This window comes from Capra hircus, chromosome 5 (genome assembly GCF_001704415.2).
Source record: "Capra hircus breed San Clemente chromosome 5, ASM170441v1, whole genome shotgun sequence".
Lineage (NCBI taxonomy): Eukaryota > Metazoa > Chordata > Mammalia > Artiodactyla > Bovidae > Capra > Capra hircus.
Genome location: NC_030812.1, coordinates 102,727,204 through 102,833,888, shown reverse-complemented (window position 1 = coordinate 102,833,888; position 106,685 = coordinate 102,727,204). Strand labels below are relative to the sequence as shown.

General features: G+C 51.1%; 6 protein-coding genes and 1 long non-coding RNA gene across 23 annotated transcripts; 3 read left to right on the top strand and 4 right to left on the bottom strand.

Moving 5' to 3' along the window:
• On the bottom strand, positions 10,428–11,763 carry MRPL51 (mitochondrial ribosomal protein L51). The gene is made up of 3 exons (XM_005680970.3): positions 11,532–11,763; positions 11,341–11,451; positions 10,428–10,922 (listed from the first exon to the last, which is right to left on the bottom strand). Exons 1-3 carry the CDS (start codon positions 11,608–11,610, stop codon positions 10,726–10,728), a joined length of 387 nt encoding a protein of 128 aa, XP_005681027.1. The 5' UTR covers positions 11,611–11,763; the 3' UTR covers positions 10,428–10,725.
• On the top strand, positions 11,837–36,902 carry NCAPD2 (non-SMC condensin I complex subunit D2). Of its 2 annotated transcripts, XM_018048592.1 has the most exons (32): positions 11,837–12,618; positions 13,347–13,496; positions 20,095–20,170; positions 20,435–20,493; positions 20,963–21,144; positions 21,458–21,600; positions 23,286–23,413; positions 23,486–23,609; positions 24,620–24,767; positions 25,731–25,928; positions 26,249–26,383; positions 26,478–26,565; positions 26,662–26,842; positions 27,308–27,432; positions 27,933–28,166; positions 28,453–28,627; positions 29,161–29,245; positions 30,797–30,930; positions 31,253–31,385; positions 31,473–31,557; positions 31,633–31,797; positions 32,400–32,569; positions 33,289–33,400; positions 33,474–33,597; positions 33,681–33,836; positions 34,161–34,338; positions 34,425–34,519; positions 35,005–35,085; positions 35,177–35,360; positions 35,965–36,091; positions 36,188–36,340; positions 36,562–36,902. In XM_018048592.1, exons 2-32 carry the CDS (start codon positions 13,370–13,372, stop codon positions 36,645–36,647), a joined length of 4,191 nt encoding a protein of 1,396 aa, XP_017904081.1. In that variant the 5' UTR covers positions 11,837–12,618; positions 13,347–13,369; the 3' UTR covers positions 36,648–36,902. The 2 variants fall into 2 exon arrangements, with proteins under 2 accessions (XP_017904081.1, XP_017904082.1); XM_018048593.1 differs by having other exon boundaries at positions 11,837–13,496.
• GAPDH (glyceraldehyde-3-phosphate dehydrogenase) lies at positions 39,424–44,161 on the top strand. Its single transcript, XM_005680968.3, has 12 exons — positions 39,424–39,510; positions 39,799–39,839; positions 42,027–42,126; positions 42,212–42,318; positions 42,434–42,524; positions 42,636–42,751; positions 42,845–42,926; positions 43,109–43,260; positions 43,347–43,425; positions 43,523–43,606; positions 43,694–43,791; positions 43,893–44,161. The coding sequence occupies exons 2-12, from the start codon at positions 39,817–39,819 to the stop codon at positions 43,960–43,962; spliced, it is 1,002 nt and encodes a 333-aa protein (XP_005681025.1). The 5' UTR covers positions 39,424–39,510; positions 39,799–39,816; the 3' UTR covers positions 43,963–44,161.
• IFFO1 (intermediate filament family orphan 1) lies at positions 45,103–57,975 on the bottom strand. Of its 8 annotated transcripts, none has more exons than XM_018048591.1 (10): positions 57,082–57,975; positions 53,365–53,425; positions 53,176–53,271; positions 52,168–52,308; positions 51,938–51,946; positions 50,333–50,487; positions 49,978–50,098; positions 49,599–49,694; positions 46,600–46,730; positions 45,103–46,176 (listed from the first exon to the last, which is right to left on the bottom strand). In XM_018048591.1, exons 1-10 carry the CDS (start codon positions 57,852–57,854, stop codon positions 46,068–46,070), a joined length of 1,692 nt encoding a protein of 563 aa, XP_017904080.1. In that variant the 5' UTR covers positions 57,855–57,975; the 3' UTR covers positions 45,103–46,067. The 8 variants fall into 8 exon arrangements, with proteins under 8 accessions (XP_017904080.1, XP_017904076.1, XP_017904074.1 ...); XM_018048587.1 differs by having other exon boundaries at positions 45,103–46,172; positions 57,082–57,971; XM_018048585.1 differs by having other exon boundaries at positions 49,599–49,691; positions 51,938–51,943; positions 57,082–57,970.
• On the bottom strand, positions 58,387–67,721 carry NOP2 (NOP2 nucleolar protein). Of its 3 annotated transcripts, none has more exons than XM_005680960.3 (16): positions 67,058–67,721; positions 66,688–66,794; positions 65,235–65,280; positions 64,969–65,057; positions 64,555–64,820; positions 63,576–63,631; positions 63,295–63,452; positions 62,981–63,180; positions 62,745–62,834; positions 61,893–61,980; positions 61,676–61,816; positions 61,042–61,181; positions 60,825–60,914; positions 60,586–60,708; positions 60,253–60,481; positions 58,387–59,152 (listed from the first exon to the last, which is right to left on the bottom strand). In XM_005680960.3, exons 1-16 carry the CDS (start codon positions 67,549–67,551, stop codon positions 58,482–58,484), a joined length of 2,988 nt encoding a protein of 995 aa, XP_005681017.3. In that variant the 5' UTR covers positions 67,552–67,721; the 3' UTR covers positions 58,387–58,481. The 3 variants fall into 3 exon arrangements, with proteins under 3 accessions (XP_005681017.3, XP_017904071.1, XP_005681018.3); XM_018048582.1 differs by lacking the exon at positions 67,058–67,721 and adding an exon at positions 67,021–67,041; XM_005680961.3 differs by having other exon boundaries at positions 58,391–59,152; positions 64,555–64,790.
• Positions 67,388–67,992, top strand: LOC106502143. Its single transcript, XR_001295740.2, has 2 exons — positions 67,388–67,499; positions 67,718–67,992. It is a non-coding gene; the product is annotated as an uncharacterized LOC106502143 (long non-coding RNA).
• CHD4 (chromodomain helicase DNA binding protein 4) lies at positions 68,030–97,560 on the bottom strand. 7 transcript variants are annotated; one of them, XM_018048576.1, is made up of 40 exons: positions 97,406–97,560; positions 96,407–96,584; positions 92,863–92,984; positions 92,451–92,666; positions 92,144–92,262; positions 91,785–92,026; positions 90,467–90,594; positions 90,052–90,187; positions 89,729–89,907; positions 89,332–89,571; positions 87,051–87,254; positions 86,744–86,949; positions 86,271–86,402; positions 86,095–86,191; positions 85,279–85,470; positions 84,597–84,797; positions 84,293–84,430; positions 83,736–83,857; positions 83,433–83,606; positions 82,962–83,103; positions 82,739–82,870; positions 82,535–82,652; positions 81,096–81,220; positions 80,520–80,757; positions 80,181–80,356; positions 76,836–77,016; positions 76,665–76,751; positions 76,486–76,574; positions 76,251–76,384; positions 75,770–75,914; positions 75,492–75,657; positions 75,139–75,236; positions 74,902–75,031; positions 74,576–74,647; positions 73,967–74,104; positions 73,619–73,727; positions 73,372–73,504; positions 69,615–69,813; positions 68,758–68,921; positions 68,030–68,574 (listed from the first exon to the last, which is right to left on the bottom strand). In XM_018048576.1, exons 2-40 carry the CDS (start codon positions 96,504–96,506, stop codon positions 68,557–68,559), a joined length of 5,742 nt encoding a protein of 1,913 aa, XP_017904065.1. In that variant the 5' UTR covers positions 96,507–96,584; positions 97,406–97,560; the 3' UTR covers positions 68,030–68,556. The 7 variants fall into 7 exon arrangements, with proteins under 7 accessions (XP_017904065.1, XP_017904067.1, XP_017904070.1 ...); XM_018048578.1 differs by having other exon boundaries at positions 76,836–77,013; XM_018048581.1 differs by having other exon boundaries at positions 89,729–89,868.

Below are 106,685 nucleotides of genomic sequence, written 5' to 3'. Positions count from 1 at the left end.
ACACGGTAACAGTGTTCCTGAAATCTCACAGACAGCAAATTTTATGATTCATTTTTTTGACTCAGATGTGCATGGTTTCCATACAATGTAGTCCTCTATGCATGCCATCAAGGGCTTTGGTGATGCAGCATTTCTTAAAGGAATGTTCCTTTTCTGTCTCTAGAATTTTCTTCCAAGCCTCAGACACCTAATTTGGCAAATTTTGATTCTTATGAGCCAGTATGACAAATACAGTATGACTGTTCTGGCTAATAGTTATAGTCAAACATCCCAATTTATATGTTCAAATTAAAAAAAAAAAAGAAAAAGTGCCAAATGGCCTCTAAAAAATTAATGAAATATAATATCTTCCTGTTTCATCTTGCCCCTCAGTTATAACTATCCTCTAAGAAACCACCAGGGTGATCTATCCAAATGTCACAACCCTACTTGAAAACTTTAAACAATTAGAAACATAATGCGTTGATCATATGTGTTTATCCCATCCCCCTTCTGAAACTATGTCAAAATGAGAATTTGTAAATATTGAAAACAAATTATAAACCCTTAAAGACAAATAGAATGGAAGGAATTGGTCCTGACAGCATGAATGGCTAAATATGCCCACCAGATTCATATGAGTTTGCAAAAAAAAAAAACAGAGAGGTTCCAGTTTAGGCTTATTACAGATAAAGCTGCCATGAACATTCATGTGCAGATTTGTGCCATGCATCATACCAAGTCACGTCAGTTGTATCCAACTCTGTGACCGTATGGGCTGTAGCCCGACAGGCTCCTCTGTCCATGGGATTCTCCAAGCAAGAATACTGGAGTGGGTTGCCATGCCCTCCTCCAGGAGATCTTCCCAACCCAGGGATCAACCCGAGTTTTGAATGTCTCCTGCATTGGTAGGCAGGTTCTTTACCACTAGTGCTGCCAGGGAAGCCCATGTGCAGGTGTGCATGAACATAAATTTTCATTGCTCTGAGATAAATGCCCAAGAGTGCAATTGCTGGGAGGTAAAGTAAATACATGTTTAGTTTTGTAAGAAACTGCCAAACTGTTTTTCAGAATGACTGTACCATTTTAGAATCCCACCAGCAACATATGAAGAATCCAGTTTTTCCACATCCTCATCAGCATTTCAGGGAAGTATTGGAGAAGGCACCCCACTCCAGTACTCTTGCTTGGAAAATCCCATGGACGGAGGAGCCTGGTAGGCTACAGTCCATGGGGTCACGAAGAGTCGGACACAACTGAGCAACTTCACTTTCACTTCTCACTTTCATGCTTTGGAGAAGGAAATGGCAACCCACTCCAGTGTTCTTGCCTGGAGAATCTCAGGGATGGGCAAGCCTTGTGGGCTGCCGTCTACGGGTCACACAGAGTTGGACACGACTGAAGCGACTTAGCAGCAGCAGCTGTAGCAGCAGCAGCATTTGGTGTTGTCACTTTAAAAAATTAGCCATTCTAATAGGTATATAGTGATATATTGTTGTGGGTTTTCGGTTTCCCTAAAGGCTAATGATGTTGAATATATTTTAATGTGTTCATTTGCCATATATATATCCTCTTTGTTGAAAGATCTATTCATGTCTTTTGCCCATTTTTTAATTGGGTTGTTTTTGCCTTTAAGAATTATTTAAATATTGCAGATAAAGTACTTTGTCAGCTAAATAGTTTCTCCCAGTCTCTCTTTTGTCTTATCATCCCCTTAACTGGAACTTTCTTAGAGTAAACATTTTCAATTTTGTTAAGATCCAATTTATGAACTTGTCCTTTAATGCATCACTTTCTGTGTCACACTTTGCCTAGCTCTAGAGTCTCATACTTTTCTCCTATTTTATTTTCCAAGAGTTAGATAATTTTGTTTCATAATCCATTTCGAGTTAATTGCTGTATGAGGTGTGACATTTAGGTTGGGGTTCCTTTTTTTTTTCAATGGATGTCCAATTGCTCCAGGACTGTTTGTTGAAAAAGAAACCCTTCCTCCATTAAACTGCTTTTGCATCTTTGTCAAAATCAGTTGGGCTGGGAATTCCCTGGCTGTCCTGTGGTTAGGATTCAGCACTTTCACTGCTGCAAGCTCAGACTCAATCCCTGGCTGGGGAAGAGCCCACAAGCCATGCAGAGCCACCAAAGAAAAACAAACAAAAAAAAAAGACAAGGGAAAACCAGCTGGGCGTATTTGTGCAGGTCTGTTTCTGGATTTTCTATCCGGTTCCATTGATCTATGTGTGTGTCCTTCTGCCAATGACACACTGTCTTAATTATTGTAGCAACAGTAAGCCTTAACATCAAGTAGAATTATTTCTCCCATTTTATTGTGCTTCTCCAAAGTTGGTTTAGCTATTCTAGATCCTTTGCCTAAAAGATCATTTTTAAAAGGCATTTATGTAAACTGGCAAGAAAGTAGATTATTTAAGGACCAAAAGACTAAGTGAACACTGGTGCCTGGAGAGATAACTGGGCACTGAAGCCTGTTTTGCCTTGAGGGCATTTGCTTAAACGTTTAATTTAGGCATGGTGGCCTCACAGAGTGCCATTGTGGCATAGGAGACAGAACCCAGGGCCTCCGTAGAGTTGGAGATCTAATAGAAGGCCCTACCATAAAGTCAGAACCCCAAAGGACTATATCCTCACCTAAGAGTGAATTTAAAATATGCTAATATCTGAACTGCCCCTATGGGACTACACAGAAAATCTGCTCATCTGAAACCTAGGTAGCTACTAGAGAACTATTCTTTTTTCTTTTAAATATATGCAGACAGGGCTTCCCCGGTGGCTCACCAGTAAAGAATATATCTGCCAATGCAGGAGACATGGGTTCCATCCCTAATCTGGGAAGATCCCATACGCTACAGAGCAACTAAGCTTGTGTGCCACAACTACTGAGCCTGTGCTGTAGAGCCTGGGAGCCGCAACTACTGAGGCCACATGCCGCAGCTGCTAAAGCCCGTGCACCCTAGAGCCCATGCTCTGCAACAAGAGAAGCCAGCGCAATGAGAAGCCAAGACACCGCAACTAGAGAGTAGCCCCCGCTTCCCATAACCAGAGAAAAAGCCAGTGCAGCAACAAAGACCCAGCACAGCCCAAAATAAATACATGATACATAAAATTATAAAAAAATATTGTTATAAATATATGCAGACACTTTGTAATCAATGCTGTGGGTTTTCTGTCTGAATTCATTATTGGTCCTAAAAACAAAATAGCAAGAACTTAAAATATTTCCAGGTTGACAGTGCCACCAAGCACCGGCTGTAGCAATGCAAGTCCTCTCTCTGGATGAGCTTATTTTCGATCTAGGCCTTGGGGAATTTCCACAGATACAGTTCCAAGAAAAATAAATCGTGGTCAAAAATTGGAAACAAATAAGGAACAAAGAACCAGGAGCAAGAGCCAACAAAGATGGAGATAGGAAGTAAGAAAAGTAGATAATCAAGCCAAATAGTTCAACATCTGATTAATAGGCCTTCTGCAAAAAAGGAAACAGGATATGAGGGAGAAATATTACAAAAGAAATACAAGGGAAAAAATCTGAATTGAACAAGTCTTTCTGGATTAAATAGTACACCATGTGCCTAGCATAGTGAAAGGAGAAGAAATCAGGTCAAGACACATCTTTGTGAAATTTCAGAATATTAGGGGAAAAGAGAAGATCCTAAAAGATTTCAAGAAGACAGAGAGAGGCAGAGGGACTTCCCTGGTGGTCCAGTGCATAAGAATCCACCTGCCAATGCAGGAGATTCAAGTTTGATTCCTCATCCCTCAGAGCAGCTAAGCTGGTGTGTTACCACTACTGAGCCTGAGCTCTGGAGCCTGTGCTCTGGAACAAGAGATGCCACTGCAGTGAGAAGCTGGAGCACCGACACTAGAGAGAAGCCTGCCCAGCAACAGAGACCCAGCACAGCCAAAAATACGCAAATAATAAAAATTATTTGTAAAAGAAAAGCATAAGAATGCCTTGGGGAGACTCAAGGCTAGAGTTGTGTGTTGAATTGCATCCTCCCCAAAATTTTTATGTAGAATTCCTAACACTCAGATCTTAGAATATGCCCAGGTTGTTGCAGAGATAATTAACTGAGATGAGGTCATATTGGTGTAAAATGGGCCCCTACTCCACTATGACTGCTGTCATAGAGTGGGGAAGCTTGGAGAGACATGCATGGGGAGAATGCCTTGTTCACATTCAGGTAGATATCTGCCTGATACGTCTGTAAGCCAAGGAACACCAGATACAGCCAACAAACCACTAGAGGCCAGGAGAGAGGCAGGGAATAGATAAACCCACACAACCCTGGTGATGCCTAGTCTCAAGACTTCTAGCCTTAGGAACTGCAACTGGATACATTTCTGTTGTTTAAGCACCCAACTCATGGTACTTTGCATACAGCAATCCCAGAACACTCATACACCTGTCTTGAACTAGTACATGTGTTGGATTCCCAAAACAATCAACACATTTTGTACTATATCACATACATGTGATAAAAATACCAGAAGGAACTGATTTGTTATGAATACTGATAAGTTTAGGAAACCAACAGGAGTAAACAAATCCAAAGTGTTTCTTAGACCATGAATCACCCTGAAGACAAAAACAGAACATTGTTTTTTCTGGGGGACCTTTAGGTACAGAAGGCAGAGTTAATCCTACTCTTCAGTTCATGACACACGATCTCTACGTATGCATAGAGATTTTGTTTCACTTTTTGTTCTCTTTTTCCTTATTCCCCTTCCCAGCCATAGAAAGCATTATAAATTGTCTGATATTTATAATTTTGTGTTTTTGCAAAATGGGTACTGTCTTCCATGTGTGTATTTTTAATCTACATAAATGATATCATGTTTTAAATCTCATTGTGTTTTTCCACTCAGCTGGAAGTTTTAAAGAGGAAAATTGTACAATTTGTAAATGAGCAGTTTGCTCTTTCGTTCCAATTCTCACATCCATTTAATTCCTTCCCTCCTCTGTTCTTTCCTCCCTCCTCTGTTCTTTCCTCCCTTCCTTTTTTTTTTTTTGTATAACACTAACTAGGACCTTCAGTACTAAGTTAAAATACAGCAGCAATAGAGGGCATTCTAGTCTTGTTGCTGATCATAAGGGAATTGTTTAGTCACTAAGTCATGTGCAACTCCATTGACTGTAGCCTGCCAGGCTCCTCTGTCCATGGGATTCTCCAGGCAAGAACACTGGAGTGGATTGCCATTTCCTTCTCCAGGGGGTCTTCTCAATCCAGGGAGGGAACCCTTGTCTCCTGCATTGCAGATGGGTTCTTTACCACTGAGCTACCTGGGAAGCCCACTCTTGAGGGAATATATATCCACTCAATATCTGGCATGGATCTCCAGGATGTCACCTTTACCAAATTAAGGAAATGTCCATCCTTCTGTTCTTAGGGTTTTTAAAATTATAAATAGGAGCTGAATTACTTAACTTCCCTTTTCTATATTGACTAAGATCACAGAGAACTATACCTTCATCTTTCAAAACAGGAAGCTAATAGATGTCTAAAGCTGCTAAATCATGAACAGCAGGAGGGCATTTTATTTCAAACTATGATGACAAATACCAGAAAAGTTCAAAAAAGTAAAAGCCTTTCATTCTGGGAAGCTAGTTTGGAAGATGGGTAAGGCAGGAGATTGCTGTTATTGTCATATAACTTTCCTTTTTCTTTTATGAACTATGCATGCATGTATTACTCTGATTTTTTTTTAAAGAAAGCTTAATTTAGCCATAAAGTGAGATACGATTCATGTACCATATGAACCTATACAGTATACAATCACACTATTTTTAGTATATTCATAAAGTCGTGCAGTTATCACTACTAGTTCCAGAACACTTACATCAAACCAAAAAGAACCCGTGTACCTGTTGGTAGTCATCTCCCATCCCTCACTCCTTACCTCATCCCCTGGCAACAACTCATCTACCCTTTCTCTCTTGTGATCTGCCTATTCTGAACACTTCATATAAATGGAACCATATAATATGTAGCCTTTATGACTGGCATCTTTCATCTTTCAAGGTTCCTCCATGTTACAGCAGTACCTCATTTTTTTTTTTTTAATAATTGTATTTATTTTCAGCTGCGCTGGGCCTTCACCGCTGCTTAGGCTTTTCTCTAGTTGCAGTGATCAGGGGCTGCGCTCTAGTTGCCGTACACAGGCTTCTCATTGCAGAGCACGAGTTCCAGGGCGTGCAAGAGCACGGGCACAAGAGCTGTGGTACCCAGGCTTAGTTGCTCTGCACCAAGTGGGATCTTCTTAGCCCAGGAATCAAACCCATGTCCCCTGCATTGGCAGGTGGATTCTTTACTAGTGAGGGAAGCCCCCTCATTCATTTTTATAGCTGAGTAATATTTCATTGTATACATAGACCACAGTTTATCCATTCGTCAGTTGATGGAGATTTGGGCTGTCTCCTTTCCGGCTATTCTAAATAATGCTGCTATGAACATTTGTCAAGTTTTTGTGTGACTATGTTATCAGTTCTCTTGGGCGTATACCTAGGGGAGGAATTGCTGTGTCATATGGTAACTCTCTATATACCTTTTTGTGGAAGTGCCAGTTTTCCTAAATGGCTGCACCATTTTACTAAAGGTTAAGTCTTAATGGTTCTTTATTTTAAAAAAGTATTCTTGCTCATTTGTCTGTGCCAGGTCTTAGTTGAAGCACATGGGATCTAGTTTCCTGACCAGGGATTGAACCCCAGACCCCTGCATTGGGACCGTGGAGTCTTAGCCAGTGGATCACCAGGGAAGTCCCCTTATTAGTTCTTATAGTCTTCATCATAATCTGACTCTGGCCTCCATCTCCTGCCCGATTTCTCATTAGCTCTGCCAACAAATGCCGTTCATAGCTTTCCCGTATGTGCCAGGCTGTTTCTCACCTCTGACCTTTGTTTCAGTTTCATCTGCCTGGAAAGCAGGCTAACCTCCATACCGTATCTGTTAACTGCCTCCTCCAGAAAGTGTTCCCTGCCTTCATTCCTGCTGCCCTAGGATGAGGTAAGGGGCCCTCTTCTCTGTACCTATACAGTTGGTAATTAACATGCTTTAAATGCCGTAACAGATTTTACAATTATGCTTTTCCGCCCTGTTTTATTGAAGTCTATAGTTGCTGTACATCAAAGTGATTCAGTTATACACATTCTTTTATCTATTCTTTTTCATTATGATTTATCCCAGGTTAGACATAGTTCCGTGTGCTATACAGTAGGACCTTGTTGTTTATCCATCCTAAATGTGCTGAAGTGTAATAGTTTGCATCCACCATCCCCAAACTTCCAGTCATCCCTTTCCCTCCCCGTCTCCCCCTGTAACTATGCTTGTCTACCTTCTGCACTAGGAGGAATTCTTTAAATGCAGTTGTTTTTTTTTCCCTTTGTATCCCTCGAACCTACTGGTAGCCTTCAATAAATGGCTGTTGAATGTGTGACTTCTAGACATTTACCAAGGGTCTACTAAGAGCCAGTATACAGAGAGACCAGGTATGAGGCTAGTACAGTGAGCAAATGTGTGCAAGACAGTCCCTGCCCTGAATGGGCATGCGCCCTAGTCAATGGGAAAGATGGACACAGAGACATAAAACCAAGCAAGATCAAAAAGCAAACACATGAGTTCAGGGGCTCGGACAACTCAAAGTAAAAGGGACCTTAAAAAGTCTTCCTTTGTCTTCTTCCATTTTTCCAAAGCCCTACACACACTCCAGAGGACTGTCATACCATTTACACTTGCCAAATTGTGTTAAATATTTTATGTGCATAATTTAATTTATTCCTCACACAACCCTACAAGAAAAGTATTGCACTGCTCCTAATGGACAGACTAAAAAAAACTAAGTCTCATAGAAGTTAATTCCTTTGCCTAGGGCCACAGAGTGTTATAGCTTAAGCCCAGATCTGTCCAACCCCAAAGGCCATGTTCTTAATCAATATATGCCCCTCCCCAAACTATACTATACTACTCATATCAACCTAAAACATCCTTCCAAGAAACACAAATAGCACTTATAACACATAAAATATTTCTTTAAAAACAATACACCAAATACTTTTCTTATTTCATTTTGCAAATATTTACTGAGAGCCTCACACACTGGGCTTCCCTGGTGGCTCAGACAGTAAAGAATCTGCCTCCACTACAGGAGACCCAGGTTTGATCCCTGGGAGGGGAAGATTCCCCTGGAGAAGGTAATGGTTACCCACTCCAGTTTTCTTGCCTGGAGAATCCCATGGACAGAAGAACCTGGTGGGCTATGGTCCATGTGGTCAGAAAGAGTTGAACACGACTGAGTGACTTAACACTTTCACAATTTCTTTCACTTCACATACACTAGGCACAGATGACACTCAATTTAACCCTAATCAATACACAATTCTAGAAACTGTAGCATATTTTTCTCCTCTCAATTGAGTAATGTCAAACATTTAAGTTGATTTATAGCCGAGCAAGTTATCTAAAAGCAAGCCTTGGTAGCGTAGCAGTTAGGCAGGCAGGCTAGGGTCTGTAGGTCAGGAGTTCGAATCCCAGGCCAGGCAGGTAGGTTAGGTAGGGCCCTAGAGTGCAAGGGACTGACCCCCTTGGTGTTGGAGAAGACTCGAGAGTCCCTTGGACTGCAAAGAGATCCAACCAGTCCATTCTGAAGGAGATCAACCCTGGGATTTTTTTGGAAGGAATGATGCTAAAGCTGAAACTCCAGTACTTTGGCCACCTCATGCGAAGAGTTGACTCACTGGAAAAGACTGATACTGGGAGGGATTGGGGGCAGGAGAAGGGGACGACAGAGGATGAGATGGCTGGATGGCATCATTGACTCGATGGCCGTGAATCTGAGTGAACTCTGGGAGTTGGTGATGGACACGGAGGCCTGGCATGCTGTGATTTATGGGGTTGCAAAGAGTAGGACATGACTGAGGGACTGAACTGAACACAAAAAGCAGCTAGTGTCATACTAAGGTTCATTATAGCTAGACCTACCCAGCCATCTCCCAATAAATTGTGTTCCCTCACCATGTACCACCGACCACTCTTCTCTTCCTCACTGGCAATGTTCTACTTTTTTCTCTGCTTACTAAAATCCACCCTCTTATATGGGGCTTCCCTGGTGGCTCAGAGGTTAAAGCGTCTGACTCCAATGCAGGAGACCTGGGTTCGATCCCTGGGTCGGGAAGATCCCCTGGAGAAGGAAATGGCAACCCACTCCAGTATTCTTGCCTGGAGAATCTCATGGACAGAGGAGCCTGGTAGGCTACAGTCTACGGGGTCGCAGAGTCGGACACAACTGAGCGACTTCACTTTCACTTTCTGTATGGGGCCACTCCTGATTAGGCCAAAAGCATTCTCTTATCTAGATTATTTATCACCCACATCAGTGGTTTCCAAACACAGCTCATTAAAATAAACTGGCTGTTAAAATGAGAATGCCCTAAAATCAGCGGAGACATACTTTGACAAAGCAAACGCCTAGAAACTATTGTGCATACACGCTCAGTCACATCCAACTCTTTGAGACCCCGTGGACTATAGCCTGCCGGGCTCCTTTATCTGTGGGATTTTTTAGGCAAGAATGCTGGAGTGGGTTGCCATTTCCTATTCCAGGGATCTTCCCAACCCAGGGACTAAACTCCCATCTTTTGCGTCTCCTGCATTGGCAGGCAGATTCTTTATCACTGCACCACCTAAGAAACAATCTAAACGTCTATTTAAAATGGATTTGGTTAAATCGTTATGGCATATAATGTGAGGACAAAAAACTAAGTTACACTAAGTGAAAATGTAACTTAATGTGCATGGAATCCAGTTTTTCAGAAAGAAGATAGGTAGGTAGATAGATAAAACAATCTTGTACATGCACAGTATATAGTAATATCCAGAAGGACTAAAAAGAATGTCACGCATGATTGCCTTGAAATGGAGCACACAAAAAAAACCCAGCTGTGAGAAAACTCATCTTACTCTTCTATAATTTTACAATTTTGAACTATCTGCCTGTATAGATGGATACATTTTAATTATTTAAAAACCCCCACAAAACCCCAAAAGACTCTTAAGACTCAGCTCAGTTCTACAGATCACAATCTTTGGGGGCAGGGACGACTTTTTAAACTGTTAAACTATGTAGAAATTCTGATGATCAATAAGGCTTAGGAACCACTCATATGGTACTTAAGGCCTCATATATTAAAGTGTACATATGAGACTATAACTTAATACCCATAACTAGAAAAGCATGGAGGGAGAATATTTTATACTGTTTTTCCTATAGTTCTCATCTCAGAAGAGGTACTCGATAAATATTTTTTGACAAGGATGGTATAAAAGTATAACTATTTTTCTATGAAATTTCATTCCAGTGCAGAAAGGTTTTTAAAAATACATTTAACATGACATTATGGGACAATTTAAAATGACCACTTTCAATATATGAAGGGCCAAATATCAAAAGTGCCAACAATGATTTTTTTATTTTTTTGAACACCACAGGTATGGCTAGATTGCAAGGGCAAGTGGTGAAGTCCAAAGGTAAAACTGTAAGACTTAGGTATGAATTCCACTTCCTCCTTGCATAAATGAGTAAAACTAGCATCTAGAGAAAACTAAAGTTGTGGATAATGGATTACAAATGAGTCCTGCATTATCACTGAGAGCATTCAAATCCCCTTCCTCATAAGGCAAAGTACTTTTCCCTTCTCTCTGGTGATAGACATGCCTCTTCCATAGTTCCCAGCTTTTTCTTCTACCGGTGCTTCCCATGTCGATTAAAGCGTTTGTAGAGAAAGCTGATGCGTTTGTTCAGGTTGTGCAGGTCATCAACGAACATCCGATTTCCTACCATTCTCTTCTTTCGAATACAACGCTGCAGTTCATTCCCCTTCCAGCCTCGAAGCCACACGGGGCCCTTGATCAGTTCTTTGGGGTGCTTTTCAAAATTTCCTGTGTAATGTGACAGAAGGCATTAGTTCCAATCTGAGAGAACACAACCTCCACCAGCTAAGCCCTCACCAACAGCTGCATTACCCTCAGCAGCACCTACAGACACGACAGTCAGGCTACAGAATAAAGAGCAGATTCTGGAGCAAGACTGCTTGGGGTACAAATTCTGGCACTGCCACGTATTAGCTTTGTAAAAACTACCTAACCTCCCTGTGCCTGAAGTTCCTCACCTGCAAAGGAGAAAGGTTATGAGGATTAAATGTGTTAAATGCATGCAGGGGACACAGAAGAGTGCCAGGTAAACTGCCAGATAAGTGTTCTTACTATTCAACAAGGTACCATTTTCACACAGGTGAAAAAACAGTGGTTACGGCATAACTGCCATTCTGAAATTCTGCACCATGGAGTCAAGTCTTACCCAGGATCCCGATATTGTCATATACCCCGAACATCGCCCTCTTCTCGTTCCAACGATCAATCACTTTAGGGGGCGGGAGGGTGACCCTTACATGGAACAATCTGGGAACACCTATGGATGGGAAAGAAAGAGAATGAATCTGAGCCGCTTACGAGAAGCAGCTCTCAGGGTGTCCTGCATCAGCCACTTACCCAGAAAGAAACTTCTGCAGGCCAGCGGCACCAGGCCCCATAAGCCTCTGCCTGCCACCCAAGAGAGGCTCCCTGCCATTGCTCTCGTCTCTCCCCTGCAATACTGCACGAGCACTATAGGGAGGGCTAGACGTGGCCTTCCAGGAGATACACAACCTTCTCCGCTGGGGTCACACGAGTACTAACTGCATGCAGCCATCTTGGATTTTACCCAGGTAGCTCTGGGCTCAAGGCCCGTCCCAGCCCCGCCTTTCCCAGCCACAAGCCCCGCCCTGCCGCTTCCGTTCTGCCCGCCGGAAGTTTTTAATGCGCTAGAAGAGCGGAGGGTGCCGTCTACTTGTTAAGGGAGTCCCCAAAATGAACTTCAAGCAAGAAAATTCACCCATTCTTATTTTCTTGGGCTTCCCTCAACTGAGGGAGATGAAGGTCCAGAACCAGGAGCCCAGAGCTTCCTTTCTCCGTGCCCCACAGCAGTTTTGCGCTATAGCTGTTTTTATTCCCCCGATTCGACCGGGGAGGAAATCTGAGGCTGAGGGAGTGAAGTGAACTGCTGGACGTCACAAAGCAGACGAGATGGCGGAAGATGGACTAGAGCCTAAGCCTTCTAACTGTCGGCTCCTGTCTTGGGGGTGACTGAATGGGTCACTGTCCCAGGGGCACGGCCACTGCTCAGTTAGGAACTCGACTCCTCCAGCAGGCACCGCGGAAAAAAGGACTTTGTAGGGAAGAAGGCGGCCGCGAGTGCGGCGGGGGTGGGGGAGGGAGCTGGAATCTAAGTCCCGCCCTCCTCGGGCAGTCCGGCTCCTGCGCTCTGATTGGCCGGTCTCTGCAGCGAGCGTCGCGATTGGGTCCCTTGCGACCGTTGAGATTTGAACTCCACTTTTGTGGCTTTGCCCGCGCCGCGCGGGGCTCGGTGGCGGGTGTTTTCCTCTGCCTGGCGTGTATTGGCCGGTTTCTCTCACCGCGGGGGTGCTGCCTCGCAGATTGGTGCATATTGTGCCCTCCGTGGAGTTTTTTTGGTTTTTGTTTTTTAATTCCAGCCCCACGACGCGAGTTGGAGGAACGGCGGGTGAAGCTCTCTTGTAAGGTGTGGTGTTCTGGGGAGCGGGGAAGAGAGGCCGGGAAAATCTGGCATCCGGCAGTGAGATGCGGTATTAGACTGTAGGGTTAGTAGATGTGTCCTTGTGGTACAAAGTGGTGCAAACAGCCATAGATCCTCAGTGGAATTTGGGCAAATCGCTTAACGTTCCTTAGTTTCAGTTTCCTCATCTGTAAATGGGACCAAATTACTATGGACTCCATGAAATGGGCATTTTGGAGACTTAGACCAGGTATGACGTTCGAGTAGCCTAATAGAACCTGGCGTAGAGTAAACAAATAGTAAATATTAATGTTCTGTCATTCTGGAGACAGGAAACCCATCAGCTCATACTGGTCTTAGATGAGACCTCTCTATATACTTAAGTTTTCTCATAAAAACAGAAATAACAGTGCTAACTTAACGCATTGATATGCCACTTTACAGTTATTTAAATATTTTAATATCCCTTGATTCCTTTAATCCTGAGAGCAACTTTGTAGTCAGATATCAGTAATCCTGTTTCACAGATGAGGCCCAGGGGGTTAAGTAACCAAGTGTCAGAGTCACAATTAGAGTTCAGTTCTAGTCCAGGGTTAATCACATCCTTTAAAATAATGTTATTAGCTTGATGCAAAACTAAAAAGCATGTATATTCGAGGAGGAGAGTAAAAGAAGCAGATTAAAAAGATAGCCTTTAGATGTAGACCCTGACTTATTTGCTGTTTGGCCTCCAGCCCTGTGAGCCATTGGGAGAAAGATGTCTCCCCAAGTATGGGAATTCCATCTGCCCTTATCCCCAGAGGAGTTGTTGAAAAGTGGAGGGGTGAATCAGTATGTCGTGCAAGAGGTACTGTCCATCAGACATCTTCCATCGCACCTTAAAGGTAAGACTCCATAGCTGCCACTGTGACTAGCACTTCAGAACAATCACCGGCATCTGATTCTATTGTCTGTTCCACTACATCACTAAGCTCCATGGGGGTGAGAGACATGTCTTTTCTGTTACTTTCTGTTTTCTGTGTAGTGTTGTGTTACATGAAGGATATATTCATTAACCACTTTCTCTAAGGTACACAATAAACAGTTCTGGTGTATATGATTAGCCTTTGGGGTGAATTTAATTTTTGATGTTTACCTCTTACCATATGCCAGAATAGAGTTGTGGTGGTTTTAAGAATTATACAAGAAGATGTCTCCTAGAATGTCTGAGACTTGACCTGACCTGTTTCAGGTAATAGTTTTTTAGAGTAGATCACATTTCCAGGAATGTGCAGTGATGGAAAAAAGCATATGTGCGCAGTAGCAATACTGTACAATATATGTATAGTTCAGTTACACACTGAAACCTATAGATGACCGCAGACAATTCCTGCAATTATCAACAAGACCCCATGCATAATGTCACTGTACTGCTTGGAAGTGTCTTGTATCAGTTAGATTGCTTTGGAGAGTTACAGAGAGTAGAGATTAAGTCTGTTATTGCCTACAGCAAGTAGGGTTCATTCATTATCAAGCAGCTCGATGATAAAACTGCAGCTTGTCTCTTCTTGGCCTTTCCATTAGTGTTACCAGATGACAGCTCCTTGCTCTGATGAGCAGAGGTAGAGAAAGGGATTTTTCTATCTTTTATAACAATTGCATTGCTTTTGGCATTTAGAACCCTAAATATAAGTTCTGTAAATAACTCATGATCAGATCATTAATTTATTCAAGTATTTACTGGTGATAATGCTGTTTGCCAGGAAGTGTTCTCTTCAACTGGGGATACAGTAGTAAATAGACAAGATGTCAAAATTGTTTCTCTCACGGCTTTCAACAAGTAATAAATAAATTGTAAATACCAAGGAGAAAAATTTTTAAAGATAGAAAAAGAATACAGTGTGCATTATAGATTGGCATTTTATGTTGGATGATCAGAAAAGACTTGCTGATAGGTGACATTTAAGCAGAGACCTTACAAGTGAGGACATTAACTATGCAGATTCCAAAGGAAGGGCAGTCAGGAAAAGCCAGTCCGAGCCCCTGAGGTGGGAAAATGACAGTGTGGTTGGAGGGGAGTATGCTAGGAAAAAAGAGATCAGGTGGGAAGTAATACAGATTATTCTAGAGTCTTGAACTTCAAAATGTGGTCTTCAGGAGCTTTAGTATTAGTTAGGAGCTTATCATGATTTATGAGCTTATTAGAAATGCAAGATAAAAACCCATCCCCAAACTGCTGAATCAGAAAATCCATTTCTTAAGATCCTCAGATGGACATTTGGTGGCTCAGACATAAAGAATCTGCCTGCAATGCAGGAGACCCAAGTTCGATCCCTGGGTCAAGAAGATTGCCCTGGAGAAAAGAATGGCTACCCATGCCAATATTCTTGCCTGGAGAATTCCATGGACAGAGGACCGTGGTGGACTGCAGTCCATAGCATCACAAAGAGTGTCTATTGTGTTGAGCAGAGACTGTAAGGGGCAAGGGAAGAAGCGGGGGCTAATTCAGAGGCTAATGAAATAATACCAGGGAGCTTGCTTGAGGTGATAGCACAGAGGTTATCATAAAAGGTTAGATTCTGAGTAAATTTTGAAAGTAGAGTCAACAGGATTGTTGATGGAGTGGATTAGATTTACAGGGTTAGAAAAAGCAGAATCGAGGATGATTATAAGGCTGTTTGACTTGAGCACCTAGAAGAATGGAGTTGTCATCTACTGAGATGGGGCAGTGTAGGAAAGGAAAAGGTTTAGACTGTTGGTTATATTCTTATGGAGTTCAGGGGAGAGGTGCCAACTATTGATACATATTTGGGATTTAATATTCAACATATAGAGGGTGTTTAAAGCCATGAGATTGAGTTGAAGAAGAAAAGCAGTTTCAGACATAAGACCTAAGACAGTCCAACATTTGAAGGCTGGAAAGATAAGAAAGTACCAATAAAAGAAATTAAGGGCCAGTCACTGAGGCAGAAAGTGAGCAAAGATGCTGAGTGGAAGCTAAATTAAGAGACGTTTGAAAAGGGAAAGGAGAGATCAGCTGCACATTTAATCCTGGACTTAGCAACGTGGCACTTGCTGGTAACCTTGATGAACACTATTTCAGAATGGTAGGGTCAAAAGCCTGATTGGAATACATTTGTGAGAAAGCGGGATGAGAGAGGTAATTAGAGATGGTAGGTTTAGATAAGCCTTTCTGTTTGTTTGTGGGGTTTTTTTTTGTTTTTTGTTTTTTTTTTGCTTTAAGGAGTAGCAGAGAAATAGTGTGTAGCTAGAGGGGCGAACAGGGTCAAGGGAGGATTTAGTTTTGTTTTTTTTTCTCAAGATGAGCAGTGTTACATGTGTTTATGCTGAATGTGGGGCTTCCTAGGTGGTCCTAGTGGTAAAGAACCCACCTGCCTACACAGGAGGTATAAGAGACTTGGCTTCCATCCCTGGGCCAAGGAAGATCCCCTGGAGGAGGAAATGACAACCCACTCCAATATTCTTGCCTGGGAAATCACATGGACAGAGGAGCCCAGCAGGGTATAGTTCATGGGGTTGCAGAAAGTCGAACATGGCTAAAGTGACTGGGCACGTGTGCGTGCCTGCCTGCCGAATGGGAATAATCTGGGAGGGGAAAGTTGATGATGCAGGAGGGAAAGGGAGGAAGGATTGTTGGAGAAGTATCCTTTAGGGGGTCAGAGAGTCTGTGATGGGGGTAGGGGGAGGAGATGGTTTTATTAGAGCAAGGACGGTTTATCCATGGCAGTGTAGCAGAAAGTAGAGCATATGGACCCAGATGCGGATAGTGCCTGCCGGTAAAGACAGAGTGTGGCGCAGCTGGAGGTTCTCTTCTATCTGATTCTGTTCTGTTGTGGGTGGAGAAAAGGTGCGAAATAATGCCTAGAAGAAAGCAGATAGGCCTGGGAACTTGCAAAAGGCTTACTAAGGGCCTACTTGAAGTCCTGAGATGAGAATAGTTGGCATGGTTGTATGTTTTTTCAAGCCACGTTTATAAGTTTTCAAAAGCAGAACAGAAATGAATATGTGATATGACCTCGACAGTCAAAATAGTATGCATAGAAGATAAACTGAAAAATGAGCCAGATGTTAACAGTGTTTGTTTCTTTCTCATTTTCACTTTACTGTATTTTCTAGATTACAGAAGGAGGTTTGTAAGAATGGGAGATGGCTTACAAGTACTGAGTTACATTGTGTGCCAAATATTATCCTGACTGCTTCACGTGGATCATCTTGCTTAATGTTTACCAAAAAATTCTGAAAAGCCCTATGAGATATGATCTGTTATTATTCCCAATTTACAAAAGAACAAACTGAGACTTGGTAAGCTAAGTAACTTAGTCTAGTAAATGTTCAAGCCGAGTATAAATGTAAGCAGTGTAACTAGACTACATCAGTGGGTGATGCTTCGGAGAAGAAAAGGGGGGTGTGAATGGAGAGAATCATTGAATGTACTAAAAAGTAGGTAACAGGTAATCTTCGAAAGAATAGCTGTTAGATTCATCAATCTCAGAAACTAGGTTTCAGGGAATTGAGAAAGATTATATAGATTTTAATGGGACATGAGAGCAAACTCAAAGGCATTGATTGTTTTTGTATTGTTTGTTTTAAAGAAGTGGGGGCCTGAGCATGTTGTCAGAAAGAGAGTGTTCCCTGGAAAGGATGAAGTCAGAGGTGAGAGAAAGGAGATAAGACTTTGGCAAGGCAGTGAGAATAGCTTAGCGTTGGAACAAAATCTTTCCACTGGAGACTGAAGCAAAGTGGGAAGGTGTTGGCGGAATGATTTGTTGACTGAGAGGCAGGATTACTTCGGGTCTCATTCTTTTGGGTAAAGTAGAAAACAGTCATCTACTAAAGGAAGAGAGGCAAAGGGTCAGAAAACATATAAAGGGAAGGATATGCTGTGAGTATAGTGTAAGGAGTCAGTAGGAGTTGGGGAAATAAAATAGTTTGTTAAACATTGCAAAGTTCCAGGTCATAGTTGGACGACATAACACTAATGTGATGAATCAGGTCAGCGAGCCAGCAGTGATAATGGAGTACAGGTTCAAGCTTTACTTTCCAGGCAAACCAACTTGGTGCCGCAGAAAAGATTTTGACAGAATTGTTTCCCTCCCCAGCCACAGAAAGAGCTAGATCTACAACTTGTTTCAAAAATTAACTCCATACAGGGCTCCATACAAGGCTACCAGGTTTCCCCAGTGGCTCAGCAGTGAAGAATCCTTCTGCTAGTGCAGGAGACTCTGGTTTGATCCCTGGGTGGAGAAGATCCCCTGGAGAAGGAAATGACAACCCATTCCAGTTTTCTTGCCTGGGAAATCCCATGAACAGGAACTGTGTGTGCTACAGTCCATGGGGTTGCAAAAGAGTCAGGCACGATTGAGTGACTAAACAGCAACAACAGCACTCTCATCACACTGGACAGCAGCAGCAGCAGTTGCAGCTCCCGGACCACCACATAATCACCAGGGTAGACAGCCTGTACTCTTTAAGCCATCCTCTACCCAGACAGCCATTCTGCCTTTCACTTTGAGGAAGTATAGCATTCAGTAAATTACAAGAAATATTCACGACTTTATTATAAAACAGGCTTTGTACTATGTGGTTTTTGCCCCCAACTGTAGGCTGTTGTAAGTGTTCTGAGCATGTTTAAGGTAGACTAGGCTAAGCTGTGGTATTCAGTAGGTTAGGTACTATTAGATTTTTAATTTAACAATGTTTTCAATTTATAGCAGATTTTCCAAATGTAGCCCCATGGTAAATCAAAGCAGGTCTATGGTAGCAAATGAACCTAAGTGTATTGCAAATGTTTGACATAACACACTAAAGGACTAGAGAACTAAGTAACTAGGAAAGCCAGCATTTTGACTGTGAGCTATATACAAAAGCTTTACACAGTTAGCGTCAGGTAGTTAGTAAATTTATTTTTTAAAGGGGTGTGGGTTAGCAGTTCTGAAACTGTTCCATATGTATACTAGGATTAAGCAAATACATAAATGAACTTATGTTTTTAATATACAGTAGAGTACTCTTGCCTGGAAAATCCCATGGGTGGAGGAGCCTGGTAGGCTGCAGTCCATGGGGTCGTGAAGAGTCGGACACGACTGAGCGACTTCCCTTTCACTTTTCACTTTCATGCATTGGAGAAGGAAATGGCAGCCCACTCCAGTGTTCTTGCCTGGAGAATCCCAGGGACGGGGGAGCCTGGTGGGCTGCCATCTGTGGGGTCAGAGTCGGACACGACTGAAGCGACTTAGCAGTAGCAGAAGTGAAAATAGATACAGAGGTATGTCCATTTATACCTACACACATGTATGTCCTGCATTTCGCAGTCTGGGTGGAAGGAGTTCCTAGTGGTCAAGTACGGGACAGTCTGAACAACAAAAGAAAAGTAATAGGAATGGATTAAAACACAGAATAAACAAAACATTCAAGAGCCCATTCTCACATAAATAGTTGAATACCTAAATTATGTATTGAAGGGAAAGAAAAGCTCATACTTACAGTGGCATTCCCATTAGTAAATATAAAAGGAATGATAGAAATAGACAAATCACCACTTAATAAAAGTAATCTTTGTGGCAGGTAAGAGTCATCCATTGTTGCTCAAATTAGGGGGCAGAATGTAGTGAGAAACAGAATGTTTGCATAGTTGCAAAGTATCTCCCTACACAAGATACTTACTAGTTGCAAAAGGGAAAACAGTAACTGCAGTGGAGACACCTGGTGAACCCTACCGACTGATCAGTTAACATTGCCAGTAATAAGGCATCATGTCCTTCTGGGTATAATGGTTGAAGGACACAACCTCCCTTTCTCAGTGATCTAGCCAAAAGCACATGACCTCAACCTAATCATGACGAACTAGCAGACCAACCCAGAGTGAGGAACATTCTGTAGAATAACTGGCAAACAACACTTCAAGCGTCAAAGACAAAGATCGGGAAAGTAAGGAGGTATGATGGCTAAATGCACTGTGGTGTTCTAGGTTGACTCCTGGCCTGGGAAAAGGATAGAATCAGAACAGCTGGCAAACTCAAGCTCTGTAGGTTAGTCATTAGCGTTTAGTTAATGTTCATTTTTTGGTTTAGAATAGTTCCTTATAGTAAAACAAGATGTTACCATTGTCTGGGTGAAGAATACAGGAACTCTACTATTTTTTCTACTTTTTTTATTTCAGAATCTAAAAAGATTCTGAGTTTGTATTCATTAGTAAATTGGACAAGTCACAAAACTACTCTGACATTTCATTTCTTCTGCCACAAAATAGACACAGTACTATTTGCTTCATCTCGCTCAGAGATGGAATAATAAAACTCAGTTGTTTTGATAAAACAGGACAAAATGTCAGGTGTTATTATAATAGGTTACATTGAAATGAACTGTGTCCTTTAGTGATTCTACCAAGAAAATCAGTTAACTCCATTTTTTCTTCTGTCTTGAACAGAATTAACCAGAAATGCCTCTCCCCTCTGTACTGATAAGTTTCTTTCACCTTTACAGCTTTTCAGACTGCCTTTCGAGTTCAGGGGCCCCTGGCTGTGCTAGAGCACTTTGATACCATCTACAGCATTCTGCAGTAAGTAAAGTAGTGCCTCTGGTACTTTAAAAAGAACTGGTGGCTATTTGCCCTAACTTTGCATGTTAGTCCAGAAATTCAATATTATAGTTCACTGATACTTGGTTCTGGGTGCTGATATTTCTGCTCATGAGCATTTACCCCAGCTCGCCACTGTGATTTCACATGTTTTTATAAGCATTAGGCTCCTCAGGTTTGATCTGAACTGTTAGAATGGGCTCTGCAGGTTCCTGGCTCACCCCCGGCACTTTCTTTCCCTCATAGTCACTTTCGAAGTATAGACCCTGGCCTCAAGGAAGACACACTGGAATTCCTCATAAAAGGTGTTTATGGGAAGGGGGTAGGGGATGGAAGGTGTATGTTGCTGTTTATTTGCTGTTTCTTGCGTTTTATCAGCCATGTGATGATATCAAGGCTGTGGTGAATCAGTTGGTTTGGCTAAGCCCGGGACCCCTGACCTACTAGGTCTGTAATCTTGGTGGGCGATACAGAGCAATGTGTGTTCACTGTAAGGGCAGACCGACAACATTCTTCCTACTTGCGGGCTGCCTCTCGTCAATGGAGGCTGTTCTTCCCGTTGCCAGAGAGAACGTGGGGTAACGAGTGAGAGAGTAGGGATAGGGCATGCTTGGGACATCAGGGGCAGGGGTCCAGAGGACTTGGCCTGTGCTGTGGCCACTGAGAGATGAGACACAGATCTTTGGTAATCTGATGGCTGCAAGGGCTGGGGCTTTGAAGTTGGGTGGTGTGAGGAGAGCGAGTGGAACTGACCCCAGATCCTGCCCTTTGCAGTGGTGTCCCGCCACTCCCAGGAGCTCCCTGCCGTCTTGGACGATGCAGCTCTGAGTGTGTCAGACAGAAGTGCCCACCTGAACGCCCTCAAGATGAACTGCTATGCTCTGATACGCCTCTTGGAGTCCTTTGAGACCATGAGCAGCCAGACGGGTCTCATGAACCTGGAGCTAGGCGGGAAGGTAATTTGGTGTTCCTGGCTCACTTAATAAGGGGTCTGGGGAGATGGAGGAGTTGGTGGGAAAGATGGAAGTCAGTGATTCTGAGAATCCTTTCCCTTTCTGCCCTTGGTCCTTGTTTAAAGTTTATTAGAAGGTACTCAGAAGTATCACAGTGTATCTTTTGCTGAGAAGCAGCTCTTTTATATTTTGAAACTTATAATCCTTCTGTCTTACCTTCTACCTTGTCTTGATACTGGATAGCTTGGGCACTCAGACTAACAGATTGTGATCCTCTTTTCTCCCTCTTTTTTTCCCCAAATACATCCTCTTTTAGGGTAGGAAATCCCGGGCCAAGGCAACTCATGGCTTTGACTGGGAGGAAGAGAGGCAACCGATTCTTCAGCTTTTAACACAGCTGCTCCAGTTGGACATCCGTCACTTGTGGAACCACTCAATAATCGAAGAGGAGTTTGTCAGGTGGGTGGTGATTGCGCCAGGGGATGCTGGCCGTGAGGAATGAGGGCTCTGGTGTTAGAGATGCTTTTGAAATGCTTCATTTCATGCTGCAGTTCTGTCTGTAATACATAGACATGTGCCAGTTATGTTGAATTGTTCAGAAGTAGACAACAAAGGTTAGAAATAGCTTTATTCAGTCACGTAGTGGTATTTACAGAGAATCTCCTCGGTAATTGGCTGGTATCATTAAATGTATTGAAAACCAGCATTTCTGCTCTCTTAAGAGTTTGTATTTTAGAGCAGAAGACAATTTTTTAAATAAGCAAAATATATAGTATGCTTTCAGGTTTATTACTGTGGAGAGAAACAGAAGGGGTGGGAAGTGTAATGGGAAATGGCTGTAATTTGTATCAGTGGCTCTAGCAAGACTTTTTGAGGTGGTGACATTTGAGCAAAGCCTTCAAGGAGGTAATGAGAGCCACGAGGAGAACTGGAGGCAGAGCAAGGGCGGGAAATAGGTACCAAGGAGGGAATGTGCTGAGCAGGTCCAGATAACAGTGCTGGGGCCAGAGCGACAGCTGAGACAAGGTGAGGGTTGAGCTGAGGTCGGAGCAGGGGAGCCAACTGCAGGTCCCCGTAGGCCATCACGGTGACTTCGCCATCAGCATGAGGTGGGGCCCCTCGGGGTTCCGAGCAGGGCAGTGAGGTGGTCTGGCTGCCCTATCGAGGTCACTCTGGCTGTTGTGTCAAAACAGACTGACAGGAAAGGAGGAAAACGGGAGAGCAGCTAGGAGGCTGTGGCAGTGACTTGGGCAGGAGATGGCCGTAGCTTAGACCTAGGAGGGAGTGGAGATGGGGAGCCATGGGTGCAGTCTGTATTTGTTCCTTAAGGAGAGTCTATAGGATGAGCTGGCAGATTAGAGGTTGGAGGGAGGGTGTGGTTGAGGGTGACTCACCTGGGGTTCTGGGTTGAGCATTTGAAAAAATGGAGCTGCGGGTAACTGAGATAACAAAGCCTGTGGGAGTGTGTTTGGGGGGGAAGTAGCAAGTTCTGCTTTGGGTGTAGAAAGTTGGAGGTGCCTGTTAAGATATCCGAGTAATGTCACTTTCGGGTGTGAAATGTACAAAGTGAAGTAGTGAGGGAGAGAGAGCTGAGCTCGAGCGCACATTTGGGAATGTAGTGTGTTTATATAAATGGTGTTTGTAGCCATGAGACTGAATGAGATCAGTAAATCAGTAAGCAAAGCTAGAAGAGAGCAGAAATCTGAGGACTACCTCGGGGTACTCCAGCATCAGGAGAGTGATTTGAGGAGGAACCAGCTAAGAAACAGAGAGGAGCCGGGCTCCTGCTGCCAGATGAGGCATGTTTCAAGGGAAAGGGAGTGACCAGCTATGTCAGATGCAGCCGAAAGTTCAGCCAAGATGAGGACTGAGTTGGCCATTCAACATTGAGAAGTCATCAGTGATTTTGTCTGACTTTATCATATATTCAGCTTCTATGCAGACATCATCATAACTGTTGACCTACATGTACTTATATGTATGAGTACCTACATGGCAGTCGGCAAAGCAACTAGATGCAGAAGGCGATAGAGTATAGGGAACTAGAAGACCCTGACTGCAGCAGCAGAGATAGAATGAATGAGCAAGGGCAGTATAATTGAGTCCAGACCACTGATGTCATCATCTCAATCTTCTTTTCTCAGCTTGGTTACTGGCTGCTGCTACCGCCTCCTGGAGAACCCCACCATTAGTCACCAGAAGAACCGCCCTACCCGAGAAGCCGTAACGCACCTGCTGGGTGTAGCTTTGACGCGTTACAACCACATGCTGAGTGAGTCGGCCTTTCCTTTTCCCCACCCCTTCCCGAGGCCCAGGGTCATGGCTCATGTGCAGGACTCCACAGGTGCCACTGTGAAGATTATACAGATGCTACAGCACTTTGAGCACCTGGCATCCATCCTGGTGGCGGCTGTGAGTCTTTGGGCAACTGATTACGGAATGAAGAGCATTGTAGGAGAGATCGTAAGGTGACCCTGCCTTCTCTACGTTTCTAATTCTCATTTTCCTCAGGGAGAAGAGGAATATTGGAGATAAATTCTCTGTGTAACACTGCATTCCTTCAGATGTTGTTGTTTAGTTGTTAAGTCATGTCAAGCTCCTTGCGACCCTATGGATTGTAGCCAGCCAGGCTCATCTGTCCATAGGATTTCCCTGGCAAGAATACTGGAGTGGGTTGCCATTTCCCCCCTAGGGGTTCTTCCCAGCCCAGGAATTGAAATTCTGCATTGGCAGGCAGATTCTGAAAGGTTGCTGCTGCAAGCTGTATATTAGACCAGAATTCGTGACCTCTGGAGGCTTGACTACTTGGAGCTTTTTGTGTAGCAAAGTTTTATTAAAGTATAATAGAGAAAGAGAAAACTTCTGACGTAGACATCAAAAGAGGACAGAAATAGTGCCCTGTTGCTGGTTTTTAGCAAGGCATTTTGTGTCTGTTAACAAGCTGCTGATCAGATGAGAGAGACTCCTCAAGGCTGAGGTAGTTTCACCAGGCCCCTCTCCCACAATATGCATTTTTGAGATAGGGCAGCACAAAGTGTGTCATCCCCAGCCATAAAACAATTGACATGAGTACTGGTTTATTGAGCCATTATCAGCCCAAGGTTTGAGAAGAGAAAAAAAAGGTTAGTCTTAGGCGGAACTATTTTGAAGAAAGGCAGATTCCAAAGCAGATACATCATTTCATTAACATGGCTTAAGAAAAATATTTCCATAAGAAAAATTGGTTAGCTCAAGGCAGAACCAGGTGGTGTTAGAAGCCTCTTTTAATTTTGTTGTAGAGAAGGGAAAAAATGTCTGCCGCTGGCAGTTTATTTCCTCCTGCCGCTTGGGGACTTCTGGCCTTCCTCTGTTACCCTCTCAATTCTTTACATCTGACCCACCAGGGAAGCCCCTTCAGATGTTAGATGCCAGCTTAATTCTTGCCAGGGCCTAAGTGATTAGGTTACGCTGCTCTGGCTGTGTTTATTCCCCTGTGTAGAGAGATTGGACAGAAGTGTCCCCAGGAGCTGAGTCGGGACCCTACCGGGGCAAAGGGTTTTGCGGCCTTCCTGACAGAACTAGCAGAGCGCATCCCAGCCATCCTGATGTCCAGCATGTGCATTCTGCTAGACCATTTGGATGGAGAGGTAGGTGGTCCCTTGGTCAGTGTGGGTTGTGAGTCCATTGTTGAAAGGCTCTTTCTTAACATGAAGGTAGTAACTTTCGCATGAAGTCAAATTGTCTCGGCTTGTCACTGTGGCAGTTCCTTCCTGTAGAGAAGCAGATGAAGTTTATTGAATTAAAGGGCCATGTCAGTATCATACTGGTTTCATCCCAAACTGGTAGAGAGATGACAGTTCCATAGCTTAAGTCAGTGAGAGACTCAGCTGTGGTTCTGGGTCCACCCATTCTGCAGGATGAAGCCCCTGGCTCTCAGATGCTCCCATATCACCTCTCTCAGTTCTCTTATCCTCAGTGTTAACCTGGCTCCTTCCCAAACCTGGTATTAGCTCTCCTCAGTGAATGTTAAGAACCACGATAATCTGCTCATTTACCTAATGTATTGATACCATGACTTTAGATTGCAAGATCCCATTCTCTGGCTCTTGGCGTTGCAAAAACCCTAAACTGTTCTCCCATCAGATTCTGCAGTGCACATGGTCAGGCCTAGGGCTGATTGCTGTTTCTCTGTCAGTGAATTGTGGGAAGGGGATTGTGAGGGAAGACAGTGTTATTAGTAAGGATCAAAGGCTTTGAGGCCTCAGAAGCAAGGTGGTAATTAATGCTTCTGAAACATGTATTGGTGGGTGGATGTGATTTCACATTCAGCTGCCACCATGGCTATCTCCTTGCATGGAGGGGATAGGGAGGGGTACTGCTCTGGGCTCTTATTTGTTTCGTCCCTAAATTCTCTTCTGAGCAGTCAAGGCCCTTTTGGCATTCAGCTTTTTCCAGTGACCTCAGGATGAATGCCGAGCTTCCAATGCAGGGGGGTGCGGGTTCTATCCCTGGTCAGGGAACTGAGGTCCCGATGCTGAGCAGCATAGGAGTTTAGGGCAAGGACAGTCGGTGTGGGGTGCAGAGCCGCCACCAGCCTCACTCTCCCTCAGAATTACGTGATGCGCAATGCTGTGCTGGCGGCCATGGCGGAGATGGTGCTGCAGGTCCTGAGTGGGGATCAGCTGGAGGTGGCGTCCCGGGACACCCGGGACCAGTTCCTGGACACCTTGCAGGCCCATTGCTACGACGTCAACTCCTTTGTGCGCAGCCGCGTTTTGCAGCTCTTCACCCGAATTGTCCAGCAGAAGGTGAGTGGCCATTGACGTGATAGAGATCCACAGAACCCCTCTATGCAGGCCGAAGCAAAAAGGAAAGTAGCTGTGTCAAAGAAGAGTCTAGAATTCAGGATTTCACTGCCAGTAGTAAAGGTCCTCCTCTGTCAGGAACAAGGATTCTGGCTCCATTCAAAGAACTACACTGTCTTAATACAGTATTCCCGAACTGTTCACATCCCGTAGAAAAGTTTCCTCAGATGAATGGCTCGCACATCTAGAGTGCACTTCACCATCATCTTGACATTATGGCCAGTGTGGGCTGGGATCTGATCCTCTCCTCCTGCTCCTGACAGGCTCTGCCCCTGACGCGTTTCCAGGCAGTGGTGGCCTTAGCTGTGGGGCGTCTGGCAGACAAGTCGGTGCTGGTCTGTAAAAGCGCCATCCAACTGCTTGCCAGCTTTCTTGCCAATAATCCCTTTTCCTGCAAGGTACGTATCCCTTGGTCCACCCAGAAGAGGGATTAAATGGAAACAGGTGAAATTCCATGAGTCAATGGCCCTGATATTCATTATTTCTTGGTAGCTTAGTGACACTGACCTTGCTGGACCACTGCAGAAGGAGACCCAGAAATTACAAGAGATGAGAGCCCAGAGGCGAGCCACAGCGCCTTGTGAGTAGGGTCTGTGGGGGAGCTTTCAACCTTGACACCCTTCTCCCCGCAGCGGGGAGCTCAAGGCAAGAGTCTAAGTGAAACCTTCTCGTTCAGCCGCAGAGCTAGACCCCACTGAGGAGTGGGAGGCCATGCTGCCAGAGTTGAAAGCTACCCTGCAGCAGCTGCTGACGCTTCCCCAGGAAGGAGAGGGGATGTCTGAGGGCGTTGCTGAGACAGAGACCCCCGAGGAGGTGGAAGGACGCATCCGTCAGTTGCTAGCCAAAGCTAGTTACAAGTATGGGAAAGAATGCAGTATTCTCTCGTGACCCATTAGGTTTAGAGTTCACCTTTGGGAAACTATATACATGTTTTTAATTGAAATATAGTTGATTGGCAATGTTGCACTAATTTCTGCTGTACAGCAGAGGAACACATGTATACATTCTTTAATGATACATTTTTTTTTAATGAAAAATCTCTTCCGAGCCTGCTCTCTAGCCACGTAGTTCCTTTCCCATGGGAGCAGCAACAGTAGTGGTTAAGCGCCTCCTTCTAGAGATAATATTTAGTCACACAGTCAAACTTACCTTCATCACCACCGCCTCCCCCCCCCCCCCCGCCCCGACCCCTTTTTACGTAAGTGGCAGAGTTCTCCACTGGAAGGTCTGGGTTCTCGGTGCATTCATGAGCTAGGCCTCTGACACAGGCCACGGTGCCACTCTCAAGGGGGCAGGATGGGTGATAGGCCGTGTTCTGTCAGGCAGGCCATCATCCTCACTCAAGAAGCCATAGGCCACTTTCGGGAGTCTGAACCCTTCTGTCATGTGGACCCGGAAGACTCAGAGGAGACCAGGTTCCTCAGCCTCTTAGGAGCCATCTTCAAAGGTAAATTCCTTTTCCTTCTTCAGTCAGCAAACAAGACACTTCAGCTAGTATTCATGGCCCATTGACTTTATGTCAGACACGGACGTGACTCACAGCCTGGCACTGAAAGAGGCCAGAGGGGGGTCTGCAGTGTGCCTGCTTGGGAATGGAAGCAACCCCCAGGCCTGAGATCCATAGTAACAGGGAGTGGAAGGGTATTTCAAGCCATAGACGACTCAAGAAATCTTTTCTGGGAAATGAACCAAGATATTTTAGACTGAATTCTAAATTTATACTTTCCTATTGGGAGTTCCCTGGCAATTGAGTGGTCAGGACTCCACATTTCCATTGCAGGGGGCATGGGTTTGATCCGTGGTTAGGGAACTAAGATCCTGCAAGCCACATAGCATAACAAAACAAAACTTTCCTATGGTAGAAACACATACTCGTGGATGTTTAAAACTGTTGGGTTTCCCCATATACCCTTGAACAAAAACTATCCTGTAATTCCCTAACTCTAGGCCCAGCAGCTCCCACCCAGGAGGAGAATCCCCAGGCGGCTGCAGGGAACTTGGGCCCAGGAGAGACTGGCTGTAAGGACAAGCCCAGTGGGTCAGAGCCTGAGGAACGCAGCGATGAGCTGGTGAAGCAGGAGTTGCTGGTGCAGTACCTGCAGGATGCCCACAGCTTCTCCCTGCAGATCACCAAGGCCATCGGCATCATCAGCAAGATGATGTACGAACACACAACTACAGGTGTGCCAGCATCCCCGCCACAGAGGCCAGGGCGAGGACCCGTCTCGTCCGTATTTGATTGATGTCCGTCTGCTCTTTTGAAGGGCCCAGATTCTCTACTTCCATTTGCCTGCTGTAGCCCTGTGGAGTGTGCATATAGCATTTGACAGGGCACTGGAGGGAGGTGGGGTCCTCAGGAGAAATGGGGAGGGTGTCCCCTCATGTTGCTACATTAAGAGAGGTTCTGTTTTTAAGTGTTGGGGCGTTTCGCCGCGCTGATAGGTGACATTTGTGTCTGTCCTCTCAGTGGTGCAGGAGGTGATTGAATTCTTTGTGATGGTGTTCCAATTTGGGGTACCCCAGGCCCTGTTTGGGGTGCGCCGCATGCTGCCTCTCATCTGGTCGAAGGAGCCTGGCGTCCGGGATGCTGTGCTTAATGCCTACCGCCAACTTTATCTCAAACCCAAGGGGGACTCTGCCAGGTACACGGGCTGCATTGGCCTTTGCGAACTACCCTGAAGTCAGCCTCTCCCAGGAGGTGTCTAGTCTCCTGAGGGGAGGCCAGGGAGTGGGCTCCTCCTAGGGGACTTCTAGACCCAGAGGCAGTAGGTCTGTGATGGACTGGGGGAGTGAGACCCAACCTAAGCAGTTATTTGGTTTATTTTTGTTTCTTTTTATTGAAATATAATACAACATTATATATATAAGTTACAAGTGTACATTGTAGTGATTCACAGTCCTTAAAGGTTATATTGTTTTAGTTATAAACTATTCCCCATGTTGCACAGTGCATCCTTGTAGCTTATTTTATCCAGGATAGTTTGTCCTCTTAGTCCCCTACCCCATATATTGCCACTCCCCCACCCCTCTCCCTACTGGTGACTACTAGTTTGTTCTCTTTGTGTATCTGAAACAGTTGTTTATTGTTTGACGCTGGCGGGATTGCCTAATAACCTATTTGCCAGGTTCAGCTTCTCCGTCTTTTAATGACCCCTGATCTCTGCTGTTCCCACAGAGCCAAGGCCCAGACTTTGATTCACAATCTCTCTCTGCTGCTAGTGGACGCCTCAGTTGGAACCATTCAGTGTCTTGAGGAAATCGTAAATATGCTCACTTCCACTTATTCATTCGGCAAATATTAGTGAGATTATGGTGTACTCAGCCCCTGAAATATAGGATTACTTGCTTTCAACTCTAGTTGGGAGCCAAGAAAACATAAAACATTTTAGAGCAATGCAGCAGATAGTTAAGTGGTATAGATAACAGTTATTGTAGCAACAGTAATATAACACATTATGCCAGGCACTAATTTAATCACTCTGCTCATATTAACATGTTTCATCCTCACAATTGCTCTAGGAGGCAGTATTATTATCTACATTTCCCAATAAGAAACTTGAGGTAGAGAGAGCTTGAAGAACTGGGCTAACTTCAGCCAGTTAGTGACAAAGTTTAAGATTCAATCTCAGGCGTCAGAGTTCCAGAAAACATACTCCTGCCTGGTACGTTATGTTGACGAGTAGAGAAGAGAGCAGTGTCAGGTCGAAGAGTCGAGGGCAGAGCTTCCGAGTCGAGGGCAGAGCTTCCTGAAGGTGGCAGGACTTGATTTGGATCTTGATGCGTCAGATTTAGAGAATTCGAGAAAGGAGGGGAAACATTTCAGACAGAGCCGAGCAAGAGCACTGCCTGTGTTGTAGAAGGAAGACCATTGCGTTCTGGCTCAAGATTGTTACCTGGAAAAGATAGTGAAGCTGGAAACGGGTTGGAGCTGAACTGGGAAGATCTGTGGGACCTAGGACTTGAACCTTATTGGCCAGGGGCCCCAGCATCTCTGTGCCACAGAGCTACTTTGAAGGGTTTGGGTGGTGGGGCTCAAGGCAGAGATGGTGCTGACCACGAGCCTCCACTGGGAGGAGCAGCACCACCAGCCACATTTTCTCCTCACTGCGGAAAAGAAAAGCCTGCTGGAGGCGCCTGGCCTGAGATCGCGCAGGGCAGCAACTGGCCAGGAGCCCATACCGCAGGCCGCAGAGAGCTGTTTCTATCAGTACTTGGTGAGCAATGCTGTGGCCTGATGAAGCAGACGTCTGGGAGAGCACAGCACACAGGCTGATGGGAGCCGAAGCCGGGAATGTTCCTGGAGGCTGATGCGGGTGTGCAGTGACAGGGATCTGGACTTTGGGGGTGAGAGGAACATCTATAGGGTGGCATTTCATGGAAGACAAATTTTAAAGGGGAGAAAAGGTGGAATGAGTGACCGACACATTAAAAATTAGGTGACAGAGGTTTGAAGACTGTTGGTGGTGGTGTCACTGGCAAAATGAAAAGGCAAAGATGATGGCATCCATTTGGGACACATTGAGTTGACAGTAGCAGTGAGAAAACCTACTAGAAATCTCCACAGTGTTGTCCAGGCTATAGATGTGCACAAACTCAGCAAGGTCAGTTTCAGCACGTCATCTAAAGAAACATTGGCAGGCAGGAGAATAGAAAGTAGCAGAGGTGGGGGTATCTCCCAGACCCCAGCTTTACATCTTCAGCTGCCTCCTTCCTCTCCACTTCGGGTTCTCAGTGTTCTCTTCAGAGGAGGTAGACCAGGTGTCAGGGGAATTGTTACTTTGGGGCCTGAGCCCTTTTTCTTTTCTCTCCAGATCTGTGAGTTTGTGCAGAAGGATGAATTGAGCCCAGCAGTGACCCAGGTGCTGTGGGAGCAGGCAACGGAGAAGGTGCCCTGCTCCCCTCTGGAGCGCTGCTCCTCCGTCATGCTGCTTGGGATGATGGCACGGTGAGGCTCACATCAGACAGGCCAAGGGGTGAGCGAGAAGAGAAAGGTTCCCTGAGGACCGTTATTACTGCTCCAGTGAGAGCGCTCGGGCCTGGCTGAGCTCTGCATGTGCGTCGCCGCCTAAAGAGAACAAGTGACGGTGCGGTTCCAACCCGCCCAGCAGAGGGGTCAGCCGCACGTGAGGGATGCTGAGGGCCGGCCCCACACGCAGCGCTCCAGGGCTCGCGAAGCCCTGAGTAGGGAGCTGGCTCCTATGCTCCTTGGTGGTGGTCCCCACACACACGGGTCTGAGTGGCTTTAACTCTACGGCTTCTTTTCCTAGAGGAAAGCCAGAGATCGTGGGAAGCAACTTGGACACCCTGGTGAATATAGGTCTGGACGAGAAGCTCCCACCGGACTACAGGTTGGCCCAGCAAGTATGCCACGCCATCGCCAACATCTCAGACAGGAGGAAGGCACGTGGGGTGGTAACGTCCAAACTAGGGAGAGTGGGTGTCCCCTTGTCCACCCTCGACACTCACCCGCGTCGTTGCCCTCAGCAGCCTTCTGTGGGCGAACGTCACCCTCCCTTCCGGCTGCCCCAGGAGCACCGCCTGTTTGAGCGACTGCGAGAGATGGTCACGAAAGGTGAGCTGCTGTGCAGAGCCTGGGGCAGAAGGGCCTCTCTGTCTGTGGTGGCAGCTTCCCCCTCTTCCTGCGCAGGCAGCGTCCACCCAGACCCGCTCTGGGTCCCATTCAAGGAGGCAGCCGTGGGCCTCATCTACCAGCTGGCTGAGGGCCCCGAGGTGATCTGCGCCCGGATACTGCAGGACTGTGCGAAGCAGGCCCTAGAGAAGTTGGAGAAGAGTGACCACCAGGAGGCCCCGCGTAAGTGGGCAAGAGGGGTGGTGGGCCCATGGCAGCAGCCCCTGACACCACCACCTCCTGCAGCCACGCTGACCCCCTCAGCCCTCCCTGTCCCTTTCTGTCACTCAGGCTGCACAGTCACTGCTACCATGCCCTCCACCCTCATGTCTTGCTTCTTTTTTTCTTTTTTAAAATAATTTTATTTCTTTTTGGCTGTGCCCAGTCTTAACTGCGCGGGCTTTTCTCTAGTTGCAGTGAGTGAGGATGACTCTAGTTGTGGCGCATGTGCTTCTCCTGGTAGTGGCGTCTCTTAGTGTGGAATGTGGGCTCTAGGGCACAAGGCCTTCAGTGGCTGTGGCTGCCAGGCTCTAGAGCACAGGCTCAGTAGCTGTGGGACCTGGGCCCAGTGGTTTCAAGGCATGTGGGATCTTCCTGGACCAGGGATGGAAACCCGTGTCTGCTGCATTGGCAGGTGGATTGTTTACCGTTCTCCACCAGGGAAGCCCTCCTGCTCCTTGCCTGGGTATAGAGCATGTGAGCCAGGGGACCATCAGTGAAAACAGTGCGGGGCCTATGAGACTTGATGGCCTTTCTCTCCCTGCTTTCCTGCCCCTGTCCTGCAGAGGAGACGCCCGTGCTCCCCACCTTCCTGTTGATGAACCTGCTGTCCCTGGCCGGGGACGTGGCTCTGCAGCAGCTGGTGCACCTGGAGCAGGCCGTGAGCGGAGAGCTCTGTCGGCGCCGGGTCCTGCGGGAGGAGCAGGAGCACAAGCGGAAGGAGCCCAAGGAGAAGGTGAGTGGCGCGCCTGCGCTTTGGGGTTCCTGCCCCAAGTGCCGCCCAGACTTGCTTCTGGCCCTTGGTCCTTTATGTTTTCTTCTGGGGAGCTCTGCTTCTCTCCTGTTCATTGAGCTCATGGAGGCTCTGCCTCCTTGCTCCTGATACCCTGGAAACGATTAGTGAGACCATAAATGGATCACCCAGGAAGTGTTTTAGGTAAATCCAGAGCATCGAGGTAGGGGCCTCAGCATAAAATCCAGGCTGTGCCCGAGGCAGTGTTTGCTAGAACCTGCACACTCCCACCGCCTTGCTGGCAGCCTGGGAGACTGGGCCTGGCCCCTGATGGGACTTTGTGTTCTCTCCACTAGAGGCAGTAATGTCTGGCAGACAAATGAGATACAGCTCTGCAGCAGTGGGGTAAAGTCTGACCTTCTCTGTGACCTTGAGCCGTTGTCTGGCAGGTTCCATCAGTTTATTTTGTCCAGGAAGTTATATGCTGCTGTGAGAATGAATCGGAAGAGATGTGGGATGCTCTGGCCACTTTAGACACGAATGGAGGGGATCTAGTACTTTTCCTATTTAATTCACGAGTCCTTCCTCTTCAGATACATGTGACAAGCCTGTGAACAGCTTTGCAGAATTTGCCCTTCCCCAGATCCATTCATGCGAAATGAAGGGTAGGCTGAAATCAAAACTGTCTGCTCACCCGTGATCCCTGGCTGCTTTCCCATCAGAATTCAAAGTCTGAGTCCACCTTGGAGGAGGAGATGGGGCTGGGCGGGGCCACAGCTGATGACACCGAGGCAGAACTCATCCGCGGCATCTGTGAGCTGGAGCTGCTGGAAGGTGAGAAGGGCTGCTGGGTGAGCCTTCCCCAGCTGGGTAGCCCGTCCCACACCTTGACTTGTTCCTTCACCAGGCAAACAGACACTGGCTGCCTTTGTTCCACTTCTGCTTAAAGTCTGCAACAACCCTGGTCTCTATAGCAACCCAGAGCTCTCCACAGCTGCTTCACTCGCCCTGGGCAAGTTCTGCATGATCAGGTGGGCCCCAGGGTGGAGAACTGCCTTCCCGAGGAGGGTCGGGGCTGGTGCGGTTTCCCTGACGATCCTCTCTTTGCCTCTAGTGCCACTTTCTGTGACTCCCAGCTCCGTCTTCTGTTCACCATGTTAGAAAAGTCCTCGCTCCCCATCGTTCGCTCTAACCTCATGATTGCTACTGGGGATCTGGCCATCCGTTTCCCCAACCTGGTGGACCCCTGGACACCCCATCTGTATGCTCGGTGAGACCCCTCCCAGCGCTGTCTCGGTCCCCACCAGCCCTGGAGGCCGTGGGGAAGTCAGTGTGGGAATCCCCAGAACTGTGTCCCCTCAGTCTTTAGGGCTCTCTCCCACATCTGGGCATGCCCTGGCTGGGTGTGACCCAAAGGGATTGATGCCTCTCGTCTAAAGCCTTGGCACCAGGCTTGGCCTCTTTCTCCAAACTCGGCTCTAGACAGCCTCTACCGGTACAGTCAGAAGAGGCCGTGGCTCCCTACTGAGGGCCCCCTGCCACCATCAGGTGCGCCCACAGTCCCGGTCCTAATGCCGTGAGATTTCATCCCTAGCCTCCGGGACCCCTCTCAGCACGTGCGGAAAACAGCCGCGCTGGTGATGACCCACCTGATCCTGAAGGACATGGTGAAGGTGAAGGGGCAGGTGAGCGAGATGGCTGTGCTGCTCATTGACCCTGCCCCTCAGATCGCTGCTCTGGCCAAGAACTTCTTCAACGAGCTCTCCAACAAGGTGAGAAGTAGGGTGGCTTAGGACTTGCTGCCGAGGGACGGGGCAGTCGTGTGCTGGTCTCTGTGACCTGACTCTCTCTCTTACAGGTGAATGCCATCTATAACCTCCTTCCAGATATCATCAGCCGCCTGTCAGCCCCCGAGGGAGGCGTGGAGGAAGAGCCTTTCCACACCATCATGAAGTAGAGTCCCTGGGCCTTGGGGCATTTGTTCTGTCGTAGAGCAGGCTCAGGAATCACACAGACCTGTTTGTGATATCCAGTCTGGTGCTCTGAGCCGTGTGGACTTCAGCACCAACCCGCCTCTGTAGTATTCCTCCTGTGTAAAATGAGGCCCCCAAATACTTGTTCCTCAGTTCTTGAGAAGATTTAGTAAAATAAAAGTCCTAACACATGTTTACATGCTAAGCATGTAAATAGGACTCTTTGGATGGCAGCTGCTTTTGTTCTAAGTTTCCAGTCACACTGTAAATTCCTCAGGAGGGTGGGGTGGACCCTTCCCTGAGGTGAGGGAGCGGGCAGGAGGGACAGGCCAGGGCAGAGGAGAGTCTGCCCCTGAGGCAGGAGGGCGACAGAAGGCAGGTGCCGGGGAGGGCCTGGGCGGGTGTCAGTGGTGGGCTCGGGCCTGCCCCCAAGGTGGTCCATCCGTATCCTGTCTCTATCTGCAGGCAATTGCTCTCCTACATCACGAAGGACAAGCAGACTGAGAGCCTGGTGGAGAAGCTATGTCAGCGATTCCGCACGGCCCAGTATGCTGCCTTCCTGGAGGGTTCGTGGGGCTGGAGGAGACCCTTCCCTTGGGGGTCCCGCTGAGCCTCACCACACCTTCCCTGCCCGCAGGACTGAGCGGCAGTACCGGGACCTGGCCTACTGCGTGTCTCAGCTGCCCCTCACAGAGCGGGGTCTCCGAAAGATGCTCGACAATTTCGACTGCTTTGGCGACAAGCTTTCTGACGAGTCCATCTTCAGCGCCTTTTTGTCCATCGTGGGCAAGTTGCGGCGTGGGGCCAAGCCTGAGGGCAAGGTGCGCAGGGCCTGCAGCTTTCAGGCCGCAGCTCCCACGGGTGTTCTGAGGCTCCAGGTTTCTGACTTAGTCCCCAGCTGACTGCAGCCAAGTAACCGGGTGACCTGAGACCAGGTCTTTCTGTCTCCAATTGTTTCTTTTTCTCTTTGCTTCAGGAGACTTTCTTAAGGGCCATTTCAGGTTCAAAGCAAAATTATAGTATTCCTCGCACCCCCAGTTAACCACGTCCCCTGCCACAGGCGCGCAGGGCATCTGTGAACCTGCCTTGACACATCCCCGTTGCCCAGAGAGCGTGATTTCCAGGAGGGTTCACTCCTGGTGATGTGTGTGCTTCACAGCCGACGCCCCGCCCTGAGCGTCCTCTGCGCCCTGCTCACCCCGCCCCGCCAGCCCTGCCACCACTGACCCTTTTACTGTCACAGCAGCCTCGCCTTGCACAGGATGTCATGTTGTTGGAACCACAGAGCGTGTGCTCTTCTCATTTGGGTTCTTCGCTTTAGTGATCCACATTTAAAATCCCTCCATCTCTATTCATGGACTTGTTTCTTTTTAGTCACAGAAATAACAAATTCCAGGCCTGTTTCTAATCTGTTCTTCCCTCCAGGCTGTAATAGATGAATTTGAGCAGAAGCTTCGGGCCTGTCACACCAGAGGTTTGGATGCAGTAGAGGAACTTGAGGTTGGCCAAGGCAGTAGCCAAAGAGCCCTGTCAGCCAGAAAACAGCCAGCTGGTATGTGGGGCCGCCCTTTGGGAGAGTCTGGGCAGGGCCCTCCTCTCAGATAGAGGTTCCTTTTTTCTTCTGGACTCACACCTCTGCCTCTGGTAGCCACTCGGCACCGGCCTGTGGCTTCTACAGCCTCAGACAACTTTGTCACGCCGAAGCCCCGCCGTACCACCTACCAGCATCCAAACACCCAGCAGCGAGCTTCAAGAAAGAAACTCAGGATTGTCTTCTCAAGTGATGAATCCAGCGACGAAGGTGCGGTGCTCCCTTCCAGACCCAGGCCAGCAGGAGTGGGGTGGGGGCCAGTGGGGGTGCCAGGGGTGGGGGGCTTTTGACGAGGTCCTGCTGTGTGGGCCCCACCCCCAGGTCATCTTCCTGTGCAGTGTGGTCTAGGACTGTCCCATTTGTTCTCTGAGACCTATTGCGCACCATCTTTGTGACTCAGCTTTTTCTTATTCCTCCAATTCTTTGTACAGAACTGTCAGCAGAGATGACAGAAGATGAGACACCCAAGAAAACCACCCCCATCCGCCGGGCATCTGCTCACAGGCACAGGTCCTAGGGGCAGCCTTGCCTATCCCAACCCTGCTGTGCAAATGTCTTATAAAGAATGACCCTGAATCCATTCCCTTTGTAAAATACTTGTTTGCCTGTCTCCTTGGTTTTTTAATGCATAAGTGGTCATTATAACGTAAGGCTTTGCTCTTAAACTAGGCCAACTGAACTGAGTTGAGCTGCTTTCCTTGGAATGTATATATATATATGTGTTTGTCAGTTTTCTTGTTTTCTAATGAATAAATATTTTTATATAGTTTTAGAGGTTTTTCCTAAGCTTGTCTTTGTCTCATCTTTCTCGCTAGCCCGGAGGCAGGCAGCAGCAGAGGGTTGCTGGTCCGGAGGGAGGCGCTGAGCCCAGGGGTCTGATGTGTGTCCAGCCCCTCAGTGCCTCATCTCTCCCCAGCCTCCCCCCTGCACGTGGCAGGACGCTCTGCTGTGTAGAATTAGGCAGCGCCTAGACTCCAGAGCCACACTTCTCAATCTGGGGGCCATTTTACCCTCTGGGAGACATTTGGCAACCTCTAGAGACTATTTCTTCGTCACAACCTAGCAGAGAGGGGTGCTACCAGCAGCCAGTGGGTAGAGAGAGGCCAGGGATGTTGCTAAATATCTGACAATGCACAGGACAGTTCCCACCACAAAAAAAGGATGCATCAGCCAGTGAGGGCTGGGGTTGGGAAACCCTCTGACCAAGAGCTCGCTTTGTCCTGCCCCCAACCCCACTCGTGCCCCTCTAAAGACAGGTGACTGAGCTGGCCGGTCTGATGGAAGACCAGGTCATGAGTCCCCTCCAGCTCTAGACAGTGTCTCTGGAGACGGTCCCCCAGGGTTTCCTCGCAATGTTATAGGGTCTGCAGGAAGTCAGCCCCTAGATGCAGGCCCTGTCCACCCCCTTCTACTCCCCAGGTCCTCTCTGCTGAGTCACCTGAACTGCAGGCAGTGTGGCTGCTGCCATGACTACACTGGTCTCTGCTGTCATGACAACAGCAGACTGCGTCAGTCCATGGTCCCTGGGCACTGAACTCCCTCCTTTCAGCAAAGGGCAGTAATGAGAAATGACAGGCGTGTGGCAAAGGGCATGCTATGGGCAGTGTGGGAGGGCGGGGGTGGGAGGTCCTGCTAAGGCCCTCTTCAGGCAAAGTACTGTGTCCTTGGCGCTGGAGAGGAAGCCCCATCCACTTCCCAGCAGGCTCCTCAGTGTGGCGCCACCCCTCGCCATTAGGTGCCCACTGGCCCTGCTCTTGCAAAGCCTGGGGCGTGGACCATGCAGATGGCTACCCGCCACAGCAAACATTGGAGGAAGACAGTCCCAGAAAGGGAAGGAACCGCTGGAGTCGGGGTGCAGGACCACGTGCTCTCTGCCTTTTAAGCAAAGGTTATCACCAGCTGGGCTAAACTTAGCCACAGGCTTTTCAGCTGGAGAAGGGGGCTGGTCTCATGTTACGCTGGGCCAGCAAAGAGGCCCCAATTCTGTCCCCCAGCACCTGCTGATGGGCAATGTCTATTCTACCCCACCCCACCCCCCTCGCCTACAAACCCTCAACCCTTGAGTCCTCAGATCCAGCCCTTCCAAAATCCTCAGTTCACAGCCCCGGCACAGTCCCTGGCTTCTTACTGACTGGGCTTGAAGAGGAATGGATTCCTTCCTCCACATCACCTGTGGAGAGGAGCCGGGGGCCTGGTCCCACCAAGTGCCCAAGACTCCTGGTTTTTTTTCCCCTATTCTGGACTCCTCACGCAGCCCCCAACATCTCCTGGACGCAGCCACGGGAAGGGGAGGCCCTGACTCCAGGGCTGGCCTGCACGTCCCAGGATGGGGAGGGACTTCCGCCCTCACGTCCAGCTCTCAGCCCCCGGGGGTGGACCAAGCTGGACAGGGTGAAAGGGGCATTGTCTCCCAGCCCGGGCCGCTCAGCCCTCAGGTTTCCCAGGAGCGCCTTTGTGGTAGGCCTCAGGCCTCTACCCGCCCAGCCCCCAACAGAGATGCTATCCCGCGCCTGGGGCCCCCGCCCGAGGCTGGGGGAGAGCCGCTGGTGCACCCAGGGCCCGGTTTCTCAGGTCTACTGACTGCACTGCAGGACATTGTGACCTTCAGTGCTGAAACCTCCCCGCCTCATGCGTCCTCCGGAACCTCCTTCCGCTCCAGGCCCCCACAGCCTAGAGCCCAAATCGGCCCCCGGCCCAGAAAGGCCCGAAGCCAAGTTATGGGGGAGTGGGGGAAAGTGGAGGAGCGGGGAGGTAGCCGGCAGGAGGCCCCTCCCGTTCTTTTCCTTTGCAACGCGGGTGTCACTACCGAAGAGCCTCGAGACGTTCCTCAGCCTTCCGGCTTCTCAGCCTTTGAAAGTAGGGGAAGCGGGGGCGGGAACGGGGGAGCCTGCAGCCGCGAGCTGTTCCTGCTCCAATTCCCCATCCAGCCGACTCCCCAGGTCCTCCCGTTATATCCTTGCGGCAGCTTTAACCTCCCTGGCTCCCAGGTGTCCACATTTTTCTCCAGCGCCTCCGGCCCCGAGTTTACTCTCTCCCGCAGTGCTCCCCCCTCCCCACCAGTTACCATCGCCGGTCCCCCTCCTCCTTCGGGCCAGTCTCAGTCCCCTCCCCCACGTCGTCCTCAGCCCACACGCGCGGTGCGTGCACATTTCAAGAACCTGGCGGACCCAAAAAAAAAGTGGTAGGCCGACTACTCGCAAGTTTACGGGCGCACGTAGCTCAGGCCTCCGCACCCCAGGGGCTGGGACTGGGCGAGGCGGGCCCGCGTCGCCACACCCCCTCCCCGCCCCCCATCCCTTATAAATTCGGGCTGCAGCCTCCTCCTGCGCTCTCTGCTCCTGCCCGTTCGACAGATAGCCGTAACTTCTGTGCTGTGCCAGGTAAAAGCCTGGCCGAGAGGAGGCACAAAGGGCTGGGGGATAGGCCCACCCAAAAGGGACGAGGGGGAGTTCGGGCGCCGGGTGTGCGGCTGCTGGGGCTGGGGTTGACTGATCGCGCCCAGCCGGGCCCCCCGCATTGCAGGGGCGGGAGGAAGGACGTGCGGAAGCGCAGGTCCTGGATGGAGGCTTGGGGGGAGGGGAGGGGAGGAGCTGGTGGGGAGAGGTGGTCAGCGCTGGATTCCGTCCTCTTAGCCCCGCGCTCTAATGCTCACCTTCCTCTGCCCGTAGCCGCATCCCTGAGACAAGATGGTGAAGGTCGGAGTGAACGGGTGAGTTACGGGCAGGGGTGGAGTGGGGTGGGGCAGGGCAGTCTTGCGGTTCTCACCGCATTGCGCTAGCGGGTCTCTGCAAGTGCGAGGAGAACCTGGATAGGGTGGTCGTACCCACCGCCCCCCGCAAGGAGAATTCAAGGTCAGCGCTCAGACCTGGAGGAGGCCCTCGAAGGCCTCGTGTGCCCCCCATCTCCGGCTATACTGCGCCCCTGAGGAACCTTCCACCACTTTGCAGCAGATACACAGGAAATTCCAATTCTTGCTTGGGCCGCATCCCCTAATCCCGCATCTGGGGCTCTTCTTTCCTTTCGCGCTCTGCGGGGTCACGTGCCGGGGAGAAGCCCATCCCCCACCCCCACCCCAGCCCGTGCCCCCAGCAGGCGCAGCCCCGGGGGTGCCAGGAGGCACAGCTGCGCACAGAACCAGCTGGGAGGGGTCATCTGCGGTAACCCAGCCGCCATGTTGCAACTGGCTAGGAAGGAAATGAATGAACTGCCCGTTAGGAAACCTTCCTTAGCCCTGCCGTCTTTTCGCCTTCCTTGCCCATGACTAACGCTCCTACCCCTGCCTCGTGGGATGGAATCATGTTTAGCCCATGGGCCAGGTGAGGCCAGGCTTTCCCGTTCTTGCAGCTAGACCTCAACTCTGATCCTAGTAACCCCAGACCATCATTTAAACTGCCGGCCAAATTCCGCGGGCCCCCCCCCCCACTCCCAAGAATGAGAGGATGCTTTTCCTAGATGGTTCTCTGACGAATTCAAAACGTGGGCTCGTGGGAGTGGTCTTGCAGTTTGGGGGTGTTTCTCCTTTCCTTTTCCGGAGAGGTGTGGTGGCCGTGGCTAGGCGCCATGCTTGGGGGAGCTGAGTCATGGATACTTAGAAATTTTCCACCACAAAATGGCTCCCAGAGCTGCAGCCCCTGTGGTCTTGCCGGCTCTCCTCGAGGCTCCTTTCCCCCATCTTTGCCTGGAGCTGACCCCACCCTAAAGGCCAGGCTATAAAGGTCACCAGGAGGATTAAGTGTCTGTGAGCCCCGGGAATCCTGCCCTTCTCCCCATCCCATCCTCCAGAAACCAGATCCCCGCTCCACCTAAGCTGGGGTTAAATATAGCTGCCTGACCTTTCTGCAGCTGGGGGCCTGGGCTTTTGCTCTCCGCCACCACCCCCCTACTCCCTAATAACTGTTGGCTCCCAATCCTGATTTTTGGAAAAGAGCTTGGAAGGATAGGTGCTGAGCAAGTCAGAACCCCAGGATGAGGGGGTTGAGAAACCAGTTTTCCCTCTCTTTTGTGGGGGAGAGGGTAGGTTTCCCCGTCCAGTTCATGCTGACCTTTGCTCTTGCCCTTTGAGCTTGGTGATGCTGAGTGGACTAGTGTTTGTGGTTCAGAGGGTGTAGCCCGAAGTGGGGCCAGACAGGAGCAAGCGTTTGCAGAGAGTAGGTGTGATGAATACCACGTGCCCGGCCTGTAGGTGGCAGCAGCTGCGCACCACTCCATCAACTCAACAGATTGCCAATGACTAGGGGGTGGGCGAGCACGTGCCCGGCCTGTAGGTGGCAGCAGCTGCGCACCACTCCATCAACTCGACGAATTGCCAGTGACTAGAGGGGGTGGGCGAGCACATGCCTGGCCTGTAGGTGGCAGCAGCTAACTGCGCACCACTCCCATCAATTCAACAGATTGCCAATGACTAGAGGGTGGGTGCGGAGAAGGCAATGGCACCCCACTCCAGTACTTTTGCCTGGAAAATCCCATGGATGGAGAAGTCTGGTAGGCTGCAGTCCATGGGGTCGCTAAGAGTCGGACAAGCCTGAGCGACTTCACTTTCACTTTTCACTTTCATGCATTGGAGAAGGAAATGGCACCCCACTCCAGTGTTCTTGCCTGGAGAATCCTGGGGACGTGGGAGCCTGGTGAGCTGCCGTCTATGGGGTTGCACAGAGTTGGACACGACTGAAGTGACTTAGCAGGGGGTGGGTGAGCCTTTGTGCCTGATTACCTGTGAGCCTTTTCACTCTGTGGGCTGACAGGGTTGCTCAAGAAAAATAAAGTGAGTTCTCACGAGACTTTGCAGGGGTAACAGAATGGTCTCTTCTCTGAAAGAGGGTGAATGGGCAGGGGGCTGCTTCCGTGCCCAGGAGGAATTCCCTCCCCCTCACCCCTTCTTGTCTCTTGTCCCCCTCAGATTCGGCCGCATCGGGCGCCTGGTCACCAGGGCTGCTTTTAATACTGGCAAAGTGGACATCGTTGCCATCAATGACCCCTTCATTGACCTTCACTACATGGTGAGTGCTGCCCCTTAGTGGACGGGGTCAGAGCCTGGCTGAGGTGCAGCCCCTTGATGCCCCCCTCCTTCGTGGCCCGCCCCAGGTCTACATGTTCCAGTATGATTCCACCCATGGCAAGTTCCACGGCACAGTCAAGGCAGAGAACGGGAAGCTCGTCATCAATGGAAAGGCCATCACCATCTTCCAGGAGTAAGTGTGGGAGACGGAACAGGAAGAACTTGGCCTTGGAGGAGGCACTGGGACAGGGTGATCACCTGCGGTCTGTGGTACCGTGTCCCTGAGCTTTGTCCTGTCTTTCTCACAGGCGAGATCCTGCCAACATCAAGTGGGGTGATGCTGGTGCTGAGTACGTGGTGGAGTCCACTGGGGTCTTCACTACCATGGAGAAGGCTGGGGTGAGCAGTGAGGGGCTGGAGAGGAGGGTGTAACAGGAGGATGGGGGAGGGGAGGAGAGCGGACTTAGGAAAGTGAGAGCCCGGGTGCAATTACTTGCTCCTTGGCTGCAGGCTCACTTGAAGGGTGGCGCCAAGAGGGTCATCATCTCTGCACCTTCTGCTGATGCCCCCATGTTTGTGATGGGCGTGAACCACGAGAAGTATAACAACACCCTCAAGATTGTCAGGTGAGCGCACCAGAGAGGAGGTGGGGAAGCAGGCCAGTAGTGCCCCCTGGGTGCCCAGTGGACATGCCCCTGACTTGCCTCCCTCTTTTCCAGCAATGCCTCCTGCACCACCAACTGCTTGGCCCCCCTGGCCAAGGTCATCCATGACCACTTTGGCATCGTGGAGGGACTTATGGTAGGCGTGGTGGGAAGCTTGAACACAGTTCTCAGCCAGTATGGGACCCTTCTGCCTGCCACAAAGCAGGGCCCTTTAGAGGGATGTGTCCCTTAATTCTTCCCAGGGGAGGGGCGGGGTGACGGAGGGGCGTGGCCTGGAGAGCACCAGGTGGGGCCTTCACTCCCCTCCTTCTTCTGCAGACCACTGTCCACGCCATCACTGCCACCCAGAAGACTGTGGATGGCCCTTCCGGGAAGCTGTGGCGTGATGGCCGAGGGGCTGCCCAGAACATCATCCCTGCTTCTACTGGCGCTGCCAAGGCCGTGGGCAAGGTCATCCCTGAGCTCAACGGGTAAGACCCTTGGCTGTTTTCTGCCATGTGGACCCAGGGAGCCGGGAGGAGCAGTGGAGACTGACCTTGCTTCCTTGTGTCCACAGGAAGCTCACTGGCATGGCCTTCCGCGTCCCCACCCCCAACGTGTCCGTTGTGGATCTGACCTGCCGCCTGGAGAAACCTGTAAGTTCGAGTTGGAGCAGCTTTGGTGGCCTGCAGGGCCAGTGGGGGCGAGTTGCAAGACTAGAACTCTGTGACCATCTGTTTTTTACCTTGTCAGGCCAAGTATGATGAGATCAAGAAGGTGGTGAAGCAGGCGTCAGAGGGCCCTCTCAAGGGCATTCTAGGCTACACTGAGGACCAGGTACAGTCAGTGGGTCAGGGGACTGGTGTGTCTGCATGGCCCCCGGGAGCCAGGCAGGGTTCCATATGTGGCCCTCTCCTCCCCCAGGTTGTCTCCTGCGACTTCAACAGCGACACTCACTCTTCTACCTTCGATGCTGGGGCTGGCATTGCCCTCAACGACCACTTTGTCAAGCTCATTTCCTGGTATGTGGGGGTGGGGGCAGGATGATGCTTCAGCATGTGAGCTGAGTCTGGTGCCCCTTGGTGGCTGGCTCGGTAAACAGCCCTTCACGCTCTCCTTCCAGGTATGACAATGAATTCGGCTACAGCAACAGGGTGGTGGACCTCATGGTCCACATGGCCTCCAAGGAGTAAGGTCCCTGGACCCCCAGCCCCAGCAGGAGCACGAGAGGAAGAGAGAGTTCCTCAGCTGCTGGGGAGTCCTGCCCCACCTCCACCACACTGAGAATCTCCCGACCTCCACACATTTCCATCCCCAAGGCCCTGAGGAAAGGGATGGGCTTAGGGAGCCCTGCCTTGTCACGTACCATCAATAAAAGTACCCTATACCCAGCCTGCTGTTTCGTTTCTTGCTGAAAGGGAGGCTGGGCTGGGGCTAAGTTGAACTAGGTGAGCACCCAAGCTGCCAGAAACCCTGCCCTGGTCTAGCGGACATGCCTCCTGTCCTGGGTTCCTCCCTGAGGCCTTTGGGTTCTCTGGGCCCCAGTGTGTGCCAGACTGCCATGGCTGAACCCAGAAACAGCCTGGAGGTGTGTATCCAGAAGCCATTCTGTCTGCAGCCCTCCCCCTGAGGGTGACACTGGCACAGGACGTCAGGTTGGACAGAGTCCAACTGGCTTCCAGCCAGTTAGCTGACCTCTGCAACAGTGTGGAGCACGGCCAGCCTGGGAGAACTAGGTCCCGGTTCTGCCTCAGTGTCTCTGCCCTAGTGACCACCTGCAGTTAGACCGTGCAGGTGCCCAGCTCCTAGGGTCTGCAGAAGGGGAGGGCTGATGGCTTTACTTCCGGGTCATCTGTCACCAGTGGATGCATGTAGTCTTACTGGGAAGCAACACAGACTTGGTTCTGATAACCTGGGCTGCTGCTGCTACTGCTGCTAAGTGGCTTCAGTCGTGTCCGACTCTGTGCAGCCCTGTAGATGGCAGCCCACCAGGCTCCCCCGTCCCTGGGATTCTCCAGGCAAGAACACTGGAGTGGGTTGCCATTTCCTTCTCCAATGCGTGAAAATGAAGTCACTGAGTCGTGTCCAACTCTCAGCGACCCCATGGACTGCAGCCCACAGGCTCCTCCATCCGTGGGATTTTCCAGGCAAGAGTACTGGAGTGGGGTGCCATTATTGCCTTCTCCTGGACTGAGGCACCATTATTTTGGAGTTCCAATCTCTGCATCTGCCTTACACCTGCGTGCTGGGAAATGATGGGAACTAGCACACACTGCAGAGAGAGGACTGTGTAGCCGCCACCAGAAAGTGCTGGAAACAGTGAGACAGACATGTTCAATAAATACTCGCCAGTTTCATTAGATTCCACTCAAACATCAGCTCCGCCCAGTCTGCCTCAGGCAGTGGCGCGGAGGGACCCTCGGCGTCGCTGCCCCAGTTCTCCAAGCTTCTCTGAGTCTGGGACATCTTCTTACTCAGCCTGTTGGGTCTCCGTGTGTGAGACACGGAGGACACCGGCAGCTGATGCTTGAAGAAACCAAGACCCTGAGCACACGTGTGCACGCACACATCCATGCATGCCCACCCACTCCCACACACGCAGTTTCAACTTTTCTGCCACCTGGTGGTGACGGAGACAAACGAGCTTCTGTCTCTTTCTCTCCACAGCACTGCACCCAGTCAGCCCAAAAGCTGCCTTGCCCAGATGCACTAAGGTCCTTATAACGTGTGGCACTTCCCACGAGGGAAAGGGCAGAGCCACGTCACTGCTGTCGACGGGCAGCTGGCCGTGAGCACTTGAACAGGGAGGAAGGCGCACCCTGCCCAGACCCACTCAGTCTGCCTGTGATACGGAAGGCCTCTTTGCTGCACAAGCCACGGAAGGTCTGGCCTCCTCCCCTTCATACCGGTGCCTGAGCCAGTTAGCACCAGTATGGAATCAAGACGGCCAGCTGGCCCCCAGGCCACAGGGAAGGAAGGAAGGACAATCACACTGCTTACTCGGTGGAGAGGGCAAGGGGCCACGAGCGCTCCGGCAGCATTAGAGGCGGGAAAGCAGCAGACAGCCACGTGGAGGCAGGAGGGCCGGCTGTGCAGGGAGTGGCCTGGGAAGGGCAGCCAAGCCTTGCTCCAGATGCCCCGGAGCCCTGCAGGGGCCGAGGACCGAGGTGGGCAGCCGGGGAGCAGCGCCCAGTCCCCGGGGCCAGGCTGGTGCCGCAGGACATGGGCTTCCCTTCTGTGAGCCCCCAGCCCTCTGCTGCGGCGGGTCCCAGCGGGCAGGCCGAGCACAAGGAAGCCCCTATCTCATGGCGCCGTCGGAGGAGACATCGCGATCGGAGTCCTCAGCCTCGCTTGGCGGCGGTGGCGGCGGGTCGCTAAGCGGGACCGCAGAGAAAGCAGGAGACTTTCTAGAAAAAAACACTGGTTGTAACCTCGGGGCAGAGCAGGTGGGAGTCCTGAAAGGGCTGGCACCCCTGCCCATCCCAGCCTGATGGTGGTCGGGTGGGCAGGAAAGTAACATCTCAGGCAGAGGAGGACCACGGGGAGAGGGAATGGGGAGGGGAGGACACCGCCTCCCCCAGTCCACCCTGAGGGGGGGACAGTCCCCACCTCAACCTGGGGACCCCGAGACGCTCTGCAACCCCAGTCTCTCGTCTATGGAGCAGCTTTGTGACTGCCGGGTTTTCAGCTGCCTTTCTAAGCAGGGGAACTGCCAGAGGCAGGGCATGGGGAGGTTTCAGCCAGGCAACCACAATGGGCTCCTGCATCCTCCGTCTGCTGAGGGTGGGTCTCAGGGCTCGCCCCTCCCCACCTGCGCCCGGCGCCCTCACCGGTCCCCGGACTGGGTGATGAGCCGGCGGCAGGTCTCCATCTGCACGTCCAGGCCCCGCTTCATGCTGCACATCTCCATGTACTCGTGCAGGTGGCGGTTCATGTCGTTCTTGGCCGTGGCCAGCTCCAGCTGCAGGGGGCGGGCGTCAGGTCAGCAACCGCCCCTGCCCGCGCTCCCAGGCGGCTAGCCCGCCAGGCCGTGAAGGAGGTGAAGGGCTCAGGTTCAAAACTAAACCAGCTCAAGGCAGAAGGCACTCGATACACCACTGTTCCTTCCACGTTCCCCAGGGAGGCTCGCCCACAAAGGCTTTTGCTAAGGAGTCTGGTGCAAGAGTGTCTGAAGAGACTCACAGCAAGAGCAGTGAGGAGGGGGCGGAGGCCCTAGAGAGGCGGGATGGTCCTGATGCGCTTGGCCTCCTCCTGGGGTTCCCCACAGGGGCCTCTCTGGCCCATACAGCACTGTCCCCCACAGACAGGCCCCACTCCAAGCTGGGGCCTACCCATCCCTGCGTGCACCCTCAAGTTGAGCCATTACTCAACTTCAAGAAGTGTCTACAAGACTGTCGGCACACGTGCCAGCTGGGCTCTGTGGAAAGGGGCTCTGCTCTCACCACCGATTTCCTCTCATTACTTCGCTCACATGTAAGCTCTTTTCAGAGATGACTGGAAGGCCTGCCTGCCTGCCTTGCTGAGTATCTAACAGGCTACGAGCTGTGGCCCGAGTCAAGGACTGTTAGGTGTGAAAAGATGGGGCTCAGAGTCAAGGAAACACAGTCTCCTTCCCAGAGCCTGACTCTGCCCGCAGGCTCCGTGGTAGAGCTGAGAGGCAGGCACGGAGGCCGTGAAAAATCTGGGACGCAGACACTCTTGCTGCCTCCCTTTGTTCTGGCGACAAAGAACAGGGGCCAGAAGCGGGTGGGGGCAGAACAAAACTGCCCGGGGTGATGTGCTTGACTGCCCGAGAGCAAAGAGAAAGGGTAAGAAATCACCCGTGAATGATCTGAACTGGGCCACAAGGATGGGAACTCAGACAGAAAAGGAAACAGTCACAGGGCCAGACAAAGAGATGGTCAGGACAGTGACATGGGGCGAGATGGTGGCCTGGGTGGGTCAGGAGCCCCAGTGAGCACAACCTGGACCACGGCCCTGGTTCCAGAGCTGGGGTCTCAGGCGGCGCCCCTGGCAGCAGCACGTCCAAGGGCAGGAGGCACTGACCTTTCGTTCAGTCCAGGAAAGAAGTAGGGTGCCGCCAGTGCTTGCCCAGACTGGCTCCCTCCTTCACCCCAACCCCGGCCCGTCGGGAGAGCTGGTGTTAGAGGTGAGCGCTGGGGGCTGCGCCCGGGAGCCCTGCACTCAGTGGGGCAGCGGGAAGAAATGAACCCAACATGTCCCAGCAGAACACGAGGCTAGGATGGCCACCAGCCTCTACGTTTATAGAGGGCTGCGGGAAGGAGACGACCCCAAAAGCCACACTGAAAAGCCTGCGCACGTGCAGTGGGGCAGGGCGGAGGGGTGAGGCTGGGAGCAGATTGAGAGCAGAGACCTGGGCCTGGGTCTCTCTCACCATCCAGTAATGGAAATGGTCTCTGCCTCCATCCCAGGGTCCCTGCAGACCCAAGTCACTGAGATAAAGGACCTCCGGAGCCCCGGGTGGACAGCCAGGAGCAACACCATAAAAAAAAAAAAACACCAGCAGGAACAGCCTCCCGACCCCTCAGGACCTCCTAGGTGCAGTGAGGAGGAGGAGAGCAGGATGTGTGTCAACAGAGGGGTGGGGGCCCCCTCCCAGCTCTTCAGCTAGCGGCACATATCCAGCTGTACCTTTTCTTTTTTCTCCTTTTTCTTGGCTGTGCAGCACGTGAGATCTTAGTTCCCTGACCAGGGATCGAACCCATGCCCCTGCAGAGGAGGCATGGAGTCTTAACCACTGACCACCAGAGAGGTCCCCCCAGCTGTGCCTTTGAAACTGAGTGTCAGTCTGGGAGTAAACAATGGGAGCAGGTTTTGCTTAAAGGAGCAGGGCAGCTGCTGTGTGCTGGGAGAATCAGGATACAGGAAGATAATTCCTCGGAGAGGGCAGTGGGCCTGGAGAGGGACAGAGCGTTCTAGAAGCCCCCAGCCTCATCTCCAGAGTGCATGGAAAGGACCCCCTCAGGCTCCGGCCTCGGGGTCACCGGAATCACGTGGCGCCTTGGCTGCAGCGCCCTCGTCCCAGGTGTCACATACCCTTCCTGTCAGCCCCTCCAGCCTAGAGTTTACGTTAAAGCCCCGGCTCCACTCGCCAGCTCGGGAAAGTTCCTCCAGGTGAGGGAATGAGCATGGAGTCGCCTCCATGGCTTGAAGGCTGAGCTGAGGCTGCGGCGAAGGTCAAGTTCAGCGGCGTGGACCCTGATACAGCACTGACTGTAGGAACAACCGTGATCACAGTGGCTGCGACGGTGCTCATTGCCAGACAGATGCCCCACACTCCACCTGCACTGTAGCTCGCCTGACCTTCAATCGACCCTGAAGGAGGTACTGCTAAGACCCCACTTTACAAACAAAGAAGCAGGCTCGGGACTTCCCTGCTGGTCCAGTGGTGAAGAACCTGCTTTGCAATGCAGGGGACTCGGGTTTGATCCCTGGTCCGGGAACTCAGGTCCCACGTGCTGCAGAGCAACTAAGCCCACACAGCACAGCTAGAGGGTCCGCAGGTCACAATGAAAGGTCCCACGTGCTGCAACCAAGGCCTGACATAGCCGAAGAAATAAAGATTAAAAAAAAAAGCAGGCTCAGAGAGAAGACGCCTGATAAAAGTCAGAGTGGCAGGAAGTCACAGAGCTTAGATTGGAACCTACATCTGTCTGCCTCGCTCCCCTCCCCAGCCTGAGGTCTTCGGCACCCAGTGGGGAGATCCCCCTTCTCCTGCCAGAAGGCAATGGGGAGGCCCTGGTGTCCTGCAGTACCATTCACGACCCCCCGGGAACCAGGGCCCCTCGGCTTCAGCTCACAGCCTTACCTCAATCTGGTCAATGGTTTCCTGATATTCTTTCTCCCGGGTTTTGAAAAGAGACTCGGTATCTTTAATCACCTTTTCCAAACTATCTTCTGGCTGCTGGAGTGGAAAGGGAAAGTGGGGGAGGCAGACAGGAGGGATGGATGGGACAGGGCGAGCCATAGGGCAAGGCCAGGGAGGGAGAGAGAGAGATAGAATGAGGTTAAAGGAAGCTGGAGAGACTGAGGACGAGGACTGGGGACGAGGACTGAGGACGAGGGGGAAGCAGGTGACGGATGGCGGCCACAGAGGGAAGACAGAGCTCGGAGGGGCCGGCGGGTGGGAAGATGGGCCTGGCGCCCGGGGAGGAGGAGCTGGGGCCCAAGGCCGGGAGGTTGGTTACCTCTCCCGGGGCCTCTGCGGCGGCCAAGGCATAGCCCGAGAAATCCTCCCAGAGCAGCAGGGTCTCCTCCGTCTCCTCCCAAGTCAGGCTGTCACAGTCGTCCTCAAAATCATACTCCCTCCTAGAGACAGGGAGCCCGGGCGTCAGGGCGGCCGGTGGGGCGGGGGCTGCGGCTCCGGCCGCGGGCAGGTGCGGGGCGAGCCCGCGGGCAGGTGCGGGGTGAGCCCTGGGCAGATGCGGGGCGGCCAGCCGCGGGCAGGTGCGGGGCGAGCCCTGGGCAGGTGCGGGGCGGCCAGCCGCGGGCAGGTGCGGGGCGGCCGGGCGCGGGCAGGTGCGGGGCGGCCGGCGGACTCACAGCTGGTTCAGCATGCGCTGCACCTCCTCATTGATGCTGAGGGCCGTGCTCTCCTCCTCATCCCCGTCGGGGCGGCACGGCCCGTCACTCGCTGCCAGGGAGGTGTCCTCCTCCACGGCCTTGCGCTCCCGCTTCCGCCCCCCCATGGACGGGACCTTAATGGGAGACAAGTGCAGAGACTACAGAGACGAGGCCGGGTGCGTGAGGAGAAGGGCGGGGGCGCCGGCCGGGAGGGAGGGAGGGAAGCGGGGACCAGCGGGGAGGGCGGGCGGACAGAGAGAAGACACAGTTACAAGACGGAACAGAAACACCAGCATCACCGAGACAGGCAGACAGACGCAGGTGGGGCCAGGGCTGCAGACGAGGAGGAGACAGACCAGAGACAGAGAAAACGGAGCAATAAGATTGGGGGAAACGGCTGGCCGGGACCAGAGTGAGATGTGCGCAATGGCCCAGAGGAGTTCTTTTCTAAAAAAAGTCTTCTAGTGAAATGACTGAACTGAGAGGGAAGTTGATTCAGGCCGCAAGGAGGAAAGGGGCATGAAATTGATAAAGCAGAACCTGAGTCACATCCAGATCTGGAAGCCAGAGGGGGAAGGGAGGGAGAGAGATGGAGCCAGAGAGTGAAAGAAGGTGGTGGGGGGAGGGGGAAGGGGAGGGAGGAGGAGGGGAGGAGGAGACATGGGGCCAGAGAATGAGAGAAGTTGGGGGGAAAGGGGGAGAGATGGAGCCAGAGAATGAGAGAAGTGGGGGAGGAGGAGGGAGGGGGGAGAGGAAGGGGAGGGAGGGGAGAGGAAGGGGAGGGAGGGGAGAGATGGAGCCAGAGAATGAGAGAAGTGGGGGGGGGGGAGTGGGGAGAGATGGAGCCAGAGAATGAGAGAAGTGGGGGAGGGGGAGGGAGGGGGGAGAGGAAGGGGAGGGAGGGGGAGAGGAAGTGGAGGGAGGGGGAGAGGAGGGGGAGAGGGAGAGCCAGGGAATGCGAGAAGGGGGGGATGGGGGGAAGAAAGATGGAGCCAGACAATGAGAGAAAGGGGAAGAGAGGGAGGGGAGAGAGAGGGGAGGGGGAGGAGGGGAAGGGTAGGGGAATAGGGAGGGGGGAGGGGAGGGGGGAGAAAGATGGAGCCAGAGAGTGAGAAAGGGGGAGAGAGGGAGGGGAGAGGGAAGGGAGAGGGGAGGGGGAGGAAGGGAGAGGTAGGGGTATGGGGGGGGAGAGAGATGGAGCCAGAGAATGAGAAAAGGAGGGAAGGGGAGAGGGGAAGGGGAGAGGGGAAGGAAGAGGAGAAGGGGGAGGGGGAGGGGAAGGGGGAGGGGGGACATGGAACCAGAGAATGAGAGAAGTGGGGGGAGGGACGGGGAAGAGAGATGGAGCTGGAGAATGAGGTGGGGGAGAGGGAGGGGGGAGGGGAGAAGGGGGAGAGGGAGGGGAGAAGGGGGAGAGGAAGGGGAGAAGGGGGAGAGGAAGGGGAGGGAGGGGGCGGGCGAGAGGAGGGGGAGAGAGGGAGAGAGAAGTAGGGAGAGCAGGAGGATGGAGGGGGCGCTGCACTGAGAGCCCGGTGGGTCAGGAGGCCCAGGGAGCTGAGAAGCTTGTGTGAGAGCAAAACTAACCAGCTTCTTCTGTGGAGGAAGCAAGAGAAGATGAAAGGCAGAAAGGAGAGGAGGCAGACAGGAGAGAGGGGAGGGGGAGACGGCGTTAGAGACAGCTCCAGACCCCTCCAGAGGCTGTCCCTCGCCCCCCAGCCTCGACCCCAGGGCCCGGCTTCGGCCTCCCACATGGGGCTCGGGCGCCAGCGAGGCGGGGCGGCCGGGGGCCGGGGTGAGGCGCCCACAGCCCTCACCTGGAACATCTTGATCATGTCCTCGCAGTTGCGCTGCTGAGCCAAGTCACAGAGCTTGGCGGTGATGTCGATGCGGCGGCAGATGTCCATGTCCACCTTCATGGCCTTCTCCTGGATCTTCGTGTCCAGCTCGGTCAGGTTCTGTGTGGGGAGCGCAGGGAGCGGTGAGGGGGTCCCACCTCATCACAAGCAATATCCCCTCATCAGCCCAGTCACATGGCTCCTGCTGGCAGAAGGCACCCCTTGACCTGGGCACCTCCCAGCGGTCTGCCCAGGATGACCGGCTCCTTGGCCAGATGGCTCCCCTAGGGGATATGGGTCAGCGCCTGGTGCATAGGCAGGGGGCTCCCCCTGGAACTCAGACTCCCAGAGAGAGAAAGAGAGAGACTAGTCCTCCGTGGCTCAAATGGTAAAGAATCCGCCTGCAATGCCTGAGACCTGGGTTCGATCCCTGGGTTGGGAAGATACCCTGGAGAAGGAAATGGCTACCCACTCCAGTATTCTTGCCTAGAGAATCCCCATGGACAGAGGAGCCTGGCAGTCTACAGTCCATGGGGTCATTAAGAGTCAGACACAACTGAGCAACTAAGCACACAGCTAGAGCTCTGAGCACTGGAGAAAGAATCATCAGGACAGTGTTAGCTGACACTCAGCCGCTGCTGTCCTGACTCTACAAACATCGTGACCTTGGAACCATCCTGCAAGCACTTGCTTTCAATCCTATCCCATTCCACAGACCCAGAGACAAGGCAGAGCAGGTCAGGATGTCACCCAGGGCCACACTGCGAGCAAACAAGCCCGGGCCCCATGGAGGCCAAGGGGACTTTCATTCCTCTTGAGTTAGGGGGCAGGCAAGGGGGAGAAAAAGGGAAGCACATAAAGTGGGACGCCGGGTGGTGAACGGGCCAAACTAGAAAGGCCTGCTCCCGGGCCTCAGGCAGCCCTGGGGCTGAGCCCAGGCTGGTGTGGCGTGGCACGAGAGGCCAGGGATGACCCGGCCACACTCACGTTGCTCATGAGCCCCTTGAAGACCACCAGCTCGGCCTTCAGCTGTTCCACCTTCATGGCCAGCTCCTCCTGGCAGGCATCAGCCTCCTGGGCTTCCTACAGTCAGAAGAAACCAACCGAGGTGAGCGGCAGGCGGGCAGTAAGCAGCGGGCAAAGGACGGTGGGGAGGGCGGGCGGGGCGGCCCTCACCTCCTGGAGCTCATTCACGCGCTCCTGCAGCTGTAACCGCACCGTGTACTCCTCTTCCCACCTGCAGACAGTGAAGGGCGAGCACCTGGGTGCGGGGCCCTCTCCCCTGCGCCCCCCACCCCCCACCTATCTGGCCCAGGCCGGGCCCTGGGTCGGCTTCCTCAACAGGAGGAATGCGTGGCTCCCGGCTGCTGGCCAGCGCTCAGCGCCCAGCTCACAGCTGCCTTCCCAGAACCTGTGGCCTCGCATCCAACTGTGGCTGCACTGTGCCCTCGCAGGGCCCATCCCGCTCAGGCCCCAGCCCGACTGGCTGTCCTGCCAGCCTTGACCCCTCCTCCTGCCCGCACCACCCAGCCCGGTCTCCCACCTTCGGTCCACAGATCCGGGCTCCCGCTCTCCTGCCTGCACCAGAACAGAGCTGCCCTGCCTCTCGTGGGACCATTAACCCTGTAAAAGCAGCTGCAGGACACACAGGGCATCAATGCCGTTGGTCAAGAGCCTGGTAGGAGGCGCTCGAAGTCCACCCCCACGAGCTCTGGAAACTGCCCACCCGGAGGCCCTCGGTGGGCTGCACAGAGGTGCCCGGGCACAAGCTGGGATCACTAGGCGTCCACACCCAGGGGGAGAGGGAAACTGGAGCATAGAAAAGTCCCCTATTAAGAGTGGTAGATGAGAACCACAGGTGGCACCTCCGGAGCTGCAGAAGGCAGAGCCTAAGACGAGGAGTAGGCTAAAAAACACTCCTGACCGAGGCAGGGGCCTTGCCCAGGGCCAGGAGCAAGCCAGCATGTCCCCCTCTGCATCATGGAGGCAGAAGGGCAGTATCGGGGCAACACCCCAGCTTAGGGTTGATGTTGGCTGGACCAGCAGACTCCTCAGACCCCATTGACATAACAGCCCAGCACTTCTTCCCCATCCTGGAAAGACTTCTTCCAGACTGAGAAAGGAAGGGGAACTGAACCGGAAGAGAAGCTTTAATGCCAGAAAGGTGATTAGGAAGCAGCCTAACACACACAGAGAACACACACTCAGGCCTCGGGTCTGGTCCTCTCCTCCCCGCCTCCATCTCTCTTCCCCAGGCTCCTCCTCCAGGCCCATCTCTCCTTGCTCTCCTGTTCCTCACTCACATCCGCACTGCAGTATTCCTAATAATAACTCCTCGACATCACCGCGGCTGCCCCTCCTGAGTAGCTGGGTGGGGAGGAGGCAGGCAGCCTGGCTCAACCCGCCAGCTCACAGCAGGCCCGCTCCCGCCTTCCTGGCTCTGGGCCCAGCCTTCCCTGGTGGCCCCCAGTCCTCCTGCCCCTGCGCTCTGGCATTCCCATTCAGACAGCTAGGGCCAGCGAAGGGCCCCAGCAGCATCAGGTTATGTGTTTTCTTAGATAAGACCTGCAGCTTTTCTGGGCCTTGGTTTCTCCATCTACAACGTGAGGGCATGGGATATGGTACCCTGAGGACCCTGGGGTCCTTGTGTCCCTGGAGGAAGCAAGCAAGACTGACCAAGGGACAGTAACCCTGGAGAACATGTACCAGGAAGGGTGGGACTGTGAACTCAACTGTTTCAGGGAGAAACTCAAGGAAGTTAGGTAAGGATGAAGATTAATAAAATCTTACAGGATTTAAAAAAAAAATCTGAAAATAAACCATCTGGAACCTCACTAGAATTCTATTCATACACCAGCCAGACTTTCCTGTGAGTGGGTTTATTTTGACCTCTATTCAAAGCTGGGCTCACTTATAAGGTTCTCTAAGCATGGGTAGAATTTGAGCAATTTCCACGTATTCGACATTGAGTGAACACCTTTCTTCCAAATACACAGTGTTCTTGAGTGAAATGAGGAAGCGCTGTAGTTGGCCCAGGGCGATGCTGGAAAAACTGAGGCCAAAAGAGACCCACCCAAGGTCACTCTTGGCAGGGGAGCTGAACACAGAACTAGGAGGCCTCAGCTCTTTTTCAGTTCAGTGCTCAGACCATGCCCATGTCTTCCAGGCTACAGACCAGAGTCTGAGCCGCTGGAGAGAGACAGAACAAGGGCAAGGGGATCTGGGCTGGAAGAATGAGTGGCTGCCAGTGTCACGCACCAGTCAAGCCTGGCCGTGGGGCCCTCTGCACAGCAGTGTGCTGCAGAGCCATGAGCTCATCAGTCCCGGAGGAATAACTCTTTGCTGCCCTGGACAGCTGGACCAAGGACGGATACTCCGCCAGTGAAAAAAACAAAACGCCCCAACAACAGCAGTTGTTCCTGTGGTTATGGATGTATTCCAGAACTGTCCATGTTCCACTGCTGACTGTGTCAATTAACTCCTGCAGGGGCAGGGGGTGGGGCAGGGGCAGAACGGTTCTGGGTGGATCTAAACGACAGTTTGGGGATAGCTGAGAGTCCCAGGGACACTTAAATCACAGACGGCCACTAAAGAAGCCAGCCAGCATGAGGGCAGAACTCAACCTCAGAAAGTCTGCTGGTCTGTGGTCTGCCAGACTCTGGCGGGTTACAGATCCCTGAAGGTCGCCGCCAGACCCAGCAGTCATTCCCCAGAACATTCAGCCAGTCCCCACCAGACACAAATCTCCGCTTTACCAGGCTGGAAGGGTAATTCCCAGGGTTGTCCACAAGGGGTCAGAGTAGCTCATTAAGAGGTTAAACCTGAAGGCAGAGCCTCCCCCTGAGCCCTCATCTCCTTGGTCTTCAGTCATGGCACCTTGGGCACTAAGTCTACAAAGTGCTGGCTGTACTCAAGCTTCTGTCCTCACAGGCTGGTTATCAGGGGATCCCCTGGATGCAGCCAGCACTCCTGCATCGCGTCCCTTCCTTGGGCCCCTTGGGCTGCCCTGTCAGGGTTTCCTGCTGAGAGCCAGTGCTTCATTTTCAGGGAAACCGGGCTTGCCCCAGCTGCGCTGACTGAGGCAAGCCATCATGGGTGTGTCCGCGTTTCCAGCTTCCTCCTACTCAGGTCCTTGCTACCCTCTTCACACCTCCTTCTGCACTTTCAGATTCCCCCCCCCCCCCAGCTTTCACTCACCCTGGGTCAACTACAGGCTTTTCACCTTTCCCTAGGGAATTCCCTCTTCCCCACACCCCCTTTTTTGATCAACTTCCAGAAATGCCCTGAGGGCCCCAGAGCCTCTCAGCAGCGGTGGAACTAGAGCAGGCATGGGCTGCTACCATGGACACTGTTTTGGAAATGCTGGGCAGTGTCAGGATCACCTCCTCCAAGGTTCAGCCCAACCCGCACCCCCCTCCCCCACCCCCAGCTTCTCATGGCACTTAGACTCCCAAATTAAAGGTACATCTTTTGCCTCTAACTTTTGATAAGTATTCGGAGCTTATATCACAAAATCGCTCTGAGGGCTGAGGCTGGCAGGGGGATATAAGTGGTAGCCCAGATGCGACTTCTCAGAACAACGTCCCTTTTACACATCATAAAACCCCACAGTTAACACAGCCGTGCAAACGCTGTAGCCTACATGAAAAACAAGGGTTCCCGGCAGGATTCTGCTCCTAGACTCCTCCTTCCTGTCATGAGCCTGACTTCTGCATTCTCTGTGGATTCCAGTCTCATATGCGGACTTCCTAGCTCCTCCTTAAACAGCAGGAACTTGACTCATACTTACTCCTCCCTTATTCTTGGGCCCCAGCGGCTCTGTGTTTCTGGACAGGTAGCCGCGGCTAAGTGCGGCCTGAGCTGAGCCCCCGTCCCCACCTTCCAGGTCCCTACCTCCGCTTGTACTCATCCCGCTCGCGCTTCACTTTGGCCAGCACGTTGTAGAGCGCGCGGATCTCGGGCGTGATGGTGTCGATCTGGACTCCCACCCCGTCGGGGTGCACCCACGACAGGCCAGGCCCTTGCACCAGAGTGGGCTCCAGTCCCGGCCCGAGCCGGCGGGCGTGAGAGAAGGACCAGATGGTGCCGGGCATGAAGCGGGCCGACGAGGAGTAGGCGGTGGAGGCGGAGGTGGAGGGCGCTGGCTGGCAGGCCGCGGACGGCGCGAGGGGGCCGGCCGGTGAGCGCGCGGGCGAGCCCAGGACCCGCGCCGACGGGGTGCAGACGGCGGCCGTCCGGGAGCCCAGGGGCAGCCCCAGGGGTCGGACGGGACTGACGAAGCCGGTCTGCACGGCCTGGTCGCGGCGAGGCAGGCCCCGCCGGCCCTGCTTACCCTCCTCCAGCGCCTGCTGCAGCTGCTTCTCCAGCAGTCGGTTGCGGCGCTCCAGCTCGTGCACCTTGGCCAGGAAACAGCGGAAGCGGAGGTTGAGGGTCTTGAGCACGTTGATGTTGGAGCCCAAGTCGTTGCGGAGGGCCATGGCGGCGGGGGGCGCCGGGCCCGGCCCCGGCGGCGAGTAGGGAGCCGGGCCGGTCGGGGCGAGCGGCGCCGGGGGCACGTCCCCGCTGCCGGCCAAGTGGTCGCCTCCCAAGGGGTCCCCCAGCGGCCCGGCCAGGCCCTGCTGCTCCTGCTGGAGGAGGAAGAGGTTGGGGCCGAATAACGGATTCATGGCTGCGCCTTCTGCTGGGAGACAGAAACCCGTGCGGGAGCAGGGATGTTGGGCGAGGGAGGAGAGCCAATGAGACGCCAGGGGGACGCGGAACAGCCAATCAGACGGCTCGACGGGAGGGGCAGAGGTCATGGGGGCGGGGGAGGGCAGGGGGTAAGCCAATGAAAGGCTCGTTCGAAGGCTGGCACCTGGACAGACCTTTCCGTGTCTGGGGCTGAGCCCTGAGCCCAGAGGACCCCGGCCGATGCCCGGAATCCAGACAGCGGCTGAGTGACTGAAACCCAGGTCCTTCCTCCAGTACTGCGTAGTTCTGGTAGCATGAAATCCATCTACATCCCTATTGCCCTGCTCCCTCCTAAGTCCAAACACCCAGTTCTGACTCCACGAATCTCCTTCCCTGGGTTCCCCGGAACTGACCTGATTTCTCAGTGCACTGCACTGTCCCCTCTTCTGAGGATCCCTATCTCACCCTCCCTCCTCTGCTCTTTTAAGCAGCAAAGCCAGTACCCACCCCCAAAAAACACACAGTGGCCAGGGACTGTAAAACATGTATTAAATTTCACATCCATGGTTGGGAAGCCATCCTCACAGAGGAGAGTTCCAGCCCTGCAACAATGGCAGTCTAATTCAACCATCCACTGAAGTCAGCGCAGGCTGGAGGCTGCCTCTGGACTGAGATTTTCTCCTCTTTGCTGGCGGGGGCTGGCTGGAACTGCGGGAGGACACGGTGGGAGTCTTAAATCCCTTGGGGGTGCCATCCCGTTTCTGGAAGGCAGCTTTCTTGAAAGGCTGCTCTGCCACCTGATGCTTAACCTTCTCAGCCCCTGTGGTGTTTCCAAAGGGCTGGTCACGGTCCTCAGGCTTGGGTGTGGCCTGGGTCTTGGAAAGGGATGGTGCTGCGGGCAAGTCTGTGTCCATGGTCTTGGGAGGAGCACGCTGCTTCCGGAAGGCAGCTTTCCTGGAGGACTGCAGTTTGGGTGACTGTTGCTTTAGCTTCCCAGCCTCCTTCGGTTCCCTGACCACTGCTGCTGTTTCGGGCGGCTGACTACTGTCCTGGAGCTTGGAGGACGCCTGGGCCTTTGTGACAGCAGACACAGTGGACAATTCTGTGTCCGTCCCTTTGGAGATGCCATTCTGCTTCTGGAAGGAAGACTTCTTGGGATGCTGCCGTTTCTGCAGCCGTTGCTTTGCCTGACCAGCCTTCTTGGTAGACGGGCTGCCACTCTCAGACTTGAGGGTCACCTGCCCATTCATGTTGGGCAAGTCTGGGTTTGTGGGGGTGGATGTCGCAGAATTTCCTGTGGTTAAAATTAAACAGTTTGAGAAATAAGGCCTCATCACTGGGTCATGATCATCAGTGGAGCAGAAAAAGCAGAGATATTAAAGTAAGGAGACTTCCTAGGTGCCACCTCCTGGCCAAGTGTCCCACACAACAGGGGCAGTACCTAGGAGCAGATCACCTAGATTCAGATTACTTAGTTTCACCTAGCCTCTACTCAAGTCGTATTTGCAATCTGTAATAAAGAGAAGATACCATTACCCATCCATGGGCCAAAAGGTTTTCAGAGGAAGCTGTGCCCCTTGGGGGCCAGCAGGAGGTGAATCCTGAACAAACTTGAAGCACTGGGCTTCTTTAATCAGAAAAGATGTTTTCTTCCATGCAGCTTTTGATGAGATGCAGACAAATAAGGCACACAGAGTAACTAAAAACAAGCTAGTCTTCAGGAATGAAGACTGACATAGTCAATATGTATCTTTTAAGTTACAGCAAAAAAAAATATATATATAGGGTACTTTGCTGCTTCTTGAAGAGATGTGTTAACATTCAAATGTGACTCATGTTAAGAGGCATTGTTTATAGAGAAAAGTCACCAAGTTTGTGTGCAAAGAAGTCCACCTCTCCCTCGTGCAACTAAGCCTAGGGTGACATCCCAGGAGGCAGAGCCCTCAGGTTTGTTTTAGAAAACCCCACCCTGGCCTTTATGGCCCAGTCCAAACTCCAAGACAGCCAAGAAAACCATCTGCAATTAGTGAGACTGCAAAGAACTGATGTTCTGAGGAGTCCTGCGCCAGCCCAGTGCTGAGGCTGAGATCTGTTACCAGGAAGGCCACCCCCGGCCAAGAAACCACACCCCTGCTGGAGAGCATTCACTGCTGACAACTGCAGCCACCTGGCACAACTGAGCAAAGGGCTCGATCCACACAAACCCTTTAACATACCCAACTGGGGTTCAGGCCTGGGACCAGTTCTAGCTGGAATGAAAAGGATCTCTCACCCCAGCATTCAAGGGTAAGCTAGGGGGGCAAGGACCACCCTTCCCTGCAGCCACACTCCAAGGCCTCTGGAGGGGGAAAGAGCAAAGGTGGAGATGAAGAGAGCAAAAAGCAGATCACTTACCCATTTGGGACTGGGGGATAGAATTGGAGAATTTCTTGAACTTGGCAATAAAGAAGCCATCCATGTTGTGGGTGTGAGGGTAGAAGCGGCGGGTGGAGCGCAGCGTGGGGTGGAAGCGCCTTTCCCGGAAGCGGGTGAAGCCCTCCTGGCCGAAGTCCAGGCCAGTGGGCACCAGGCGCACGTTTCTCTTTTTCAGGGCGTAGTCCACCACCCACTCGTTCTCCTCCACCTAACGTGTAGGGGAGATGGAAGAAAAGCAGAGCTGGAGTTGAAGGGGCGCTGAGGGCATGACAGCTCCAGGCTAGCTCCCTCCCGCGCCCCAACAGGCCTCACCATGATGGAGCAGGTGCAGTAGACGAGGTAGCCCCCCGTCTTGGAGCTGGCGTTGACAGAATCAATAGCACTCAGGAGCAGCTCCTTCTGCAGGTGGGCACAGCGTAGGATGTCCTTCTCGTCCTGCCCCCAAGACGGAGAGACCCAGGCATTGGAATCCCAACAGGGGGCTTTGGGAGGAGAGTGCTGCTGGCTGCCCGGGGGGGCCCCTCCCCCAGCTGGTCCCCCACCCCCTGCACCTTGTTCGTCTTCACGGCAGGGTCCTTGGAGATGACCCCGGTGCCACTGCAGGGAGCATCCAGCAGGACTCGGTCAAAGCCGCCCACCACCTGGGGAAAGGGGAGGTGAAGAGGATATTTTGGGGCAATGGAACTATACTGTGAGCTTCCCAGGGGCAAGTCTGAACATCCTGAGGTCAGGAAGTGGGGGAGGAGAGACGCCCAGTGGGAGCCCCACCTTGGGGAACTGGCGCCCATCGTAGTGGCTGATGATGGCATTGGTGACCCCCAGCCGGTGCAGGTTGCCCACCACACTCTTGAGCCGCTCGGCATTGGCATCGTTGGCGAGGATCACCCCTGTGTTCTTCATGAGCTGGGCTGAAGGGAGAAGGGCATGGGGCTCAGCTGCAGCTTTTCTGCCTCCACACCTGCTGGGCTTCCCCTCCCCCTGCCGGCGAAGCCTCAGCCCTTCCCCAGGAAGCCCTGTTCCCCGCTGTCAACCCAGTCTGTGCTGGGCCCTGTGATGAGCAAACCTGCCAGGGTGGTTTTTCCATTGTTACTCAGCAGCCTCAGTTATTCTTCCAAGTTTAATTAAATGGTTACAACTAACTGTATGTAACGGTTACTTGTGCACACACATGTAACTTTCACAATCCAAGCAAGACATAAAGGCCAACCCGTGCACCATCACCTCACCCTTCTACAGAGGACCACAGAGAACCAAGACCTTGCCCAAGGTCACATGGGCAGGAAAAGGCACCGTGGGGCTAGAGCTGGGCCGCCTGGAGCTGCTTCTTGAGTGTCCTCAAGTCACTGACCCCACCCCCTGCTTCCTAAGGATGGGTCCTCGCCCTGCCGGCCCCTCCTCTTACCTATGTAGCTGGTCTTTCCTCCAGGGGCACAGCACATGTCCAGGATCCGCTCGTGTTCCTGGGGTGCCAAGGCCATGACAGGCAACATGCTGGAGGCCCCCTGCAGCATATAGTGCCCGGCCAGGTACTCAGGCGTGGCCCCTGTGGAGGAGAGCCTGCAGGTGACGCGCTGGAATGAGGGCAGGGGTGGAAGGGCTCTGGGGCGGGGTGCACTCACCAATGGGCACCGAAGAGTCATACACCACGAGTCCTGTCTTGGACCACTTGCCCAGGGGGTCCAGATTAACTCCACGATTGATGAGTGCCTAAAGGTTAAGACGGATGAAGGTTTTAGAATCTTGAAGTCAAGGCTCTGAGAGAGGCTGGAGATGTGAAGATATGGCCATGTCAGGACTGTGGCACCACAGCCCTAGAGCTCAGTCAGGATGCAGTCGGCACAGATGGGAGAAATGAGCGGTTTCTCCCCTCCCTCCCCGTGTCTCCTCTTCCTGGGCCTCAGGTTCTAACTCGAGGTCTGAACTCCATTCCCATGGAGCAGACTGCCAGCTCCTGCTCTTTCATCTCGTGGAAGCAGAACCCAATTTTCCAAGCGCCTCAACACCCTTGCCATCAGTTGAACACTACTGGTGACAGCACTTTAAAGACAGCTGTCGGGTTACCTAGCGCCAAAGAAACGCCACACACAGGGCCACACCACTGCCTCTAGACCCCAGGCTTTTAACCTGGAACCCTCGGAAATGATGAGCTTCAAATACTGCGTGGGCCTGTGTGTCCCGTCTTTTCCTGCAGGCAGGAATCACGGTCTCACCAGCTTCCCCGTGACTGATGAGACAGACAACTCCACCCGTCTCTCTGTGAGGCAGCACTTCCATCACTGCCCAGTCACAGGGAGCAGAGGCTGAGGGGACGAACTTCCCACTCCACAGGGGTCCTCGGCCCTGAGCCGGCAGGTTGACCCAGCTTGGCACCAGGCCTGTCAAAGTTCGCCCCCTGGATTGTGGCCGTAAATGCTAAGGGTGGCATGCAGGAGTCTCTGGGCGCACAGAAGTTACTGCCTCCCACCTCTCACCTGAGCAAGGTCCCGGCGCCGGGTCTTCAAGGTGTTGGTCCTGAGGGTGATGGGCCGAGGAACCTCGTTGGCTTCCAGGAACTCCACCAGCTGGGACAGAGGACAGTGGGAGGAGGGAGTCAGGCTGGCCGAGGGGCTCCACCAGGAGAGCAGAGGGCCAGGAGGCCAGCTATCTCCTTACACGGGGGAACAGGAAGGAAACACAGGAACAGCGTCAGGGACGAATGAGTGGGTACCTCGGACAGAGGGAAGAGGTCCATGAGCTTGCCCAGCAGGAAGTCGCCGTACGAGTAGTAAGTGGCCAGGTCCTTGCGAAGCCGCTGCAGGTATTCTGAGCGAGACCGACCCTCCTCCCTCTGAGTCCCGAAGTCACGCAGCACACCCACTATATCCTGGATGCGTTTGTGAACACGCTGCAAGTCTGGAGCCTGGGTATGTGGGCCCATTAAGGAACTGTTTCCGGGTGTGTGTGTAATGGGGAGGGGGGATGGCAGGCCTGGAAACCCCTTCTCACAAACACATCCCCCCACACCCTGCTCTGGAAGGATATCCTGCTCCACCTCCCCAGCAGGGGGCAGCAAAGGCTCCTCCTCATCCACATTGATCTGCAGGCCCCCTTCCGACTCCTCCTCCTCTCTGGGGCCTGACTCTGCAGACACCTGCTCCTCTTCCTCCTCTTCATCAGTCTCCTCCTCGCTCCACTGGTCCCTGCACACAGGTCCAGAAGCAGGGTGGCTCACAGATCAAAGCCGACACCTCCTCCTTCCTTGAGCTTTCCTCCTCCCCAGCTGCCGCCTACACTCCACCCGAAGAAGAGTTTCCACAACTCACCCAGCAACCGCTTCCTGGGCCTTCTGCTTTCGAGCAGCCCTTTCAATGGGCAACAACTGAAAAGAGAGACAAGTGACTGGAGGTGCAAAGCCGACCCACCCACCAGCCCACAGAACACCTCCCACCTGTTTCTTTCCTAAATACAAACGAAAGTCTTGCTCCCAGAAAGAAATACAGATTCTACAAAAGTGACTGTATGCTTGGCACGATATTTACCATTGTTGAAATAAAACGAGGAGTTCAAAGCGTTCATTATATTGGTCTTCCCACACCATACCATACACAGGGTGGGGACGAAAACTGCCCTGAGAGTGCCCGTTTCGCTGTATTTCCCTACACACTTACTCTACGTCATTTTTCACAGTTAAAATCACGATGCTTTTTCAAGTTTGCCTCTTGCCTTTCTCATTCACAGTAAGAACACGAGCATTTTCACAGACATATTGGCCAAATGTTGATTTCACATATGAATGAACTTTAATTCACTTAAGTAAACCGGACATTTTGGAAGCTTCCAGACTTTTGGCATTATGGTCCACATGGACGGTGCCTGGCAACTTCAAAATGGTAGCTCTGTAGAGAGGAGGGGGATGTGGGTGAGGGGTGCAAGTGGACACTTGCACTGAATTTTGCTTGAACTTTTCTAATGACACAAATATATGAACTGTATAATATGTAATAACTCCTTATACTCTAACAAGTAAATCTTTGTCTACATTCTGGATCACATTCCTAAGGTGGAATTGCTGTATCAAAAGGAAAATCTCATGTTTCAAAGTACTCTATCCCTATGGCTCTTCTAAACTTGCACATGTGCCGAGAGGAGGTAATCGGTGCTCTGAAACAGTGATGGCACAACCAAAGTCCCTTTTCTCTCCTCAGGCTTACCCTCATCACTGAGAGACAGTCAAAGCAATCTGGAAAGACTCTAATAAAAGGCAAGGATCGCTTCTGGGAGATCCAGAGGGATGGAGCCCACCTCTTCACCGTCATCCTCATCTTCGTCCTCTGAGTTGGAGCCAGCTCCATAATCATCTATCATATCGGCATCACTGTCCTCGGAGCCCCAGAGGTCCTCCTGGTTCACCACACCGTCCCCTTCAGAGTCTTCCTCCTCCTCCTCTGCACTGCTATGAGTTGGTGCCGGGCGCTTCTTGCCTCGAGCCATGTTAAATAAGGACAAGGCTTCCTTCTTACCAGGTGTCTGGACAGCTCCTGCAGAGACCCCAAAGGGTTTGCAGAATCCTAGACCGGTGGCAGACAAACACTGATAGAACCTGCCTTCCCTACGCCCGAGAATATCCTGTGGCTGTTCCTTTCAGGTCAGAAATGCTCAGCAAGTCGCTCCTTCCCCAGGACCCAGAGGAAGAACCCAGCTCTTATTTTCACTGACCTTTTGGTAGCTTCCCAGGCAACGGTTTGGCCCCAGGGGACTTATTCGTCTCAGGGGCTTCAGCAGAGCCCAACCTTCTCTTGGCTGCCCTAAAAACACATAAGAAGTGGAAAACGGAACACACCTCCAGGCTCTGCCACCTCCCAGAGTGGGGAAATGTGACAGTCCCCAACAGCCCTTCCCATCAGCTTGATCACATGGGATCACACGCTGAAAGACGAGCAGGACCGATTTAATCCGTATAATCTAGGTCTGGACACACTCACCTCTTTCGAGCACGACTTGACAGCCTTTTAGAATTTTCATCACCACCTGTTTAAAAAACAATCAGAATAGGAGATTACAGGAGAAACAACTAGGATACTAATTAAAGGGAGTAAACAGTAAGCCACTCCACTGTGCTCTGGGGGCTTCCCTGGTGGCTCAGACCATAAAGAATCCAGCGGCAATGCAGGAGACTCAGGCTCGATCCCTGAGTTGGGATAGGGAAGGCAATTGCAACCCACTCCAGTATTCTTGCCTGAAGGATCCCATGGACAGAGGAGCCTTGCGGGCTACAGTCCATGGGGTGACAGAGGATGACAGGGCACACACACCACGTGCTCTCCCAGGAGCCGGCCAACAGATGCCAAGGAGACGAGCTCTGTCTGGTTGTTCACCAACCAAATCTAAACTGGGCCTCCCTCCAGACTGGTTTCAATGGCATCAGCACCATTCTGGTAACACAGATTCTTTCTTCTGCTCTTTCTTTTATTCTCAACTAATCAGTTACCAGGGCTTCCCTGGTGGCTCAGTGGCAAAGAATCCACCCGCCAATGCAACAGACCCAAGTTCAATCCCTGGCTCCGTCCCCTAGCGAAGGATATGGCAACCCACTCCAGTATTCTTCCATGGGAAATCCCATGGACAAAGGAGCCTGGCGGGCTACAGTCCATGAGGTCGCAAGAGAGTCAGACACACTGAGGCGACTAAACAATACAATCAGTTACCAACCACAGATTCCACAACTGCTGCCGTTCATATATTCTCTAAATAACTTAACATTTAAATCTCAGCTCTTTGATAATTATCAATTACGGACAACTGATAATTGTCTGCAAGTTAAACTCTCAGCATCCACTTTCTAAGCAGCACCTCTCTCATAGGACACTGCGGTGATATGAGCCCAAAGGGTTCAACACAGTGTTGAGCACTTGCCAACACCTCAATTAATCACATCTTTTATACAAAGATGCACATGAACTAGCTGCCCCTTCTCCCCTCCCACCCTGTCTTCCATGCAGTAGACAACCAAGTATTATGCAGGAACCAGATTTGTGGTTATCGTCTCCATCTCCTCCACAACGCAGTTCACAGTGAGTGGACTGCCCCCTTCCCAACCTCCCCTTGCTACAGTGTCATCCATTTTTCCCAAAACCCAACTTCTTTACAGAATCTTTTTAAGCTCTCTTAACTCTATGCCTTGCCCCTTCCTGGGAACTCCCTCAACGCTGAATCACACCTGTTCTTGCATAGCTTCTTGTGTCCCTGCTGCATCTCCTCTAGGTTCTAAATGCTAATCAGAGTATTTCATTCATACTAGTCTTCTAGTAAATCATTACAACGTTCTATTTGAAAGGAAAATGAACACATAGACCAAAAAAACGAAAGAGTTAAGATATAAAGGAAGAATAACGCAAAAGCGGGAGTATCAGGAGGGGAAGCACGCCTGACTCTTACCTGCAGGCAAGAATTTGGCGAGTTCGGTCTCTGCACCTTTCTGTTTCCGGGCCTTTCGGCCCGGCCCGCGCTTCTCCTTCGTAGGGTCCAATCTGCGCCCCATGGTCCTAGGGAACACAAAAACGGGAGATGGTAAACGTGCTGAAAGGGAAAGGCAGATCGCAGACGGTCAGGAAAGGGCAATGACTCCATCAGAACCTCGACTCAGCAGCCCCCTAGCCTCTCGAGGCCTAGCCAAACCTCCACTCCACGCTGAGCCCCAGGCCCTGGGTCCCACGCGCCAGGTGCCCCTCCACACGTCCCAATCCAAGTCAGCGTCTCACTCTCCCTCACCTGACTTAGTTCAGACCCGCCCGAAGCCTCGGCTCACCTGAAAGAGGAAGGCACGGAGTTCCACGTGCGGCTCGGCCAGGAGATCAGACACCACCCCACGGAAACGTCTCGCGCAGGCGCACTGCGCGCCCCGAAGTCCCGCCTCTTCCGGCCTTCCGGTCCGATGAGGAAGCCGGAACACTTGCTCGCCGGGCCGGCGCGAAGCCGGGCAGGATTCCAGAGCGGACCGCTCCGCTCTCCCCGCTGGCGAAGGCGGTGGCCACGAGGCGTCTTCGACTTCCCCGCCCTCCACTCCAGGCGTGGGCCTTTGGCCTCGTAGAGTTCATTTGGAAATACTGTACCCGGAAGCCGCCCCTTCCCCCTCGAACACCGGCGCCGGAGCTGCGCCCTCCGCCTGACGTTGCCCCGAGATCGGCGGCCCCCACGCCTGTGACGCGGAAACCCTCTTCCTTGACCGCAGGACCCGCGCTGCCTCTCAGGTAAGAGTCCTCTCTGACCAGGTTCCCGTCTTGGAGGTCGGGAGGAAGGCATCTCGTGTCCACATTTCACCCACGCAAGCTAACAGAAAAACTGACTTCAGCCTTCCTGCAAGTAAACACCAAGGTGGCGCTCAGCTGTTAAAAATACTGTTCCAGCCCTGGTTCCACCTTCACAACACTGCGAGGAAGATCTTTTCATTTTATGCATATTTCTACAGCTTGGTGAAGCCTGCTTCCGCGCACGCTCGCAGAGCCGGGAAGCCACGGATCAGGTTGTGAACCGCGGGTGGCGGGGCGTGGGGAAGGCGTCCTGCCCAGAACACGTGTACAGATGGGAGAGTCGATTCTTCGGTGGACTCTGATGCTACAAGGAAACCCCTATTCTCCAATTACAGGTGTCCCAGGGCTCCCGTCACTCACTCACCCACCTGCACCTACACCCACACTGAACCAGAGCACTAAAATACAAGGAAACTTTTATTTTCAGTTTTCATCAAGAAATTTTTTTTATGCTTTTGGTTCTTTTCCTTTTTTTTTTTTTTTTTCCACTTTATTTCATTCTAGCCACTCAGGGGCTGGAGCCGCTGGGTTCCTGGTATTAAAAAGATGCCAACAGAGGTAGCTGTGTCTCGCCCAGGGGCCCGGCCCACTGTGAATACCCCCCAAAAAGGAGAAAAGAAAACACAAAATCAACCAACAAAATAAAACGGAAGGAGGAAGAAACTCAGATCATTTTCTTCAAGCCTGGCGGGAACCCACAACAGTTCGTGTGTAACAGACAGTGTTACAGTGGGGAGAAGCCAGGGCCCAGAAGGCCAGCCCGCCAGCTCCCTGCAGATGGCGCCGGCGCTACTGCTGCAGTCTCTCCAGCAGGAAGGGCACCACTGCCCCTCACTCCCTCCCCTCCCCTAGTGCTCCGGGGGCTGTTCCTCTACAACTTAGAAGATGGGGCAGAAGGAAGGAGAGGGTCTCTCGGGCCCCCAGGGGAGAATCTGGGCAAGGGAAAGTGAGGAAGGTCACTGCTCAGCGGTGGAGGTGGTATCTTCCATCTGGGTCTTCACTGCTGCTGGGCTACCTATAGGAAGAGAAGGCCAAGGGAGTCAGAGTTCCGAGACCACAGCAACCCACTAGATCCCAAGAGGACTCACTGGTAAGCCCACCCCGCTGCCCAGCCTGTAAAGCTAGGGACAAACAGCAAAGTTTCCAACTTCCAGAATGGCTCTGTTCAACAGCTGGCCAGAGGAAAATGGTCCTATACCTGCTGTGGAGGTGGTTCAGGCGCCCGGTTTGCCAGGCGACTGAGAATATTACGCTCTGACATCTGTAGCCTCACAGCAACTGGGGGGATTCGGGCAATAGTGGCTGGGAGTCGAGTCACATCAGCTTTCATGTCACTCAGCAGTTCTTCTAGCTGTTTCAGAACTGCATGGGGAGAAAAAGAGGCGGTGAGCCGTGGTGGTCAAGACCCAGGTCCGTCCTCCCATATGGGGACCATCCCTTCCCCCTAGTACTTCTCAGTGACCGAGTAACTGATGTGCTGGAATACTGTCATTTGTCACTGAGTCACCTGACCTGGCTCCACCACATATTCTTATTCCTCATGTTCCAGTTCCAGCTGCCCATGATTCTATGATTTTAAAGTCACCTGTCTCTTGATCTCTACTGTCTTATTTCCTCCACTTCTTGAATAGTTATTCGTTTCCTTTTCTCATCTTCTTTTGGAGCTCTCCCTTCTTCCTTTATACCAGCCTTCTTTCTGTCCTTTCACCCTCCACCCCCCTCACAGTGTCTTAACTTTAATCAGAAACTGAATGTTGAAAGGGGTCTAGAACTCGACAGGATATTAAATCACCTGAAATGACCTCTAAACTACCACAGATGAAACTATGTTATTCTGCTTTGTTTCCACCTCCAAGAACTTGAATATGTTCGAGTTACGAGGCAAAGAACTACTGTCCTTGATTGCCTCTAAGATGTCAGCTGCCTGATGAGGAAGGTGAAGATCCCCAGCATACCCTAAGCTCCCAGACAAAGCGGGTGGAGGAGTAACCATGTACTGGGGAGGGGCAGAGCAGGAAGGAGGCCAGGTCGGCAGGAGGCAGGGGAGCCACTGGCTACCTTTGTGCAGGACTGCATTAGCTGGCTTGTTTCCTGCCATGGACTCCTTGGACAGGTGCTGATGACTCTCTGCCAGACACTCCACCTCAGCAAAGCGGGTGTTTAGGGCCATGGAAGGGTGAGAAGGGTCCTCTGACATGTTGAGGTAAGCTGCCCGACGCAGCTGCTCTTCAATCACCAGGGCTTGTTCTAAGAGCTGGACAAGAGACAAAGAGGAGACGGCGATCAGACTGATGCTCACTCTGCTTGCTTCTGATGGGCCTCTCAGAACCTCACAGGTGGATGTTCCCACTCCCTCCTCTGGCAGTCCAGCATTATACTACTGCCTTTTTTTTACCCCTCTTTGGAGGTCTGTGTTTTTTAAAAGTTCTTCACTCTTACTGATTCACCCTTATACAAAAATGATATTCAATTTAGAATATAATGTATAAAGAATTCAAATCACAATTCCACCTCCAAAAGATACTGTTAATGTTAGAGGCTTTTCATTACATATGCTTTTTACAAAATTAGATTCTATATACGTATTTATATTACTTTCACTCAAAATTACATAGTAAGTGAAGTCACTCAGTTATGTCCGATTCTTTGCGACCCCATGGACTGTAGCCTACCAGGCTCCTCTGTCCATGGGATTTTCCAAGCAAGGGTACTAGAGTGGGTTGCCATTTCCTTCTCCAGAGGATCTTCCCGACCCAGGGATGAAACCTGGGTCTCCCACATTGCAGGCAGATGCTTTACCGTCTGAGCCACCAGGGAAGATAAGAATTACATAGTAAAACTCTTTATAAATAAAATATGACTTTAAACGGTTGCATGGCAGTCATCCTTTGGATGTAACTACCCTATCCCTTCCCTGGTGGCTCAGAGGTTAAAGCATCTGCCTGGAGTGCGGGAGAGCCGGGTTCGATCCCTGGGTTGGGAAAATCCCCTGGAGAAAGAAATGGCAACCCACTCCAGTACTCTTGCCTGGAGAATCCCATGGAGGAGCCTGGTAGGCTACAGTCCATGGGGTCACAAAGAGTCGGACACGACTGAGCGACTTCACACTCACACACTCACTTAAGTTGCTTTACTCTTTAAAAAATTATTCCTGTTGTTTCTTTTCTTTTGCCTCCATATCTCATTACCATTCCTTTTCTTCCTCAAATAGGCAATCCTTTTAATATATTTACTTTTTTGTGGGTTTTCTTGAAAATAATATTGTTTCATGTGTTTTCTAATTTACAGAATGTTTTTCTGTACAGTATAAAATTCTGTTTCCTCCTTTCCTCACTACGTATCTTTTTAAAAGGTCCATTTATGTTATAGAAATGTATTTTGTCGCTTCTACCTGCTGCTGAATGATGTAATGTTAATCCACACTTTACCACACCCAGTGTCGAATATCTTTGGCTGCCTCCAGACCCCACCACCAACTCATATTGCAACAAACACTTGACATGTTGCCTGATGAAGCTGTGTAAAAGGTCCTCTGAAACACATTCCAAGGGAAAGAATGTTGATACTTGAGTTACGAGGCTTGTTTTACTCAATGATCCTCTGGTTCTTAAAAATGAATCCATTAGAGATCAGGAAAAACGAAGAGTATGAGAATAATGGACTGTTGTTTCTTCCACGAGACCTGTCTACATCAAGGTCTACTAATTTATGCTCAGACAGACCAGACACCTACCTTCAACTTACATACCCTGTCTCCTTCACCAGCTCCCTCCCTCTTGCCCCAAACTATAAGCTTTCTCCAGAATCACCATTCTCCCAAGAGCTCTCTCACCTCCTAGCATCAGCCAGCCCCTCTATGCAAATGGGGGGGTGCTTCTCAAACCTGTACCTCAGGCACCAGCTCTTCTGTTCCCACTTGTGCATGGCTGATCACTTTGATCCCACTTGTTGATGGTGCTGGGGTATCTACTTCTCAAAAACACCAAAAGACCTGTCTAGAATGGGACTCACTCTTTTCTACAGACTGCTTGCTCTCCTCACTTCTCTGATCTGCCGATTATAATTTAACTTTCTCAGCAACTCAAAACTCAAAACCTCAGTTAAGAGTCTCACTCCTTTGGATCTCAAATCCAGTCAAGTAAGTCAGGGGTCAGCAAACTATGGCCTGTGGGCCGAATCTGGGCCACTACCCATTTGTGGATGACCCAAGAACTGAGAATGGGTTTTTGGCTTTTAAATGGTTGAAAAAAAATCAAAGTAATAGTTTATAACATTTCATATAAATTATATGAAATTCATATTTTAGCATCAATAAATAGAAGTTTTACTGGAACACATTCATACTTACTGGTTTATCACATATGGCTGCTTGCATTTCACTAGAGTTTGTCTTACAAAGGAACCTGAAATACTCTGGCCCCTTAACAGAAAAAACCTGCTGACCCCACAGTTAATCAATAAATCCTAAAAATTCGTCTAGTGTTTAATTTCCTTTATCTCATCCTTTTCCACAGCCAGTATAAGAGCTGAGCCCTTACTACCTCAGGAGTATAGAGTAGTTCTGTAATCTCATGAAATGTTCTATTTCAGTTTCCCTTGGTTGTATCAAAACCCTTCACAAATCCTCAATAGCTACCCATGAACTGTAAAGGTTAAGTCAGGCCTCCAGGCTTACCTCTCCAACCTACCTCCTACCACCATCAAGATGAGTGTCTTCTACACCCGCCTTGGACTATTTGCTGTTTCCAAACACCCTACCTAAAGCTCTATAGCCTGTATACCCAACCTAACCCTTTCAATCATAAGGCCTCCTGTTTCTTATCTATCCAACAATCTGTTACTTCATTCCAAGGGGATTTCTCTGGTAGTCCAGTGGTTACAACTCTGCTTTCCAAGGCAAGGGGTGCAGGTTATATCCCTGGTTATGGAACTAAGATCCCACATGCCTCCTAGCCAACCAACCAAAACATAAAACAAGCAATATTGTAACAAATTCAGCAAGACTTTAAAAATGGTCATTAAAAAAAGAAAAAAATCTAAAAAATTGTAGGAAAAAAACTTCCATTCCAGTGCCATCTTCTCCCTGAAGCATCTGTGAGCGCTCCCCACATTCCCTCTGGAGAACTTTATGGGTTTAGCAGTCTCCGTCACAACACTTAGACTGACATGCACTTGACCACACATTTGCCGCTACTTTAAACTGAAAGCTTGAGAACAGGCACCAGGCCTGTCCCTGTGCCACCGGCTACTTGGCACACGACGCTGGAAGGCTCACTGGTATGCACTCCTCATTCCCCAATTATAATACTTAGCTTGAGATTCACATGCCTTGTCTCTGCACAAGGTGCCCTCAATACGATTTGCTGCATTCCTGACAAAGATGTCCCTTCAGTCCTGGGCTTATTAGCCCCAGCATTTCTAAAAATGGAGATCTACATCTCTGCATCTCCCCACCCTTCATCTCCACAGACTCAGGAAAAAGTATGACCAGTCCACTGACAGCCCCACCTCCTTACAGTCAGTTCAATCACACTTGTGTCTTTCCTGAATACTCCAACCTGCAGAGGTCCCTAGCACACCCACGGTGCTGGTCTCTTGTCATTTGTCAGTCATCTTCAGCCATTAAGTAACTGCTTACTTTTCAAGTCTGTCTGTCTTGATACTTGGGAGCAAAGCCATTCACAGAATACACAGTTAAGTACCCAGGACAACATAATATACAGTATGGCTGAATGACCAGACTTCCTCTGCAGTCCCTTCTGCACTCTAAAGGCCATCCCATCAAGCCTGTATTCCTCCCATTCCTGCTCACCTTGAACCTTCGGGCTAGAAACTTATTCTTGATCTCTAAGAAATTGCCACGGTTCATTTCCCCCTTGAAAGGTTCATTGAGGATGGCATAGCGTGGGTCATTCTGGATGTCCTGCCAACGGGCATAGCCATGGCTGTTGGAAAATTAATCGCTCAGGAAAAATGAAACAAGGGAAAGTAAGAACGTCCAACTGTGAGACCGGCAGAAATCCCACCAGAACCTTGGATCGGACTCAGGCAAAGGATACTTTATGATGCCAGCCAGTAGCCAGTAGTCATGGCGTCGGTGCCAGATCTCATAAGTCTTCTTGGTGACGGTAGCTGCCCGCTCCTCATTCTGCCACAGGGAGTGCAGCTCTGAAGAGAGGTATGGGGAAGGGGGTAGAAACACAAAGGCAGACACCACTGAGGATTCAGCTACTCACTCCTGACCCCAGATAGCAACTTACTGTGCCTTTGGCTTTGTAACAGGGACCCCAGAGGAGTGTGCCGTAGGCCTGGCATTCCCTCTAGGAGAGCTAAAGTCTCCGTACCTTGGTTTCTGACAAGAACCCTAATTTCACCTTGAATCTTTCCAGTGGGCCTTTTTTTCATACCAGTAAAACCGCCATCTGCGATGTTGAACATGAAACGCTGTTTAATATTTTTCTTCTGCTTCTCATCATTCAGGTCCTTCGGGGTCTCTCCATTCTGAAGCATCACCTCTTTTTTCTCCTCTTCTTCTTTCTTCTCTTCTACAGAACAGGCAGAAGAGAAATGTCAGCTCTAGACAGAAGACAGCACCATGGCCCTTACCTGTACATATAGCACCATGTGCTACAAGACCACCCATCTACCTCCACCCTTTCTCCACGTGTTTTTATATTTATATAAATATTTATTTGGCTGCGCTGTGTCTTAGTTGCAGCATGTGAGCTCTAGTTCTCTGACCAGGGATCGAACCTGGGCCCCGTGCGTTGGGAGAGCAGTCTTAACCACTCGACCATCAAGGAAGTCCCCACGTATAACTGTTTCTTAAACCCACAAAAAGGTGCCACCAGCCGCTGACCGTCACAGGAGGGGAGGGGGGGAGTCTTTTAGCTTGGGATAAGATTATATCAGTATTGATAGGGAGCCTGTGGGTGGAGGAGTGTCTGGGAGACAAAGTTTTTCCTTTCAGAAATAAGAGTCCTTTTACAGTACAGTCGGCTTCTCCAAACACCCACCTTTGTCCTCCACCACAATGGGAGTCAGGTCGACTGCTGCCTTCTCCTCCACCTTCTCCACATCAACATTACCTGGGGGGAACAGACGGCATTGAGAACATATCTAAAGAAGAGTGCTCCCCACCTCTGTTATATCTGAAATAGTCGTAAACCAAATCTTAATGATTAAAAGTCATAAAAGATGTCCTGAGGGAGAAAAAAGCCCACAGTTAAACTCAGGGGTGAAAGAGTCTTCCGTGTGTCAGTTCCTCTGGACTGCCTCTAGCCGGGCTACACGTCGAAGTCCTCTGGTTCACAGAGTCTGCAGGGCACACAGATGGACATACCTTTGGGATCTGTCTCCATTGCTTCCTCTGTTCTCTCCTTGACCTCTGCCTTTTCCACTTTCTCCTCTCCCTCAGGAGGCTCCACTGGGACTTTCTCCTCCTCTGAGGCAGGGGCAGGGGGCTGTGCACACTTCAAAAGAGAGAAAACAGAGGTTGAATGAAGCAGACGGGCCAGCCCCCAAGAGGGAGAATGGGCCAATCCCGCGGCCTCCAGTGTGGCTTCTGTCACCCTCTCACCTCGACGGCGGCCTCAGGGGGTGCAGACTTCACCTCCTTCTCTGCTTCTGCACTCTCTTCTTCTTTGAGGTTATTCTCCTCTACTTTAATCCCATCCTCTGCAGGCCAACAATAGACATTAATTAAGAAGGTCCCAGATCACAGAGAAGGTCATGCCTTCTCAGTCTGTCTCATCTTAAACTGTCCTCTCGTGCCTTTAAGAGCCAGCCCTATTCTCAGGACGGCCCTCCTAAACTGAGAGGGAGCTTGCTGTGCGTCCTGCCGGAGTCCCCTGAGAACTGAGCACAGGGGAGCAGAAAAACCACAGGCCAGGACAAGAAGAGGACAGAGGACCACCGCCCAGGAGCACTCACCGGCAGGCGGGGCAGGAGCTGGAGTATTAGGCTGTGTGTCCCCAGGAGTGGAGGGGGTAGGAGTCTTTGGGGAAGGTGACCCTGGCTGGGACATCTTCTTATTTTCCTCTACTTCTGCAAGTTCAGGCATGCTCCAGCGCCCGTTAACGTGTTCAAACTCCTGAACCTACAGCAATGGGACAAGAGGCTGAAGACCCAAGTCCAACTAGGCTCCTTCCCTGCTGGCTCTCCAACTCCCACTATAAGCCCTGGATCACAGAGGGAGGCTCAGGGCTCACCTTCTTGCGAATCAAGGACATAACCCCAATCCGAGTAAGGACATGCTGGCGAGACAGGCCTTCTCGGGGGACGCCATCAGCAAAGGTCTCAGCCCCATCTGCTCCTGGCTCACATAAATGCCGCATAAAAAGTGAGACATAAGCCCTGTGGTAAAGAAACAGAGAAACAGGTTAAAGAGCAGCCAGCTCCCAGACCAGACTCCTTCCCACCCGCAGGGCAGTCAGGCCTCATGCTGGAGGTGACTGTGGCTCCATGTGAGGTAAAGCCCGCCGCGGTGCTGAGAGCTGGTCTCCAGACCCTGTCCCGTGCTCCAGGTCCTCTTCTGGGGAAGCAGGGAACAGACAGACCTATTCCTAGCAGCTGCACTTCCAGCTTCAGCAGGAGACACAGACTGCCTCCTGGCACAGCAGGCTCCAGTGTGCAGAAAAACCCAGACTCAGAGGCCTTGCTTTACAGTGCTCACCCAAGCACTCAACTTACTTGAATTCCTTCTCCGATTTGCCTCGCAGATCCCTCACGAGCCACTGGGTGGTGAAAGCATCCTGAGGGGGCATCCCATAGCGCATAATTGCATTAAGAAAGGCTTTTCGCTGACGAGCATTAAAACCAAGAACCTGGGGGCAGAAGGAGCCAGGTGAGAGGGAGGCAACCCAACTCCCCCAAGACCCGAAAGCTGCTCGCACCCACCCTGCTCTAGGAACCGAGCGGTACTCACTTCAATATTCCCACCAACACGGGCCAACAGAGGAGGCAATGGCTTATCTTTATCATTCCGCAGGCCCTTACGACTGGGCCTACGGGGAGCTACAAAAAGAAAAGGACGTGTGAGCGACGCCAATCGGGATGTTAGACAAAGGAACAGGTAAAAATCCAACAGAAAGGCACGGGCCTCACCTTCTGAACGTTCATCAAAGTCTTCATCACCTTCCTCTGAGGCCACCGAATAATCGGACTGGTTGTCGGACTGGTCGTCCTGCCAATCTGGAGGGAGAGAGGGCAGATGAGCGGGGCCCACTGCTCTAGTGGAACGGCCCATGGGTGGGGGGCGGGGCCGGCCACACACACCTCGGTCCTCCTGCGAGCCATCATTGTAGTTGACCTGTTTACGAATTCTTTTTCCTTTGCCCAGGTTTCGGGCCAGATCTTCTTGCTGCTGCTCATAATGGTGTCGCAGCAATTTCTCCCAGTAGTCGGGATCCACACTTTCTTCCTGTTTTATGATCTCCCGTTCCACCTCCTCTTCCTCCTGGGGCAGAGGGAGGGCCAGGACTCAGGGCTGCTGCACCTCCAGCTACCCCGGTCCTCACAGTTCCCACTGTTAGCTGCTGTTCATGACTTGACTCTGAAATACATGGTGTACCTGCTTGAACCTAAGAACTTGAAAGAAATTTAACTGACAGGACAAGCTGTTATCACAAGGCAAAAGGATGAAGAGACAGTATGTATCCTTTTAACCCCTTTTACTAACAAACAATTGGGAGACAGTAAAATGTAGGAAAGAGATTAGAGCCTTAGCAAGGCAGAATGGAGATGCTTCTGAAATACTGCAAAAGATTCTTCCAAGCAATAAAGTAGAAGGGCCATAAGCCCTTTGTGTTCTAAATAAACTTCATAGAAGTTTACCAACTGTAAAAAAAAAAATTACATATCCTCTTACATCCCCATAATGTTTATGCTCCTCTGAAAGTCTTCACTTTTTTTTTTCAGATACTTTAGGACCACCAGTTCCAAATCCTTTACTTTAGAATTAAGCTGTTAACAGCATTGATATAAGAAACAACCTACATATCTATCATTAGGGAACCTGAATAAATTACGGGGGGGGTGAAATCGATGAAGAGAGTCAAAAGGTATAAATTTAAGCCACGATGATTTTATACATAGCATGGAAACTCTAATTAATACCATACTGCATATCTGAAAGTTGCTTTTATAGTGAAAGAGCAATTCTTAAAAGCTCTCATTACAAGAAAAAAAAATTAATACTATACATATGGTGACAGAACTAAATTTACTGGGATGACATTTTGCAATATATACAAACCATTATGACTTGATACAATATATCAAAACATCATACACCTTTAATATAATAGCGTTTTATATCTCAATTTTTTAAGTAAATAAATTACGGTACTTTCAAACAATGACACATTACGCAGCAAAAAAGAGGGGTGAGGCAGAAGTTCTTTCTGTACTGATCTGGATGAAATAAATCTTCCAAGATCAGGTAGACAAAAGTGAGGTACAGAACATCATGGAGAAGAAGCCACTGTCCTTACACAGCAACATGGATACAACTAGAGATGATCATAGACACAAATACCGTATCACTTATACATGGAATCTGAAAGTATGACACAAACAAACCTATCTATGAAACAGAATCAGGGACCTAGAGAACAGACGGGGAGTTGCCAAGGGGCAGGGACTGCAGTGGGAGGTTGGGATTAGCAGATGTTAAGCTTTCATATATAGAACAGATAAACAACAAGGTCCTACTGTATAGCACAAGGAACTATATGTAATATCCTGTAACATAACGGACAAAAATATATATAAAGAAAGTGTGTATATATACATATATATAAAGGTATAACTGAATCACTTTGTTGCCCAGCAGAAATACACACAGCATTGTAAATCAACTGTTCTTCCCATTTTTGTGTGTTTGTGTGGTGTGACTTAATACAACAGAAGTTTATTTCTTGTTCCTACAATGTCCATTACAGATCTGGGGGACTCTCCAGAACAGATACCTCTCTCCAGTGTGGGGGCCTCAGCGTTCCAGACTGCTCTGATCTCATACCCCTCTCTCTGGATGTGCTCACACGACAGAGGAGAAAGACAGCACTAGAGAGTCCTACACCAACAAATAAATGCTTCAGCCACCAAGTGAGGCTTCTGCAACAACCCACTGCTCAAAACTGTCTCAGGACCCTGTCTAACCACAAGGAGCAGAAAAAATAACCACTCCCTTCTTTTCTTGGCTGTGCCATGTGGCTTACAGGATCCCAGTTCCCTGATCAAAGACTGAACCTGGGCCCTCAGTAGTGAAAGCATGGAGTCCTAACCGCTGGATTGCCAGGAAACTCCCTTCTTACTGTTGACTAGCATCCAACCCCATGTCTCCTTGCCTACTGCTATACCTCACTTAGAAGACGACCTGGGGACTTCCCTGTGGAACAATACTTCAACTTTAGAAAAAACTACTTTCCTTAAAAGGAAAAGGGAAAAAGGTGTTTCTATGTATATACAGGTCTATATATATGCATACACACATATATGTGATTTATATACATATAAAATAGTTCCTAAGATAAATATCACTTATCCCCAGCGAGGGTGCTAGGTAGCCAAAGGACTGGGGTGGGGAAGAGATACTTCTATAGCTTCTGAATTTTGAATCAGGAGACTTACAGCTGACCTCTGAACAACACAGGTTTGAACTACATAAGTCCACTTACACAAAGATATTTCTCAACAGTAAATACTACAGTACCACACAGTCCACAATTGAATCTGCAGATGTAGGAGCTACACATATGAAGGGCTGTAATATTAAAAAAATAAAACTTTATGCAGCCACCTAGAGGGCCATTGTCAGGAAAGGTTAACAGTGGGAGGGAGAGTACCAGCCCTCCCTTGCAGCCACTCAGCACCTTCTGCCCTGAGTCCCTCCCAAACGCGGACCACCCTGACAGGAGGGCAGTTTTGACCAAAGACTACCAGGCTGCAGACCAGTCAGACTTTTCAGCCACAAGCACACAACACTGAGGTTAAGATACATACCAGAAAAACAGCAAGAGGAATGATTCAGAGTTAGAAGGATGAGAATAGATGGCAAAGATCATCAGAAACTGATGTCAATTCAAAGAACCTTGACCTGGGTGGCTCAAAGAGGACCAGAAGGGAAAGAATTTTTTTTCTTTAATTCTATACCCTATTATTATATTGGGGGGAAAAATATTAGAGTCCACACAGTCATAACTGAGTATTCTTTGTTTTCTGTTTTAAAAGACCCGGGAAACAGAAGGGAAAAAGGAAAAACAATTGTTTCCAGAAGTACAGGAAGACAGGCTAAGTACATATCACATATCCTACCTTTTCTCTGGAGAGAGCTGGGTTAGCAATCCAAAGTCTATTTATAGAGCTAATAAAATACATAAGAGAAAATAAAGTGAGAGTCTGATAAAGCAGTTAATATAAATGTTTTGAGTGTGAAATGTGGCCAGTTGTCCAAGAAGTGAATGTGATTTGCTCATACTTACAGAATTTCTTTTCAAAGAGGTGAAAAAATAATCACTGTACTAATTTGCCTATAGATATTTTCCTCATCTCAAACACCGTCATGGTCTCAACTCCAACTTTTGAACCAATCACCAAGCACCGCGTTGGACTCATACTCACCCCCATTTCTTCTTCTCGCACCACATACTGGGCCACTTTGAATGAGCTCAAATATTCATTCATGCCCTGTAGCTCCGTGTCTTCAGTCTCATCCTGGTTCCGGTCTAGCAGTCGTTCAATGGCTTTATCGTCATAGTGGATGACACTGCTGTCTTCTCCCTCTTTGTTGTCTCCTCCTGTACAGAATCAGGGGTCCACACCCCCAGTTAGCATCAGCAGCTGCAGTAGAGAAAGCTAGTTCCACAGACCCGAGGTCTGAGTCCCAAGATCCTCGGGATCAAAGATGATGCCCTTTAAAGCAGCCATACCCTACACCACACAAGTTCCTGACCAGCTCACCTCCATCTGTGGCCTCATCTTTGAACAGCTCCTCGGTGCCAAACTTGAGGATATCATCAAGCTCCTGTTTGGACATGGATCCAGTCTTGGAGCCCAGCCCAGGCCGAACAACTAGATGCGTCAGCATCATCTTTTTCTTGGCCACCTGCGTAATGCGCTCTTCCACAGACGCACGGGTCACAAACCGATAAATCATCACCTTCTTATTTTGCCCAATACGGTGAGCTCTGCTAAAGGCCTGGAGTGGGGTACAAAACGAAGACAAAAACTGAAGGAACCGTGTTTTTTTGCCCTGACTTTCACATAGTAAGCCACACCCAGCATAAGGCTTGAGCTACAGCTCACCTCACACAACTTCCTTTTGCACCCCTGCTCCCAGACACCATCCTCTACCATGTTACCCAAAACAGGACCAGAGCTAACCCAAACTCTCCAGCTTACAGTAAGGTAAAAGGCATTTGAAAAGAATCTATTGTTTTCCCCTGAAACAGCTAATTCCAGATGGTGGAGCCCTCGCAGAGAACATTGTGCATTTCCAGTAAGTTACTGTATGCCAAGGCTGCTGCCTCTGCTCACCTGGATGTCATTATGGGGGTTCCAATCAGAGTCGTAGATAATAACTGTGTCAGCAGTGGCCAGATTGATTCCAAGGCCCCCAGCTCGAGTGGAAAGCAGGAAGCAAAACTGCTGAGCACCCGGTGCTAAGAGAGGAACCACAATTCCAATGAACAAATGTATAAGGAGCATCAGAACTACAAAACCTCATTAGCAGATGCAAAATGCTACATATAGGACGGATAAACAACAGGCCCTACTGTGTATAGCACAAAGAACTGTATTCAGTATCTTGTGATACACTACAATGAAAAAGAATATGAAAAAGAAGATATATTTTTTAAAAAGACATGTATATATGTATAACTGACACTCTGCTGTACAGCAGAAATTAACCCAACACTGTAAACCAACTATACTTGAATTAAAAAAAAAAAAAACCTCTTTAGGCAAACACCGAAGTATCAATAACAGTATTCATCGTAAGCAAAGAGCAACAACAGATACTGAGATAAGTGTGAAAGTTTAAGAAGAAATAGGATGTCACCAGGGTCTCAAGTGTCTCCTAAAGGAATTTATCAACCGCAATGAAGAAAACCTTACAGGGGAGAAATTCAGCAGACACCACCTGAACCAAGTAATCAAGGCCAACACCAGCAGGGGAACATTATCAGTGTCACATTGTCCCTGGGAATGATGCACTGAAAAGGACACAGCACCACTCTTGCAGACTCCTGCCCGAAATGTCTAACGTCGATCGAATCATGAGAAAACATCAACTAGACTGATATTAGAAAAGCTAAACATTCTATAACGAAGCTGACCAGTCACCATCAAAGATATCGATATCATGAATAAAAAAGAATGAAGAAGTGGAAGAGACAACAACTATGAGTGATGTGGGATCCGTGAGTGGATCCTGACACATGGTCAGTGGTGACGTTCAAGTCTATGACCTGGTTAGTAGTATACTAGACACCAATGTTAATTCCCTGGATTTGACTGTTGGACTGTGGTCATCTAAGTTATCAAGAAAAGCCAGGTGAAAGGTATATATGAACTCGCTATGTGATTTTTTTGAGCTTTTGTGTTCAAAACTATCAAGTTATAAAGTTAAAAAAGAAAAAAAAAAGGAGGAGGTGGTAGCCTGCCAGTAGCTTGCAATCTGGGCTTGGTGAATCTGGATAAATCCAGGTCCCTCCCAGGCCTCAGCATGCAATAAGAATGATTAAATGAGTGCCCTTCTTTTCAGCAGAGAGAACAAAGACTCCATAGGGAATAAACTGTCTCCCAGGAATAATGTGATACATTCTTCCAATCAAGAAATTCAGAAGTACTCTTCCATGTCGACAGAAGACCCTACACCACTACCCAGAAAAACAGATGCGAGAGAACAAGGATGGGTCAAGAGCCCTGAGTGAGTAAGGACGCCAGAATCAAAGCCACTCCTCCCCTCTTACCATTGAAGCGGTCAATGGCCTCCTGCCGCATGTTCCCAGTGATTCCCCCATCGATACGTTCATATTTATAACCTTCGTGTTCCAAGAAGTCCTCTAGCAGGTCCAGCATCTTGGTCATCTGAAGAGCAGAGTTGAATTACAGGATTAATTAGATGATAGTCCTCCCATACGTCTCTGAGCTGTCCACTGCTATCCAGAAGTTACCTGGGAGAAGATGAGGACACGGTGCCCACCCTCCTTGAGATTCTTGAGCATCTTCTGAAGCAGCAATAATTTCCCGGATGCTCTGATGAGGGCACTGCCGTCATACATGCCATTAGGCATCTTAGGGGCTTCCTAGAGAGGGGCAAAAAAGAAAAAAATAAGGAAAGAAGCCCCACACAGAGCAGTCCCCACCCAGGGAAGGACAAGAGACAGCAGAGTGTACCATGGCGGCCACGGGGAAGAGATATGGGTGGTTGCAGCACTTCTTAAGATCCATCACCACGTTTAGCAGAGAGACCTGGTTGCCGCCCCCTCGAGCATTGAGTGCTTCAAAATTCCGAGTGAGGATGTACTTGTAGTATTTCCTGTATAGATGACAGGTAAGAGATATCACCCTCAAGAGTCGTCACCTGGCTCACCATGTGGTCCCAGGGTCTGGGGCCTTCCTTCCAACACCTCTCACTTTGGGACTGAGGAAACCTAAGCGCCATTGCCATCCGTTTATACAAGGGAAGGAAGCGCTGAGCACTCTGGACCCAGCACCCCGGCCACAGGTTCCTTTGAGCCTCACTGGCTTGGTCACCACCCATCTCACATCAGAGTACGGGGAGAACTGGCAAACACCACAAAGACGGGCCGGCGTGTCTAACTGTGTCTGCCAAATGGAGCCAGGGCCCCATTCCTCCACACTCACTTCTGCATGGGGCTCAGCTCCACACGCACTATCAGCTCTGTCTTGGACGGCATGTTCTTGAACACATCAGCCTTAAGCCGCCGCAACATGTGAGGGCCCAGCATGTCGTGCAGCTTTTTAATCTGGTCCTCCTTGGCAATGTCCGCAAACTCCTCCAGGAAGCCTTCCAAATTGCTTCAGAAGGAAAAGGAAAGAAGCTGCTGGAGAGGGGAAGGGAAGGGACATGACGCAGGAAACAGAAAACGCAGGAGACAGAAGGAGCAGGAAGGATGAGGAGCCGACTGTGGACAAGCACACACTTACTGGAACCTCTCAGGGGTGAGGAAGTTGAGCAGGTGGAACAACTCTTCTAGATTGTTCTGCAGTGGAGTCCCTGTCAGCAACAGCTTGTGCTGGAGTGAGTAGCCATTTAGAACCCGGAAAAACTGGTGAAGCAGATGAAGAGAAGTAGAGTGCAATGAAAACAGGACTCCAGTACTTCTTTGTAAAGGCCCGTTTTACTGCCCAGCAGTTAAGACCCCGCCCCTGCCTCCACCTCTCTTAAAAAAATTTTTTTTATTATCCTTTACCTTCTTTCCACAGTTACTTTTTCTTTCAGCCACACTTCGCAATCTTAGCTCCCCAACTGGCTAATGAACCCGTGCCCCACCCCCCCACCCCAAGTGCAGAGTCCTAACCACTGGACCACCAGCAATGTCCTCCATCTCTCTTCTAAGGCCTGGCCTCCAAGGCTTATCTATCATGAGTGAATAAGGAAGGCAGAGATCCTTTTTCTGTTTCCTGTGCTCCTAGGTCTCCCCTTCCTGGGTAGGTGGTACCAGAACCCTAAAACTGGAGGCCACAGCTCCCCGGCCCCTCACCTTAGACTGATTGTTCTTGAGCCGATGGGCTTCATCCACAATGAGGCAGGCCCAGTCAATAGAGCCCAAAATGGCCATGTCAATGGTGATCAACTCATAGGATGTCAGCAGCACATGAAACTTCACAGATGCCTCTTTCTGCACAAGAAGGTGACTTGGTCACTCGTGTACAGGCCAAGTCAAGGGACTGGCTGGGGATCGGGGGGTGGGAGTGGGGGAATTCCCTCCTTTCACCTCACCCCAGGGACCAGACTCAAGGACGCCATAGCAACAATTCTACCCTACCCCTGCCTCCCTCAGGTACCTTCATGCGGGAAGCCTTCTTGCCGCCACGAATGGCATTGTCCTCAAAGGAGAACTCATTCTCTCGGATGATAGCACGGCTGTCTTTGTCACCCACATAGGTCACCACGTACATATCTGGAGCCCACATTTCAAACTCCCGCTCCCAGTTGATGATGGTGGAAAGAGGGGCGCTCACTAGGAAGGGGCCTTTGGAATGACCCTGTGAGGAAGAAGGGCAGAGGGAGAGTGAGCACTCAGGACCCCACACACAACCCCAGTGTCTACGGCCCAGTACCCCGCCCCTCCAGCGGGCAGAGGACTGGCTTGTGCACTGCTGCTGCCCCACCTCCCTCCCCAGGATACAAACACGCCCAGCCGCCTCCTTCCCACAGCTCCGGGCCTGCCTCCAGGGAGCTCACACACTGGTCTCTCCACACTGGCTCCATCCACAGTTCTGCTCATCTCAGTGCCCAGCCGGTTCCCAGTACTGACGCTCCGGGCACCCACTACTAACCTCCCCAAGGCTCCATTCCCTCCCATCTGTCTCTGGGTACTTAGGTCTCTCTTACTGTCACTCAACACTGTTCTCCCGGTCAGAGACTAGTTTTTTCTTCCTTTCTCTGTCTCCTTGGAGTGTAAGAGAAGACCCTGAACACAGAACATCCCCCCAGACACAAAGCCAGTAGCCCCAGCTCTCGCACCTCCTTGTAGAGGGAGTACAGGAAGACTGCAGTCTGCACCGTCTTCCCGAGGCCCATCTCGTCAGCCAAGATGGTGTCAGTGCCCTGAGCCCAGGAGAAGCGCAGCCAGTTCAGGCCCTCCATCTGATAGGGGTGCAGGGTTCCACCCGTAGCATCTAGGTACTCTGGCTGGCGCTCATACTTCACTGTTGGCTGAAGGAGGCAAAGAGGAAGTCATGAGCTGCTGAGGAATTCCCTTCCTTCCCTAGCTGCTCCTCCTCACACATGCTCACTAGAGCCTACTCAAGGAAGCCACAGAAAACTGGTGGGGGAAAAGGTGCTTAACGGTTATTATAAGTTTGTGTTTTACTTAGGGTCCTGAAAAACATCATAAGACAGACATGTCACAGTCTCCCTGGCAGCACAATAATACTAACAGTCAGGATCTACCAGGTGAATAGTTCTATGTTCTCCATAAATTTACTTTTAACCTTAACCTTACTCATATATTACACAAAACCCCAAGGAACTGAGCCATGAATTAAGGGTAAAAAGACACAGGTTCCAAAACAAGTTTCATAAAAGCTTGGTTGTGTGACTCCTCCATACTTAACTTTTCCTCAGTCATACACTAATGCCTATGTTTTTGCTTTTCTGATGAGGGAAAAGAAAATAAAGTATTCCCAATACTTTTCCCCTGGTTTCCAGAAATGTGGCAATACCAGGAAGCCATCTGTGTGAAGCATTTTAGCTACACCGACTTGAATGTCTTAGACCACCACTGTCAGAGGAGCACAGAAGACAAGTCGTCCTGCCCGCCCTTTTCTGCCAACTCACATCAACCGTTGGGGTTTCAGGGGGCCTCTCCAACTTCCTCAGCTTCACCTTCTTGAGCTTCTTGCCTGGTCGTCCCTCCTCACCCCTCATCAACTCCCTGAAGAGGACAGAGACGTCACAGCACTGCCAGGGGTCCTTCTCAACAAGCAGCAGCTCTGATCACTGAGGTCGCTCACCTGTGATTCCAGTAGCTCTGCTTGAACAGGTCGTAGTCCTGAATCTCCACATCCTCGCTCTCCCAGGATGCCTGGTCATAGGGGAGGTCCCGCCACTTGATCAAGTAGTGGACGTGGCCCTTCTTGTCCACGCTGCAAGGTCAAGAGGAGAAAGCGCTGAGCCAGAAGGCCCCCTTGCTCAGCTCCCCAGTCAGTCTTGCTCTCCGAAACCGCCAACAATAGATGTTCCAAACCAGGCCTCTGAGGAGGCCAGATGCCACACGGATTCAGAACCAATACATCTGGTCTACCAGTCTTTGCACCAAAAATGATCTCTAATCTACAATCTATGGCTCAAAGGCCAGGATTCAGTCAGTTAATACATAACACACTGAGTGTCTTGTCCGACTGTGAGTTACTGGTGAGGTCCATTTTCTGAATCTCCTGAGGATACGCAACCCACCTCCAGGATGCCCGGCCGGCTCCACCGGTACCTGTGGTTGAGAATTCGGTGGATCATCATCCACTCGGGCTTTATCCCATAGCGATAGAAGCGCTCCTCCATCTCAGCAAATTTAGGGTCCTTGTTCTTCCGCTTCCGACTCTTCTCCTCGTCACCACCGAAGTCCCCAGAGGGTGGTTCATCCATGTCATTCTTCCGCTGATAGTTTCGGAACATCACTTGACAGTGTAGCTCCAACTGCAAGCAGGTCGAGAAAGACATCACCCAGAGTGACAGCCGCCCGTCTCTCCACAGGCTGTACTCTCAATGCCGCCCCATCCAGTCTCTCCCAGGCTCACCTGCAGCTCAGACACCCACGAGCAGTGCCAGTACGACATCCCTTGCCACTTGACGAAGAACTGCCGCTCTGGCCGCCCCTCCAAGGGCTTGGGGGACGGAGTGTTGGGATCAGCATCTGGGGGCCGAGGCACTGGCGTGGGAGATGGTGGCTGACCCCACTTCCAGATTAGGATCTTCTGAACTTTACCCTTAAGAGCTGGACACTAGGAGAAAAAGAGATGAGTCAATACCAAAGCACTACCATAGCGAGAAGATGTATACCTGAGAGCAGCTTGAACCTCATAGTTTGTAGAGTCTCATTTCAATTCAAAATTGAAACTCACTTTCAATTCCAAAACCCTTTGAGAGAACAGAATCCAGTGTTTCTGGACTTAGTCCAGGACTGGTGTGACATCACTCCTATCTGCCTAACAGAGCTAGCAGCTACAGCAAGTAGGCACAGAGAAGTCACAGGCCTGCAGCCCAGATTTCCTCGTTTAATCTATTAGATTGGTGCAAACATAACTGCAGTTTTGGACTGTGAAATTTAACAGTTAAATTTAATCATTTTAACTAGGCTCAAACACAGTTTTATCAACCAAAATAGGGACTAACACAATAAACACATTTTTGCCAATGAGAAATAAGTTTATTCCTGTGGCGTAAAAATCCAGGCTTCGCGATTCAATGGATTCTTGGAAAGCATTTTCCACATCATGATGGTTGTGGAAGCATTCTCCCTGCAAAAAGTTGTTAAGCTGCTTGAAGTAGCAGTAGTCGGGAGAAACAGACATAGAGGTCAGGTGAATATGGCAGATGAAGCAAAATTTTGTAGCCCAATTTGTCCAACTTTTTGATTGAACATTGTGTGAACACCACACGATGTTCAACATTGATTGGACATCAACTTTCTGATTGAAGCGTTGATTGTGTCATGTATGGTTGAGTGCTGTCATGGAGAAGAATCGAACCCTTTCACTGCTGTAGGTCTGGTAACTCAGACAATAAAGAATCTCCCTGCAATGCAGGAGACTGGGCTTCGATCCCTGGGTCGGGAACATCCCCAGGAGAAGGAAATGGCTACCCACTCCAGCATTCTTGCCCGGGAAATCCCACGGACAGACGAGCCTGGTGGGCTATAGTTCATGGGGTTGCAAAGAGTCGGATACTACTGAGCAACTAACACACTTTCATTGACCAATGCTGGCTGCAGGCACTATAGCTTTCAGTGCATCTCATCGATTTGCAGAGCACACTTCCAAAATGTGATGGTTTCACTGGGATACAGAAAGCTGTAGTGGATCAGACCGGCAGCAGACCACCAGTGACCATGACCTTTTTTTGGTGCAAATTTGGCTTGGCAGATGCTTTGGAGCGTTTTCTCAGTCCAACCACTGAGCTGGTTGTTGCCAGTTATTGCATAAAATACACTTTTTGTTGCATATCACAGTCTGATTGAGAAATGGTTTGTCATTGTTGCATAGAATAACAGATGACGACACTTCAAAACCTTTCCAATTTGCTTCAAATGCCGAACCACCATAGAATGGTTGATGTTGAGTTCTTCAGCAAATTCTTACGTAGTTTTAAGAGGATGAGCTTCGATGATTACTCTCAGTTGGTCACTGTCAACGTCCCATGATTGGCCACTACGCTCATCTTCAAAGTTCTCATCTCCTTTGCCAGACTTCTTAAACCACTATTGAACTGTACATTCATTAGCAGTTCCTGGGCCAAATGTGCTGTTGATATTGAGAGTTTTCTCCACTGCTTTATGACCCATTTTGAACTCAAATAAAAAAATTGATTGAATTTGCTTTTTGTCTAACATCATTTCCACAGTTTAAAATACACATAAAATAACTAGTTGTTAGAAAAGACATAAACCAAGAAATATCCATTAAAATGATGTATAACACAACCACATTTAAGAATGTATTCCAATTATCAAATGGCAAAGTTCAACAGTGCTAAACCTCATTTACTTTTGCACCAACCTAGTAACAGCAGTAAGTGGCCATTATATGACTGAGCTACCAAGACCTCGAGGTTGGTGTCAAGACAAGAAAGGATGTCCTGGGTGACATCCCACTTGGGACAACAGGCAAAGCATCAGCTCTGTTGGAAGTCAGTCCTATAGTTTCCCAAGAGAAAGGCATCCCAGGACCACAAAGGAAGGAAAACTCCGGTTCTGGGGCTCAAAGGCCTCCAGCTCTCCAGCAGTCTCTCCTGCACCTCAGCCTGGAGATGCCCACATGGAAGAGGGGTGAACCCTTGGCCCAGTTGGGGCCAGGCACTCACCGTGCAGCGGGGACACAGCCATTCGCCATTGGGAATCTCTGGGAGGGGGGGGTTTAGGCAGTGGATGTGGTAGGAGGAAGGACAGGTGTCACAGCACAGCAGCTCCCCGCCATCCTTGCAGACCCGACAGAACTCCATGTGGTGATCATCCTCTTCCTCGGGGTCTCCCCCAACCTCCTCCAGGATCTCCTCGCCCTCCGAATTGTCCTCCTTTGCCTCCCACTGGATGCCTTCCTTCTCCTGAAGTTGAGGACCACAGAGTCAGGTTACAACCACCCCCCACCCACCCAGTTGGACCACGCCCAGCATTCCTCCAAGAGCATCCCAAAGCCCACAGCCAGCAGCACCAGCGTGTCTCCCCCCGCCCAAGCCCTTGCCCTCAAAGCCAGGCACTCACACAGTGTGGGCAGCTCCACTTGCCCTCGGGTGCCTTCTCCATGTCCGGGTCCAAGCAGACCATGTGGTATGCGCGGGGACACGTGTCACACAGGATGATCTCTCCGCCTTGCTGGCACACCTCACAATAGTCCTGGTGGTCTGTCTCATAACCATCCATAGCAGTCACCTCCTCCTCGCCTGGGCAAGGAAGAGGGAAAGCCCAGTTATTAGAAAACGACCACCTCCCCCCACCCCTGAAGCCCAGGCCCCATCTCCTTAAGGAGATGCCTCCCCAGTCATTCCCCTCAGCCCGTCACATATTGATACAGAAAAGCAGCACACCTTTCTTTTTCTTTTTCGTGGTCCGCAGTTTCTTGCGACTGCGGCTACTGCGGCTAGTAGAACCATCAGAAACAGAATAGCTATTGATACTGGCGTCGTCGAAGTCAGACTCCACATCTAAGTCATCGTCCTCACTCTAATTGGGCGAGAAGAAATACGACTCAAGATTCAGGCCAAAGGGAAGAAGAGAGTGGTGGAGAAGGGAGGCAAGGGAACGGAGACAAGGGAATTGTTCTTCACTTGGGGCACTGCAATCATGGCAAGGACTTACACAGTGAGCCTAGAGCCCTGTTCTATGACCAACTCCCCACATACTTCAGCAACCACCGTGAAAGGTGAATCCTGAACTAAGACACCATCCTCTCCACCGGCTAAGGCACCATCACCAGGGGACAGGGACAGGCTGGGCTCTCACCGAGGATCTTTTCCTCTTGGAACCAAAACCTCCCAGCTTGATTTTCAGGGGAGCTACTTTCTTGGGTTTAGGCTTCTTGGCGTCGGGGACACGAGGGCTACCCTTAGGCTTCCTCCGAGCATTGGGACCTAAATCAGGAGAAAGCAAGTGAGATCATGCAGTCCAAACATCCAAAACAGAGCAGAACGTGGGGAAAAGAAAATATTCACCACCCAAAGTATTTCCACTGGGTTGGCCAAAAAGTGCCTTTTTAAGTAAATTTAAGACACATTTTTCACGTTGGAGAACTTTATTACACAATGTATCCATCATTTTGTTCCACTACCTTCTGCCATTTTTCTGGCAACTTCATAATCCTGTGTTCCCAAAATTTTTCTTTTTGAGCAAAGAACTATTCCAGGTGCCTTTTACAGTCTTGCAGGAAACTGAACTTTTTTACATTAACAGAATTTTATAAAGATAAAAATAAATGGAAATCTGAAGGTGCAATGTCTGATGAACAGGGTGGATGAATCGAACTTCCCAGCCAGGCTGTAACAGTTTTTGCCTTGTCATCAAAGAAACATGCAATCTTGCCTTACCCTGATGGAGCTAATAAAGGACTCCTTTCCAATCCCACCACAAACACAACATCACCTTTGTTAGGATGGAGACCAGTCTTTGATGTAGTTGGTGGTGGTTCATTTCACTTGCCTCACGATCTCTTCTGTTCCACATTACTGTGTTGACTGTTCTCAATTAATGTCTTGATTTGATCACTATCAACTTCAATTGGTCTACCCAACCATGGAGCATCGTCCAGTGAGAAACCTCCAGCCCGAACCTTTGCATATGACTTGACACATTCGATCAGTCACAGCACCTTCTCCACATACTGCACAAATCTTTTTTTGCATTTCAGTTACTTTTTCACCTTTCTTGAAATAATAAAGCGTAATATGCCAAAATGTTGCCTTTCTTCTTTTGTCTTCAATACTAAAATGACTACACAAAAATCCAATTTTGGTAGTTTTTTTTTTAAATGCACACTGATATGACAACCATCACAATACGACCTAACAAAACTGTTTCAAATGAAAAAAAAAAGGACAACTAAGCGAGACTAGAGCCATCATATGGAAAACAATCAAAGGAACTTTTTGGCCAAGCCAACAAAATACGCCCCACCTAAAACATTTCTACACTGAGCTTCCCAAATTTCCCTCCTGACCCAAGATTCATTCCTCCCTCCTGGCTTCTATCTCTGGGCTGACAGAACAGCACATCCACACGTCTGCCAACCACACTAGCCCCCACTTCCACTGGGTCCCATTTTCACCTTTGCCCTCTTTGGTCTTGGCCTTGCGGATAGGCACCTCCACAGGGGGTGGAGGCGGTGCCACTTCAGTGGCCGTCACCATGCTCTCAACCACAGCCACTGCCGCCGCTGCAGCCGCTGCCACAGAAGCCCCAGAACTGCCTTTGAAGGGGTTGTTGGTGCTGAACTCCCGCCACTTCGCACCCAAAACCATCATCATCTTGGAGACGGCAATCTTGGGGTTTTTGGCAGCAATGAGGGGTCTGGGGGAGAAACAGCAGGAACAGAAGAGGAAAAGTTTAAAAATAAAAGATGGCGATGGAAGCAACAAGAGATAATGGAAGTACACTCCATGCCATCCCCAAGACCCTCCTGTTTACCGAACAAACTGGCTGAAGGCCTTGTAGTTGGTGAGGGTGCGATAATCCTCCTCAGAGAACACATGGTCAATGTCTTCCATGCCCCAGTCTTCCAAGAGCTGAGCGGATGACTTAGGCTCCTGTAGAGAGAGCAGGGTCAAGGCTTGACTCCGAGTGCCCACACTCACCAGAGGATGTGAGCCACAACTAAGGCTGGCAAGTCGGGGGTAAGAGCAAATCATTAGAAACAGGAGGAGAGAACTCAATCTCAGGGGCAGCAGAGTGTCTGGGAAGCAAAGAACAGAGAAGAAGGTGGAAACGCAGGCACCTTCGAGTCGTCGTCGTCCTCGTCCTCCTCCTCCTCCTCTTTCCGCTTGGATTTACTCTTCTTCTCCTTCTTAGGGCCGAGCTTCTTCTTCTTCTTCTTACCAGGGGTGTAGTCGCTGCCTTCGCTGTCTGAGCGCAGGGCCACCTCTTCCTCCTCCTCCACAAACTCGGGCCCCTCCCCAGAGCTGTCCCCCAGCTGCCGGCATAAGAGCAAACGCTGGAGCAGGGAAGGGGGGAGAGGGAGACAGACACACACATGCTACACACATGCTGGCCTCAGGACAGCGCCGAGGCGATGCCTGGGACCTGGCAACCCACTCCAGGGCCAGCGAGCGAAGGCCGCAGCCCTCCAGCCCTTCTCAGGGCTCCTCCTGCCTTCCTCCTACTCCCCATGGCATCAGTCACCCACTCACCTCCTTTTTTTGGCGCTTGCTCTTAGGAATTTTAGGGTCTCGAGGTTTCTTAGGCTTTTTCTTCTTCTTGAGCTTTGGAGTCTCTGCTTCTGACAAGTCCTCTTCTGGGTCCTCTTCGTTTTCTACATTTATTTAGCAAAGAATGGTATGCAGGGAAGAGATCAATAGCAAAAGGTTAGCGACTAATCCAGAGGCTTTAGTCTTGATTCCCCCACCTCTTGTCCCAGATTCCACTGGAGAGAGCTGCTACACACGCCACCAGTGGAAGCTGATACTCGGGACAGAAACAGACAGAGAGCTGGAGATCCTTGAAACAGGCCTGCAGGGCCAAAGTGGGCCCACCTCAGGCAGCTCCCCAGACTCTGAGCAGAAGTCCTCCATACGTTCACCAGGACAGCCGAATCAAGCTGCATACAGTTAACCAAGAGAAAGAAACAGGTCCAGCCCTCCTATATTCCAGAAACCATGAATGAGAATGAAAAATCCTACCCAGAAAACAACAACCAAAGACAACACCCTCAGCACATTCCCAGAACAGTACCTGCTCAGTGGTCCCGGAAACCACATCCTTCACTAACCCCCTTTGGCTCATCACTGCTCAAAACCACCAGAAACTCTAAGCCCCAGGTTCAGCTGTCAGCCTAGTATCATGCCCACCCCCAAATCGGACTTCCCTTCCCCATCTCCAGCTCTACTGTTCCTTCCTAGCTTCTCCTGGGTCAGTAGCCTCTTCTCCCCAGGGGCCCAAATCAGCCCAGCTGTCACCATCTCCTCCCCCTTCCTCCTCCCATCTGGCTCCGCCTCCTGCCGGCTAGGAGCACACACAAAGCCTGGGGTAATGCTGAGAGCTCCAGGGCAGGCATAGGTGGGAAGGGGCACCAAGGGTGGGGGAGAAGGCCAGGAGGCAGCTTCCTTTGTAACAGACATTCATACCAGCGCACCAGCTCCCTCCTCCCTCCTTCCCAAGCCACCCCCGCCCAAGGAGGGGGGAGTGGAGAAGGGAGTGGAGGAGGAGGGAATGCCTCATCCACTGAAGAGAGGGAAAATGGCTCCTGACCACAGAAGCCAGCCCAGGGCACCCAGCTGCCAACAGAGGACAGACAGGAAGTAGCAGGGGAGGGGGGTTGGGTGGAGAGAGGTAGCCGGAGGGGAAAAGACTACCCTCTCATAGATTTCCTAAATGATCACCTGGCCCCACGTCCAAACGCCACCTCTCCTAACACTACCCTGGGATGACACAGTTCGCAAGACGCCATTCTAATGTCCTAGACAAGGATACCCAAGACACCTTGACGGGTGACCCCACATGAGGGCCTGAGTTACTCCCTCAATCGTTAGGATTTCAATCATCAGAGCTAAGGTTTAACAAAAGTTTGGCGGTACTGTGTCAGAGTACACAACCTTCTTTCTGACACCCAAAAGGTTGGCCTTCCTTGCGGGATGGAAGCCCACAGCAAGTCTCTGAAACTCAGCTTCCTCATCACCTCTACCCAGAGTGCAGGCCACAGATCCTAAAGCACCTCTAACAAGGTTACAGGCCGCCATCTATCCAACCAGCTGAGAAAAAGGGAGCAGCACCTAGAATAGTGGACAACAGTCTCCGACACAGGTTCTTAGCTCCTGGCCCCCAGAACTGGCCTGAAAACGCCTCTGGCTCCACCCTTCCTGTGAGGGGCAGATACTGGGGAGCAAGACACACTGGACAAAGCGGCATCAGCCTCCCCCTTTCCCTCTCAGCCGGGATCAGGCCAGGCACAAGACAGCCCCTCCCATTCCCCTGGGAATGGAACACCAGCTTGGATCTCAGCAGGAAGAACCATTTTCTAAGCCCTTCTCCCAAATCATCCCTGTACTGTCCCTATCCCCAGTCAACTACATCTCTAAGAGTCACCATCAAAGCTGGAAGTGGAAACTGGGACAATTCACATAGGCAAAGGGGACCCCCTTCCATCCACAGAAGACCCTCCAACTTCTCAGACAGATGTGCTGCCCTGGCAAGAGGCAAACTGGCTGATATAGAGGAAGATTTGGGAGAGGGGCAGGATTGGGGTGTGGCAAGTGGAAAAACTGGGTCACACTACAGCTTGGGGCAGAGTTCACCCTGGGAGCCCGCACAGTTCCCAGTCAACACAGGGGCAGCCCCAGCCCGAGGGGCCAATGGGAAACCCAGATGTGGAGCCAGCACTGGCGGGACGACACTGCTGCTTCTCATGCCCCCCACAGAAAGGACAGGATCCTCTCAGCACTATCACCCTCCCCCGCATCCTGGGCCACAGCACAGAAATCTGCCACTGTGCCCTCCATGGTGACAGGATTCAAGCCTCAGTTTCTGATCCCAGCAACTGAAGACTCAACAAGAACACTGACCCTCTCTCCTAAGTGTACCCGGGTGGAAGGGGAGACTTCCAACTAAGAAAGCGCCAAATGTGGAACCATCTTTCCCAGACCACCTCAACTTGCAGCTGGAGCTAAGGAGAGAGAAAGCAAAAGGGAAAGATGTTTGCTGGGAAACAAAAACAGAGCCAGCAGGATCCCAACTTAATATATACAAAGGAAATGAAAAAATGGCAGGTAAAAAGATGAAGAAAACAAATAGGTGACTTAGCTAGGTGCTCTGAAGAAAAGACAGAGAAGACAGAGATCCACTTTAGAAACATAACAACAATCATCATCTGAGAATAGACAAGAGTCATTCCAACCAGGAAGGGTGGTTAAAACAATTCGGGTTTGGCCAGTCCAAGGAGCCACCCCAAATCACAGACAGCACAACCCCCAACACACCTACACAAACACTTCACACCACCAGCCCAAATCCTAGGCTACCTGAGCAGGGCAGAGCCTTCTGGGAAAAAAGCCAGGATTAAACCGACTTGCCAGAGAAAGAGGGGTGCCCAGGGTATCACCTCCCTTCTTTCTGCCCCTCCCAATGTATCCTGCAGGCTATGACATTCTACCCCAGCCCCACTCTTAACATTCCAGCAATCTGCCTGACTAAAAGCGCTCTAGATCCCAACTGAGGAGCGCAATTCAAACTTCACACAGTTGAAACTGCACAGAAAGCCGGTAACTGATCAGAAACTAAAAATAATCAGAGAGTAACCCGCACTCCCTCTTTCTTTTCCACAGCAGCAACCACAAGATCCTGCTAACAGAGATGCTCTGACGGTCTTCTCCAAGAGCAATCCTCAACCCCCTCACCGCCGCTGCCGCCGCGCCCAGCCTCCAGGGGTCCCAGGCACCTGCAGTCCTTCGGGAACCCACACCAGGCAAAGCCTACCAGCCCCGAGAGCTCCCTCGACCGGGATCCGCAGAGCGTTCCCAAAGACAGTGCAGCAAGCTTGCACCGCGGTCCGCGGAGCCCAGGAGGCACATGGCTTCCACCCCCCTCGCGCCGGAGCTCCGCAGAAGGGAACCACTCCCTGCGGATGCCCTCTACCTCAGGCTGCATGGTGGGAGCCCAGAAACTCAACCCTGCCTCTCCAGAGTCACTAGGGAGGGCCCAGATGGCTCCTTCCTGCCCGGGGGCCCTGGGGGAAGGTGTTACCTGGGTGGGGTGGGGGCAGACTGTTGTTCAAAAGTGCATCCATGTCGTCCTCCTCGCTGCCCGCGGAGCAGGGGGACGGAGAGCCCAGGCCCGACGCCATCCCCTTCCGCTCCCGGCCAGGGAATTGGCCCAGCTGCTCCTGCCTGCGGCCTGGGGCCCTCGACACTGGCCCGAGTCACTGTGCGGGGGAGGGGGGAGAGAAAGAGAACAGTCAGTGACGCGCACGGCCCCCTCCCCCACCCCGCCGCGCTTTCCGCCCACCCCGGCCCCCCTCAGCCACCCGAGCAGGGCACCCGAACCACTCAAGCTGAACTTAGTTCCACACTCCCGGGGGCGGCCCGGAAGCTGGCTCCCCGACTGGAGCCCCCCAGAGAGAGCGGCGCCCCCGAGGGCAGGCCGGTGCCGGCGTGGGGAGGGGAGAGGCCGCTGGACGGAGCCGGGCGTGACGGGGGATGGGGTCCGAGTGGCCGCAACTGGGGGGGGGCCGGGGGAGGCGGCTGGCGGCGAGGCGCTCGGGGACACAAGGTCACTTGGGGGTGGGGGGGGCGCCTCCCTGCGCCTGGGGAGGGGCCAGTCCCCAGACAGGGCAGCTCTCCAAAGGCTGTCCTCTGGGACAACTCGGGCTCTCCACAGGAGCGGCGGGGACGAGGGGGCGTGGAGGCTCGGCGCTCCGGGGGGCTGGAGGCAGGGGCGTGCGGGGCCGGCACTCCCACCGGGCAGGGGGCCGAGCCACGTGTCCCGGGGGGCAAGTGAGCTGAAGGCGAGGGGGGCGCCGGGCATTGTGGGAGGCCGAGTACGAGATGGGAGTCGCTGAGAGCGAGACTCGGGTCGGGCGGGGGCTGGGCGCACTGCCGGGCAGGGAGAGGCAGGGTCGGCTCCCGGGGCAGGGGGCGGTCCGCGGGCCCGGGGACGCCCGAGGAGCAACTGGGTGAAGGAAAGACCCTCGGGGCTGGTCGGGCTGAGAGGGGCGTCTCTCTAGGAACCCTGAGCTCTCCTCACCCCGGAGCCGCCGCAGGTCGCGCTGGGTCCGGCCCGGTGTCACTCCCGCTCCGGCTCCTCCTCGCCGCGGCCGAAGGGGGGAAAATGGCTCCGGCTCCGGCGTCGCCTCTTAAAGGGCCCGAAACACCGGCCGGGAAATCCCACCGCACAGGCCCCGCCCCCCCACGGACAGCCCATAATAACCTCAACCAACTCCAACCCCCCCCTCCACTACCGCCACCCTCCTCCTTAGGTCTCCCGGGCAACCCCCGCCCCCTCGTCGCTCCGGCAACCATTGGCCACGCCCCCTTCGAGAGCGCGCGCGCGTGTCACCCGGGCAACCACCCACCTCCTGGCCATCCCATAATACACACGGACACCACCCCCCCCACCACCACTACCACCCCACGCACACACACACCATACACATACATGCCAGGGTTGTTGACATCTCATGATATTGCAGACCTTTTGCAACTAACCCTTTATCCCCACCCCCCGACATCCCATAATAGCTATCCTTTGCCAACTTCTTCACTCTTGGCCCTAACGCTAACATCCCATAATAATTCGTCACCTCTCCCTTCCCATGGCCATCCCATAATAAGCACCCGTCCCAGCCCTTCAGCCTCACATCCCATAATACTCATCCCCATCCCCCACAGACATCCCATAATAACCACTCTTCATCCACCCCCAGTTTGATATCCCATAATAGTCAGAAACTCACCCCCCCCCCATCAACGGACACTTCGGCCTCCTCCCACACACATCCCGTAATAATCAGTCTCCCACTTTCAGTACTGACATCCCATAATAACCCAACCCCTGGCGCTGCCCTCAGCCCCTGCAGGCTAGATCCTCACAACTCGACCCCCAGACTTCACACATTCATTCTAGTTCCACAGCCCTTAATAACCACTCCTCCCCATCAGAGAGATATCCCATAATGATCAACAGCCATACCGTCACCCCACAGATGGACAACTAATCTCCTTTCCTCTAACACTGGAAAGATATCCCATCATTTCACTCCCCCACCCACACACTGACAGCCCATAATAATTGCAAAGAACTCGTGGTCAACCAGACATACCATAATACTCCCAGCACAACCCAGAGTCACATCCCATAATGCTTCACCTCCACTACACTACCCCTATACCTTTTCAGCCAGACATCCCATAATATTCATACTCATACCTCCGCCATCTCCAAGGCTGTCAGTCTATTCTAACATCCACACCAGAGAGGGTGAAGCAGGCTACCCACATTACCCTGTCCCCGCCCCAACCTGTACACACCTTCATCCCTTAATGAGCCAAAGCAGTGTCCTGGCACAAAGCCTCTTGATGTCTGAGACAGACCCTCGCTTTCCTCATCCATCATTTCCAGACACCCAGAAAGTGACAGTCAACCTAGGACCCCACCCAGTCCCACCAAAACCCAGGTGTTCTCCAGACACTTACCTTCAGGTAAGTTTTCAGTAAGACCAACCAAATAGTGTGCTGACCAGATGAACCATTCACATAAAGTTTCAGTTCAGTCGCTCAGTCGTGTCCGACTCTTTGTGACCCCATGAACTGCACCATGCCAGGCCTCCCTGTCCATCACCAACTCCCGGAGTTCACTCAGACTCACCTCCATTGAGTCCGTGATGCCATCCAGCCATCTCATCTGTCGTCCCCTTCTCCTCCTGCCCCCAACCCCTCCCAGGATCAGCGTCAACTCTTCGCATGAAGTTTAGCTCACCCCAAAGCATCCCATAACAATGACAACCCCCCACCAAAAGACTATTTCTCAACATTCCAGCAGTCCTTATCCCATACCACCTCCCCAGGTCAAGCAGTCCATTCTCATTCCTATGAATGGACATCCCACCATGGTGTGAACTGAAGATCTTGCTATCTGCTCACGAAGACCCAGGATTTGCTCTCCTTGTACTCATGTTTATGCAACAAATGTTGAGGGAGTACCTAGAAAGGCACAGAGCTGGGCACCATAATGCCTCCCTTCAAGAAGCCTAAACAATCAAAAGCTGAGGCTAGACAGAATGTCTGGTGTCAATGAAACACAGTGCTAGTTCCTAATTTCCTGTCACAGAGAATAAAACAAATCCCAACTGGTCTCAGGAGACATCAGATCCCAGTAGAGATTCTCAGTGGTCCTTCTAGAGGTGGGAGGTACTTGTAGAGGATTTACAACGTAGACGGATGGTTAAGATAATCTCCTCTCTGCTCCCTATGTATGTACTAAGGGATTTTGATTGGAAAATACTGTCCATCCATCCAGCAAAGCATTTCTAATACAGAAACCCTATAATGTCATCATGTGCTTCCTTCCTGAGAGACTCCTCAACATGCCAGAATTATTATCTTTATATTTGAACACTAAGGGCTTCCCTGGTGGCTCAGACAGTAAAGAATCCGTGGGCAATGTGGGAGACCTGGGTTCAATCCCTGGGTTGGGAAGATCCCCTGGAGAAGAGCATGACAACCCACTCCAGTATTCTTGCCTGAGAATCCCCAAAGATAGAGGAGCCTGGAGGACTACAGTCCATGGGGTCTTAAGAGTTGGACACAACTGAGAGACTAAGCACAGCATGCTTGAACACCAAATCCGGCTGACCAATGACCCATGTTTCTCATTTATATGTTCTCATTCGTATCCTGAAGTCTCATAACACTTCCAACTGCCTCCATCCTCCTCTTGTTGAAGTCCCATTCTTCCCCCCCACCAAAAAAACCCTCATCACTGTATAATACTCACCATCTTCCCCTCCCATGTAAAAGTCAACATCCCAGAATGCCTTTTTCATTTATAATGCCACAAGGAAGCCTCCAGAAATATACTATTCCCTTCCTTACCTGTACCTACCCTGCAGCTACCCTGGGGAGCTAACCTAAGAAAGTCAGAGAACCCAATCTTAAAATCCTTTGGCCCTTAGAGAACCTGAGCCTATAGCCTATCACTTTTTCCTCTTCCTGAGCCCCAGAGAACCTGGGTGAGAACCAGTATCTCAGCACCACTTCCTTAGTGCCCTCACTCCAGACCCTAGAGTCAGATAACATCTTCCTCTACTCTCCTGTGCCTTTTTCACACAAGTCCAAGGCCCTTGCGGGTACAACAGGTTAAAGAGCAACCGGAACTTCCTCCTAGGAGAGGCCCTTCCTGACCAGAAGTGAGTGTGTTGCCCTTCTAATCTCACTTCCCTAGAGAAAGGGCCTGGCCAGATGACCCTCCCTCCTCTGGGAACCTCAGGACTGGAGAGCTGGCAAGGAGAGATGAATTCAGGAGAGGCAGACACTTGCTTAGGGAAATCAGCATCCCTATGCTTCCAAGCATCACTTTGCCGATAAAGGACAAAGGTCCATCTAGTCGAAACTATGGTTTTTCCAGTAGTCATGTATGGATATGAGAGCTGGAACATAAAGAAAGCTGAGCACGGAAGAATTGATGCTTTCAAATTGTGATGCTGGAGAAGACTCTTGAAAATCTGTTGGACTGCAAGGAGATCAAACCAGTCAATCCTAAAGGAAATCAACCCTGAATATTCACTGGAAGGACTGATGCTGAAGCTGAAACTCCAATACTTTGGCCACCTGATGCAAAAAACTGACTGACAGGGAGAGACTCTGATTCTGGGAAAGACTGAAGGCAGGAGGAGAAGGGGGCAGCAGAGGATGAGATGGTTGGATAACATCACCGACTCAATGGACATGAGTTTGCGCAAACTCCAGGAGACAGTGAAGGACAAGGAATCCTGGTGCTGCCATCCACAGGGTCGTGAAGGGTCAGACACAACTAAGCGGCTGAACAACAACAAAGGCTTCCAAGCAGAACACCAGTGACAGCTCTCTCCCCCAGCTCCTGCCTGACTTCACTCCCTAGACCACCCTTTCAGCACATCCACTCTGGCACACAGGCTATTTCCCCCATTCTGCAAGGCTGCCTAGTCTTCCCATTCAATTATCTTGTCTTCAAGGTTGGGCCCCATTCATTTGTGCAAATCCTCCCCCATGCTTATTCTGAGGACCAAGAGCAAACCCTGCCCTCCTCACTTGGGGGACAGGAGGCAGCTCTTTCATTAAGGTACCATCTACCTCCTTTCAGGAAGTTCTTACTAACCTACAGAGCTGCCAAAGCATTATTATGCCCTCCTCTCCCCCCATTTCTTTAGGGGATCCAACCTGCCTCTGGGCCTCAAATTTCGTTCTGTAATGTCTACATCTTCCCCATACCCTCTGCTTCCCAAATATACACCAAGTTACCACAAAGATTCATAAACCAGGAGAAGAGTTTTGTAACTGGATAGTCACAGCTTCTTGTCTGTGGAGACACACATGGTTCCTTTTGCCCACCACAGCCCTTTACCCCATCCTGCCGGTTGTACCCACTTACCCCTTGGCTCCTCTTACTCCCCACCTCTTCTTGATACCACCACAAGGGTAGGTCAAAGGCTCTTCTTCTCTCCTTGACTTCCAGGGGGCTAGAATGTTCATGACACTGTTGTGGTCCTTCCGCCTCTGTGCTCCCCCTCCCTACCCTGGCCCCAGGCTCCCCTCCCAGATAAATTATAAATAAACCACTAGCGAGATTGGCCCACAGAGACTAAGGGTGGGATAATCTCCTGATTAATGCACCCAAGGGGACAGCCTCTCTAGCCTGTTACCTTAGTGTTCTGCTTCCCTCCCTGTGGTACAGAAGAACCTAGAATAACACAGTGGGTTGTCCATGGAGTTTTCAGCACATACTCTGTAGTTCTCTCTCCATCTCTGTTCTGTGAGTCCCAGAAACTCTGTTCGCTAGACATTTAAGAGTGTTCCTGCTCTGTCAGAAAAGGGGGTTTGGGAAAGCAACACAGGACAGAAAAGCCACAGGGACAGTGCAGGCCGACGGCTAGGCAGGATGGAGGTGGTACAGGGCTGGGGGGCACCACTGCACATGTGTCCTGAGGAGCCAACTCAGTCTTGCTCCTCCGGTGTGGCTGCAAGGTGGCACAGCTCCCCTGGTCGGACCCCTACCTGAGCTACAGTCCAGCCAGAACTCAGGCCTCCTTACCGCAGGCCTGGACTCAGCCACCCTTGTAGCTCACAAGCTGTTTAGGGACCCAGGTGTCCAGGCTTCAGATCCAGCTAGCTCTAGTCTGCCCCCGGGGCCTCTTCAAACAGCTGTCACGGATGAACCTCTCCAGCCAGTCACTCTTGCCAGGCCTCAGGTCTGGCTCCAGGGCTCACCCCACCCTCCCCAACTCCTTCCCTCCCTCTTCCTTCCTTTCCTTCCCCCTCCCCCCCTCCCCAGAGCTTCACCTACTCAGGACAGCCCCACCCAGCTGTGCTGGGCACATCCCATAATAATCCTTCTTGCTAGCCCCCACCCCCCCAAAAAAAGAGAGAGAGGCGGCCATCCCATAATAGCCACCCACAAGAGACATTCCGCGGTGACCGCCCCCTCCCTGCAGAGCTGCCGGGAGCAGCCATCCCATAATAGCTGGCCGCCTGTTTTACTGGTTACGGCTGTGGAGGGAGCTGGAGAGGAAATGGAGGGGAGAGGGAAGGAGAGGAGGATCAAGGGCCCCCACTTTGTGGAAGGGAGTGACAAGGGGAAGGAGAGTGACCCAAGGGGATGGGGAGCCAAGGGGACATGGACAGGTGGGAGGTGTGGCCCACTGGCCACCACAACCCTGCTTTGGGACCTTCTCCGCATCCTCAGGGGGTTCGTTTCCCCCTCAGCACCCGGAGGTGGCTGCTAGTTAAGGAAGATGCCTAGGATGGGTTGAGGTGCTCAAACAGCCAGAGTGTGGGGGGTGGACTTCAGGTGTTCTCCTTGGGCCATGTGCGGAAGAAGGCAGACTTTAGTGAGGATGGCAAGAAAGTAAAGGGTGGGGGGGTCGGAGAAGCTCTCCTCAGGCCCTCCCCATTCTGCACCACCATCCCATAATAATCCCCCGGCCCCACTCCCCCTCCCACACACGACATCCCATAATATCTTCTGGAGAAGCAGTCCCCGCAGTAGGTACAAAGAGCTATCCCATAATATGCTCCCCCACCCCCACTCGCCACCCCCCACAACTTGGCCCCCCCCTCAGTCACATGCAGCCGGTGCCATCCCCCGCTGCTCCCCCCTCTGGCCACCGAAGGCCTTGCCAGCCCATAATACTCTTGCCTCTGGTCGCAGGAGGCCTCCAGCCCATAATATTCCCTTCCACCACCGCCCCCCCCCTTCCCGCCCCGCACCCCTTCCTCCCGCCTCCAGTTGGAGCCGGGCCTCACCAGCCCATAATATTCCCCAGTCTCCTAAGGCTGCTCCAGCCCATAATACTCTCCCTGTCTCCTAAGGCCTCTCCATCCCATAATACTGCCAGACGCCTGACCTGTGGGCCAAACCCCAGCCCGTTCCACACATCGAGGCTGTGTCAGCGCCGCCGGTCTCCCTCCCTGTCCCTCCCTCCTCCCGCCTCGGCGCTCTCCCTCCCAGACTGTCTCCCTTCCGCCCTCCTGCCCTGGGCCCCTCTCCCGGCCCCACCCGGGCCTGCCCGGGCCCTCACTTCCCCTCCAGCCTCCTCTTTTGCCCTTTCTTCTCTGCTTGGTTCTTCATCCCATGCCCCCTCTCCTCTCCATTCGGGCACTTTCCCACCCACTTCTCTGTCTGTGGGATGGACAAGGGGCCAGTGAGGAGAGAGTGCCCCCAGAGGGCGACAGGCCAGTCACTGCCCCTGCCTCCTCCTTGACCAAGCACCGTGAAAGCTGGCCCCGCCTGCCTTGCTCACCCATCCCTGGCCCTGGTTCTGATTGCTGGCAGAGCTCCATCTGGGCGAGGATTCACCTGGAACCCTTGCTGTCTTCCAGAAACTCTCCCCTTGGGCATCACAAGCCGACTTCACCAACGGCCTGTTCTCCCCAGACCCTGGTTGGAAAGAGAGCTCCCCCTTAAGGGATGGATGTCTCTCAGGTGCCTTTCAAAGGTGACCTCATTAACCCTCACTAGAACCCAATAAGTAGATGCTATGATCCCCATTTCATGGGGGAAACAGAGGTTCAGAGAGGTTAAACAACTTCCAAGGTCACACTACCAAGAAGTGACAGCCAAAATTAGTACCCAGGTTTGTTTGATGGCAAAGTTCTGAGAGCCTTTGGGATTCTCCAAGCCCCTGGGAGAAACTTCCCCCTTCAGTGTTTTCAGTTCTCTTGTGGAAGAGACAGCATGGTGACAGTTCCCCAGCCTCCCCGGGGTCCAGGGTCTCCTGAAAGAAGGGAGAAGGAAGGCTCTGTGGGAGGTTAACCTCCCCCTCCACTTTTCTTCAGGGGACTCCAGGTGGCAACCCTACAGGGATTTCCCTCAAGATGCTCCACGGCTAACAAGCATGTCTCCTTGTTCTCCTGAATTTATCTCAGGACCAGTGATTGTTCCTCTTCCTCCAGCTTCTCTCACCACATGGACGGACCATTCTACAGAGAATATGGACCTTGAGGAGAACCAAGGAGTGATGTCCTCTTTGGTTTAGTTGGTGGACAATCAGGAGTGCTGTCTTGGAGATGTTGGGCACATCCCAGGTGGGGGAGGGGAGTACATGAAGGCTGAGGTGTCCAGCTTTGGGTGCTGTCCTTGAGCCACGCCCTTCCAAACCCTCGATGTGGTATGTTTTAGGGCCCAACACCATTGGAACCATGAATGAGCTCTGTTCTCAGTGCTCACTCAGCCACAGTGGGTTCTGCACTGGGGCGGAGGCACGTGGAGAGGGAAGGGGCTGGTGTGTTGTAGGGTGAGTTAGCCCCCAGAGGAGGAACTCCACTGAGTGGAGGGACAGATGACACAGTGGACTCAAGGTGAGAGAGTGGAGGCCTACATGAGGAGGGAAGGAGAGGAAAGGATGCCAAGGAGTGGTGGGTGGAAGGGATCCAGGGATGAGACAGTGGGCTGTAAAGGAAGGGGAGATAAAGTAGGGTGTTCTGTGAAGAGTAGAGGAGCTTAGGAGTCTCAGAGACACCATCCCACTTCCTGGTTGTGTGACCTTAGGACCTCAGCTCCTCCAGGATGTTTCATCTGTAAAGTGGGGGTAATCGTTATTCCTAATTCAGAGGGTTATTGTAATAATTAAATAAAACAATGCATTTTGAGCACAAAACTAAGGTCTTGGCATGAAGTGAAGTGAAAGTCACTCAGTCGTGTCTGACTTTTTGTGACCCCATGGACTATACTAGAGTCCATGGAATTCTCCAGGCCAGAATACTGGAGTGGGTAGATTTTCCCTTCTCCAGGGGACCTTCCAGACCCAGGGATCGAACGCAGGTCTCGCGCATTGTGGGCGAATTCTTACCAGCTGAGCCATGGGGAAACCCAATTGCATGGAAAGTATTTTACAATGTGTTCACACACTTCTCCCTGTGTCTGAGATTTTCTCATTTTCCTCCTTTGGGTTTTCCTAACCCCCCAAAAGATAAACTTCTGGACACAGGGTGGTCTCTGGATTTCCCACATGTAGCTGCCATTATGTTGGCCACCCAGTCATTGGGGGATCCTGTGAAAATAGCAGTGGCTGCAGACTTCCTTAAACTTCCTGTTTGTATCAGCTTCTGCTCATTCCTCCTCTGCCTGCAACATCTCCTGAATCTAATCTCTGCACTGTGCAGCATATGGGATCTTAGTTCCCCAACTAGGGATCAAACCAGAGCCCCCTGTGTTGGAAGCGCGGAGTCTTAACCACTGGGCCGCCAGGGAAGTCCTCCTGAATCTATTGGTGCCTCTCTGTTCTCATGGAAACCCTGTGGATACATCGAGTGTGGGGAAACAGTCCACTGGAGCTTAAATGATGGAGAGTCCACACTGGAGAAAACTCACTTCCATCTGCCTCCGCAACTCACACCTCCTGGATCAACCCCCTCACCTGTCTTTCTCCTTAGACGACTCCTCACCTCATTTCCCTGTAGTTTATCCCACACAGTGTGTCAGGGTGGGCTGAGCCTCCCTCAAGAACCTCCCTCAAGAACCTCCAGGGACTGTCTAGTGCCCAATAAATTAATGGCCAGTGCCTTCCCCTGCATTCTTCCATCTTCCATCTTGAATAATAACTATCCTTGACTTGTTCTTTGGTCCGTGCTAGATAGTAAACTACTTTACAGCAAGGTTCAACTGTTCATTTTGTTGTTGGGTCACTAAGTCACGTCCAACTCTTTGTGACCCTTGTAGCCCGTCAGGCTCTTCTGTTCATGGGATTCTCCAGGCAAGAATACTGGAGTGTGGAGAAGGAAATGGCAACCCATTCCAGTATTCTCGCCTGGAGAATCGCATGGACAGAGGAGCC

Excerpts from the sequence above, each read along its gene's own strand:
- MRPL51 (XM_005680970.3), bottom strand. The coding sequence starts at position 11,610 with ATGGCAGGGAGCCTCTCTTGGGTGGCAGGCAGAGGCTTATGGGGCCTG. Across the intron at positions 11,452-11,531 it reads CTGCAGAAGTTTCTTTCTGG|GTGTTCCCAGATTGTTCCAT; the intron begins GTAAGTGGCTGA and ends TCCCATCCATAG. Across the intron at positions 10,923-11,340 it reads TGACAATATCGGGATCCTGG|GAAATTTTGAAAAGCACCCC; the intron begins GTAAGACTTGAC and ends CACATTACACAG.
- NCAPD2 (XM_018048592.1), top strand. The coding sequence starts at position 13,370 with ATGTCTCCCCAAGTATGGGAATTCCATCTGCCCTTATCCCCAGAGGAG. Across the intron at positions 28,167-28,452 it reads GTACGAACACACAACTACAG|TGGTGCAGGAGGTGATTGAA; the intron begins GTGTGCCAGCAT and ends CTGTCCTCTCAG. Across the intron at positions 30,931-31,252 it reads CTGCTTGGGATGATGGCACG|AGGAAAGCCAGAGATCGTGG; the intron begins GTGAGGCTCACA and ends TTCTTTTCCTAG.
- GAPDH (XM_005680968.3), top strand. The coding sequence starts at position 39,817 with ATGGTGAAGGTCGGAGTGAACGG. Across the intron at positions 42,752-42,844 it reads AACACCCTCAAGATTGTCAG|CAATGCCTCCTGCACCACCA; the intron begins GTGAGCGCACCA and ends CCTCTTTTCCAG. Across the intron at positions 43,426-43,522 it reads CCTGCCGCCTGGAGAAACCT|GCCAAGTATGATGAGATCAA; the intron begins GTAAGTTCGAGT and ends TTACCTTGTCAG.
- IFFO1 (XM_018048591.1), bottom strand. The coding sequence starts at position 57,854 with ATGAATCCGTTATTCGGCCCCAACCTCTTCCTCCTCCAGCAGGAGCAG. Across the intron at positions 52,309-53,175 it reads TCAAGGGGCTCATGAGCAAC|AACCTGACCGAGCTGGACAC; the intron begins GTGAGTGTGGCC and ends CTCCCCACACAG. Across the intron at positions 49,695-49,977 it reads CCGCAGAGGCCCCGGGAGAG|CAGCCAGAAGATAGTTTGGA; the intron begins GTAACCAACCTC and ends TTTCCACTCCAG.
- NOP2 (XM_005680960.3), bottom strand. The coding sequence starts at position 67,551 with ATGCCTTCCTCCCGACCTCCAAGACGGGAACCTGGTCAGAGAGGACTC. Across the intron at positions 61,182-61,675 it reads AGGAAAGACCAGCTACATAG|CCCAGCTCATGAAGAACACA; the intron begins GTAAGAGGAGGG and ends TTCTCCCTTCAG. Across the intron at positions 60,915-61,041 it reads ATGGGCGCCAGTTCCCCAAG|GTGGTGGGCGGCTTTGACCG; the intron begins GTGGGGCTCCCA and ends CCCTTTCCCCAG.
- CHD4 (XM_018048575.1), bottom strand. The coding sequence starts at position 96,506 with ATGGCGTCGGGCCTGGGCTCTCCGTCCCCCTGCTCCGCGGGCAGCGAG. Across the intron at positions 77,017-80,180 it reads TGCGAGAAGAAGAAATGGGG|GAGGAAGAGGAGGTGGAACG; the intron begins GTGAGTATGAGT and ends CCTCTGCCCCAG. Across the intron at positions 74,648-74,901 it reads AATGGAGACAGATCCCAAAG|GTAATGTTGATGTGGAGAAG; the intron begins GTATGTCCATCT and ends TGTTCCCCCCAG.